At 34.8% G+C, this 121,887-nt stretch overlaps 12 protein-coding genes and 1 non-coding gene across 14 annotated transcripts; 7 read left to right on the top strand and 6 right to left on the bottom strand.

The window, feature by feature from the left end:
* Nucleotides 1–16,179: 16,179 nt before the first annotated feature.
* Nucleotides 16,180–21,697, bottom strand: LOC106711439 (E3 ubiquitin-protein ligase RNF115). Its single transcript, XM_014503751.2, has 7 exons — nucleotides 21,484–21,697; nucleotides 20,901–21,065; nucleotides 19,606–19,661; nucleotides 18,552–18,691; nucleotides 18,245–18,406; nucleotides 17,668–17,841; nucleotides 16,180–17,077 (listed from the first exon to the last, which is right to left on the bottom strand). Exons 1-7 carry the CDS (start codon nucleotides 21,565–21,567, stop codon nucleotides 16,818–16,820), a joined length of 1,041 nt encoding a protein of 346 aa, XP_014359237.1. The 5' UTR covers nucleotides 21,568–21,697; the 3' UTR covers nucleotides 16,180–16,817.
* A 631-nt stretch (nucleotides 21,698–22,328) lies between these two features.
* Nucleotides 22,329–32,448, top strand: LOC106711374 (myotubularin-related protein 10-B). Its single transcript, XM_045682803.1, has 12 exons — nucleotides 22,329–22,755; nucleotides 23,025–23,079; nucleotides 27,300–27,436; nucleotides 27,717–27,875; nucleotides 27,965–28,420; nucleotides 28,503–28,670; nucleotides 28,754–28,883; nucleotides 29,075–29,210; nucleotides 29,689–29,920; nucleotides 30,618–30,741; nucleotides 31,498–31,715; nucleotides 32,111–32,448. The coding sequence occupies exons 1-12, from the start codon at nucleotides 22,699–22,701 to the stop codon at nucleotides 32,333–32,335; spliced, it is 2,097 nt and encodes a 698-aa protein (XP_045538759.1). The 5' UTR covers nucleotides 22,329–22,698; the 3' UTR covers nucleotides 32,336–32,448.
* A 1,639-nt stretch (nucleotides 32,449–34,087) lies between these two features.
* On the bottom strand, nucleotides 34,088–38,738 carry LOC106711524 (metaxin-1). 2 transcript variants are annotated; one of them, XM_014503860.2, is made up of 6 exons: nucleotides 38,594–38,738; nucleotides 38,367–38,513; nucleotides 37,862–38,131; nucleotides 37,458–37,692; nucleotides 36,901–37,055; nucleotides 34,088–34,225 (listed from the first exon to the last, which is right to left on the bottom strand). In XM_014503860.2, exons 1-6 carry the CDS (start codon nucleotides 38,669–38,671, stop codon nucleotides 34,103–34,105), a joined length of 1,008 nt encoding a protein of 335 aa, XP_014359346.2. In that variant the 5' UTR covers nucleotides 38,672–38,738; the 3' UTR covers nucleotides 34,088–34,102. The 2 variants fall into 2 exon arrangements, with proteins under 2 accessions (XP_014359346.2, XP_014359347.2); XM_014503861.2 differs by lacking the exon at nucleotides 34,088–34,225 and adding an exon at nucleotides 35,014–35,131.
* A 771-nt stretch (nucleotides 38,739–39,509) lies between these two features.
* Nucleotides 39,510–40,339, top strand: LOC106711525 (B-cell receptor-associated protein 31-like). Its single transcript, XM_045682900.1, has one exon. It carries the CDS (start codon nucleotides 39,589–39,591, stop codon nucleotides 40,219–40,221), a length of 633 nt encoding a protein of 210 aa, XP_045538856.1. The 5' UTR covers nucleotides 39,510–39,588; the 3' UTR covers nucleotides 40,222–40,339.
* Nucleotides 40,340–41,762: 1,423 nt separating this feature from the next.
* LOC106711376 (ral GTPase-activating protein subunit beta) lies at nucleotides 41,763–59,487 on the top strand. The gene is made up of 31 exons (XM_045682975.1): nucleotides 41,763–41,987; nucleotides 42,498–42,656; nucleotides 42,872–43,109; nucleotides 43,526–43,555; nucleotides 43,700–43,931; nucleotides 44,420–44,580; nucleotides 44,790–44,932; nucleotides 45,072–45,192; nucleotides 46,129–46,302; nucleotides 46,892–46,981; nucleotides 47,152–47,280; nucleotides 47,553–47,630; nucleotides 49,989–50,154; nucleotides 50,533–50,742; nucleotides 50,908–51,113; nucleotides 51,725–51,811; nucleotides 52,434–52,568; nucleotides 52,654–52,665; nucleotides 52,794–53,015; nucleotides 53,171–53,277; nucleotides 53,449–53,608; nucleotides 53,965–54,136; nucleotides 54,763–54,892; nucleotides 55,055–55,156; nucleotides 55,903–56,105; nucleotides 56,897–57,047; nucleotides 57,133–57,269; nucleotides 57,854–58,026; nucleotides 58,106–58,192; nucleotides 58,597–58,816; nucleotides 59,220–59,487. The coding sequence occupies exons 1-31, from the start codon at nucleotides 41,952–41,954 to the stop codon at nucleotides 59,332–59,334; spliced, it is 4,386 nt and encodes a 1,461-aa protein (XP_045538931.1). The 5' UTR covers nucleotides 41,763–41,951; the 3' UTR covers nucleotides 59,335–59,487.
* Nucleotides 59,488–60,793: 1,306 nt separating this feature from the next.
* Nucleotides 60,794–66,835, top strand: LOC106711377. The gene is made up of 7 exons (XM_045683027.1): nucleotides 60,794–61,000; nucleotides 61,093–62,052; nucleotides 62,130–63,093; nucleotides 63,409–64,490; nucleotides 64,625–64,745; nucleotides 64,891–65,045; nucleotides 65,121–66,835. The coding sequence occupies exons 1-7, from the start codon at nucleotides 60,937–60,939 to the stop codon at nucleotides 66,833–66,835; spliced, it is 5,061 nt and encodes a 1,686-aa protein (XP_045538983.1). The 5' UTR covers nucleotides 60,794–60,936.
* A 780-nt stretch (nucleotides 66,836–67,615) lies between these two features.
* On the top strand, nucleotides 67,616–70,809 carry LOC106711509. Its single transcript, XM_014503830.2, has 4 exons — nucleotides 67,616–67,784; nucleotides 67,916–68,291; nucleotides 68,819–69,031; nucleotides 69,409–70,809. Exons 1-4 carry the CDS (start codon nucleotides 67,752–67,754, stop codon nucleotides 70,725–70,727), a joined length of 1,941 nt encoding a protein of 646 aa, XP_014359316.2. The 5' UTR covers nucleotides 67,616–67,751; the 3' UTR covers nucleotides 70,728–70,809.
* A 1,378-nt stretch (nucleotides 70,810–72,187) lies between these two features.
* LOC106711378 (mitochondrial import inner membrane translocase subunit TIM50-C) lies at nucleotides 72,188–76,002 on the bottom strand. The gene is made up of 7 exons (XM_045682832.1): nucleotides 75,764–76,002; nucleotides 75,164–75,338; nucleotides 74,780–74,951; nucleotides 74,354–74,487; nucleotides 73,650–73,875; nucleotides 73,073–73,196; nucleotides 72,188–72,460 (listed from the first exon to the last, which is right to left on the bottom strand). The coding sequence occupies exons 1-7, from the start codon at nucleotides 75,900–75,902 to the stop codon at nucleotides 72,270–72,272; spliced, it is 1,161 nt and encodes a 386-aa protein (XP_045538788.1). The 5' UTR covers nucleotides 75,903–76,002; the 3' UTR covers nucleotides 72,188–72,269.
* A 1,276-nt stretch (nucleotides 76,003–77,278) lies between these two features.
* Nucleotides 77,279–89,560, top strand: LOC106711379 (Bloom syndrome protein homolog). Its single transcript, XM_045682752.1, has 18 exons — nucleotides 77,279–77,312; nucleotides 77,547–77,696; nucleotides 78,942–79,169; nucleotides 79,254–80,400; nucleotides 80,868–81,023; nucleotides 81,258–81,370; nucleotides 81,442–81,620; nucleotides 82,087–82,377; nucleotides 82,924–83,083; nucleotides 83,622–83,814; nucleotides 84,143–84,339; nucleotides 84,643–84,800; nucleotides 85,367–85,501; nucleotides 85,933–86,097; nucleotides 86,870–87,060; nucleotides 87,275–87,455; nucleotides 88,610–88,692; nucleotides 89,450–89,560. Exons 2-18 carry the CDS (start codon nucleotides 77,676–77,678, stop codon nucleotides 89,551–89,553), a joined length of 3,702 nt encoding a protein of 1,233 aa, XP_045538708.1. The 5' UTR covers nucleotides 77,279–77,312; nucleotides 77,547–77,675; the 3' UTR covers nucleotides 89,554–89,560.
* LOC123722166 lies at nucleotides 78,624–78,785 on the top strand. Its single transcript, XR_006756436.1, has one exon. It is a non-coding gene; the product is annotated as a U1 spliceosomal RNA (small nuclear RNA).
* Nucleotides 89,561–90,512: 952 nt separating the features above from the next.
* LOC106711510 (sorbitol dehydrogenase) lies at nucleotides 90,513–94,804 on the bottom strand. Its single transcript, XM_014503831.2, has 8 exons — nucleotides 94,570–94,804; nucleotides 93,858–93,891; nucleotides 93,294–93,427; nucleotides 93,036–93,226; nucleotides 92,432–92,616; nucleotides 92,011–92,189; nucleotides 91,042–91,163; nucleotides 90,513–90,818 (listed from the first exon to the last, which is right to left on the bottom strand). The coding sequence occupies exons 1-8, from the start codon at nucleotides 94,615–94,617 to the stop codon at nucleotides 90,671–90,673; spliced, it is 1,041 nt and encodes a 346-aa protein (XP_014359317.2). The 5' UTR covers nucleotides 94,618–94,804; the 3' UTR covers nucleotides 90,513–90,670.
* Nucleotides 94,805–96,950: 2,146 nt separating this feature from the next.
* On the bottom strand, nucleotides 96,951–105,451 carry LOC106711542 (sorbitol dehydrogenase). Its single transcript, XM_014503883.2, has 8 exons — nucleotides 105,317–105,451; nucleotides 103,503–103,536; nucleotides 103,134–103,267; nucleotides 99,511–99,701; nucleotides 99,066–99,250; nucleotides 98,665–98,843; nucleotides 97,821–97,942; nucleotides 96,951–97,274 (listed from the first exon to the last, which is right to left on the bottom strand). Exons 1-8 carry the CDS (start codon nucleotides 105,368–105,370, stop codon nucleotides 97,100–97,102), a joined length of 1,074 nt encoding a protein of 357 aa, XP_014359369.2. The 5' UTR covers nucleotides 105,371–105,451; the 3' UTR covers nucleotides 96,951–97,099.
* A 5,428-nt stretch (nucleotides 105,452–110,879) lies between these two features.
* Nucleotides 110,880–120,205, bottom strand: LOC106711444 (serine/threonine-protein kinase rio2). Its single transcript, XM_014503756.2, has 8 exons — nucleotides 120,086–120,205; nucleotides 119,859–120,000; nucleotides 119,208–119,376; nucleotides 114,168–114,377; nucleotides 113,446–113,637; nucleotides 112,429–112,600; nucleotides 111,724–111,846; nucleotides 110,880–111,299 (listed from the first exon to the last, which is right to left on the bottom strand). Exons 1-8 carry the CDS (start codon nucleotides 120,149–120,151, stop codon nucleotides 110,880–110,882), a joined length of 1,494 nt encoding a protein of 497 aa, XP_014359242.2. The 5' UTR covers nucleotides 120,152–120,205.
* Nucleotides 120,206–121,887: the final 1,682 nt, after the last annotated feature.

Consider the following 121,887-nt stretch of genomic DNA (forward strand, 5'->3'; position numbering starts at 1 on the left):
TAGAACGTAAGTTATTGCTAAACTTGTTTGTTTAATTTTCTTTAAAGAAGAAATTTTTAATAGGTTTCATTGTGAAATAAACTTGTTACATAAACTTGTCACAATTGCGAAATCAACGCGAGATGAAATCGCTAAGAAATAGCCCTATTTTTATAATAATACTAGCTGTATATACTCCGTCCGTGCGAATTAAAAAAAATCTTGGTAGCCTATGTGTTATTCCAGACTATGCTCTACATCTATGCCAAGTTTATCGATCCGTTGAGCCGTTTTGGAGATACCTTCAAACAAACATCCATCCAAACATTTGCATTTTTAATATTAGTAAGATATGTACATTTAAATTTAGCATCATAAGCATTTACTAAGTTTTTTTCTCAAATTGTTTATGCAATACTCTAACATGTCGCTCACTCGCTTTTAGAACATATTGCTACGAATGTACAGTTAAAAAAAGATTAAAAACAAATAATAATGTAATTCAAGTAAAACGATAGTAAAATGAAATAAAATTAGACTTACAACTCAGATTTGCTTTTTTATTTTATGAAAAGATTGTATTATAAGATATTTAATTTATTTATCCGACTTTCATAAGTTTTTATTTTCATTTCAGTAATTTAATTAATTATTTTTTATTTATTAATTTAACTTCAAAAAATAACTCGAGTATTGTGGGCAGTGAATTGGCATTTAAAACATCGAAATTGTTAAAATAAGCTATTTGACAATATTTAAATTTTTATTAATTTCGATTATCTTTTTATTTTTTTTATCATTATCGAGATAACGGAATCTTTTCATCAATCTCTTATTAATAAAAAAAACTTATTACATCTACAAAACATCGTATCGAAATGAACCAATCATTTTCATAAATTCTTCAAAACATAGAGCACTAAAATAATTAAATTCATTTAAAGATTTGAAGCAATAGCAATTATCATTTGTGTAGATCAATGGCGATACAACTACGCAGTACAGTCATCGACAGACAATTAACGTCCCTTGCGAATTGAGATACGAACTCATGTTTGTGTTTGGCGGGGTTGACGGCATCGGACTCTTAAAAATTAAATTTCGCACACGCGTAAACGATAGGGTTCGCCTGTGGAAGTGAACGAGGGGTCCAGACAGAAAAATGCACTTGGAACCCCACGTCTAGACTGGCGGCCGTCTGCGGGCCGGCTGCGTTGACTGCGGACCTCACACAACACGTCTGCAACATAAACTGATTCATTTAAATACATATATTATGATTTATCACAGATATGAAGTAAAAACCAGCGAATTTTAATTTTGTTTATTAGTTAAATACGACAATGATTACTGAAAAGAAGACTAATGTGACAGTATACATTAAAATTTAAGTGAGTAAATAAGTACTATGGCGACCACATCAAAGAGTAGTAGACAGAGGTTACAGATTTCCACCGCTTTATGACGTTTATGCTAGGCATAAAAAGTTTATCTAAACTATGCTGAGTTTTTACTAATTTTACCTTGTCTTGTTTCACACTCTTTTAACGCGTTAAACAAAATGTCGCGATCAAAACACTTTTAGTACCTAGGTCCACAGTAACTGTGACCTGACTTCCCCCACAATAAACCTAGTGGTGTATAATTTAGTACATACCCAGTCTGGCGGCGTATAGATAGGTCTGGGTAGGGTACGCCGGTAGGGGTAGGTCAGGTATCGATGCACCGCCGTCTGGCCGACGTCACAGCGCAGCCTAACACTACAGATAACTGAGGGGGACATTCAGTGTGCACTGATTGAATTTCTAATGTTTACCTCACACGAGTCCTTTATTGGAAATTCGATTTAAATATTATCCTCTTTGTTTAAATGTTTATCGTAAAACGACGCAACTTTACGGAAACCTAAACTAATATTAGGTATAGAAATTCATTTATAGTATAATGTATTTTAGAATAGACAATGTTATTTTATGATTCAGGTGTTTACCGATCAAACGACCCAATGGGAAAAATCGAATTGGGCCGTTCGATCAGTAGGCCAATCGGCTTAATAGGAAACGCTGTATTATTTTCAAGATATCGTTCTAGCCTGCGTGTTATTTAATTTTATTTTAGTGAATCTACAATTAAGGTACAATTTTCAAACAACGTTTAAATCTATTGGAATTTAAGATTTTATAACATAGCAGAAGTATGCTATCATTTATTCAACTAACTAACATTTAAATTACTTTGAAAGATATTTGCCCTTTTATTGATTGGAAAATTTAACTTGTAAAAATCATCTAGTTTCTCTTATCTCAGGAATAAACTATGTATATACTTACCTTAATATACCAAATGAGCCATCTTTTATATAATGTACTGATATTACATTTTAAGAAGACACACTAAAAATAACTTATAATAAGAAATTCTAATATATTGAAACCTTACGAATGTCCAATTAAGTTACAAAGAAGATATTTTATGGTTTTCTGCTTTCATTTTTACTCTCTTTTATAGTATTAGATATAATCATTAGATGAAAATCTGCTGCAGTGTACATTATGTTTAAGAGCTATAAAATGTTGCCTTTTATTAATTTATTCACAAAAATTATTAAAGCAGTCTCTATTTATGTTATAATAAAGCTATTGTTACGATACTTGAAAAACTTTTTAACGATTTGATTAAAAATATTTATGTAATTTAATATTTATTTTCATTATGATTTTTATTATTTTAATGATTTTATTATTAAAATAATGTAAGGAAATTCACAGAAAATAAATTGCAAATACATTTAAAAATTGAAGGCAGATATTTTGACTTAGATTTTGTAATCAAGTAGAAAGCCAGATATACACTATAGGAAAATCCTAGAACTGTATAATTTAAGTACCATGTTGTCTACATACGTATTTTTTCACTGAACAGCCCGAGTGTTCAGTTAAAACTGAACGTGTGTGCCGACTTAACGTTGAAAAGCTCTTTACTGCGCTGATTGCTAATTCTGAAAGTTTTCTGAAATTAGCTCAGTAGTGCAAGTTGACTGACTCCCGAGGGTTGACCGATAGCTTCCTAGCTCTCAAATATCAACATAAGCAAAGTGGAACTTTGATGTAATTTGAACGTGTAGCCTTAACTCAAGATAGTTGATTTCAATGTTTACATTAATTTACGTAGAGTAGTTACATTAAAGGGATTCAAATACATTATATACTTTTTCTACCATACTATTTACTTAATGTTTTCCAAAAAATCCTTTTTATGCTGTCTATTCCTGCCATCGGAATAATCAAAGTGGTTACGAATTTTCCATGAATTTCACGCGCTGCGCGCTACAGCCGCCACTCGTAGCAAAGCTACGCTTCGTAGCACGTTACCTCTACGAAGTGTGTATACATAGAGATACGATGGTTTATTTTATCATATGTTTAAAAAAGAATATCCTGATAATATTAATATTTTTTAAACCATTTGATGGAACTTATTTGATAAAATCCTAATACATAAAATGAAGTACCTATGTATTTCCCTGTCAGACTAAATTAATATGTACAATTACGAGAATCGAAATGTAATTTGTTAAAAAAAGCATTTCAATGAATCGTCTTAACGAAATCATTATTACTTTATATAACGGCCTCCTTTGATTGCGAGGCCGGGATTATTGAGTGGCTCATTAGCGAAGCTCGACAACAAGTGATTTCCACAAATTTCATCGAGCTTTCGTCTATATTTATTTAATTTTCAACAGAAAATAACAAAATCCTTTCATTATTTCTACTTCCAATATTAACAACTCCTACTCACATTATGTACTTTACTTATTATTTTCGATCTAAAATACTCTACATTCATCTTTTACACGTGTTCATGTTTAAATTTTATTTTGGTGAAAAGTACCGGAAACTCTTTACAACAAAATACACACTATATGTATGTGTGATAAGTAATATGTATGTATGACGTATGTAATGTAATTTCGTCCGTCTGTGTAGTCTACGAGATACGTAGATACCAGACAGCGTAGGTACCAGGGCGGCATAGGCTGCAGGGCGCTGCGGGCGGCGCATTGCAGGCGGGTGAACGGCCGCGCATCGATCCGGGTCTACCACCCACCCGCCCGCGCGCCCCGCCCGCCCCTGGCTTGCGTAAGTCTCATCCCCCGGCCAGTTATGTAAGCGGTGACGTGGTCGCTCGTGATTCTTCCGGTCTGGAAAAATGCATTCTATCGAGATGCTATATAAATTATAAAAACTTACATCTCAATGTATGAATAGTTATTGTAGTATATTGGCTATGACGTTGTGGTTGTCTATGAATGTATGTTACATTAACTGTATAATATATAAAACTAGCTTTTACCCGCGACTCCGTCCGCGCGCAATAAAAAATAGAAAACGGGGTAAAAATTGTCCTATGTCCGTTTCCTGGTTCTAAGCTACTTGCCCACCAATTTTCAGTCAAATCGATTCAGCCGTTCTTGAGTTATAAATGGTGTAACTAACACGACTTTCTTTTATATATATAGATTACTGACAGATCAGTTAGACTAAAACTTTAATGATACGTTTCCACGGTGCGTGATTCTGCATGGACATAGACGGAGACGGATGATACAGAAGCCGAAATAGAAGTGGAAATATGTTTCTTCCGGCAGATAAATCGCTTAACTACCTCTATATAAGTCAACTAGTCCATATAAAAGTACAATCTAATATATAAAATTCTCGTGTCACAGTTTTCGTTCCCGTACTCCTCCGAAACGGCTTGACCGATTCTCATGAAATTTTGTGAGCATATTCAGTAGGTCTGAGAATCGGCCAACATCTATTTTTCATATTTTTTTAACTGCGCGCGGACGGAGTCGCGTGCGACAGCTAGTATTGTTTATATAATTTGTAAATTGTATATTTTTAAAACATTACCTATTTTAGGTATATTATAGTCCAATCAAAGGCTAGATAGTACAGTTTATAAAATATTAACACAACGAACAATGTCAGTGGACCTTCAACGCGACCCGTGAACTGAGATCCGTCAATAATTGATGACCCTATGTGGTGCGAGGTGCGGTTACACTGCGGCCGCGTATGACTACACTATTTTATTCCATTTAAATCGGAAATTGATACATGAGCATGTTAAATAGAATACATATGAATTATAAAAATATATATGAAAGTTTAACAGTTTTTCGAGTACCCAAATTAATAATTATTTTCATGGATAGAGAAATAAATTTTTATTTTATTTACAAAATGTACTACTACATATTCTCTTTTTAATTCAGTTATTCACATTATAAATTCCAGATTGTATTAAGGTGATACGCTATTATCTTAACACCTGCTCATTAATAATATTGCCATCACTCCCGGACTCTTTATAAAAAAGGGGGATAGCAGTATATCCTTATAACGTGATACAAGAGTTGAAATTGCTGAGTGATTTTCCTGCGCTATGTCTTTTCGTCACAATATTCAAGCGCGCTCTTTACCATAGTGTTTATTTGCCGGCAGTATTGTGAGGTGGTGGTACAGACAGCGGCCGCGCCCCAACACTCTGCGCATTGTCGCCGCTGACGGTGCATTTTTAATTTCTTTAAAAGCGAGCGAAAATTGAAGTCATGCGCCAGTTGCTCCCGGCTCTCTCATTATGCCCCCACAGACCCGTTTAAAAAGGGGCTAATATTAAAAATGTTTACGACATAAGAAAAAATTAATATTTTGTAAAGAGTAAAAAAAAAAACAATATTTAGATAACTATATATTACACGTTGGTTATACGTTGGAAGAAGAAAATCTGCTCTTCTTCCATTTTCAAGCATTCCAAATTTAAAACATTAGTTGATTTGAGATTATTAACAAAAGTTTAATGTACTTGTACACAAAGATTAGGAATGTCGTATTAAAAGTAATTTGAATGACGTCATCTTCATTATGTAATACGCCACGTTCGTTACCTTTCCCCTCGCTACGTTCGATCAAAGAGAAAAAATGAAGTGACCCAATAACTACAAGTCACGGCGCACCTACTTGCATAGGATAGAGGTATAAAATTAAAACAAAAGAGGAAGCTACGGTACGTAGCTCCGTAGCGGGGTTACGGCGTAGCGCGGGCGCGGTCGGCGACCCCTGGCCGTGAACGGGGGTGCGGTGAGCCCCGGGCCGCGCGGGGCGCGTCGGCCGAGCCCCGCAGGCTGTGCGGGGTTGCGCCCGCAGTCACACACCCACACGCACACACACACATACACGCACCGCGCCCCTACTCTACAGTATGATTTAATTTTCCAACACTTAATGTTTACTGCATAGACGCACTGTATAGCTTCTAAGTGCTATAAGCACGTATTAATATCAATATTTATAAAACCGAACTTTTGAATTTACTTATAACATTTCGATTTTAATAGAATATGTCAATTCTCGTCATTTACTTTGCAAACAAAATTACACAAAACCTGAATTATATTTCAGACAGTAATTAAATTATTTTAAATAGCATTAATTAAAAGTAACAGTTAAATATCACTATTTAAAAGTAATAATTTAATTCTAAGAAGACTTCAAAATCAAAAATTGTTACTTTCAAATAATATTTATATTATTTTCAAATCTTAATAAACAAAACACATACTGTACTACGGCAGCGCGTCGCAGAGTAACGCATACAGTTACACACAGACGCGCACACTAGTACATTTACCCAGTTTCCTTCAAAGCCTCCGCGAGCGTGCGCACTGCCGCCACACCCCCGCCGGCGTGTCTACGGCGCGGCACCACACAAGCACAAAAACCCAGAAAGTTACATCTGTGTGAGTAACAGACTTGTATAAATACTTTATACGAATACAAAATGTTTCAGTGAGTGTGAGTTTGGTACTTCCGCCTTTTATCCGTGTCACCCACACAAGCGCGCTGAGTATTGGAAAATTGTTTGTGTGTGTGAGCAGGGTGCATCGACTCTTCCGCTTCCGCCGGGTACAACGGCCTCCGGACTGATTTATGTCCGTTAGTTTGAAGGTTTGCGTGTTATTGTCACGTTAAGTAAGGATTTGTATGGATAAAGTTAATGTTTTTAATACTATTAATGTAACGAGACCTTTTTATAGAATAAAGTTATATAAAAATTATATCATCTGAACAATAACGTTCACTTTATTATAAACAGTCAGTATTCCGAATTCTAAGACTTTCAGGATTACAAAACTATATTTTTATTATTACTACTTCAAAAAATAAGCCAAAAATCATAAGTAGACAATTCAATAAGACAAATTAATAATTATCCTGCCTACAGAAAGGCTGACGCGCGGGAAAGCTTCATCTCGTCGCAACGCCGCAAAGCTTGTTAGTGACAAGAAACTGCAGCCTGCGACGAATGCATTACTTTTACAAAGAGAAAGAATTTAATTCGACAGTCCGTCAATGAGTCTTACTCACTCAGAATCGTTAAATAGTCTATCTAAGTGTATAATTATATGTATAAGAACTCATTTAGTGCTACCTAGTTCGCTCTCTTATAAAATTATTGTAACAACTAACACTTATTTTATCTACGGATATCCATTTTATAGGGTTTTAACGTTTGTTTTCAGATGGATTGTAAAATTGATTCCTTTATCAATATCAAAAGAAAATAATTTCTTGATTTTGATGTTTTTTTTTTAATAATAACTTATTACTGAATGTACATATATCACAATTTTTAAAGACAAAAAAAATCGTGTAACAAATTCCACAATCGGATTCAGACAAAGCGCGAAATAAGAAAATAAATCTGCGGATCCCAATAACTCCATTAGAAGGGGTTTGTCCGTTGTACAAAAAAACATAGTCTCGCCGCCGCCGGCCCTCCCTCGCTTGCTGTCAAAGCGCTATTAAATATTTAATTTGTCGCTTTTTCACCGCGTCTGCGAACATGGCGCGCAAATTGATCCACGTCTGTCTGTGAGTCCCTACCTAATGGTGCTCATAGCGTGCTCATCGAATAAACAAAGGTGTGACTTACACTATTAAATTGATTTGTTCTGTTTGTTTATGTGTTCTTTTGAACTCACTCTCTCGACCTGTCGATACCTTCAGCAAGAAAAGGCTATTCTTGTACATGCTTGATGATTTCTTTTACGTTGTTCCGACGTTTTCAAGTTAGTTTAACCAAACTATTTTAACCAAAAATCGAAAGTGAAACATTAGTAAAAGGCTCAGTAAAAAAATTCTATAGGTAAAAAAGAATCAGAAATGAACTGTATAAAATTTTCAGTCCATTTCAAATTAAGAATCCATAGAAATCTATTAAATATATTAAAATACTGAAAAATTCTTAATTATGTTATTTAATAGCTTATATGGAAGACACTAAAACTATTTAAAAATTAACATTTTCACTAGTATCTTAAAGATGACTTTCGCTTTGTCCCGAGGCAAGCTATTCTACGCTGTAGAACTTGCGCACTCCCTTCTGTTCCTGTGCGTTCCTCCCGAGCTGCAGACGGCGTATTAATATTATTTGATTTGGGAACAGGGAACAGGGAAGAACGCACTTGCTATATGCACATTGAATTAGCGCAGCTACCGAGATAGTTACATATTAAATGATGAGTTTAATTTAATGTTTAGTTTATATAGATGAGGAAAAAAGATTAATTTACAACGTAATTTTATGAAAACAATTCCTACATTAAGGAATAACCAAGTATATTTTGAATAAAATTTATATCTTTAGTTGTATGCATCTCAAAGTAGCACTTTTGCGAAATATAAAAAAGCGCAAATTTCGCTATGTCGTGGCACCGGGTAGAGCCAAAAAGCGCGCCCCGGGAGAGATCAATACCATCCACGACGCTGCCGCCCTGATACTTGAGATTCAACGATCATTGGTTTAAATTTGAAGGCGGAAATTGTTTTATTGGGTAATTTCCATTATTTTAATTAAATTAGCAGTCGGTTAATTAATTGAAGAATTTTTAATATGTTTTTAACAATTGATTTTTAGTTTAATGTAAAAGGGAATAATATAATGAGAGAGAAACTAAATGGTTGAAGGATCTGTGTGTCTACCAACATGGAGATGTTTGTGCGATCTACCCGCAATAGTTACTTATAGAAACGCTCTATGTGTCTCTCGCTTTATACTTGCTAATAAACAATTTAGTGGTGCGTTTATTTTTTTACCCAGGACATGCAGATTACAAGTCAAGTGCTTAAACCCTAAGCCACCGACGCTCCCATTTTTTGCTGTAATTTCTTAATATGAGCTATATAAATTACATGCAAACGAGATTAACATGGGAATCGTGCCAACTAGAGAAGTCTTATTGTTTTCAATTTATTGTATTCTATTCATTTTGTCTAGTACTGATTGATGGTCGTTGATGATAAATTTTGGCGGGAATCAAATGTTAAAGGTCATTGACCGGGTTCGTCTGGCAAGCGACTAGGAATAAAGCATATCGTGTCACATCATGTATCCACGCCTTGATTGATCAATAACCATCAGACTAATGAACGCACACACGCAAACCGCACGCTGTACGCACACTGTCAGCACGCAGACATGTTTAGCAGGTGAGTGATTCGGCTAGTGGGGGTACTGAACCGCACATTTTTTGTTTACACCAAGCACGAGGCATCTAGTGCACGCAGTTCGCTGGATAGTGTAGTGCCTGCGGATCCTTTGTTCAAGTCAGCGGATAATCCGAAACATGCTTTAAGCGCGCGCTAATGACCGGAAATGAATTTAATGAATAAATTTTGTAACGCCTCGTCATTAATGAATTCAATGAGCATTTTTTTTTGCCTCCAACACACTCAGCGCATTATATTATTAAAAAATGCACACTTTTGAACATGATGTACACCACCACAACTCCTACTCGTATAGTAAGATAGTCTATTGTTTTTTCATCCTAACCTGGTGTTTCCACTGCCGATACTCCAATACCTACAAAGTATTACTGTCTCTATTAATACACAGAGAATGAAAGGGACGCCAATATATTTCTTACATGTTTTACTTCAGTATAAACCCTTAATTACTACAATAAATAGATTTAACCGGCAATATATTGACCTAACGATATGTATTTTCATTTCTGATTCTGGATAGTCTGTATTTATAATAATAAATGTACAACTTATTTTTACGTCAAAGATCACTATTTTCACTCTTACCTAATTCATAATGAATTCTTGCGACATTTTATAAACAAAAAGAAAAATCTAGAACAGGGAAGTAAAACAAATAGGTATTTATAAATATCAGCATGTTGTAATATTTATACTTAGTAATTGTAAGTTATTTAGTGTTTTGTGTGAGGGTAAGGGTCCGATGGTGACCTCGATTCAACCCCTATGACCTCGCGGTACCAGGGCACCATGAGACGTGTAATACGATTACACACAATACCACTCACGTGCCAGTCAATAGGTAAATTGCTGCGATGTACGCTGGTCGAGGTTTTACAAAAATATGTGTGCTTGTATGTAAAATTAATATCCCTATTTTGTAGTGAGATGTCTTTTTACATAAAGAAAAATCAAGAACTTACAATTTAGTAAGTAGCAATTGACACTGCCGTGAAGATTTTTCGCACATCCGTGTTAAATTAAATCAATTATAACTATGACTACAAGAACACTATAACGTTTTGAATATTACTTATTTTATAATACCGGACAAAATAAATTTATTTAACTCAACATACTTCTGCATGTGCATACAATAAAAAACAATTTTAATATTTAAAAACTATAAATAATAGGTTAAAACTACTAAATAAACTATATACTTATACCAAACTAAAAATAAAACTAGATAATATAAAAAATCGACCTCAAATCTATATATATAAAAGAAAGTCGTGTTAGTTACACTATTTAGCTTTACGATTTAGCTGAAAATTGATGGGGAGGTAGCTTAGAACTAGGAGACGGACATAGGACCTTTTTTATCTTATGTGCATTTTTTTTATTCCGCGCGGACGGAGTCGCGGGTAAAAGCTAGTAATATATAAATAGACAAAATGTAAAAAAAACAAATTTAACATTTAAAAATAGTACCTACGTGACAATTTTACTGAACGTAACAATTCCTAAGCAACAAAGCGGCAATGCAAGGGCTCTCGGTTGATTTAATCAGAGCTCCTCACAGCCATGGGGCCCTGGTACCGAGGGTGCTATGGGGGCGGATGACCCAGTTTCAGTGAGGGTGCCCATCCAGGCCTACCCCCATCGATCCATGGCGTTCACATGCCACGTAATAATAAAACTCATGATTTATACAGAAAAACATATTACAGTAAGAATATATTGTCCTAATGCTTTTACGGAATTAAAATTTTATTTATATTACACAAAATATTTTTATATCTTCGCCTTATACTGGCTTAGGCAAACATGAATTTGTGCATAATATGTGTTCTTTTTTATTTGTTGATAATAATGCAGTTTCAATTTTTATAAAATTGATTGAGTTTTGTGTGTTCGTTCAAATTTTACCTTCAATAGTCAAAAATTTTCAAGCGTTGAGGTGCTTTTCGATTAGTATTGTATCATAGAAATAAACTTATTCAGTTTGTCATTTAATGACTGAAAAAAAGACCTCATCAGTCTTTTTTCATTTAAATAAGTTTTTAAATGAGAAACATAACGTTACATATTAATTTTACAACACGTGTTCGTGACAGATGCACCGTGAGTCTTCCAATCAGGCAGCAGATGGCGTTAAAGACGTCGGCCCCGCAGCCGCAGGTATAATCCTAGACGACGCTCTAAGGAACCGACAGTTAATGTTACGCTAACCAAAAATTACTTTACAAAAACAGGATGCAGAGATTTCCTTTATAAAAACTACTAACAACTACTAAACTCTAATTTAGTAGCAATAGCTTAGGTTACTTGCTGATTTAAGACTATTCTATGGCTAAAAAAGTTTTTAAAATCAATGATCGATTTTTTAGTGTCTATTCGAGATTAAATGTGACATGGATTTAGTACGAAAATAACTTAACAAGCAACATATATTCGGTTCAGCTGTGATTGAAATAAACAATTCACAACATACTGTGCTCTGGGTTTCAGTTTATAACATAATATGCATACTTTTTTCCGTTTAAATAGATGTTGGAAGTCATATGAAACTCGAAATTCAATTTACTTTCATTTTAGTTTGACACAAACAGTCGTATAATGTGTAATACATTGTAGTAAAGAACTGTTGAGTACAACGGAAAATTTAATTAAAATTTCTACAGAGACAAATACGAAAGTGTTATAAGAAAGGTTTAAATAACATGGTATTCTTATTGCATTTAACAAAAGTCCGATGCAAACGTCAGCTGCAACGCCATCTTGCGTCGTAAAAAATAGGCCAATAACATTGCTGGCGAAAAAAAAAGGTCGAAGAAAAGTAAAGATGGCGGCAGGTGTTCTGTCAGCTGCTCGCGCGCACCTTTGTATTTAATTGAACCGCGCGCCATTACTTATTTTGTTCGTTTGAGTTAAAGACATTGACCGTTTGTAAGTTATTCAACTAATGTATAACTGTCCCTAACCGACAAAATATGTCAGTGGTAATATTATTACAACATTAAATCATTATAGCAATTTAATTTACGAGGCTGCTAAAATGTACTGATAAACTGTTAGGAATTATTTAGTCTATCAATTATTTGTTATTACGAAGTGAACATTTTTGTGATTGCTTTAGAGCCTGTGAAATTTATAAGGGTTGTTTCGTGTTTGCCGGTAGAACAATTTCGTTTCGTTGAGCAATACCCTTGACTTCTTTTATAATTTGCACCACATTCACACTGCATCTCTCTTAATACGTCCTTTCAGCAAGATCGAAAAATAAGTATTATTGTTATGAAAGAAACCGATTGTTATCACTATAATCCATAATATTAAAATTTATATCTGATAGTAATTTTCTGTGAATGCACAATGCAGTGCGTATACGCAGGTGTCGCGCGACCTACCGCCACGTCTTCGGCGACGCACGTGTATGCCATCTGCCCAAGTCACAATTTACCTACTTATGTCATGACATCTTACTAATATTATAAATGAAAAATTTTGATAGATTCATGTATAGGTGTTTATTTCCACTGCGGTTGCGTTCCGTATGGAGATCCCGTGTCCCCTTGCTATCGCTGTTGGCGGCCACCGTGGGGTTTTAGTCGGTGCAGACCCGACATAACTTGTCTGTTTTCCCCAAACAGATAAGTATGCGTTAGGCATTTCCCCACGAAAAAAAAAAAAAAAAAAAAAAGGTGTTTATTTCCAGGTAACTCCAGATTTAAATGGATATAGATAATAGCATTAGGCTACTCAGTTTTTTTTTGAATCCTCGTATACGAAGTCGCAGGTGACAGTAACAAAATAACATCTTTAAGTGGAATTTGTGTTATTTATTCTGTTCTGTACTATAGTTAAAACAAAAGCACTGTTCTTATTTATTACTATTTACGGCCTAGCACGAATATTTGCGACACGTGCCTTCGTAACGTCATCGACGAAATGTACCAATATTTGTATGAGATTGTTGGTGTGCTTTGCGGCTTGTAGAGGCGCTACGTTACGAAAACATGCTCACGAATATTCGTGCTAGGCCCTCTTGTCGGACTGCAATTACAAGTTATACAGGTCATTCAATAGTCAAGAAACCGTGCAGATGGTCAAGTATCGATAAAAATGCGGTTTCCACCTTGCAAAGTGAGTGACCATGTGAGGTAGCTGACCCAAACAGAATGTAGGCATCTAGGGTTCATTGTGGAATCTCCTATTTCTAGTTTGGTTACTGTTCTATTATAAGAATCATGTCTGGTCTAGTTTTGGTCAGATATGTATGTTAATTATTTATTTTAAAAAATTAAGAGAACCACATTTCACTCTCGATAAGCATATGGCCCTCTAGCGTCCAAACTAAGCAACTTTGGATGTAAGGAGTGAGTTTTTTTTAAATGTCAATCCAGTAAAAATTTACGGTTAATCAATGGAAAAAAGTTAACGAATTAATTAGTTTAGAGGTAAACTTTAAATAAAAATACAAAAAGTTTCAAGATATTTTTTTATTATTCGGTTAAAATTATGTACATACATACAATAAATTAAAAATATATACATAAATGTTAAAAATAATTATTTTTTTTAAATTTAAAATGACTTAATTTTGAATACGTTACAATGAAGAAAAGATTATTTGGGAATACGTAATAATTATTTTAAATGCATGAAAATGTGGACGAAAGTAATATTTTTTGAATATTGTGTCAAGTTAAATAATATAACCTTTAACAGTAAATTTAAAAATTACCATTCTATATGTTCCAATTTTAGCGAGGTATGACATTTTATTTATCTAAAAAACGTGTTTATTTTTTCGTAGTAATGCAAACTTCATATTATGTAAAATCATTAAACATTATATTAATCTATTTAGTTAACTAACTTTATTACTTTTGTACAAAATCTGCAATACTTATTAACAATTTAAAAATGATCTACAACTTCATGTTTTCTATCTATTATTTATTTCATATAAATACACTCAATGTCTAGCAATGAACAAGGCACTAATGCATTTATTTAAATTTAAAATATGCCTAAATCAGGGGTAGGCAACTTATCATTTCAAAATACTATGAAAAAATGCAAACATTTAAGTCTCCGAGATTAAGTAATAATCCACTTCAAATTTATTAAGAGAGTACTTAAGAAAATATATCTTTTCCTTTTTTCCCTTTAATTCTCTGTAACATTTTCAATCTCTATTCATTCATGACTCAATTTTGCTCATTTTGACCATGCCTAAAAAAAGGTTGCTTACCCCTGGTTCATAAGTGTGTGTAAGCTAATACAGAAACTTATTTCGTCTTCATTGAATTAGGAACAAGATGAATTGATACTTGTTTTTCATCTTTCTCTTCTAAAAGCAATAGCATGGAGTCATTGAATTTCGTAATCTATAAAAAATTAAAGTTTCTAGAAATGTAAAAAATATTTGACAGGACATACTGCACTGACTAACTTAGTTATTTCCAAAGATGAATTTGTATTTCTGCTAGGTTTCTGGTCACATTAAGCTTATAGAAGCTTTTTTTAATAATGATGTTGGGACGTAGTATATAATTTTTTTTTTGTTGAAATTAATCATAAAAAAATTTCCAAGTGGCACTTGAATATCAACAATTTAATCCAAATAATCTTTGGAATAAATGAATTTATTCAATTTATTTCTTCTTTATTTAAATTTTTATCTATTCCCAAGCAAGCTATGGTTCAATTAGATTAAGACATTAATTTGTACAGATCTAGACAATGTAACATTTATTTATCGCTATTGCTTGTAAAATCGACAAAATGTGTCAAAATGTATAGGAAAAATACTTGACATATAAAATGTTAGTTTGTCTAGTCCTCCAGTACTTTTAACAATTGTATGTATGTATCAAGAGATGCTTTTGTCCATACAAAGACACTTCAATGTACACTGAGTGTACCATGTATCAGCTAACTATACGTCCCCACTGATGTGCTCGGAACCTACCCCAAATTAAGGGTCCATTCCAAAATGGCGATTTTAAGGTTAATTTTTTACTAAAGAATCATCAACCAGTACTAAATGCCCAACATTCCATATATACAATTAAAACAGAAATAAAGATGAGTTAAATATAAAAATAAAGCTCCGTCCTTGTGTTAAATTCTCACTAATTTTATTATTTTCTATGCATTAATTGCAATATAACTACAGTGTAAATGTGAAGAAATAAAAATATACAATTCTTTCAAAATTTAATTTTTTTTTTTCAACTTAATCTATACTCAAGTTAATTTATTTCATCTTGAGCTATAACAAGTGCGGCACAATAATTATTTGACTTAGAAAATAACCTGCTGATCACAGATAAAAGTGCTTCAAGTGATATAGACAAAAAAAAAGATTACAGACACTGAATTAAAAAAAAAATATGCAAAAACAATCCATTATAAATAATAATGACAAAAAATTAAAAAATGTATTCATTAAACAAAATAATATTATTTTAATTAATTCACTGTATATTTGCACCCACATCACAGAATATGATATAATACAAATTGTTTATGTCCGCTGTTAGTAATACAAACAATATGATAGCAAAATTAATTAAGAAACAGCTTAACTCACGTTTGATCGTCCGGTGCCGTCACCGGCAAGCCGTTTCTTAATTAATTTATTATGATGTCTCACGAAAGTTTAAACAATTTAATATGATAGCAAATTGTAGTAAGAATATAAGATATTCTTACTTCAAATGTTGGATAAAGTAACATTTTGCTATATTTATTCATACTTTGCTTTGTAGGTGCATATAATTATATTAATTTAGCTACAAAATGCCTGATAACAGTCATATTAACCTCTTATATACCTTAGACAGGAAACTTGATTGCTTTATAAGATTAGCCATACCACAATGTGGCAGATTTTATATTAAACATCGGCAACTGTCCAATAACTTAGTAATATGTATACAAAAATATATCAAAGTAAGTTTTATATGAACTTATTTGATGTATTTACTAACATTTGAAATAACAAGCACGCAAGTACTGTAGTCTTTGCATATATATTCTGAACTCTATTTACATAATCAGAAAAAAAAAAACATTACCTGAATATCTCAGCACTGGATAATAAACCGAGGCACAATATAAACCGTTCATTTATAATTTAAAACGAATCACCAAAAATCACAAACTGAAATATGTTCTATTGATAAATAAAATAAATCACTTTGAGCAACAATTGTTTGTACACAATTCACTTTGTACACTCCATAGATTGCCCGGAATGTTCTAGTCATAGTCAATATCCATATTGTACTGACGCTCGCCCCGGTCATTGCTGGAATTGAGGGATGTGGTGGAATTGCTGCCCGTGGAGTTTGAGGTGGAGCGCTGCGGGGCCCACACACCTCCCGTCGTCACAGACGACGTCGTGGATGTTGAACCCGAGGTGCTGCTCGAGTCTGCCAGAGAGTCCCAAGTCTGTGTCTGAGGCCCAGTCGTTTGCGGTCGCCTCGTTAACCTCCTTAGTATCACTCGTGGTAGTGACGCTGAAATGAGCACCACGCAAATCAATAAAAACACTGAGAACAGTTTCTATCTTGCATTGGAACATTTCAGAACAACTAGCACCGTCTATATTAAACACCATTATGCCGTTAAATATCCATCCATCCATCCATTCAGCCTCGTAACGCCCACTGCTGGGCATAGGCCTCCCCCAAAGATCGCCACAATGATCGGTTCTGTGCAACCCGCATCCAGGATATTCCCGCAACCTTGACCAGATCATCGGTCCATCGTGCGGGAGGCACGACCTGCCCACGCTGCGTCGACCTGTACGTGGCCGCCATTCCAGTACTTCCGACCCGGGTATCGTCGTTAAACTGCGTCCAGACCACCGGAGGACGGTCAGCAGCGTTCCTTATAAAACGGTGGAGAAGCACTGCGATCGCCAACCCGCCTGCTAAGCGTGGCGATTATGGCAAATTCCCCCCTCATGATGGCCGTTAAATATAATACCTTCTAAATCTGCCAGGATAAGAGAACTTGGGTTGTGTCTTAACAACTCAGAATTCAGGGCACAATACCAAATTGCTGTTGATATCAGGATTGTATGAAACACGAGCATATAACTTACGTGGTGTGTATAGACGTCGTGAGGTGACTGTTGGCTGCGGAGCGGGGTTGCCGGGCGGAGGCTGCGGGATCAGCGAGCGCCGGCAGATGGGACAAGTGGCGTGCAGCTGCAGCCATGGCCGGATGCACGTCGAGTGGTACATATGCAAGCACTCCAAGCGCGATACCGACTCACCTGCAAAGTGATAACTTACTATTACATACCAGATAGGCCGTTCTACACCCACAATACAACATTCTCCTTCTAAATAACTGACAGACATGGACTTGACACAATGAGTCCTAAAGTGAAAGCAAATCCGCGTTTCGTCTGAGTAAGTCTCTCCCCATCCTTTTGTTACTACGAAAAGATCGCAAAAGGAAGTAGTTTTTATAGAGGTGGGGATGCATAGTAAGAGGAAATATTCTCTTTCTGTAAGTCCCCAACCCAGTCAATTAAAAGTAGGGAACGTATCTGCAATTGCGGATGGCTATAGGCATTGGTCGTAATATGTTGTCAGAATTATTGCAATATTACATAGTATCGACTCCGGAACTGTGAGTGTGTACTAGGAATAAATAACATCATAAGTAACAACCTTCTAGAAAGTTCTCCCAACAGATAGAGCAGGTGGTGTTCTCCGCGGCCTGCTCCGCTGAGATGGTCTCAGTGGGCAGCGCCGCCAGCTGCTCTCCTGGTAGCGGCGGCGGGCCTGTGTTATCCAGTTGACCCAGCATTTGTGTTATAACTGCATCTAGGCCTGTAAATATTTATATAATATTGTTACATCACTTATTCTAATATTATAAACATGTTTCATTAAACTTGTAAACATTTTGAATTTCAAATTATTCCAGTACTTAATGTTTCTGCATTAAAGAATAAAAATAAATTGTTTATATTACCTTCCCCACCTAACACATAGTCTCCGGGGGCTCCAACAAATACTAGAGGTGCTCCTGCGGTTACCACACCAGTGCGAGGTCGACCGTTTTCTAGCAGCATTATTAACTCTTGCACAAACTCTGGCCCTGGTACTGGAGTCCTGGTATAAAAAAAATAATTATAAACTATGTACATTAATATTAAACATAGTGGATGGTTGTTTCAGTACCTGTACTGAGACAAGGAGTGTAAAATCAGCTCGCTCCCTCTATCATATTAGTCCCCGGCTAATAAATCCAATCAAATTTTAAAAGCCAGTCAAAACAACAAATCTCTCAATGTAAATTCTATAACCAGGGATATACAACTCCAAATGCCTTGGAACCTGCACAATAATAAATTGTGTCTTAATACTCCCAGGAGTTTGATTTTTGGTACACTGATAACTAACAACTGCTCTCAACACAACTAGGTTTAAGTTTAAAGAATTTATTCTCAAAAAGACAAACAAAAAAGTCACGAGAACAATATCGCCGTTTTAGTTGTCTTTTTACTTTTTTTACAATGTTATGTTTACTTTTTAAAATGTATGAGCTAGCTTTGATTTAAATTGATTACATGAACTTAAATTTTTAATGGATGAAGGTAACGAGTTAGTAACTAAAATCTTATTAATTGATAGTTCAGACATTCTATTCAAAATCTCGAAAATTATAATATAATTTGTTATTAATTCCATAATGCAAGTTACAAAAAGCAGAGACCAACAGTGGCAGATCCCTCAAATACAATATTTGCTAGGTGCACAATTCTATGTTTCATCTGATGAGTGTGCATGCCAGAGACCTAATTTTAGTCCACGTCCACGGAAAGAGGATATGATGCAGGTGGGAGCGCATAGCAAGAGGATATGTCCTCTTTCTGTGCATCTCCTCCTTTGTCGATTAAAAGTAGGCAACGCATTTGCAATTGCAGATTTCTATGGGCAGCGATCGCTTCGCTATTTAGGCCAATTCATGCGGCCTTTAGCTCCTTTACAACCTTGTGATAAAAAAAAACTAATTTAAATCTCACCGTAGTCCTGCCGCTGCCATGAATGACGCCATATCGTTAAAAATTGGTGTCACACCCTGTAAAAAAATTGTGAGTGATAAAATATCTACATTTTAGAAAACCTATTTGCTCTAGAGTGAAATTGCCTGGTATCATCATTATTTAAAAAAAATTTTTCACCAAATTCTTTATAACCTTGATTATAAATAAGTCATTATTAATAACAATTAATTTAATTTCTGGTATTGGTAGAAATCAATGGAAAGAATGATGTGACATATATATCTTATACAAGGGAATATAACATTTTCCTTCTTAAAACTATTAAGACAAATCATTTTATTCATAATATGTTTCAACACAACCTTTTGTTGACACATTATATAAAAATAGATAACACTATCTTCTATGTCATAGCCACAGTTTTCGTACACAGATAAAGAAACGAAAATAATATTATACTTGCATGTCATTAATGCATAAAAGAATTTGAAAGATATTTGACTGGTCATTATTTTGAGCTATATTTATAATTCAAACTAACTCATCAGGAAAACTACAAATTTTATTATAAATTACTAATTACTAATATTAACAATTTTAACCATGGTCTGGACCAGTGTTTCCCAAAGTGGGAGATAACGCCCCCTTTGGGGTGATAACGAACCCTTGTAGACTTGAAACCTAGTAGGGGGCGATAAGAGGCCCAAAAAATGGGGGGCATTGAAATTAATTAAAGAAACGAAAATGTGGTTTTTAAATTTTAGGGCTGAATAAAAATTAGGGGCGCTCTGAAATATAATTGATTTTCAAAGGGGGCGGTGAAAGAAATAAGTTTGACAATCACTGGTCTGGACAATAAATTATTAAGAACATGGTTTAGAAGACAATGAGATTGCTGAAATAAAATGACTATAAGTTATAATAATTTTCATATGTTTTATATCATCGCAGCTTAGAACATTGTATGTGTTGCACGCATAACAAAATGTTAGGTGTAGCAAGACGTAAAGAGATGCAGGGGGTTGGCACTATGTAGTGCACGGATGACGTTGAGGCACCAAGATATCAGAAAAGATGTAAAAATAAAATTTTATGAAAAAGATGTTTCAAAGGTAGTAGTAGACTATATAGTAGGAAACATTCTTTCTTCACCCTCCACATTTCAATTGATTTACTGATAAGATTGAGATCTCTGAGATTTCGTAAGAGAGGTAACTTTTTGTGCCCATTTTATCAATTTTTAAATGAAGGTAGGATATGGTCACACCAACCCAGTTTTAACTTTTTTTTATCTCTTAAAATTCCATACTTACTGGTCGACTTTGATTTGACCGCACTTCATTATCCTCCACACCGCTCATGTCTCCAATATTACTCATGTCGGCATCAGTGAAGTCATCTCCAGACTGATCCTGTGCCTCCGTACTACCCTCCAATTGCTCCACAAAGCCCCCATTACAAAACGGACAAGAATAATTCTGAAATATATAGATATGGGAAATAATAAATTTGCAAAATTATTAAAATCAATAAAAATTATTAAATAAAATAAAAAAAGTTAGTTTTGGTTTTATATTTTAAGCTTGCAGAGCGAGTCGGTGGAACTACAGAATTACTAGTAAATCTGTATAATTCAAGACGTAACTAAAAAGATTAATGCGAAACTGATAAAATGATATACCATACCGTAATCATTGTAAGCCTATTTCATACCATAATAATCATACTAATGATTTGTATTTCACCACAACCTGTCATTTTTTCCCAGAATTTACAGATGGCAAATTCGCCTGGATTGTCCTTGAAACTAATATTTAGCATATCCTGCCATTTGAGAGTGATATGACCCTAATCGTTACTTGTTTTTGATAATAATAAATATTTATTGATTTTTACCTGTAAAACTTGATTGAATTCAACGTTACATTGGTGGCAGAAGAATCGAGACAAATTTCTCCGCTCAACTTCTGCGTCAGCCATTGTTGAGATTGACGTAATTACAAAATGTAATATTCCACACGATTTAAATGGTACTAGGAATTGTGCTTTCAAGCAATGAACAGAAATTTATCATTCGCCATTTTTTGAGATATGCACAATCCAGTTCATAGAGTATATAATCAAACTTTTCCATGAGACATATTTTTATCTCATAAAGATTATATAAAAGAACAATTATGATGACTGAAACAGAACATAAAAATGTGTTTTTACGTGAATCAGATTTGAAATATAAAATTGCAAGCAAAGTTCATAGTTACATTTATCTGAAACGTAATTAGAATGTCTCTTTCAATTAATTTTCGTTTGATAATTTGATAAAAGCATCGATTTATAAAGTACTGGCTACCCAAAAAATACAACTCCTCTTCATATAGCGGAAGACGGGAAACCTATGGAATTCATTTCTTCAATCGCAACAACAATTTATAAAAATACCATGGCATTTATTTTGTTCGAGTTGTATTTTATTGTAATTACCGTTCAATTTTTGATTACCTGATGTAAAAATTAATAGGAATTAACGTAGGATATATCGAAAATAGTGGATTTTATTTTTAAATGACTCTAGATTGCAACTAGTTCGTTTCATGTTTAAATGTATTATAAATGGAGACTGTGGCGCCCTCATAAGAAGGTATCATTTTGTTGGTCAGGCTTTAATGAAATATTTTTACTCTTTGATTTTGTTATGATACATCAATGAAAATAGATAATGCTTGCAACATTATTTGTCTGTCGTTGCATCGGATCATGTAAAATAGTAGAATTTTATTTTCTCTAATATTTTATGCAACTTTAAGTAATGTGCTTATTGATGATCATATAATATATTTGTCATCGTTAACAATGTTTCGGCTAAGTTAAAGTCAACAGTATTGTAGTGGAATTATGTGAAAAAGAAAGTGTTACCTATCAGTGCAGTGTTTATGGACTAGTTGTTATCAATTTTATATAAAAATATTTTTAATCATGATAAATACGATTGATATTTTAAAATACATTCAAAGTCTTCAATTTCTCTGAGTGCACTCTTTGCTCTTTGTAAATAGTTGTGGAAGAGGTAAACTGGGTCATTAAAGTGGAAACTATCATTTCATATTGATTACAATGAATGAGAAAAGGTTGTTCCATAATTTTAAGAGCTATATAAACGATTCGCCTTTGGTAAGTTGTGTGTCTTAATTTATATCATTTATTTAATGCTATAAAACTAATGACCCAAAACTAGATGGAAAGATGTAGTGCTAAAAGACATGAGTGAGTGCCAAGTCTCAGATGAAGATGTCGAGGACAGGGCGAAGTGGAGGAAACTGATTGGAAAACCCGACCCCACCACCATGTGGGATACAAGCTAGGCAGAGAGAGAAAGAGATTTAATGAAAGTGCTATTTGTTTATTTTATGTTAAATATAATTTATTTCTATTTCTTGCAGAATAATGGTGATAAAAATGGATCCATACAAGAGTTAAAACCTAAGTTGTTAAATGGTGAGTAGTAGATATTTTATGTAGTTGGACCACATTTAAAAACTCCTAAATTGCATTATAATAATCTTACAATGATAGAATGATATTGTACAGCAGTTCCACAATTATTTACTAATTAAACTTATTAAAATTATAGTTTACCAGATCAATTAATGTTGAAGGCTATTTTTTATTCTTTTATTCCTGTCTTCTGCCAGTATTCAGACTTCACTTTAAATTAACTTCTAACCCATAGTCAATAGTCATGAGTGGTCATTATATTATTTTTATTAATAAGTGAGGTGCAAGAACAACCAAATATAATCTTTATATTCTTATTTGTATGACTGTAATCTATAACTCTTAAGTTTTGTTAAAGGAGTAAGAATTTTTCTACATAAATAAAAATCAATGTTTGTATGATTTGTATATAGTCCAAGACCATAGGACAAATTCTAATGAGACTTTGGTACAATATCCTAATCGTGCCAGAGAAGATAACTTGAAAAAAAAAATAGGGTTTGCAAATACTGTGCTTTGAAACATTTTCAACATCAAATTATGAAAATAAACAGTAAAGGGAACATTATTAAAATGAATAGATAAAATATTTATAAACACATTTGAAATAAAAATACAAAAACAAATTAATTTCCTTATTACTTTATCTCAAACAATTAAATTATTTACTTCATGTATATAAATAAACTTCACAATAGAATAAAACATAACAATTCATGTTGTAGTCATTTCCTATGTGAAAGTTTTCTTTTTTTAATTTCAAATTAAATTAATTTAAATTTTTATTAATTAAAGCATATAATCAAAATTTAACACTCACTTAGAAAAATAACTCTCACAACAGTTGAAGCCAGCAACAACAACATCAGTTGCACGAATTGGCCTCGCTCAGTGAAATACCACAATCACACAGAAGACAGATGTGAATTGAAAGTAATTCCGCGTTTCGTCTGGTGAGTGTGGTGCCGTAGGGCTAATTTTAGTCCTCTTTCCCTTCCAACCCCTTTCCCCTTATCAGGAAAGGATGGGAAGGGGAGGTGGATTTGATGAAGGAGGAGATGCATTGGAATGTTAAATATTCTCTTTTTTGTGCGTCTCCTTTGTCGATTGAGGGTAGGCAACACATCTGCAATTGTGAATGTCTATGGACAGCGGTCGCTTCGCCATTTCGGCGAATTCATGTGACCACTTGCTCGTTTGCCACCTTGTAATATAAAAAAAAGGTTTTTGTTAAGTACCAATACTATAGAAAAAAAACATTACTTTTTGTTATCTTTTACTAGATAGCTCATGAAATGTGAAAAAAAAATACAGTCGAATTGATAACCTCCTTCTTTTTGAAGTCGGCTAAAAACTAAGAAAGCCTTGTATGTGGATAACCATATTTTATGTTCTCCTAGTCACCTGACACATCAAATGATGTAAATCACAATAATAACTTGATTGCGCATGCGCCACGCGCGCCTAACTGTAGCTCTGTTTACGTATGCTGTCCTGGTACATTTTGTAACAAATATTAATTTTTGATACTATCCCAAACATATAAACGGAGCTTCTATGTCTTATGTCGTAAGGTTGAAGTTACTGTAAATTGTATTATATATAATAACAAACAAAAACTGTGAGACTGTATGTTACGGCCTCGCGTGTTTATGGTGATAGGAAATGATGACCCAGTAGGGACTTGCTACATTCGATTGGTTATAGCGGGATGGGATTACTTAGGCTAGATTAGTTTTTTTTTAAATTGCTACACAATCAAATAAAACCTCGTTTAATATAAATCATTTTCTATAAGAAGGTAAAGTTATAAGACGATCATTTTAAATGTTATAATAGTTAGCTGTCTCCCGCGATTCTGTCCGCGCGGAATTAAAAAAAAAACTTAATAGGTAGCCTATGTGTTCTTCCAGACTATGCTCTACATCTGTTTCCAAATTTCATCAAGATCCAATGAGCCATTTTGCAAATACCTTCAAACATCCATCCATCCATCCATCTGAACATTCGCATTACGATGGAATGTCGGTAATATTTCTTAATAGTAAACCTTCACTATCTGAAGTCACAATTTATTAATTAAAAGTACGTAGTTTTTTTGTATATACATATATGTTATTCTAAAATTCCCTTTAAAATGTTTATTGTCGCAAGAAGTTTGACATTTTGTTAAATTGACGGCTTATTAAAGTCAAACACGAAATCATATACATATTTATTTACTGTATTGCTAATATTACGAATCATCTTGTACTACCTTATGTGTAATTATGTAAGTAAAGATAGAAATTCCAAACATCGACTTAGTAGGTGATTCCCCGCAAGTATTTATAGTGCATTGACCCCACCTAGTACACTGTAGGGCTTCCTTATTTATGTTTAAGGATTAAACCTTAAGCCACTATTAACTATCATTACATACGTATTTACTTAAACAAAACCTACCTACTATCCACCTTATTTATTGTAGAATATTGTTACTAAATGGATAAATCCATCCAAATACAGCAAAAGTCAATAGTCTATAATATGCCTGCCTTCAACAGCTACCTTCTTGTCCAAATTCCGTCAAAATTGAACCAGCCGTTCCGGAGATTACTCGAAACAAACGCAGACGGACAGTCATATAACCAGACAGACGACACACAGACAAAAATGTAAAAAAAAAAACTTGAGAGGTGTCAAGGGACACCCGGATGGAACGAAGTTCCTTTCGAATAATTAGTGAAGGAACCAATGTTTATTCTATGAATAAAAAACTTAAGTCTTCACAAGAAGTACATTTTATTTCTATGAATTTTCGTTATATATTGTCACGTCGTTGCCATGGTGAAGTAGCGCTCATTCGTCGTTAACATACTTATTATAGCAAAAAGTGTCGTGACAACTTTTCGTAAGAATTTTTTCCGTCTAGCCCCCTTTCACAACGCGCGATAAGGAACTTCGTTCCAAAATTGTGTATAGATAGAAATAATGATATTTTAGGACAGACAGACGAATTATATTCAAGATAACATTCTGTGGTAGATATGAAACGAATAACACTCGTTAAAATCGATCAATCTGTTTATTCTACAGACCACAATGGAGCGGGTGTAATTTAACATATTATACCTAACTACGCGCGAAAACATCCTGTCAATCGGGCAAAAGTTATGAATAAGCTCTCTCATTTATAATAGGCCATTAATTCGCTCGTTACATAACTATTATATTACGCACGAACACTTTAATCTGTCTCGAATCAATTTTGTTTACACGAAGTATTTTAAAATTTACAACAGCTATTGAAAAACTTTGTATCGTCTAAAACTAAAAGATCAAATAATTTTTGCACTGCTTTTTATTACAAGTAATCTTTGAATCGATCGTAAATATCGATTATTATGTTCAACTGTTTATACGGATAACACTGGGAATAAATAAATATATTAAAAACTCTTCCAAGGCTACGGTGTCAGTGGAGCGAAAATGTTATTTGGTCGAATGCGGTCATCCTCCGAGGTCGCCTGAGAAACCGCACTATTTTCGAGAAGTTATACAACAGACCCTATTTTATTAACAAAGTTTCGCGAATCGATAACTGGATTACTCATCTCTAGTTTAGTAGAACTTAAAATTGTAAGTGACTAACTTTTCCCTGATTGCGCGTGTTTGATTCGAAATAAAAGACACGAGTTAAAGTATTTGACAATTTATGTATTCAACCATATGTGTAACACATTTTTCACCCCCCACGGCGCAGCAATTTCGGCAACAAAGTATTTTTGACAGGTCTCTGAAGTAAAATTACGCACCAGGGGATTCTCGTGTCACAATGTTGGCATACTCCTTCGAAACGGCTTCACCGATATTTATGAAATTTTATATGCATACTCAGTAGGTCTGAGAATCGACTACTATCTTCCCCATTTTTCATACCCCTAAGTGATAACGTTTGTAACTTTGGCACAGATGTAGAACATAGTCTGGAAGAACACATAGGCTACTTTTTAAGTTTTTTTTTAATTGCGCGCGGATGGAGTTGCGAGCAAAAGATAGTATACTATAAGTTTTATATTTTAGATTTTGGTAGAAATTGTTGCAAACGGCAATTTAAATACCGCACTTTTGAATTTTTCAGTCCCTAAGATTTAGAGATTTAGATTTCTACACTAAGCAACTGTTAAGGTAACCCTTAATCATCCCCGAGTTGAGCAGTAAGTATCGTTGTGTTGCAGGCGAGTTGGTGGTGGGTGCGGCGCACAGCGCAGTGTTGCTGACGCCGCTCAGCGAGCGCGACGGCGGCCGCCTCGGCTCACTCTTCGTCACCAACTACAAGCTATCCTTCGTGCCCATAGAGACCTCGCACTACGATGTTAGTATGCAGTAACTACTAATCTTTTAGCCGAAAGACTTTGCGTAATAGAAGGCGACTGTAGAACCAATATTTAAGAAAGTAAAAGAAGATATAGTCTAGGTAGATCTATCGCAAATAAGTCTAAGTATTTGATCAAGAGTTCCGAAATTAACTAGTAGAAAACAGTAAGAGACCGATTCTTTAGCGTACACCGAAAAATGTGTCTTCTAATATTTATAAGTTGTAAAATTTATAAGTCATATAAGTACTATTTTATCGTTCTTTGCTTATGTCCCAGGAGTATGGTCAGAAGAACCACCTGTTAGGAACATTTGACGTGCCGTTGACGGGTGTGGGCGCGTTGTGGTTGACGGATGGCGGGCCTCAGCGCCGGCGCCGTCTGTTGCCCTACGCCGATATGCCCGGCAAGGTCAAGGGCCTACAAGTTATATGCAAGGTACAGCAATACACTTATCACCTTCAAAAATTCTTTCAGAATATTGAACTCCTTTAAATTATATTAAATATTTAAATTCTTGTTTTCAGAACATGAAAGTGATGACGTTCAGTTTCGCCAACTCACCGATCGGCAACGGGCGCAAGGTGGCGATGGCTTTAGTGCACCATGCGTTCCCCAAGCGCCACGACTTGCTGTTCGCGTTCGAGTATCGCGAGCCGTACTACCCCACCCTCCCCCCGGACCTCAACATGTTCCAGCGCCCCGGCGACTGGAAGCGGGAACTGGAGCGCTGTGAATGTCCCCACTGGAGGATCACTTGTATCAATGGAACATCGGATGCTTTTATGCTGACCGCGGGAGAGACCCTCATAGTGCCCAGTTCGGTGCTGGATTATAACTTGATGGAATCCGCGCGGCACTTCAGGTCGGGCAGAGTTCCCATTTGGGTGTGGGGCAGGCCAGAAGGTGCCGCGCTATTACGAAGTGGAGAGTTGCTGCAGACTGAACAATCCGCTACCGCTGAAAGTGTTTTATTAGAACAGGTACGTAATTTTAAATAAGATTAGTAGTGATTAAAAGATTTGTGTTAAAATGTGATCTAATAATGCGGTTTTGTGTTTTCAGGTGCGTCGCTCTCACCCGAAGCTGACGCCGCCACACGTGATCTACCTGTGCGGGAACAGTGCTGCGGGCGGGCCCTCTCCCGCACATCTGCCGCCGCTGCAGACATTACACACCTCGCACAGGAAGCTGGCCGAGCTGTGCACACCCACGACGCTAGGAAATTTCTGGGTAAGATATCCGGCTCGAAGGACCAGAATATTTCAGACTTGATTGAATTGACATTTGAAATGTTTTCCTCTAACTTTCGTTAGCTACAAGACTCTCAGTACTACTCGATCCTGGACTCGAGCCGGTGGCTGCGCTATGTGGCCAACTGCCTCACCTTCGCGGAAGAAGCCGCCGCGCACCTCAACAACAATGTCACCGTCGTGCTACAAGAAGGTAACGATTGTTGATTTACTGTACTAAATACACACTAAAGAACTCCCTCAGCGACTGTTTACCGTCTCTGAGTGCACCAATAAGTATTAGTTTATGAGTATAGTTAATTTGATTGTATGTTTGCAACTAAAGATGTAAAATATTTTGTGGTCCTTCGAGCCGGATTGGGTAAAAAAATATCTATTTTGCAGGCGATGGCGTGGACTACAGCGCAGTGGTGTCCTGCCTGACCCAGCTGCTGGTGGACCCGCACTGTCGCACCATCGCCGGCTTCCAGTCGTTAGTGCAGAAGGAGTGGGTCGCGCTAGGACATCCTTTCTGTGACAGGTGACTTGCGCACACGCAGATAATAGTAACAGCATAGTCTTTGTCACTAAGAAAGCTTCTTAAACAACAATTAACGAAGAATCCGGCACTAAAAAAAACTTGAGGTGTCAAGGGACACTCGGATGGAACGAAGTTCCTTTCTATTAATTAGTGAAGGAACCAATGTTTATTCTATGAATAAAAAACTTAAGTCTTCACAAGAAGTACATTTTATTTCTATGAATTTTCGTTATATATTGTCACGTCGTTGCCATGGTGAAGTAGCGCTCATTCGTCGTTAACATACTTATTATAGCAAAAAGTGTCGTGACAACTTTTCGTAAGAATTTTTTCCGTCTAGCCCCCTTTCATAACGCGCGATAAGGAACTTCGTTCCAATATTTGAAGAGAATACATCGTCATACACTACTAAGGTAGTGGTAGTGTCACGTCGTTTGCTGTCGTTGCATATTTTTCATCAGAAAGATTGTAATTCCAGACTAGGTCTACCTAGGCCGGGCCAGGCCAAGGAGAGCAATGCGCAGTGTGCTCAGTGCGCGCCAGTGTTCCTGCTGTTCCTGGACTGCGCATGGCAGTTGCTGCAGCAGCATCCCGCCGCATTCCAGTACACAGATACGTACCTCGTCACACTGTGGGACTGCGCACACAACCACCTCTTTGACACCTTCCTGTTTAACTGCCCGAGGGATAGAGATTTAGCTGTTTCTAAGGTAAATTTATCCTAGAATATAATGTCATTTTAATTTATAACTATAATAAACATGATTTTTAGCCGACTTCAAAAAGAAGGAGGTTATCAATTCGATTGTATTTTTTTATGTTTGTTACTGAGAATCTCCGCCCCTGGTGGTCCGATTTTGATAAAAAATATTTTAATCGAAAGGAAGTGCTTGCAGATGGGTCCCATTTTTTTTTTTACAGGTTTAATCGTTCTTTAAACAAGAAATGACAATTCTTCATTGGTTTCGACAATGGATGAAACATTTTTTTGTTATATAACAAGGTGGCAAACAAGCAAGCGGCCACATGAATTCGCCGAAATGGCGAAGCGACCGCTGCCCATAGACATTCGTAATTGCAGATGCGTTGTCTATCCTCAATCGACGAAGGAGACGCACAAAAAAGAGAATATTTTATTCTTCCTATGCATCTCCTCCTTCATCAAATCAACCTCCCCTTCCCATCCTTTCCTTATAAGAAAAGGGATGGAAAAGGAAAGAGGATTAAAATTATGTCTCCAGCACCACACTTATCAGACTGTACTTAGAATTACTTCCACTTGACGTCTGTCTTCTGTAAGGTCGAGGTATTTCACTGAGCGAGGACAATTCCTGCAACTGATGTTGTTGCTGACGTCTACCACTGTTTTTTTTTATTTTTTATTAATGGTTACGTTATAATTGTTAGAACTTCGTGGCACGCCCTGTGTGGGACTGGGGCGAGCAGTTCTCTGAACAAGACCAGGCCTTGTTCTACAACCCATTGTTCACGGCCGACAGACCTGTGGCGCCCTCGCACAACACACACATCGGTAAGTCACATACAATTGTATTACTAAAAGTCAAATTTATAAAAAGAAACAGCGAGCTGATGACTTGAATCGTTTATTTGAGAAACCCCATAAGTCCAAAATACTAAATTTTTCAGGAGAAGCAAAAAACATTTTTCCAGGTTAAGTTAGCATTAACATCGTGAACCAATGATAAGTAATAATAATGTTAGCATCTCTAAAAAAGATTCGAGCATAAAAAAAATTAATTGTTAATTACTACAATTAACAATAATGATTTAAAGTTGGTGGACTTATGGGGTTTCTCAAACAAACGAACAAAATAGTACAAAAATCATTAATTTATCAATTTTTCTCTCTCAATAATTTATTAAATTTATAAAATAACATATTTGAGAACAATTTATCGATGCACAGACTTCCTTATTGATTTCATTGTCGATAATCAAGACTACTTTTTTACTGACAGCCAGTGGTCACAATTGATTTTATTTTTAAAAAGGCGTCAATTTTAATTTAAAAACATTTTTTTTACTCAGAAGAAGTTTTTTTTTGGTAAAAAAAAGAAACTTATTTTTGTAATTTTGAAATTGAATGTTTAGTTGAGAAACCCCAACACGGATTTGATAATTTTTGGTACTGGTAAACGCGAAAGAATATTCAAAGAACCGATAAATGCAATAAATCCAATTTGGAAAAAAATGTGACTTATGGGGTTTCTCAAATAAACGATTCACTTGTTGTCCTGGTGAGAATTATGGTGATGTATGTCATCAGGTCAGGGTACAACAGGATGGCGTAACTCGCGTACAGAGGCGTGGCAGAGTGTGGGGGCGGGGCAGAGTGGGCGTGGGGCTGGGCGACTGCGCGTGTGCGGCTCTGTGGGCGCGGTGGAGCTGTGGGCGCTGTGCTACGAGCGCTGGTTGCCCCCACTAGACGCGCCCCACGCCGGCCGCGCCCACTTCCACGCCTACCACTGGAGACTGCGCGCGCAGGTACATTTACAGTGCCTTTCAATTTATAGCATAGGTGGCGCTGTGATCGCTTACTATGAAAACCATAGACAAAAATTACAACTTGTTTAATACAATCTTTTGGAACGAAGTTCCTTATCGCGCGTTGTGAAAGGGGGCTAGACGGAAAAAATTCTTACGAAAAGTTGTCACGACACTTTTTGCTACTTCACCATGGCAACGACGCGACAATATATAACGAAAACTCATAGAAATAAAATGTACTTCTTGTGAAGACTTAAGTTTTTTATTCATAGAATAAACATTGGTTCCTTCACTAATTAATCGAAAGGAACTTCGTTCCATCCGGGTGTCCCTTGACACCTCAAGGTTTTTTTTAATTTATTCTTATTTTATTAAACATGGTCGTACCACAGATTCAACAGTTAAGCGAGAAGTTATCATCCTTATCGATAATGAACAACCGGCTGTGGAGCGGCGAGGAGGTGCCGGAGGTGCCGGTGCCAGTGGGCTCGCGCTTCTTCCCCTTCAGTCTGGGCCGGCACGAGGACCTCGCCCGGAACTTGGACTCCATGCAGGTCAGCCTCATCGACGCCAGCCAATTATTGGACTCGCAGTCCTTGTTGAATGCACCTGATTAAGTAATTTGAATCTTGTATTGTCACTGTTAGGGTTTATTTTAGTCTGAACATTACAAATAAATATAATCTGGAAAATTCACTTTATATATCAATTTAACGCACCAAAACTAATTCAAAGCTGATATTATGCATCTATTTGATGTTAACGAGTTTAAATATTTATATTTATCACGTGTTTTCAATTGATAATATTAGAAAAAGTGTATAATTTTAACTTCTATATAATACAAATGAAGAGCAATATCGTTTGGGCTTCGTAGAACAAATTTGTTACAGCCTTACGATTGAATGAGTATTAAAAAAAATAATATATTGAATTTAGTTTGTATTTATATTGTGTAAATATGGCTATACCTGTTAAGGAATTGATTGGCCCGTGTGTGATGCGAACAAATTAGTGATACAATATTTATTGTCCAGTGAATAATGTTAAGTGATCTACTATTTTGTATTAATAACTTTAAAAGCGATAAAATGTCAAAACCGAAGACATTTCTGTCAACTGTCAAAATTTGTATTGTCTATGGTTTAAAGACGTTAAATGATAATTACAATAATTAGTCTTTGCCACGATCTATATTTAAAAAGTTAATTATTGGCAGATTATAAAAGAAATATTTTTGAACGATGAATATTTTTAAAAGGATTTAAAGAGTTAATTTTGATTGAACGCTATATAAATGTCGTAATATCTTGTGGTATTTATTGAATAGATATATAACAAATTGTTACCATTTTATTGTAAACAGTTAAGCCATTTTGTATTTTTATGTACAGCTAATTTGTTGTTTATAATTTAAAAAAAAAACCATTCTTTTCCCCACTTATTTTTTAACAGTTTTTTTTTCGAATCACAAAAATAGTTCAAGGATACTAGGACAAATTAGTGTTGCCATTAAAAGTAGATAATAATTAAAAACTCATTCCAAAAACGAAATGTAAACCGTGTCCAATAACATGACACGCCTTGTGACGTCACAACTCATGTTATTGCGCTCGGATATTTGTATGAAAAATGGTCTACTTAAAGTAGGAATGTAGTACAATGCAGTGTTGCTACTTAGGACCAAAATTAATTTATTTCTTATGTGAAATATGTTGTATATAAGGCAGCTAATTACAATAATTTATGTTATATTTTAAAGTTCGGACGTAGTGTGAATGTCTTCCAATTGTTACTTATGTAACATTGGACTGAAAAAGAGCTGTTTAGTTCATAGATTTAAGTTATTTTGTTATTGTAACAATTGAATTCTATTAAATCTACGCAAGTTTTATATTGTTATTATTTATTTTAATTTATTTCTTTTACCACTAACATATAAGAAAATTCAACTCGAACATGCTATTTATGTAAATCTATTTACTATGATATAAATTAATTCTAATTTGTACTATATTTACATTTAAACTAAAAAAACACATTAAAATTTATGAGATTCATCATAAGATAGCAAAGGGACTAAAGGCATAAACCGTACTACAAACAGTTGTTGCCTCTTCAAGCAGCATGTAGGTGCCGACAACAAACTGTGGTCCGTGAATTGGTAACTTCATCGGCTATTTGTCCATCAAACGCTATAACCGTGGGTTTCTGAGACCAAATTATCCGTTTAAACATACTGTTATCTTTATTTGTCAAAGATAATGACGGATGAATAGAGATTTTGGTATTAGAAATTCACGGTATATTGACAACAATGATAGCACGTGTATGTCAGCCCTTAGAACCAGCAATATACTCTAACAATGCATAGAAATTGAGATTTAAGTAGTTTTCTTCTCTTGCTCTCTTTCAACTCGAAGTCTTTTCATTTTTTCCAGATGTTTCTTGACGATGCGGTATTTGTTCAGTAGCAAAGTTCTCTCCCAACTCCATGTTGATAAACGCTAAAAAAACAACAGAAAAAGATTTCAAAACTCAACCAAGTCTTAGCATAATCAAATTGTATCCTCAAATTCGTGTTTTCAATTTGTTTATTATGCAGTTTTTTTTTTTTGAAGAAATAAATCTTGAAAATATAAAAGTCAATCAACAAAATATCTTTATTCAATCACCATTTAAGAATTTCAAACAAACTAACCAGTTTTATGTGTACTATGTACCACAAATGCTAATAAACCACTAAAATAATTTCCTAACCTTTCTTATTACATTCAGTACCTAAACTCCATAATATATTTCTAACTAAAAGCTATATTATCAAGGAACACATTGAGCTGCATTTTGCGGCTAAATATAAATAAAAAAATAAATGCATACATCATTTCTACTCTGTGACATCAGCAAACCATAGAGAATAAAAGTTTTATTATCTATATGCTTGTACTCAACAATGGACAGCCATAAAAAAACAAAGACCATCCACTGTACAATAAAACAATATGTACTTTAAGAACTGAGAAACTTTTACAACAAAATATTTTTACACTAAGAAAAATATTATTTTTACAAAAATAAAATTGAACAAAATCAAATATTTGAATCAGTAATGAGTTAATGAAAAAAAATCAACAAATATTTCACTTGTAAAATAAAAAACACATCTTTTAATTCACTTTTTACGAGAAATAACAATTTACGGCGGGTAAAAAGACACTGCCGCCATGACAGTTGCACAGCCGTCAAAAGTTCAAATTGTCTATGTCACTGGATGACGTCACACTGAATGTGTTCTCACAAGCGAGCCACAAGACAACCTGCGACAGGCAAGCCGGACTCGAGGCTCAGTTGTCGTCTTCTTCATTCTCAAACATCTCGCTGTAATCTCGGGAATGTTCAAAATCTTTCAACTCCTGAATAAAAAGAGATATATTGTGAGAATGAATAAGAATACAACTCAGTGCTTTTTTATATACATCAGTGGGGTAAAGGACTAGCTGCTACTAAATAAATACATAAACATATATACAGAGCTGGGCATTAACTCGTTAATCCGTTAATCGTTAATTAACGAAGTTAACATTTTGCTTAACGGATTAACTTTTAAGTTAACTCCAAAAAGTGTTAACGCTTTTGTTAACTTCCGTTAAATTCAACTTCCGTTAATAAAAGTCCGTTAATCGTTAAATTAGAAACTTGGAGACGTGCTGTCATTTTGTTTAAATTACGCGCCACGCCACGCTCGTAAGTTCAACTATGTTGGGCGACTGTCGGCGACTCGAATGGTGAACGAACGAGTTGATAATTGATATATGTGAAGTTCGCGTGCAAGTGTGATGCATCAGAGCGTCCGGGAAAGACGTGAACAACAGGACAAAATCAAAAGAAGGTTCGAAATAGTATATTTCATTACGAGTATATAAAACAAGAGTATGTAATGCTGCAATACCCTCCAATCCCTTTTTGAGCAACTGATTTAAAACAATTTTTTACTCGTGCTTTTTCTTTAGCTTTTCCAAACTCGTGCGTTCTCTTTCCCAACTATCAAAATAATGTCTATTAAAAATAAAAAACCAACCACGAAGTTTTTACAAAAAAAAAAATCATTGAAGTTTTTATGATTCATGTAAATATTTCTAAAAAGAAGCTCCTTATTTGTTACAATATCAGATTTAATGATTTGATTCAATGAATTTGATTCAATGAAATTAGGTTAGGTTTCATTTTATTTCATCTCATTAAATTTCATTTTCATTTCATATCAATAAAAATAATCTACTGAAGACTTAGCCGTTTGGGCATAGTTCCCTTTGCCTACCCAGAATGGGTGAAGAAAACAAAAAAAATCTCTGTTTGTATTCTTTTATAGTTGGCGCCATTTTTCAAACATTTTAGTTAAATGTGTTTATTGTGTTTTTATTATTCTATTAAATTGCTTCATTTTTTCGCAACTATATTAAAAATAGTTGTTTAGTACACGTGCCTGTTATTACAACTTGTCCCAATTGTCAACCCTCACCTTCGGCTGCGACTCGGCTCGGGTAGACATTTGTCGGAACTCTTTGCAATGACAGGTTTTCCGCACTCGTAATGAAATATACTATAATGCATTCATACTTGTCTCCAATACTAATTTGTTATAGAATGTATAGTCAAATTACTATTTTAAACAATTGTCGCCACAATAAGTGTGAAATTAGTATGTATAATTTTGGTATGGTTAACTGTTAACGATTAACTTTAACTTGCGTTAAATTTTCGAGAATTTAACGCTTTAACGATTAACGAAGTTAATTTTTTAATTAACGAATTAACGATTAACGAAGTTAACTTTTCGATTAACTGTGCCCACCTGTGCATATATACTACAAGCTGTCGCCAGCTCCATCCGCGTGGAATTAAAAAAAAACTTTTAAGTAGCCTATGTGTTTTTCCAGACTATGTTCTATACTTATACCAAATTTAATTGAGATCTGTTCAGCCGTTCTGAAGATACATCCATCCATCCATCTAAACATTCACATTTATTATATTAGTAAGATTGATTAGTAATATGGCTACTGTCAAAGAATGTCGATTACTTTTATAAACCTAAAAAATCAACTAAACAGCAATTTATATCAATTAAAAACTACAATCTACTGCTGATATATATGTAACATTAAGTAGTGTATATTTGTACCTGGAACATCCCGCTAGCAAAGGCATATCCGGTCATAGCAAAAGCGGCAAAGATAGCTGCTAGGATCTTGTTTCGAGTCTGGTTTGGGAAATTAGCGGCAGCACGGTCCGCCTGTGTGCCTGTTGACTGCTTCTTGCTGTTCTGTAGGTTGTATTCTGTAAAAATCATGAAATTGTATCAATATTGTATACAAATAATGATATAACTAGGTAAGCTACATTAAAATAAAGATCATTAGTACAAGAACTTTTTCAAAATCTTGTTTGACAAAATAATGAAATTCCAGCGCTGTAATACATTTATCAAAACAGTCTTGTGTCTGTTTTTATAGAATGAGGGGGATGACTTAATATTTGCAGTAGAACTTGAGAGAAAGAAACAAGACTCCAAGGAACTGCAACATTTTTTTGCTTATAAAGGTGTCACTCTAACCTAAGTTTCTTGTGATAAGATTCCTTGTGATAAAGGAAACCCTATATAAGTTATTTTACAAACAATTTTATTAATAAATAAACTACAAACTATAAAACTAAAGTAAACCAATCTTAAAGACATACCATCAGTAACCTGCCTGAAGTTCTTCTGATTAATTCTCGCAACAAATCTGGTTAGATTCGGAATGCTCTTTACATGATTGCTGAGAGTACTGTTAGGGAAAGGAGCTTTGACTAATGGTGCTAGATATGCAAAGACTATAGCATCAAATGAAGACGGCCGGTTGCCAAAAAAGTATTCACTCTCTCCCAAACGATCTGACAGAGTTGCCAGACACTTTTCCGCTTCTTGGTATATCTGGCAACAAATTTAAACAGGTAATTAAGAAAATTGACAATAATATAGGGTAGACAACCCTTAGTTGGGGATGTATGCTGTCAACTAATTAAGATATGCTATTTTTTTTTTAGATTTGTTGTTTACATAGTTACTTAATCATAATTTTAATCCAAAACTTATTACTTACAGTCTTTTCAATCTCTTTTAAATCAGAATGCTCTCCGTACAAAGCATCAATCATTTCCTTGGCTACATTTTGATACTTTCCAGGATAATAAAAGTTAAAGGGTATTCGTAATACTTTTGCATATGCAGGTCTAGTGAGCTCCGTGTAGTTCTTTTCATCCACCCACCATGCATACTCATATGCTGGATACAGCTTCTCTCGTAGGTACTGTGTGAATGCGCTTGCTTCAGCTGCTTGATTTGTATTCAGATGAACATCGGTACTGTAATGCTGAAGTAAATAAAACATTAATTAAATAGCGTCTATATTATTAAGAAATAAACACTTGCAAGGAATGGGCGAAAATAATTAATAAAAATGTTCTTGATATATAAAACTAACATTTTATTTGGCACAATGCTTATAAAGTATCAAATTCAGTGAAAAAAAAACAAATGTTTATATTCATGTCTGTACAATTAACAGAGTATGATTAACAATGTATATTTTAAATAAAATTGCTTACTAATGACTTCAAATGATCTACAACTTCTTCAAAAGTTGTAAGAACATGACGACCATCTCTCATGACAGGCAGACGACCTTTCGGTGCGAAATATGGATTATTCGCTTCGTGTACTTTCACAGGAACACCGATAAATTTCATATAGGTCTGTAATAAATATTCAATATTTGAAAAAGCTGTTCGCCGGGTAAAAGTATCACAAAAGGTTATTTTAAAAGCATACTTACCAAAACCTTTAGACATTCCAAATCAATAGAGGCTAAGCCCCACTCACCACGCCATATATCTAATTGTATATTACTCATTATCACTCTAAATAAACAATTAAATTTTTATTTTATTGTAATTGCACAACTTGACATTTTTTTAGATTTTTCGCGAACCATAGACAAAAATTGTATTTTTTTCATAGAGTAGACATAACATTTATTAAAATTACACTACACTACAATTATTTTACACACAAATCATGAATACTTTTATTGATCATATTGATCATACTCATATTATCAATGCGAATGTTTAGATAGATGGATGTTTGTTACAAGGATTTCCTTAGCCGCTCATCGGATCTCGATTAAATTTGAAGAAACAGATAGGCTACTAATTAGGATTTTTAATTCTTGTCGCGGGCGAAAACGCTTGAAACATACTTTTATTCGTATTACCGTACTATATTTTTTTTAGTTGAACATGAAAAAAAAATCACTTGCGTTATTAAACTTTAAAGATTTTAACTAGCATTGAATGAAGGGTTTTAAAAAAGTTGTAACTATTTTTTCCGTTGAAATCGCGTCCATGAAAACGTGCGTAGATTCGTAGTGATTAAGCTTTATTTTAAGTTAACGTGGACCAATTGGCTAAAAACAAATATCGTTTATAATCTGTCCAGATGAATGCCGGCTTGTCAAGGTCACATCTGTAAGTCAGATGATATTCGTCGTATGTTGTCATATAACTTTAAGCTTTATTTCAAGTAGTTAATGTTCTGATTAAATTATATCCAAAGTTTGTTTTTAAGCGTTTCTTGGTGAATTCATATTCAGTGTAATTTGATATTGCTGAGGTTTTATGAAGAGAAAGGGAAACTAAAGAAAAAGCAAAAATTGTTCTCGGAGTTTAGAGAAGTGAACAAAAGATTATTCTATTAGAATAATCTAGAAAGTGTCTAGTAGATTCTAGAGATTTATATTGAAATCTTGCCCCTTGAATTTTTGTTAAAATGTCTTTACAGTGGACATTTATTGCCGGTTATCTATACTTTGAAATTGCTGTTGTCATCATTATGATATTACCGATATTTAGCCCGCGGCGATGGCATCAGTTTTTCAGGTCACGTCTCTTCGCAATGTTTCAACAGCATGCCGCATTGTACTTCTATGCATTTCTAGGCGTTTTGACTTTATTCTTAATGGACGCTATCAGAGAAATGAGAAAATATTCAAACAGTTCAGAACCATTACCATCCCACTTATCAACAGAAATGAAGGGTCATGTCAAGCTGTTCCGTGCTCAAAGAAACTTTTACATCACAAGTTTTGCTATATTTCTAGCATTTGTGATCAAACGTCTTGTAACAATGTTGATCATACAATATGAGCTTGAAGTTAAGGCAGAAAAAATAATAAAACAAGCCGAAGATACTGTGAACCAAGCTAAAAAAGCTATGCTTGATAATGATACGCAAATAACAGAATCTCAAAATTATAAAGAATTGAAAAATGTACTGGAAGTTACCGAGAATTTGTTGGAAGAAGAGAAATTGAAAACAAAAGAATTGGAAGAAGAGGCAACAAAATGGAGAATAAAATATGAGAAGCTAGAAAGTGTGACAAGTGGGAAAGGTGATGAGTAAAGTCTATTATAAGATTTCATTACATTATGGTATGATATATTCCAAAAGATTCTGCATAATATGTAATGGAATAAGTATATTGCTTTAATGAAACATGCTTGCTTAAAGGAACAATGTTATCGAGATTAATTCTAGAACATGTTATATTTTCTAATATATGTATGTTAAAAGTAATATTTGTATGTAATAAAAAAATTGGATTGTATTTAGCTGCCATGATTTTGATTTTAGTCAAATGATCTTTGAATAAATTAAGACTGGCATTTATTAAAACTAATTAATAACTAAAACAATTGATATTTTTGTTGATTTCTGTTTGAAAATGTTGAGACTGATTTTATGTTTTTTTATGTGAAGATATTTTGGCTTAGTTGAACCTTAGTTGTTAGCAAAGAAGTCAATTAAAACTTAAGGTTGATTGAAATTAATGTTAAAATTATCTTATCTATATATAGAATCTAGTCTGTTTTTATTATCTAAATTTGTATATAATTGTTTAGCGCAGCTTATCTTCCTGATGATTTCAGTTTACCTTCATATGTTTTTTTAGTGGTCTATTAAGTTTTTTTACAAGTACTTATGGTTGTTGACTTATAATTTCATATTAAGGCAATAATGGTTATTTATAATATTATATAATTTAACAGGCAATTTTTAAATGGGCTTCTTTTTCCATATGTAACTAGTACCTAAAAATCTTCCTAACTATGAGTCTTTACTTGAATATATGAATTTGTATATAACATTGCTATGTATAAGGTATAAATTCATTTTCTAAGTTGTTTGGTCTGTTTTATGGTAATAGGTGTAACCTGTGATGTATTCAAACTGTAACAACATTATCAAAGATAAGGAAATTTTCTGTTTCTGTATAAATCAGATTCAAATATTATCGAGAACTTACTACTTGTTTTGCTTTGCTTTATAAAAACATTAAATGTTGAAAATTTGTAATACCTATTGTATTTGTGCTAATAAAAACAATCTATACAGTTACTTTTTATTTAGAAATTTATCCGAAAAAGGCATTACATTGCTCCCCTCGGCTTGATGTTAAGTGAGAACTCATTAATTAAAAGCCAAATAAGACAAAGGCAACTAAACAAGTAACTGCACAGTTATTGCCAGTCAGAGCATGGTTGTTCAAGATTGGAAACATATTTCGCTTCATGTGTCTATTTGCCTACTATCAAGAAGTTCTAATGGGCCTAAGAATCCAAGCTAAGCTGATGCGTAAATATTTGTTACTTCGGAGAAAATTAACGGGAAAGATTAATCGTTGATTTCTTCGACCAAAAATCTCTGTTTAAAACATATTATTTTCACTGTTGTGTAAAAGATAATGAGAGGGATGGCGATAGTTTTAAACAGGGATTTTGGTCTCAGAAACCAACGATAAATCAAGTTCATTCCAGTGGCCGTAAATAGACATTTCATCCTCAGATGAAGAATTATATTTCATCATATTTTCGAACTGTTAGTCATAAATCAAAGTGACAGTGACAACTGATACCATATGTCAGTCAAAATTGTCAAAACCGTGGCTGATATTTATTTGTTTTGGATTTTCTTGAATTAATAGTAATTCTTGATGAATAGTTGATCAAAAACCTATGTATTAATCCAAAGATCTTAAATGTGCTGGCAGTTCAAAGCGTTCCAATACAAGTGTAATTGTGCGTAATCTTGGTATCCGTGAATTATTTGGTACCGTTAGGTATTCTTTATTTATGAATGTGGGAATTTTCAACAGAGTTAATTTTAAGGTACGATTCTAAATAAAGTTTCAATGAGTTCCTTTAGTTTTCTTCTAATTATTATAAATGTAAAAAGAATTCAGCATTGGTTTATTAAATTCCCCTTTTATAGTATCTCTTCGACTTTTTATTATTCATAGTATTTTCTCATTATTGAAAATTTAAATTAGCGTCATCTGCATATTATATCATTACTTGCAGCAGATGATTAATCGGTCATAAATAAACGAAATATGAAACCAATGTTTTTCACTGATAACGGATAACGGTCCTCTCCCCCCTTCCTTCAAAACATAGTTTGTCAATTGTGCATAGTATTTCACATTAAGGAATTTATGCAGGTTTACTAGTCCAGCAGTGTATGAATATCGACAGAAACAACAAAACATGGTGCAATATCATTTTAATTAATTTAAATAACTTTTATATTTTGTAATCTGTTTCAAATTGCACTAGAGCTAGACTAGTTACACATCTGTTTTCTCTATCACCTATCGTTTACTAAAATTATGTTATTAGAGCAAGGACAGTGAGGGCATGTATTCAGAATGGAGCTCACTGCCACTGGAGGGAGGCGGGCAAGGCGTGCTGGGTGCGGTGGGCGGTCGCGACGTTGTCCTTGCCGTCGTGAAGCAGCTAGCTAGTCACCAACCCAGCCCACTCACCACAGATACTGAGGTAATATTGCTAAATATTTTCCAGTCTACCCGTTTTAAAGATAAATGTGAACTTTGTCTTATTAATAAAATAATTATTTTATTTATATTATTAACTAACAAAATATAGAAGGATACTATTAGATTAGTTATTTATTTGACAATCTTATGATTAGCATTACATTGTGACAGAATTAAACCAATCACTTTGAATCCAACATTTCTTAAACATTTCAGGTTGAATGGGTGTTAGAAGTTCTGCGTTATGGTCTATCACTACCGTTAACAGAGCATGAAGCGTTACGCGCGTGCGTTTACGTATGTCACGCATGGCTCGGTGCATTGCTACCGCCCGCGCCGGCGTCGCAGCCTCCGCAGCCCGCCATCCCGCCACCTTTAGCCGCAGACCCCAAGCGATATGCTGCCAAAATACTCAGCCATTTACATAACCTTTTTGTGCCTAGAGCCGATGACAGTAAGTTGAAAAAAAAATATTTTTTGAGATAAGTCAAAAAATATGAATATTTAACGAAACTCAGGTTAAATCTAACTGTTTAAGCCCACATCTAACACCCGGACTGTTCAGTTAAATTATATGTTTGAAGACTAAATTTGAACTGTAGGCTGTTCCTTCAACTGTTCAGTAACAGTATTGCTGCATTAACATTGTAAATACAGGCTTAAACTGTACAGTTCTCAGTTTTGTCTACACACCTTCAGATCAGTTTCAACTGACCAGTCTATCTGTTCAGTTGAAACTGTGCAGTTGAATCTTATATGTAGGGGTCTTTAGGTACACATACAAATTAAATTCAACTACTTCGATATTATTAATAATTAATGTAGATTCCTAATAATGGAGTTCTGAACTGTATATAATTCTTTTACAAGCTCTCACATTCATCTATCAAATGGAAATAGGTAAGTTGTGTACTGATTGTGGGTTTTTGACCATATTCTCTTATACATTTTGTACAGAGATTTTGGTCTCAGAAATCCACAATGAATGGGTCAAATAGGTGATAAACTTATTTAATATTTATTGAGTGTAATCCATATATGTAGGTGCGGATTTGATCAGCAAACAGGCTGTGTTGTGCCACCGCGTGCTGCGACTGGCACGGTCACTGGCAGACAGTGGAGCGCTGGGGCCGCGCGAGTGGCGTGCACTGCTGCTGCTGTTGCTGGCTGCCGCAGCCGCGCTGCTGGCGCCCCCCGCACCACATCACGGCGCAGAGCAACTCTGCGAGCGAGTGTTATGTGTGCTCTTTGAAGTATGGATACTTGCTTGTCACAGGTATTTTGACATTTAGATGTTTGTTTTAGTAGTATTTTTTTCTAAGGTATATTATTTGATAGCAAAATATTAAACTAAGTACTGGTTAATTACAGTTTACTTGAATAATAATTTTGAATGAATGATTGTCTTATTGCCAAATACGATTAAATGTGCTCTGAAACAGCTGGACCGATTTTATCGGGACTTTTTATTAGATGTAGCTTTTGTATAAATTAACATAGGCTATATTTTTAACTATCTGTTGCCCGAGATTCCGTCCGTGCAGAACAAAAAAAAACCTAATAAGTAGCCTATGTTTTCTTCCAGACTATGTTCTACATCAGTGTCAAATTACATTAACATCCACTCAGCCATACCGGAGATACCTTCAAACAAACATCTAAACATTCGCATTTATAATATTAGTAAGATTGTACACAGATTAGCTTGTGGGCAACAACTAGTTGGTCTACAAGTATTACTTGTCGTGTTGTTTGTGTGTTGAGATGTTTCCCATCTCCGGCGCTGTGGCGAACACTACGCGAGCAGTGCGTGCGATGGCGACACCGCGCGCCGCTCGCCGAGCAATGGGCGCGCGCCTCGCTCTGTCTCACCGCGCGCTTGCTCGCGCACATGTACGGACCGATGTTCCCCGCCATGCCCATTGGTCAGTCACATTTACCTTACAATGCAATGTAAAAGTGCAATGTATAATATTTACAGTGATCATTTCATATTATGAAAATTACTTGCTTTAATTATACTTTGATAGTAGTATTTAATTCAGAAATTACTTAACCAAGCCAAGATTCTCTGCGGGTTGTGGATCTAAGGAAGAAACTTTTGGTGGTTCTAATCTTTGTCGAATACTACCAGGGGAGGAGGACGTGAACCTGGTACCGGCGGATATGAGCGCGGAGGCGGTGATGCAGACCTGGTACCGCATCCTGCACACAATCGGCAACCCCGTAGACCTCTGCCGGCCTCATGTTATAAGTCAGACTCCGGAGTTTTTGCAGGTTACAACATTTATTTCATGGAATAATGTTTTAAATGGGCAAAAATACTTATTTTTAAAATTAAATAAGATTTTAAATTCTTCATAGTTATTGCACAGTTTGTAAAGTAAAAAAATGTCTTAATATTTATCTTGATTAGTATTCAATGACGGCGGAAGATGGTGCTCGTGATCCCAGCACACATCCCTGCCTCCAGGCGTTGCCTGCGATCTTCCTGAAGGCGATGAAGGGTGTGGCTGCGCATGTAGACGCCTTCCTTGGTATGTACGCTATTATTAAATTGTGCTTTTCGGAATGGTTTTTTTTCACTCCGGTGAATGTTTTTGATTTTTGTTTGTTGATGTGTTTGCATTTTAATAACTATTTTGTGTTCTTTGAAAGGAAATACCTATCGAAAAGAGTTACATAACTTAAGGAATCTCATGAGTAACTCTTTTCATCGCATGGGTTATATCTGTTTACAAATTTTACTTAACCGTGATTGTATGATGGATGAATTTTGTTTTTTATTTTGTTGTTCTACTTTGAACTGTATTGGGATGTGTTATAAGGTTTTTTTTATGGCAACATATTTTATTGTATATCATATTTTGAGTGATTGTATGTGAGTACATTTGTGCATGTATGGATGCACGAAGAAGTGCGTATATGTACGTACATGTTAGTAAATCATTCACATACTTTATTTTACTCATATAACCTTATTGTTTTATTATTTAAATTTATTTTTTATTGTTTTACTACTAAATCCTTTGTAGAAACATTACCACATAGATATACAAAACTCTTATTTCTCAATCTCTTTGCATATAATATATAGCGCTGTAATATTCTCTTCTAATATGTCAATTAGCTTCTTAGATTTGTAAAAATTTTTCTTAAAATAAAAGTGCTTTGCGTCGATTTAAAATACAAAATTGTTAGAGAAAAGAAAGTCTTTAACATCTTTTTTTGTAAATAGTATAAAAACTACTTTTTTTTTTGTAAATAAATAAAAAATTGCCTCCACCTTCTTATTATTGCACTTTAGAAAAAGTGGTATTCTTTGTGGCACTTATTTTTTTTATTATTTCAATGTTTTACTACGGCTCTTGGCTTTTTTGAATTCCATTATCTTGTAAGATTACTTTATAAATGAACATTATTTATATATAAAATGGATGCAAAGCACTAGTAGAGGTAAAAGGGTGGCACAGGACGGGGCGCAGATTGGCGCGAGAGCTGCGGGGCGGGGGCTGGGGCCGGGGCCGGGACTGGGGCAGGACTTGGGGCGGGGGAGGGCGAGGATGAACTGACGCCCCCCGCGCACCGCCGCCTCGCCAAGTCCTTCAGCGTGGCATCGCGGCCGCGCGACAAGCTTGCCGAACGAAGTATGCATTACGTTTTCAACCTTGTCACTAATGTGTTAAGGTTTGTTTTAGCTTGCCGCAATAACGTTGGTGATGTTTGGTCGCCTGCATGCAGTTTTCGACCTTATTTTCAATGTGTTGTAATTTATTTTAGCTCGGTTGACGTTTGCGATTGTCTTTACGTTGTTAGCATGCAGTTTTCAACCCTGTCTTTAAAGTTTTAAGGTTCATTTTAGGTTGCTGTGTTAATATTGTGTTTAATATTTGTCTGCATGTTGTTTTCTACCTCATTTGATTGTGTGTTTCTAATGGGTCAGAAATCTCATTGAGCTTTTTCACAAATTTGGTGGCTTTATTATTTTCAATCTTGATGGAATTTGAACCTTATGCTTTTAGTAATAAAGTTTAAGTAAAGCAATTTTGAATTTAATATGCTTTTTATACACTCCGGGTGTAGTTTCCCAAAAATCTATATTATTTCTTGGCTTGAATTAACCTTTTCAAACACTTTCCTTTTCTACTTTACATAATTATTTTGTGCTTATATGTGTTATATAAATATTTCTTGAAAGTTTAGAATATTCTAGTACAAAAATCTCAAATATTGCAGGTACTCCGCGTTCTTCGCTGATCGGTTTGACCGGCAGTCGACCGCCTAGCGTTGTACCAACAACGCCGCCCAATTCTATCTCCTCACAAGGTATATATTGTAATTTAAACTCTATTACAAAGGCAATAGGGTTGTTTATTAAATACTTCTGATAATCCAAAATGTTTTAAGTTATAAATAGCTTTTTAGTTGCTGCAGTGATAAGTCAAATTAGCTCTTATTCTAAGCGCTATAAAGTACAATTTGTTAATATTTCATAGTGGGCGAGACAGAGAAACCACCGTTGACTCCGTTACGACCAAAGGTTAACTCCATCTTCCATTTATTTGGCGAATGGTTGTTTGAAGCTGCACTTATTGGTACTACACCTAATTATAATACAAATCAACGTAAGTATGTTTTTAGTAGTTTTTGGTACGATTTAGTAGTGGTTATAATTACAGAGTCCTGGGCAATTTCTTATCTAACTTTTAAAAGGTGGTTTAACTATGTGTAATTGGCAGATATATGTTTTTACCCCTACCCCTTTCTATACAGCGCCCTGGGCGGTCGCCTAACGCCGGCACTGGTTCAATTGTGACTATAGTAGCCTAAAAGGTGATCAATAATTAGAAGAAATTAGTTGTTTATTTCCATTTACGTCGCATTATTTAATCTGCAGCTCGATCCGAAGGCACTCCTCCGCCGCCATCGCTGTCTGACGCCACTTACAGGCTGAATATGATGAGTTATCAACCTGGTAAGTATTGCACAGGAACAAAGGTCATCAGAATTTCTCGTCCACTATTTCTTTTTCTTTAGATTGTTACCATTTTCTTTTCTTCCTGGATGATGAGGGAGTCACGAATTTATTTGAAGAATCATCAGCTCACTATACGTTCTCACTGAGGGTATCGGAGCTTATCCTAAGTTAGGGGTGACTAGACCATAGTCAACCACGCTGGCTTAGACCGGGTTGACTTCACACATATCTTTGAAAAGATGTCTTCCTTTGCTGTAAAAAAGTCGGATAAATGTACATATGTAAATCTTAAATCGAAGAACACATTGATACACTACGAGATTCGAACCCAGGACCTGTAGATTACAAATCAAGTACTTAATCCCTGAGTCACATTCAGTTGAATTGCGACACTTTACAAAATTAAAACTAACGGAGATTATTATGAACTATACTAAGGGATTGTTTAACAAGTAAACTACATAAAAGGTATATAACTACAAACTTTCGTGGTTTTTACTAATATACTGTTCTTAAGAAACGGGATTCTTACTAGTGATGCAACGGATGTCTGTTTCCGTTTCCGCAAGTGCGGAAGTTCCGCACCCTTTTCAACATCCGTTTCTGTTTCTGTTTCCGCAACTTTTATAACGGAGATAAAACGGAACTTTACGACACCTGAGAGATCCAAATGCGAGGCGCGAGACGCGCAGTCCGCGCGCGGCCTTTCGGCACTTGTCGCATCTGTTTGTTTACGTACTTTTTCGTGAATTTAAGCACGTAATATTTTCTGCTGCTGTTTGAAACAATCAGCTTCTCTTGCTGGAGTTGATTGTCTAGTTGTTGTCCATATAAAATTTGACAACTGGCAAAATGTGACTATTTCATACTTACGAGTTATTAAATGTGCTTTTGAATAAGTGATAACCATGCAATATATCATCATCATTATTATCATCAGCTCAGTATACATCCCCACTGAGGGGCTCGGAGCCTACCCCAAATTTGAGGTGATTAGGCCATAGTCAACCACACAGGCCCAGAGCGGGTTGACTTCACACATATGATTGAATTTTTTCTCAGATATGTGCAGGCAGCATCACTATGTTTTCCTTCATCGTAAAAACCTGGACCTGCAGATTGCAAGTCAAGTGCCACGAGCCACCGACGCCTAATAATTATATCTTTTTCTAATCTAGATTTGGTGTATTTGATACTTAGCACATTCACTGTTTACAAAATAAAAAAAGGTAACAGCTGGGAACCAAAACTTTTTATGGTGAATTTTTATTTAGTATCTGGGAATGTTTGAACATATAGATAGATTAATAATGTTATTATAATTATTTAAAAAAAAACACATTTCTTGCATTTGAGCACTAGGGATCATCATTTTGAGCACTAGAGATGGCAATGGTTTAGTTCACTAATATGTAGATATTTCTTCCACTATTGCATTTCTATGTACTAATATGTTACAAGATTTTGACAAAGTCAAGTTTTTCATCATATTCCAGAATATTGAGTAAAACATGTAAGGATACTAATCAAAACCAGCTTTTATCCTCTCGGTTCAAGATCTTGTAACATTTCATACACATCCACACATACACACATGTGTCATAGCATTGTCACTACATTATTCCCACAACAAGAAGACCTGGACTACGAAATACCCGCAAACGCCGCCGAAGTCCCTGCGATCACGAACGAGGAATTCGTAGGTGCATACAACGCAATAAAGAATAAGAAGGCGCCGGGTATGGATCGCATCCCTAACGTAGCTCTGAAGGAGGCAATGAAGGGAGAGCAAAATGGGTTTCAGGAGGTATTTAACAGTGGTCAGCAGTGAATGTATTAATAAAAAATATATTTGTTGTTTTTCAACACGAGTGGTTTGGCGAACGTTAATTTTTAAATAGTGTAATTTTGTTTCCTGAAAATAAATAAAAAAAAAAACACGTATTTTAACTTATTGAAGCACAGTAAAAATACATACATTGAAGGCTAAAGGACACCGATATCCAATGCCTTAATAAATTAAAAACGAATACAAACTGATTTTCGAAAAAACATTTTTTTTGTAAATATGTTTTTTTTTATTATTTATACTTCTGTTTCCGCATCCGTTTCCGTTTCCGTTTCTGCTAAAATTTATTTTTGACATCTGTTTCCGTTTCTGGTTCCGGTAAGACACTTCCGTTGCATCACTAATTCTTACCATGATTAGGCTGCAGGTTGCAACCCGTGAACATGGCGCATACAACTGTGCCAAAATATCGGGAGCTCAAACAGCCTAATCGTGGTAAGAATCCTGTTTCTTACGAACAGTATACATAAGAGGTAGTTGTTAATGTGTAATATGTTGTGAATGAGGTCGTGCGGTGGCTCTGGGCACGCTGTGTCGTGTGATCTGCTCCAAGCAGTGCCGGGAGGAGGTGGTGGCGCCGTACTTAGCGCGTACGTACGCGGCGCTGCAGCGCGGACTGCGCGACCCCGCCACCGCCGCCGCCATTGTACTTGATGCGGCGGATATATTCAGGTATGCTGCTCTAATTAGGACGTTATCTTCATGTTTCTTACGTTTTCATTGGAAAAATAGTTTAATAACTAATGTTGGGCAAAAAGATGATGGGTTACTAGGTGATAAAATACGCGTTTCAAATGATGATCTATGCAAACAAAATTATTTTATTACTTTTATATTATAAACACAAAAAGAAAACGAATTATTTTTACATTATGAGGGCTTTATAAAAAATATTTTGTACAGTTGATATTTAGTTATCTGTATATTTTAATCTTTGACATTCTTGTCATAGATTAACTTTTCTAAATTAGTAAGAATTGTACGAAGCAACAAAAATAAATTACAATATAAATGTATTTTTTATTTATAAATATTTATAACTTATAACAGATTGGACCTGGACGGTGTACTAGTATTGGTGCCAGACTTCATCACAGCTTTGGACCTTATTCTGTCGGAGAGAGAGCCCAAAATTGACTGCGGATCTATAGACAAGCGCGAGTTGAGGAAAGCTGCTATCAGTCTCTTGCTGTCTCTCGTTGCTTTCCCGTACCATTACAGAGGTCTGCCTGTTCCGGAGTTTCCTGGATGTAATGAATAGTAAGTCTAGGTTTAAGATAATAATGTGTGACAATAATCTGTGACTAAAAAGACAAGTACATACAATTTACGTTAGTCAACTAGTAGAGACGACTTATTGTCATTTAGAAAAGAAAAAAAAATATGTTTTTTTTTAAATATTTTTATTTAAACTTTCCAAAACAGTGCCGGTATGACTATTGGTGACTACGCAAGAGGTAAACTGTCACTTATTTGTGTGTCGGCGGTGCAAGTGGAAACATCCGAGTCTTTGGCAGTGCCTTTGCTCAGCGCCCTCTATCTGTGCGTGCGACACAACGCTTACGTCACCAACACCAAGTCTCACAGCGCGCCGCCCGGCTCCACAATGTCGCACACCACAGAGTATAAAGGTAACTGTCAAACTGACAGCTGTCACACTGACAGTTATCACACTGGCAAAGATTAAAGAATCAATGATCATAAACTTTTAACCAATGTTTATGGTTATTGTTTTTATTTTTTTAATTAAAGAAATGTAAAATAAATTTTAACTTTTTAAAATCTTCCAATGTTAAACTATCACTGCTTTCACAGACATTTTGAAAAACACAACATCTGCTTTATTTTGTTTTGCGTATGTTTTTTTTATTACACAATATTTGTACCGTGTCTACAATATTAAAGGAAATTCCCCAAACAAACAACAAATATTTTACAAGGTTAGATTTTATGTTGTTGGAACTGTAACAACCTCAGTTATTCTAGCAACAACATTTAGTGATCAAAGGTACAATTATTCACTCATAAATTTGTTGAGAAAATATTGCATTCTGGGGAAAACGTTTTGATATATACAAAAAAATTAATATTTTGCTATTAAAAATCTTCTCTATCACTTTCCTTAACAGAAATATAGTTAATTCAGGACCTTCTAGTAAACTAAATAAAATAAATAAAGTAGTTACTATCCAAAAAATAAAGTGGGTAGTACATTGGGGTTGTGTAGTGCGTACGTTTCTAGCGCACTCTGAGGGCGGGCGCGGCGACCACGCGCAGGACGACTACGCCGCTGACGTTAGGGACCTTGACCCATCGTCGTCTGGCTTCGGTAATTTATACCTTATTTTGCTACACATAGAGGTGATATTTAGATAAAATCATTAAATTCCAATGACGTAATATATTGTTGTCTTTTTTTCCAGAGTTAGAGGGATGACCACATGTTTTTAAGTCTTTGGATTATTTTTTATTTAAATATCACTCTTAAACAATATTTTTTCTGGGAATTAAATGTTTACTTTTAAAAATGTATTTTCTCAGGAAAAATGTTGTCGCTTTATTCTGTTAATTTTGTATGATTATAGCTTGCCTGTTATTTTATTCATTTTAGTTGTACAGTTTACTTTTTTCACATCAGACATAGTTTAAATTTTTTATTGATAGTACTGCTGCAGTAGAACCTGGATACCTTCAACTCTCGTTTATCCAGGTTCTAGTGCATTTGGTACTTTTTAAGTAATACTAGTGTTATAGATGTCTATGGTCGTCGTTGTCTATGTCGTCTATGTGTCTATGTCGTCGCTTGTTTGCTCTCTTATCTTATAAAAAAATACTTAGTGTTGGTACAGAACGTCTTTTACCAGTCTATCTTATTCAAACAAAGTAAATGTGTTAGTTTTTGTAAAACTATGATTTTAGTACTAATTGTCACAAGTGCTTGGGAATGTTAGGTGCCGCTTTAGTGGTGCGGGCGACATACTTAGTGTGCCACCGGCTGATATCCTCGTGGAAGGGTGACCTGCAAGTGTCTCTCGCTGCCTTGGAACTGCTCTCAGGTCTCGCCAAACTGCATTCCGTCAAGCCTGGTAAGAATTACATGTGTTTCTTTATTTGATTGTGTATTTTTTGTACTATTTTATTGATGTTTTTCATCTCTTTCATGCTGTCCAGAATTTGTTATTGGTATGTTGTTTTTATACGTTTTCTATAGTATTTACGTACACTAAAGGTCTCACTGCGTGTATTTTTAGTGATTTTGTTTCTTGCCGGTTTAGTTTGTGTGTGTGAAGTGAGGTAACGTGTGTGTACAGAGGCGATAGAGCGCAAGCGCGCAGTGCGCTGGATCTGCGACTACATATCGGTGCAATGCGGACGACCGCCGCAAGCGCACTCGCGGGACTTGCACTCGTGTGTGGTGGCCGCCTACCACTGCCTGGCTGCCTGGCTGTGTCCAGCACTGCTCGCTGACACAGACTGTCTCACTGCACTCATGGAGGTCGTGGAACTGGGAATATCCGGCTCCAAGAGTCACGGTTGGTTATCTACTCTTGTCTACTTGATTATCAATTGAAATGTATTAAGGGGTGGGGCAAATTGAAATAGGAAAGTGGATACCATAATTTGTTAAACCCTTTTGTATGATGTTCATTTAAATTTTATATCAGTGAAATGATCTCTATATCTAAAGGTAAACCTGGCGAGCCACCTAAGATGAAAGACGAGAAAGAACTGAAACCGGTGTCGATGAGAGTGAGAGACGCCGCCGAGTCGCTTCTGATGTTGATTTTAGAACAGGTGAATAATTTTCAAGAACAAACATACATAATATTGTATTTATTAAAAGTGTTTCTTCCATTGTAATGATTTTAAGACTATTTTTAAAAGATTTGATTGAAATTCTAACAATAAAAGTAGAAAAGAATATTTAGATCCTTCGAGTCGGATGTTGATGTGAATGTATGTTAGGGTGGTGGTGGTGGAGGCAGCTGGTGCAGGCTGGACGAGCGCTGGCTGGCGGCGCTGGGTCACGGCGCGCTGCGGCACTTCGCAGTGGATGGCGGCGCACTGCTCTCGCTGTTGGAGGAACCCCTCGCCAACAGTCAGGAGCCACAGCCCACACTCGTCGGTATGATATACAACTTCTTATGTGGTCAATTTAGTACCTATACACAGATAGTATGTATCCTGACAAAGGATTTAAAACTACTTTTACACGTGAAAAAAGAGTTGGAGATGAAATTATGGGTGGAAATTTGTAGAGAATTATCGTCATTTTTAAAGTTAGAAGCTTGTAACTTATTTTAAGACAGTAGTTTTACCTTCAAAGTTGCAAAATAACAATAGTTTTTATGGGAATGACTTATTAATGTACTATTTTATAATTTTAAGTAAAATAACTGAGCCTAAATCATTAAAAATGTTACCCGAAGACAGTATTTCACGTGGAGGAAATGATGGATACAGCTGTATATTTGTATGTAGTGATAATCCGCTGTGGGTGGGGACGCTACGCGTGGTCGGTGTCAGTGCGGGGTGCTCCGCGCTGTGCACAGCGTGGTGCTGCGAGCTGTGCCCGCCCCGTGCCCATGCTGGAGCCCCCGCCCCGGGCCCCGCCCCACTGCCGCCCCCTGCCCGCAGCCCCGCCCTGCGCTGTGTCAGTACACACCCACTCATACATATAAACATTGCAATTGATAAACTAAACTTTATTTAATCTTACTAATATAAAGAGCGTCGGCGGTTCAGGGGTTAAGCATTTGACTTGCAATCTGCAGGTCCTGGGTTCGAATTTCGCCATATACCAATGTGTTTTTCGATTTACATATGTACATTTATCCGACGATCTTACGGTGAAGGAAAACATCATGATGCTGCACATATTTGAGAAGAAATTCAATGATATGTGTGAATTCAATCTGCACTTGGCCAGCGTGGTTGACTATGGCTTAGACATCCCTTACTTAGGGTAGGCTCCTAGCTCCTGGCTCCTCCTCAGTAGGGACGAATGTTTGGATGGATACATAGATGTTTGTTTGAAAGTATCTCCGAAACGACTTAATGGATCTTGATGAAATTTGGCACAGATGTAGAACATAGTCTGAAATAACACATAGGCTACTAATTAAGTTTTTTTTTGTTCCGGCGCGGATGTCGCGGGCTACAACTAGTTCACTAATAAACATTTAATTAATAAACTTAATATATTACAGGTAATTTAAATCATCAGCCTTTTATGTCTCCAAGTACAGTTTACTTATCATTAATTGGCGTATATTACAGCGACTCCGCATTTCCGAGTCTAGAGGCGGTACTGCGTCAGCTGAACGATCCTGATGCTCCCGTACTGTTCAAACTCCTCGAGCAGCAGGCTGCCATAGAGAAGCGAGTCAAAGACAACGAGGATAATGTCGTAAGTTACAACTTCAGTATTCAAGCTACCTGTCTCTTTGTATTCCTTTCTTATTAAAACCAAAGACACAATCTATTTAGTTAAATTTGGCATAGTTTTTGGCCGATGTAAGTTTTGTAACAAGATGGCGCCACCTTGTGGTAATGTTTATGTCGTGAGCAGTCGGCAGCGGAGTGCACACCACCAGAGCCTGTGACAGAGTTCCAGACGGCGCGTCTCTTCCTCTCGCACTTCGGCTACCTCAACATCGGCGGTGACAAGAAGGTATTTAATACTAGCTGTCGCAAACAATTCCATCCGCGAGGAATTAAAAACTTAATAAGTAGTCTATGTGTTTTTCCAGATTATGTTCTACGTCTGTGATAAATTACATTAAGATCCGTTCAGCCATTCCAGAGATAACCAGGGATCTCCAAACTATTTTGGACAAGTGACCCCCTTTTCCAAAATGAATTGTTACCTCAGACCCCCCCATGGCCAAATTACCTACTTTTAAGATTAATTATTATTATTTTTCATTCTGACTTAGATCAATAGAAGACAGAGTGAGAATTAGGAATGATTTAAGTTCGATATCGACCATTTTGGGGATCCCTGATCTAAACTTTCGCATTTATAATATTATAAACTAGCTTTTACCCGCGACTCCGTCCGCGCGGAAAAAAAAAGCACACAAGATAAAAAAGGTCCTATGTCCGTCTCCTAGTTCTAAGCTACCTCCCCAACAATTTTCAGCTAAATCAGTTCGACCGATCTTGAGTTATAAATAGTGTAACTAACACGACTTTCTTTTATATATATGTATAGATATAGATAAATGAGATATATTTCAATCTAGGATTTAAGTGAATTAAAGGAAAGAAGACTATAATGAGTTGGGATGAAAAATCTGATTGAAAAATAAAAAAAAGATAAAGCTTTTCACCACTCCCATTTACATAGTTTTCCGTGGAAACCGCGCGATTACTTTTACACTCATATTAATTGTAACATATTACTCAATATGTTAGGGCTGCGCCCCTCGTCTGACTGCATTAGACAGTTCAGCGCCGGGCTTCCTCTCCGCACTGCGCCGTCTGGACGCGACAGGAAGTCGTTCAGCTCTCACTGTACACGTGCTGTACGCATGCGCAGGACAACGACACGCCCACGACATGATCGCCAACGCGCATCGCACAGACCTCGCACCCGCATACATCAACATGTTGCGCGGGTAACTGAATCTATTTTTTTTTTATTTCAACAGGTGGCAAACAAGCAAAAAGCCACCTAAATTCGCCAAAATAGCGAAGCAACTGTTGCCCATAGACATCCACAAATGTAGATTGTCTACCTATAATGCGAATAATATCGCTTTTTATTCTGATACACAGTTTCTAGAATATTTTATATGAGCTGTTTAAATAAATATTAGTTTAATGTGTCGCATACGGAGTTTTAAAGTCATCAGTTATCGCTGGTTTCTGAACATATTGTAATCCCTTCCTTTATCTTTGACTTATCAGAGATAACGTATCTACCTCGGGGAGTGCTCAGAAGTATTTTTTGGAACAATTCACAGACCGCCAAGTTCCATCCACACTATCTTGATGGCTGGCAATCCACAACCATGCGGTTTTCGCGTAACTTTCTACCGCGTACCGCCACGTTGTGGAATGGTCTGTCCTCGGCGGTATTTCCAAACCAGTACGACTTATGGTCTTTCAAGAAGCGAGCGTATCACCATCTCAAAGGTCGGCAACGCATCTGCGATTCCTCTGGTATTGCGGATGTCCATAGGCGTCAATGAACACCTTGGTGTTCCCGCTGCTCGTTTGCCATCTTCTCTTATAAAAAAACATTATGTTTTAAACAGGAATTTTGGTGTCAGAAACCAATGATTAGACACTTCAGAATACATTCAAAACTTTAAATGACTTATCAGTAACTAGTACATAGGCCTTTTTAGATTAAAATATATCGAAAATAATGGATATTAAAATTGTGTGTAATTGTGTTTGTTAGTTTGGGGCGTAGTGTGTGTGTGCGCGGGCACGCGGGGTGGGCGGGACATATACGCGGCAGCTACGATGCGCGTGCGCCGCCTCGCCCCGCCCCACCATCTGCATCTCATACTGACAACCCACCACCCGCTATATACGATGGCACACAACAGGTCAAAATTACATTAAATATTAAATTTAAATCTAAAATACACTGTACATCTTAATAATTTATCTCTAGCTTTGTGTGTATTATAGATATTATACTGGTCGGACTCCACTGATGAAATAGCCTTCGTGGTACCATCTGGTAACGAGATCTTGGAGACGGAGGAGAAGCCCAGCCAGAGCGATAGTCTCAAGTCCTATGTAGATGGACCCTGTGCATCTACTTGGTGAGTTGCATAAATATTTTTTGTAATGAAAATTACGGATTTTCTTTCCCCTATACATGTGTCAGAGAATAATTCGACGCCCCCATCAAATAATCCTGTAATGTACTCTCACCGGATTCTTGCTTTTCCGTCGAATTCGGCATCTAAAGGTCCTATTACACGTTGTGATTTTTTTATACTTTTCTTAATGTTAATTACGAAGATAAAAAGTCATTATTGACACAGATTTTTTTTATCTCCGGTATTATAATTTTTCCTTCATAGCACAGAATACACCCGGAATATATGAATGAAAATTAAATGCAATGAAGCTATAAAAAATAGCTTTGTTTTGGTATCTAAAAGATTCTTGTACAATAATTATTCATGAAGTTATTAAAGAAATACGGTTTTTTGCTTCTCCTGAAAAATTTTATTTTTCCTATTACGGGGTTAATCGGTGAGGGCGTCGATATATGCTTTCTTTGATATTGACATTTATTTCAAATTATATATTATAAATTATCAATTATTTAAATTAAAAAATAATATTTCGCAACATTGTTCGTTGTTTTTACCGTGGTATTATATATTTTACGTTACAATAGCAAGGGCATGTCCGCGTGTATGTCGGGGTGGGAGTCATGTGGTGCGCCGGCGTATGCGCGTAGTGTGAGCGAGTGCGAGCGCGGGGAGAGACGTGCACCACTCACTGACAATACACGAGCCCTCTCCCTGGAACTGGACAAGCAGCAAGCTGCCGCTACCGGGATCACTGGTACAATTCAAAAGTGCATTTTTTAAAGAGGGTAGTCGAAAAAAAAATTGTTGCAACACTTTGTTTTATTATTTTGTAGGAAGTGGCAGAAGAAATAGAGATTTCACCGCTAAGATACTTATCGTATGGCTAGAGGACTTCGAGGATCATCTCAATCTACCAGTCGGTGAGTTATATATGTTAGTCGTGTATTCGTAGTACTATACCGTATATAGTGCCGGTTAAATACCACGACCTCACAAAAGACAGGCGTAAAGTGGAAGTAATTGCACGTACAGTCTGATGAGTGTGGTGCTGGAGGACTAATTTTATTCCTCTTTCCCTTTTCTTATAAGGAAAGGATGGGAAGGGGATGTAGATTTAATGAGAGAGGAGATGCATAGGAAGGTTAAATATTCTCTTTTCATGCGTCTCCTCCTTCTTTGATTGAGGGTAGACAACGCATCTGCAATTACGAATGTCTATGGGCAGCGGTCGCTTCGCCATTTCGGAGAATTCATGTGGCCGCTTGCTTGTTTGTCACCTTGTAATATAAAAAAAAACTATGTATGTATGTTGTTTGTGTTGCAGATGATTTGCTGCGGTACTGTGAGACTGGTGTGTCATGGCGGCGGCAGGAGGTGAGCGTGGTGTGTGTGAGCGCAGTGCGGGGCGGGTTGGTGCGTGTGCGCGTGCCGGCGCCCGCTGGCGTACTGGCAGACGGTGCGCTAGTGGCGCCACGTGCGCTGCCAGCATGTCTGCGCCGCGCCGCAACACATCTCGCACGACGTACACGACTACAGGCAGAGCTGTAAGTATTGTCAACCAACTTCATAATGACACCGTTAGATGGCGTTAGTGCTGAATTAAAACACGATTGTGAATTTCGCGTTAGAAAAAATTCAATAATTTTAAGTAAATTTAAAGTCTTGTTTTAAGTGTGTAATAAAATTGATGAAAGTACTGACGGGAAAGAATTATCCTTTTCATTTTTTATAACTTTTGAATTTTATATTTATACTAGCTTTCGCCCGCGACTCTGTCTGCGTGGAATTAAAAAAACATCTCTAGTAGCCTATGTCTTCTTCCAGAATATGATCTAGATCTATACCGAATTTTGTCTAGATCCGTTGAGCTATAATAGAGATAATGTATAATATTTCTAACAAAAATCCATCCATCCAAAGATTCGTATTTATAATATATATGTGTAGGTACCAGCCGCCACATGTGCGCAGACGACACATGATCCAGGAGATAGCGCAGCAATACCGGCGCGATCTCTCAGAGCCCGAGCTACTCGAGTCTCTGTTCCGACCACCTGTATAACATGTTCTCTAACATCTGCATTCTAAACAAATATGTATTTCCACTGGTGATACCACGACCGACTACAGATATAGCAATTTAGTGGAAACGAGATCTAAGACCAGATTTTAACTCAAAATATACAGAACTACAATTAAATCAAATTGTTGTTGAAAATAATTTGGTCACTCAACTTTCGAATATTACTGTTTTTTTTATTTATTCAAATTAATTATACATTTATTTTAAATAATCTGCTTAGCAGTATTTGTTATTTAATTCTTGTCAAAGTTAATGACAGGGATGACATTTTTTTTTAAACGGAGATTTTGGTCTCAGAAACCCACAGTTAATGAAAAAATTATATTAATTTCAAAAATATGTTCTAACAACTAAAGATAAAGATTAACTATAGATCAATAGTTTCAAGACTCGTCGTAGTTTTTTATTATTAGTGTACTTTTTTAGGATCTCTGTCTGATTTTTTTTAAACTATTTTATAAAATGTTAACATTCCTTTTAATTAAAGATTAACTTTTTTTTTTAATTAACTGAATTTTTTAATGGCTTTCTCATATTTATCTCCACTATTTATATCATTCCAATTAAGATGAAATGTATTTAGTTTTAAGTTGCACAGTACTTAATATATTTACGTAATAAAATTATTTATAAATTTTATTTGTTTTATTTCAAACGTGCACGATCGTATCTAGCGTTGCCAGGCGTCCGGATGAAGCCGGACATAGGTAGGCTTTTTGATTGCGTGTCCGGCCAAAATAAACGGTTTTCCAGCTTTTTACATTTCCCAAACGAGAGTGTACCTATTAATACTGAGAAAAAATACTAAATAATATAGGGTGTCCGACCTTTCTACCCAAATGTCCGGCCAAACTGGCTGATCTGTCCGGCTAGTAGGTTTGGCGACCTGGCAACCCTAATCGTATCATATAGGACAAAAAAAAATTCTAGAAATCTTTGGAGAAATAGAACCTAAGATCTTTATTCTTTAGAACGCCGTACTAAGTCTGGAAGAATTTTTTCTCTGTTAAGGGGGATATAGAGTTTAATATTTCACATCAACCTTAATGATGTTTACTGGTTACTTTAAAAAGTTTATTAAGATTTTAAATTACTAGATGTCGCTCTCTTCTGTAATTTGTCAGATTGACGTATTTTTTTAAGCTTAGCTTCCAATAAAGTCATATTTATAACCCTAGGCAGTTTTTTTTCGGTAGCTTCCTTACAGCATAGTACCACGACCATCTTAAGGCGCATATTCATAAGTCGTTATACCGCATGCGGGGAGTCCCCGTTCGAGAGGTTCCTGCAAGATTTGCTACAATTTTTAAACGGTTTTATTTTTTACCTGTATAGATAGGGTTTAACAGATGATAAAATTATATAGAAAAATTCGCACTGGTTTATAAATTGACAGATACGATCCGTTCCAAATATGAAACACATGACACATGTTAGAAATAACATTTTAAAACATGTTGACTTAAAAATTTTAGACACTATTTAGCAGTGTCTTTTGTACGCATTTATTTTATCTTTGTAATATTTAATTTCGTTTTATTTAATTTAGAATCGTGTGATGTGAAATCTGTGTGGGTGATAATGCAGATTAGTCATTTATCTGAAGACGGGAGCGGGGCCGGCGAAAAATACTGTAACATTGAACGTAAATAATCAAAAATTTATATAACAATAATATTTTAATTCTTTAAAAAATACCTAATATGTTGATTACTGAAATAAATTGGTCAATTACAGATACAAATACCGTGGTGCAAAGAGATTTGGTGACACTTTACGAAAATGTTGACACAAAACAGACTACCAATAACAAAAATTCAGTTCGTCCTCCGAACCAGTACGTGGAGACCGTGGTGTATGAAGACCAGGAGTCGGAAGGCAGCGAAAGTGATTTCTACACCAATGAAGACTTTTACGACGTTGTGTTAATTAACAAAGAGAGAATAGACCTAATTAATAGCTTCCCATCTTTAGATAAAACGTTGTGTCAAAAATTTGGTAATATAGCCATCCAGGCGGATCACGGATCAGATTGTACTGATGGTATTTTGTTTAAAAACCCTTTTAGAAAGGAACAATTCAATTCTCTAAACAGAATGTTAAGTTTTGGTACATTCGACGGCGCATTTTTTTCGACGTCCCTTTTAGATTTTGTCTGCTGCAATAATCTAGATGACAATTCTAATTTGTACATGGATAATATCATTCAGTACGCCAGACGTACGATTGAACAACTGAGACGTATCAGCAATGGAGACTATTTGACAGAAAAGGCTAAAGAGAAATGGAAAACTTTGGGGAACAAATATGACGAACGAAAAAACAATGAAGTTGTAAAGGTAGCTAGTGTGAGTAGTAACCCTTTGCGTATCGAATGCAACGTTGACGCTTTCAAGACGAGATGGCGCGACTTCATACATTCGGAGTTAGACATCAGATCGTTATCGAAGATACTTGAGAAGAGAATCATTAAAATTCCAAGACTCATTTACGGTTCGTTCACATTTCTCGACAAACGATGCGAAAATAATTTGGTAATAACGTGTCAGAAGGAAAGTGAGCAGGCAGCGAGAGACGACGGCAGTAAGTCACAAATTGACATAGTTGTGCAACTCAAATCGTCTAACACTGACAATGTTGGGAGCGAAATTGAATCTGTTCTGGTCATACGAAAAAGTTTACTGAGCATAAAAGATGGTAAGATGTTATTGCATATCTTGTCTAATTTAGTAAAAAGAGTTTGATATGCAATTTTAATGTGTTAAAATTTCCAGAATCGTGGCTGCCATTGGAATTTAATTCAATAAAATCTGAAACAAACATCAACAATAGTGTACAAAACCAATTAACTCTCACAGAGTTTAATGAATGCAAAGAAGATAGTAATGTGCGTACTTTTGCCAAAAGAGATGACAATTCGACAGATTTTGCTTTTCAATGTGGTTCAACCAAAAGTTCGGAACTCTCACTTTGCGATATAACCTCGCTATTCACGATGGCTACAAATGACGGGACTTCAAATTACTCCAGCGAAAAACATTGCAACAACGATCAGGTAAACATTGAAACACAAATATCTTGTTTCCGACCTGCGGCGGACGATCTGTTCGCGACAATACAGAAGCTGGGCACGCAGACGGTCGTGCTTGAGGAAACCGAGGAGACGTCCTTAACGAAAAAGAAGTCACCGACAATAGTCAGAGTAAAGTCGCCATACGAAAATAAATCACATATTCTTGAGGAAAAGAAACGGCGAAAACTTTTGGAAATAAGAGAGAGGAGGGAGAAAAAGAAAAAATCCCTCACTGAAAACTGTAAAGTGACAAAGCATAAGCACGGGAAGGCCGTCATGGCGCAGTCCTCTAACTCTGTAACGAAGCTATCGATAACTAATAAATCCTTTTATACTTCTATTTACGGTGATAAAACGAGCGTCACTGGCACCCATTCCCTCAAAAATTCTCACATCGAACCATTGGACAATGATGATGACAACGATGATTATTCAGTGAAAGATGTAACTATTTTGAAAAAAGAAAATCATGTTGGTTACGGTTACTGTATGGACGACCCTGAAACAGCAGTTATGAATTTGAAATGTAAAAACAGACATAATACGAAACAGGGTAAACCACCGAATTCTTCAAACTCAACTACAAATTTTGAAACATTTGTTGCTTCCTACAATTCGTCAAGATCGGAGCTAAAGCCACAAAGTGAACCTTGTAATAGTGAGAAGTAAGTTACACTTTTTTTTAGTTACCCTTTAAATTGACCTAAGATACATAGTATTCCTGAACATTGAAGTTATTGGAGAATATACACTGATTGCAATATGAATTGTAAACTTTAAATTAAAAAAATATATATTACTAGCTGTCGCCCGCGACTCCGTCCGCGCGCAGTTAAAAAAAAATAGATGTTGGCCGATTCTCAGACCTACTGAATATGCTCACAAAATTTCATGAGAATCGGTCAAGCCGTTTCGGAGGAGTACGGTGACGAAAACTGTGACACGAGAATTTTATATATTAGATAATGAATAATTTTCAGACGAGCGTGGAGCTGCTGTTCTGAAATGTTGAACAACTCGCCGCGCGAGAACATCGACACAAACATAAATAATAATTCCAATAAGAAATCCCTAACTTCAATGGAATGTAAGAAAAGTATTGATAAAATTTATGAGTTAATGAGAAAATTGAGTAAAGTAGACTCCTCGGAATCTATGTACTCTTCACATAAAGTTACACCAGCTGATACGAGCTTCAACGATTCTGCCAAGGACAAAAAAGTAAAAATCATCAATACTGACAGCTGCGCCAGTATGAAATGTCAGCTAATCGAATCCAATCCTAGCATTTTCAGCTTCGAAGAAAAAAATAATGATGCCCTTTACTCGGACAAAAGTAGCAAAAAATCTGGGCTCGAAGCTAATAGCATTACTAAAGTTATAATCAGTTCTAAGCCCCATATTAGAGCTGAGAAGAACGAAACTAAACCGCACAAAAGGGTCAGAATACATAGTCCTGAAAATATTTCAAAGAATCCTCTAAAAGCTATTTCACACTTGATCAATGAATTCGACAATATTCAAAAAGGTAGACAAAGACCAGCACCGGAACCGAGGGAGTCTAAGAAAACAAATAATTTTGTCGAGACAAAAGCTTTACATCGATTTAATTTGCCTAAGAAAATAACACGTGGTGAAAATGAAAATAAAGAAGGCAAATTAATCCCGAATAAAAATATATTTAACAATGACACAAAAAATCAATATAGAAATCCTATGGTTCGAGGAAAGTCATTAACTGAACCTATTGGTAATATGAGTAAGATAGTTGAAAGGGAGAAAAAAGTAGTCGACATAGTCGATGAAGCCTTGAGGGAGGCGCGGGGGGAGGCAGTCAAAGGTCCTCCCAGACAATTTACGAGACTGGACAGCTTGGCCCAGCCGAAGAAATCCTACGTAAACGCTCAAATGGAGGCTATGAAACCTAGATATGGGAGAAATTATGTCCCTGGACCTCCAGCACAAGTTCCACAAGCGCCAAGACCCGTAAGACAAAGGAGAAACGAACAAGAAATTATATATGTAACAAGATCCAAAACAGCGAATAATATAGCACCTAAAGGTAAATAACAACACATATACAAAATTAAAACTTAAAACTCGAATTAACTTAATATTTTCGTTAAACTGACTAACGGTCCAAGGAAAGGAGATAGTAAGTAAGAGAGTAGTATTTAAAAACGATGCTAATTTTAGTTACAGACAAGTATAAAAGAGTACGACGTATGCCAAACAACGGGACAATAGAGATCGTTGTGCCTCAGGTGCCTGCGCCGACTCACAAGCAAAGGCTTGTCCCCGAGGCTCCTCGTACGTCGTAAGTTGTAGAATTTCTGTAAGGTTGACACTACAACTGGTTCTAAACTTACATTGAAATCTTGTAATTTGAAATTTTTAGAATAATGTGTATGAAAATAGATTACTTACTAATTTATTCACAATTTTAATTGTTGTTTTTTTAGAAAGAAGATGATACCATTTGAGTATTATCAAAAAAAGCGGCCATTCACATTGTCTGAATCAGTAACATCAAACAATTTACTGCAAAATTCCTCAGTAGCGATCGATTTCCCTGTATACAAAATTCTTCAACAAACCAAAGATGCTCCGAGTAGTGGTTCGTTACATTTTCGTATGTATTTTTCTACGTTCTCATCTTGTGTTCTTGTAATTATTTTCAATTTGTTTTCAGTGGCAACGACGTCTAGTTTTGAGGACGATTCAACAGAAGATAATAAACTTCAATACGATCCGTTACAAAATGAAGTTGCGGTATCCCTTTCGGTTATAAACGAGTCCAAAACAACAATGTCTTCTAATGAAAAGAGAAATAATTTTCCCGAAACTTTGGCCTCTAACGATGAGCTCGTATCCATATGTTCAGATTTTATTATTGATGTGTTTGAAGATAAAAATATCCTAACAGCAGTTTCCAATATTACTAAAAACCCAGAAGGTAATGATGTTTATAAGAAAGAAAGTAATAATGAAATTCAAGCGATTTATTCCGATACAAATATACCGCACAACGGAATTGTTCGGCGAATCGATAGCTTGGAAAAGGCGTTGTACAACCAAATATCGCAAGGGACATTTCCGAAGCGTTTGAAAATTAAAAAATTAACTTTAACACCTAAACAATCTACGAATCAAGTGTTACTATTGCAATGTGGTGATGCTCATTCTATGATTGAGAATTCTCATATATCAAAGAAAATACACTTTGGAAGAAATAAAAGTATTACAAGCTTGATTAATATGCCTTTGTTTGATTCAATTCAAGATCGATATTTCGCAAAGCGTCCTGTTAACATAACAACGGTGGGATACGTCTTCACTAAGCCAAAATCCATTGAAATTAAATCAATCGAAAATAGTGTTACTGCAAGCAGTAGATGTATGGGTGTACAAACATATGTATGTCCTAATAATGTAAAAATTGAAGAATATTCCAATGATGAGAAAGGCGTACAAACTTTACAAATAAATGGTGATGTTTCTAATAATTTAAACAAAACTTTTAAAATAGAAAAAGTTGATAAGAGTACGGACCTTACAAAATCCCACCTTAATTTAAAAAAAATTAGAGAAAACGAAAAAGGAATGGCAAAAACCGAAAACATTGATAACACGACTTCGTTAGATATTTTAGTTGAATTGTTGGATGAAATTGAAAAGATCACAAAAGATCAAAATCTCAACGCTTCTAAAGAACATGATATGGAATTACATAAACCTTACAAGTTACTATCAAAATCGCATGAACATAAACCTGATAAAAATATCTGTGATACGAATAACGTCGATTTAAATAGTAATATAACAAAAAAAATTAACAAAACTGCATTAAATAGTGTTGACAAAGAAGTTGCGGTAAATATAACCAAAGAATGTGTTAATAAATGTACAGAAAGCCCTCAATCACTTCTTGCAAACTTTAATGAAATGGGGACAAATTCACATTCAGCAAATGTTACGAATCTAAATAGAGAATGCATTGACTTGGTTACGAATGCAGACTCTCAAATTTCTACAAATAAAAACCCCCCGAATTCTGTAACTGGAATTGTAAGTCAACCGTCTAGTAATTCTCTTATATCTCTATATGATTATCGATCCTATTGTTTAAGAAAATTTAAAGTAACTCCGATTCACAATTATGATGAATGTAATAATTTCATCGAAAAACACAAAACTTTAGAGAAAAATGAATTAAAAGGTACCGGAAAATATGAAATAATACATGTGAAGAATAGTGCTCAAAGAAAGAATGAAGGAGTTCGCAAGGATCAGAAAGAATGTGATATTCTTAAAATGAAAAGAGATATTTTAGTAACTGTTTATTCCATTTTGGTGTTTACTGTTTTCGCTGCCTTGTCTTTTCCGGAGTTTATATACCGTTCTTAATATATATATTATATAAAAAGCTAATTGTTAAAATTATGGAAATCCAGTTTAGTATCTTTTTATTATTTCCTATTTATTCAATTTTGAACTTATGTCTATCTAATAGTCTTTTCTATTTAAAATTTTATGAGTACGTTTATATACATATTTATATGAAATGTACGCGGAATTATATATTATGAAATGTTCTAGTTTATTTCATTAATACAGGTTTACCTTTATATAATGTTTTAAGAATTTCAATTATACATTTTTAGTTTATCTTATTTGCTGGATAAAAAAGTGACGCAACCAGAAAAGTGAGCCTTTGTATGGACATTAAAAATATCCTTTTTCGATCCATTCCTAAAATTGTAGCTCATTTAGGTCTTTTTGTTGTATATCTCATTTATTTGCTGTATGGACCTAAAGTTTCTTAAGTAAGAGCCAAAAACTTTCGTGAGAATTATTATATGGAGAACTGTATTAATAGTGTTCCCGTTGGTTTCTGAGACCAGAATCCCTGTCATTACCTATTTCCCAAGCCAACACATTCGTCTATTTAAATTACACACAGGGTTTCGAAGGTGTTACCACTTGTGTATTCGCTCCGTTTGCTGCACGATTAAAGAGTGGTTACACCTGGATGTCTAATGTCAAACATGTTTTTATATGTTCTGTGCTTAAGCTAGGATCTGTTCACCTTTTTCCATCAGCTGTCAACCTGTTATCATTTTGCTTATTTCACTGTCAATGTCAATGGCACATGCAATAACAATTGCGAAAATATTATATAAAATATTTACTCAATTTGTCTTTACGAAAATTGGTAAAACATTAATATAATCATATGAATTTGATTATGGAATGTAACTTATATATATTTCTATTTTACAATACTTAGTAATAAATATTTCTTGCAAAGTTATATAAACCTATGTTAACCATGGCTACACCCGGAAAAATGAAGGTATTTTTTTTTTGTTTGATATAATTTTTAAACTTTATCATAAAAGTTTTCTTAATTTAAATTAAATTGTATAATTCAAATTAAATTGTTTTTACTGTAAAGAAATTTTTAATTATATTCAATTTTTTTAGAAAAAGAAAAAACAGGTTGAATTTACGGCGGATAATATTGACAATACAGCTCCTGTGAAGAAAATTCTTGAAGATTTGCGCAATAAAAATGTTCAGGCATATAACTTTTTTAATTACAATATAAGGCAAAGGCTTTCAACAAAGAAAACATTGCCAAACTTTCATTTCATTGTTCCTGGCCATCCATTAAATGCATTCAGTGATGATTGGGATGGGCAGCTGTTCACAAATTATTTTGAACAATTTCCATACAAGAGTTCAAATCCTAAAATTATCACCATGTTGAAACATTCAAATAAAACTGATCCCGTCACAGAGTTGATAAAAGCTAAAAATGATTGGCAACGGCAATGGAGATATTTAAAATATTCAGCAAGTAAGTATGAGGCAAATTACACATGTTCACAGATCTAGTATATATGACATAAAATGAGTTCACAATTTAGGCCAGGATCACCAGGATTAAAAATTAAATAATGAAAAAAGAAATTTATTTAGTTTTCCATTTCATCTATATATATAAAAGAAAGTTGTGTTAGTTACACCACTTATACTCAAGAACGGCTGAATCGATTTGACTGAAAATTGGTGGGCAGGTAGCTTAGAGCCAGGAAATGGACATAGGATAATTTTTACCCCGTTTTCTATCTTTTATTCCGCGCGGACGGAGTCGCGGAAAAAAGCTAGTATATATATATATAAAAGAAAGTCGTGTTAGTTACACTATTTATTACTCAAGATCGGTTGAACTGATTTACCTGAAAATTGATGGGGAGGTAGCTTAGAACTAGGAGACGGACATAGGAACTTTTTTTTATCTTGTGTGCATTTTTTAATTCCGCGCGGACGGAGTCGCGGGTTAAAGCTAGTTTAATATAAAACCTATTAACATCTTGTTTTCAGCATTAAACAACATGTTATCAAAGTATGAGACATTAAATGATGATGTTGTACATTGTCCAAAACACTTGATTGACATGGCAAAGCATTGGGACAGTGATCCGGACCCACATTTTGATAGTTCATACAACTGGTACTATGCAGGACATGGCAACTTACAACTCATAAGTATACAATGGAATGATTACTTGCTTCATAGTGAGTTTAGTAAATTATGTAAGTATTTCAATAATATCCATTTCCTGAAGACATATTTCCACAACCAAGCGGGTTTTGGCGTAACTTTCTACCGCGTACCGCCGCGTTGTGAAATGGTCTGTCCTCGGTGGTATTTCCAAACCGCTACGAGTTAGGGTCCTTCAAGAAGCAAGCGTATTATCATCTCAAAGGACGGCAACGCATCTGCGATTCCTCTGGTATTGTGGATGTCCATGGACGTCGATGAACACCTTGGTGTTCCCGCTGCTCGTTTGCCATCTTCTCTTATAAAAAAAAACATGTTTTAAACAGAAATGCCTGTTTGCCTCCTTCTCTTATAAAAAAAAAATATTCTGACTTCAAACAATTTTCATTCAATATTATTCTCATTTCAGCGTTATCAGAGTATAATAAAAATGATAGATCAATCAGCAAAAGCCCCGTAGCTACTTTTGATTGTGGTGACGGTATTAATATTCTAGAAACAATATGCTCTTCACAGAATTTGGTTGCTTTGCGGACTAAATATAAAGTATTCATATTAAGAATTGTCACCGATACTGATGAAATTAAATTTGAAGAAATCAAAAGAGCGCAATCAGAAATACAATACACGGGCATATCTTTTGATGGTTACCATAAAAACATTCTATATGTAACCACTTTGGACAACAAACTTACAATTGTGAATTTAGACAGAATGAAAGGAAGAAGTGTGAAATTAAAATCTAATGTATCTCCGAAAAATAATTGGAATACTGTGCTCAGTTCCGAGAGAGGATTCTACACTCATGTATCAACAAAATATGTTACTGTTTATGATAAACGAGCTAATGGCATTGTCCATCAATGGGGAGACCTTAGAGATGTGACGGATGAACTATTATGCAACGATGTAACATCTGCCTTACCCACCGAGACACCTTATTTTTACATTGGTACAAACCATCACCTATTTGTAATGGACATGAGGTATTCCCATACACAAAATAAAAAAGCCAGACCCATAAATAGATGGACCCATGGCATGCAATGTCCTCCAACATATTTATCTAAATGCATATTTGGATACAATAAAGATTTGCTTTGTCTAAGCAGTCAATGGTGTGAAGATATGTGTGTTGTACCGAATGATTACGATGGTATCGCCAAAGAATCTGACATAATAAATGTTACTATACCATTCCGACCTCCCAGTATAATAAATACCTTAAAAAAGGCCCGCCAGAAGTTATTATGTCATGATTTATATAATCCTATAGACGCGAGACTTCACACAGCTATTACTGGAGGTTTGATTACAGAATTTGATGAAAAATTTGATGTGTTAATGCAAAATTCTTTAGGTGATATTTCTTGCCATACAATCTTCCCGAATCATTTTGATATATTTATGGAAGATGATAATTGTGAAAGTCTTAATGAATGGAGTAAATCTTATAAATTGGATAAGAAAGATTTTGTAGTGACATCTATAGTAGATATTTCAGATGTCTGGAAGAGTTTAAAGAAAGTTCCTGATGGATATAAGATTTTAGATAACAGACGAGAAAAGTCTAAATGTAACGAAGAAGAGATTTTTGAAACCTTCGAAAACGAAGATCTTGATGAAGGTCTTTTGGAATTGTGGACAAATAAACTGGAAGAAACAGTTGATCAATCTTCGTTCGCTCTTAATTTACATTTTTCTGACAGTGATGAGGATGGTAAATGATGGGTTTGAAGAGTTTAAATGGTGCGAAATATTACAGAATTATAACAAAATCTACTAGTCTTCTAGTTATTTAAAAAAAAAAAACAAAAAAAATGGGACCCATCTGCAAGCACTTCCTTTCAATTAAAATATTTTTTATCAAAATCGGACCACCAGGGGCGGAGTTTCGCGGTAACACACATAAAAAAAAATACAGTCGAATTGATAACCTCCTTCTTTTTGAAGTCGGCTAAAAAGATGGGTCCTTTACAAATTGTTATGATGTGTCAAACAAATCTTGAGCAAGTTGAACTTTAGCTTTGTGATGATGCCTTTGCAATCATATTTGCAACGATAGTCTAAAATATGTAATTTTAGTTCTTATCACATTCAAGAATGATGTATATGTATAGATTGTGTATAAGGATTTAATTGAATTAATAAAACATCAAAACATTTTTTAAAACAACTATATTACCTATCTAAAATGACTAAACATCGCAAACATACGAGCAGACAGACAAAATATAACTGCAATACAATCCAGCTTAATACACAAACAGACAACCTTGTGATCATAACAAGCTAATTTAAAAATATACACAGTTAAGATCATGTAAAACTGAAATAAAAAAAATGTTTTTTTGCAAATTAATATACATAATAACAGATCAACAAAATGCATTTTAAAGAAGTTACTATTTAATTATAAAAAATGCAACAAATTAATATTTTGTTCTTTCAAATAAGAAAAAATGCAGTTGTAAATGTGTATCATTAGAGATGATTAAAATTTTACGACAAATCAGTTTGAAAATTGAAAAAGAAACATGGAGAGTTATTAATAAATAATGCATTTTGACTACACAAGCGAGTTTTCATCCATTCCTTTTATTACTAGATGATTTTAGTATATAGTACATGTGGCAATATATATTATTACAAAATATTTAATTAAATAATAATAAACATTTATATTGTAAGTGAAGTTTTTTATAGTTAATATGTGCTTAAACCCAGAACCTCTTTGAACATTTACATTTTGTAATGGTAAGTACTAAGAGTGCACAGGATTTTTTATATATAGTTTTAAATAGACAATCACTTTAATTGATGTACAGTCAAAATCTGTTATAACGACATCGAAGGGACTACTCATATTGAGTCGTAAAAACCGATAGTTGTAACAACCGGTGACAGGTATTAATAGGAAAAATATGTATATAACATTCAGCCAGGACCTTTGATTTTGGTCAATTTAACCGGTATGTTGTTCTAAACGATGTCGCTATAAACGGTTTTGACTGTATTTTGTTTTGGGCTAAATTATAAAATAACGATATAGATGTTTTCCGATAAAAAAAAACAATTTTTAAAAAATGCATCATAAATTATCGAAAGAAAAAAATTGAATCTATTACAGTCAAAATTTTTTGATCAACAAAAGTATTTATAATCTACATATACTAAAAATATATATATTATAATGTGCCTGGCTGAGATATAATGAAGTTTATAGGAATTAAAAAATTAAATAAGTTGCTTAGCAGTTAAGATAAGTACTTAACGCCTAGTGAAACTCCGGAGCCAGTTCCTCGTTAGGGGCTGTTCTGCATTCTTCGCCTCTCTCTCTTTCTCCTCCATTTGTTCCATTAATTTTCTCTGGTTCTCTCTGAATGCTGCGATGGGATCATCAAACTGACTGTAGTATGTTAACACCTCTCTAACATCAGTCACATTTGACATTGCTATAGCTGAAAATTACAAAAATTTACAAACATATTACAAAAAGGAAAGCATTTATGTAGTTAATCAAAATATAAGCGAGCATGGTTGTGATTTTTGACTACATAAGTGAAGAATAGTCAATTAGTTAAATGATATAGATTTCTTTTCTTTCTTTCATACATCAAAGAAGGGTTACTAAAGTCCAGTCGCGGAGCACGAAGAATGACCTCTTTACCTACTGACAGTGGTCACAAACATTTTTGTATTTAGTGCGGTTTACATGAATTATTTGAAGGAAGAAAGAAAATTCACCAACTTATGAAATATAGTTATTATTATTATTATATAAATAATTTATTCAGATTTTATATTACAAGTAAAGTCAAGGTCAAGCAAACCAAGGACTTTTTGTTGTGACTCAAGGGCAACCAAAACCACATTATGCAAACAAGAACAAACCTTATAGTCTCCAGTAAAAGGTTTACAACCCCTGAGGACGGCGGCCATTGTATCTGTGCGAGCGAGACTCATTGTTTTTACGTGGGAGTGACAGAGACAGGTAATGACAGTTCAATGTACGAAATTCTTCGTGCTCCGCGACTGGACTATAGTAACAACTTGTATAATATTGTACTTACTCTGTAACAAGTTTGCGAGATCCAATAGGGCGGTGTCATCATCATCACCCTTCCACTTCTTTAGTATGAGAGAATTCTGCGGGTGGAATTTAATTGCTTGTTTGTTCCAATCCACTACAATCACCTAGAAAACAGAAAAAAATCAAATTTATAATGCATCTAGAAACAATTTTTTTTTTGCCTCCATTATACTGTTTGCAAAACACCAGATGTCTACTATACAAGGTAATAGAATAAGTAATACTAAAACCTAAAGTTAAATAGTTATTCAGAAATAAACAGGTTAAAAGAAAGTATTATCTAAGTCTGGAGATAGTAACTGAAATCTTTATGCCAAACTAGCTTTTACCTGCGACTCCGTCCGCGCGGAATAAAAAAAAGAAAACGGGGCAAAAATTATCCTATGTCCTTTTCCTGGTTCTAAGCTACCTGCCCACCAATTTTCAGTCAAATCAATTCAGCCGTTCTTGAGTTATAAATAGTGTAACTAACACGACTTTCTTTTATATATATAAATATATAGATTTCTAGGCCTTGCATTTGAAGCTCTGCATTAATATATCAACTTCTTTTATACCTTTGATAAGTCCCGGTTAAGTCCATCTAAGTTCTTAACATGCACACCATCTATAAAGTGTGTGGAATCTCTGAACAGTCTGTATGAAATGTACTTGTTCTCCGGATCTAACTTGTCCAACACCGGCCAGATCATGAAGACATTCTCCGAAGTGAATATAACAACTTCATAGTTTGAACTGGACACTGTCTGGAGGAATTGCTCAACGCCAGGACGTTTCTTAAACCTGTTAACATATTATTAAAAAGTGTGTAAGTTTAAATTATGTATTTCTTTGTCAAACTGCTGAAAGAATTCAGTTTTTCAAATGATTTTCCTTAATTCATAAATATTTTTTGCACTACTTTTATAAATAAAAAAATAGAATTAGTCAAAGTTTAAAAAAAATCATAGTATGTTATGACTAATCAACACTATCATATATAAGAGACATTTAAATACACAAATACAAAAGTTACAAAGTTTTCAACCATTGTCGGACCTAGCAGACGTAATCCGTAGCATGGTGTTGAAGGCGTTATAAAATTGTAAATACTTTCTCTTGTTATCATTATTTGTTTTTTTTGTTGTTACTTTCTTGTACATGTATTTGTTATTATATTGTAAGTTGTTGTCTATGGGACTGACATATTCATAAGAACCAAAGTCCCTACAAAAATAAAGAGAAAAACAAAAAAAGTTACGAAAAAAATTAAATAAGTTACCTCCAACCAGTTTGATATGACCAATCTGGATGCATGAGAACATCGGTGAACTCTAAAACTAATGTGTAAGTTGGCTGGTACGGTGGTGGAACAGGATCCGGTAATAATTTCTCACGGGACGGCTCTTTTATCATCTGAAAAATTATACAATAGAATAATGAATATCTAATCAATATAAACTAGCTGCTAAAGAGAATTATTTAATCTTTTATGTTATTTCAGGAGATTTTCTAGATATTATTTGTAGATCTTTCATCTTTGTTAGCACTTAATAACATGGCTTAAAAAATATTTGATTTTTCATTAATCAAGTCAATAATGTAAATATACAAAAAATTATTTTTTCTGAGACAATGGATCTATGAATAATTTTTTATTTATTTAACAAAGTGGCTTGTTTAAAAAAGTAAGTATCTGTAATCATACTCTCTCATAAAATGTGAGCTCCTTCCATGTTCGTTTCAAATATTGTAATACTATGGGCAGATTTGAGAACTCATCCTCGATGATCTTCCCTTCATCATCATGTCTTGGCGCTCCCATTTCTACCACCAGGCAAGTTCCCATTACTGTCATAGCTCCACCAAACACTGCAAATCTAATATTGAAAATTTATGTTAAGTAATATACCTTTTATTTTCTAACAATTATTGTGAACATTTCACAAAAGCTCAGCTTTTGCTGGGATATGGTTCATAACAATATTAAAATTGTGATAACTGTATCCTTAGCCTATAACTGCTGATGTTTAAAACATTAATATTTTTCAAATTGGTCCATGAAATAAGTCTGAATAAATTAGATATTTACCCAATCTTCATTCGCTTCCAGCTTTTCTCATTTTCCTCCGTTTTCTCTTTATTCTCTTTTTCAAACTTTTCCTGCTCTTTTTTGATTTCTTGAGCATCTTGAGGGTTTAACACTGCCTTTGGAAATAATTTACCAATTATGTCAACTTTTTCTGGCTCATTTTTATTTTGTTGACCTGAAGAAAAGATACATGTAGATTAATTTTTATCCTAAAGAAACATAGAACAGATTTTGTGTACTAAAAATAAAATCAAATCTGTATAAATAAAAATATATTTTGTATATTATACAAATATAACCTACAATAGGTGTAAAACTACTACACAAGGCTGCAATAAGACATTTAAAGTAGAGAAATTTGTCATAATTTTTCATTTGTCATAATTCTTCACCATGTGCAGTCTATATTCAATACAAATTCAATAAAAAGCTATTAGAATAAATAACTAAAATATTTTAGCATGGTTCAACTGTTTTGGAAACAAGAAAAACGCAATTTTTTAATATAAAACGTACGATATTGATAAACATTTGTACATATATTATTAAGTTGTGTTTAATTAATAAAATTCTCGTTTTTCTTGTCGGAAAAATACTAACCTATATTTTTTTCAGAATAGTATCTCGTTGAATTTGCAGTGAGGAAGCAAACATTTTGTCTTGAATAAAATGAAGAGTGTAGCGATGTGGCTCTAGAGCACGTTACTCGTGTTAGGGAAAGAACTTTCCTTAGTGACATTTTGATAAAATTATAAATCACATATCCCAATACGAAACAAAACAAATCTACGGTTCACTTTTCACTTCGTTCACACAGCCGCTGTCAAAGAGTCAAGGACTGTCATAGGGTTGCCATTATTTTTTGTGAATTGGAAAATTCAACGGAATAGAAAATATTACTTATTTAATAACATTTTCTATTCCTTGAATACCGAGAGAATTACTCTCAAGCTCGAGATTGACTCTGTTTTAGTAAGTAATAAAAAGGCAGTCAAAGTGTATAACAAAGTTTTGTAAACTGGAACTTAAAAGAGAAGAAGGTTACCCACTGTGTTGCGTCGTTGCCTTGTTTCCCTTCTGGGAGGATTTAAAAACCCAAGTTTTACTGTCAGCTGTCAGGTTTAGTTTTAGTTTCAGGTTTCAGACGACAAATTGTCATATGTCATGTCAGCTGGGTCAGAAAACGTTTATAAATAAAGCGGGAAATAATTTAAAAGGTTTAATGTTTTGTATTTATAAGATAAGATGACAACAAGAAAAGCTTCTTCTTTTGCTAAACAAAGTTCTTTGATGAATTTTGTAAAAAAGAATCAAGTCAACGATGGAGGGAATAAGAGGTACTTAGATAAGATTTTGATTTTTTTTATATTTTCAAATAATTGACCCCCTTAGGATACAGATTACTTCCAAGGATAATGATGTCTTCACTGAGTATCGATTTATACTTTTTTCTTAGTAAAATTAAGAGGGTAAATTCCTCAAAGATTTTATTCTATTTTATTGTTAAATCAAAATGGTCTATATTTTACTGTAGGTCAGATACTTTTGTTTTTCAAGTCAACGTTAATTCAAACTCAAAACAACATTGGTTACGGTGATCAAAGTCGTAGAATCCCAGCTGAACACACACATTATATATAAACACTATACACTATTTATGACTATTTATGATTCATTGTATTTACTTTGGAATATTCTAGAGAAACAAATGAGCTGGCCTCAGAGAAGAAATCTAAGTTTGTTTGGAAATCAAAAACATTGTCATCCGCTGCAACAGCAACTTGTGAGTATGTTTTATTAAAAAGTTAAATAAAACTAAATCACAATTATTAAAAAAAAACAAAAGAAAGGGAGTCATAATTTTTTTGTGTACACTGACTTGTGCATTGTTTTCATTTCGTTTCAATATTTGTTAGAATAGATAGATTTTCTAAGCAGACACAATGTTAATATACCAACTATGTTTAATTATTTTGTTACTAAAAATTTTGTCTTTATTTGTTAACACATTCATTACCACTGATTCCAATATGAAGGTAACTGCAGTATATAAAATTTAAGTAGCATTTAATGGGTTAAACAAATGATTTAATACTCATTTTCAGGGACTCCACCATTCAAAACTAACGCTGAAAACAAAAACCATGATGTAAGTAACCATTTAACTATATATATCAATAATCAATAAATAAAATATATTGAAAATAAGTAACTAAAATATTATCCTCCCATAATATAAGAATTATTTATTTACTATGTACTGCATTATATACTTTAGTTCTGATATAATTTATATCTATAAAATACATTTCTCACTGTAACATTAATGTAGATTCTTTAGTTATATATTTTATATTAAAAGTGTTTATATGTAACATTTCAGGATCCATTGACCAATGGCAGGACATCACCGAGTTTGTTAACAAATCACAATATAAATAATTTCGAAACTACACCACAAAATAATAAGCTGAATGAAATAGTAAAAGTTAATGAAAACCAAAGCAATGATATGTTTGATGCTATGGATGTGGTAAGTTTTTATAAGTTAAAATATATTTCTTAAAAAAAATACTATAGAGATAATGTAACTGTGGCAAACCCTTGAAATCGCGAATATGTTTTTCACACATTAATAATTTCAATCATTATCAAACAATAATGATTTTATTATAGGTTAGCACAAACTACACAACATTGCTAAATACCGCATGCTTGTAGGCGTATCAGCTCACGAGTTATCATTTTTTGGCTCTCCTGTAAAGTTCATACTTTCGGGGTTACAGTGTTTACGCTTTCCAGCGTCGATATTGTCATACTTTTTGTCACTACCAAGAGCTAAAATGTAAACACATTCCAATCTGGATAAGCGAGAGTCATTTTCCAGTCAATCTCCATATGTGTGAAACTCGGTTCAGAGAAACCTGCATAAGCGAGAATAATATGGTCCCTTGAACTCTTGCTTATCGAAGTTTGACTGTATTTTTATTTATGTGTGTTATGACTGTGGATATTCATTGCAATACCCATACAGTCTCTTTTCTATAGTTTTCTATAGAAATACATATGTTTCTAAATTATTTGTATTCAAATTAAAATGGGCCTTGATAGATTTAATAACTTGAGGAAAGCTTACTTTCATTTTTTGTACATTCTGCTCAATAGATGGTGCTGTATTCTAAATTTAAAATTATCTTTGAAATAACCTTCAAAGTAAAATAACACTATTAACTTTAATTTAATTTATTATTAATAGTTTAATTAAAACTTAATTACGAAATTTGTTATTTTTATATTTGTTTCTTAAAAATACAGCATTTGTTCAATATCACAAAATCGTGTACATTTGTAGTGACTTGTGTTTACGATAGATGGCGGTGCACACACATGAGTTTTAACAAATCGCGATGTAGAGTATACCGAGATGCGAATGAGGTGAGCGGCGCGCCGCAGTCAAAGCATACTTACCTGGCGTAGGGGCTACCGTGATCACGAAGGCGGTTCCCCCAGGGCGAGGCCCCTCCATTGCACTGCGGTTGGGTTGACCCCTGCGATTATCCCTAATGCGGATAACTCGGACGCGTAATTTTTGGTAGTGGGGACTGCGTACGCGCCGTCCCCCCATTAAACAACTTATAATAGGGACTGAAATAAACGCTTCAGTCATATAATAATTATTAAAAATACAAACTACTGTTTTGATATATAGCTATTTATCAATCATGATTTTTAATTGTCTATGATGCTTTAAATAAAAAATAAACTATTTATTTTTAAGGACATTTCATTCAACGAAAAAACACCTTCACCCGAAAACATTAAATTAACAAAAAGCATTTCATCAAATAAGAAGAAAATTACAACAAATGAAAAAAGGTTACATACACCGAAAAAGATAAGTCCAGTAAAAGATAAAGATCCGCTAAAAAACTTGAAACTAGATGACTCCGTATCAGGTTTGCTTAAGAAAATATCATCACATCCTGCTTTAAGAAAATCCGGAAAGGTATTAACTTATGTTATATTTTTATTTGTATAAACTTTAATATTTAAACAGAAGTAATAATAAGGTATTAATTTATATTTCTAGGATGAGAACTGTGATATTAGCAATGACTTAGACGATTGTAAATCAATGTACATAGAATTACTAGAAAAAATTAGTAGTGCATTCGATAGAATACCAAATTGTATAAAGGAAAAATTCCCAGGATATGATTCCAAAGTTTATACAGAAATGAAACATATTGGAGCTAAATTAAAATATATTATTAATAAAAAATCACGTATAAAAACATCACAGGAATTTTCTGAATCGCCACCTATGAGTATAAATAATTCACAGATTACAAATTACAATAATTCCCAACCAGCAATAGATGACAAAGACAGTGATCTAGAAGATTTTGATTTGGAATCAAGTAATTTAATTAATAAAAGAAAAAATACTCACAATAAATCAAAACCTGAAACTTCAACTCCTGATATATTTAATAATACTAAAAATAAGCCACATAAAACTATCTATTCAGAAATAATAGCTAAAAAAGCATTATCTTTCGATGCAACATCACCAATAATTTCTAACCTAGATTCAAGTGTACAATCATTAGACAGTAACGATAGTATATCAGATAGCGTTAATAAAAGCAAAGGCAGATTCGTTTTTAAAAGACCGTCTCGAACCAACGACGATCAACCTAAATCTATAAAAGATGTACCATCTAATACATTAGAAAGATTAAAAACTGCTGCAGAAAATCTGAAACCATTACCAGATGTGAAACCGACGAAGTTTGTACCGATAGAAAATAGTTCAGTTAAATTTCAAGCTTCACATATAAGTAAGAGTTCTTTAATGGAATTTGACGATTCCCGAACTATAATATCAACGGGGGTAAAAAATAATGACGTAAACGATGACGTAGACGAAGTAAACGATTACGAAGTACCTATAGATATGGACGATGAGACAGACTTACTACCAGAAAGTTCTACAGCTGTTATAAATATAAGTGATTCATTACCAAATAGTGGCAGTGTTAATATTAATAATAAAGAAATACCAGTAGACGAAGATGGATGGCCAGAATACAGGATAGAAGACTTCGAAGACGATATAGTACCAGTTGAAAAAGACGTAATAGACTTGATGGATCAGTCAGTTGTTAAAGAGACAACTAAATACGAAGGAATGGGCGATTTTCATGCAGGCACACAAAATGATGGAATCACAGGTAAATCCTTTATATTTATAGTTATTGTATATTGTGATTTCGTTTATATCTTTGCAATCCAAACCCTTAACTATGTACAAATTGCATTACCTTGTAATTTTTAAATATTTCTGATAACTCTTTTTTCTCCTATATTTATGAAATTAGCTACCATTATTTAAAAATTTCATCTTATCTTGTGTCACAATGTTTGTTACCATGATCCCCTGAAACGATTTGATCAAGTTTTATGAAATTTTATATGCATATGTAGTAGGTCTGAGAATCGGCTACTATTTTTCATATCTCTAAGTTATGAGGGTTGTCCACACTTAACTTTTATATATGGATAAACTATGTTTGCTGGGTCTACGTCACTTATTTTCGGCTATTTTTAAGTTTGATATGAGAAAAATATATGAAAGTGGTTTTATAGATGTTTTCTAGCTAGTTATATGGGAAGTAGATAAACTATAGTTGTGTTGTAGGCGAGTTTGATGGCTTAAACTACCCTCACTCTATCCCTATGATGGAAATGTTCCGAGAGAGGTTCGGTCTCAAGTCCTTCAGGCCCAACCAGCTGCAGGTCATCAATGCCACGCTGCTCGGACACGATTGCTTCGTGCTTATGCCCACGGGAGGAGGTAAGTTATGTAACATAATTACTTAGAAAATCATGTAAATGGAAAGAAAAAGGAACATTTTTAAAGTTGAAAATGATTTTTTTATGAAAAATAAACTAATTAAAGCTATTTTGGTACCAAAATGTACAATTTTAGTGACTTGCGAAGGACGAATGAATTATTTAGACATGGTTTAGATGCACTGTTCTGTATGAGTGTGTATGTTCGACATGCAGTTTTGTGTGTATGTGTCAGGCAAGTCGCTGTGCTACCAGTTGCCGGCGATACTGAGCCCGGGAGTGACAATCGTCGTGTCCCCGCTCAAGTCACTCATACTCGACCAGGTCAACAAGCTGCTCTCACTCGACGTGAGTACAACATTGTATGACTGAATGTATGAGTCAAATGACCGAATGACTGAATGGTGAATGTGGTTTAGATCCCGGCGGCTCACATGTCTGGTGACGTGTCGCTGGCGGTGTGCGACGACATCTACCACAAGCTGTCATTACGCGAGCCGCCGCTCAAGTTGTTGTACGTAACGCCGGAGAAGATCAGCAACTCGCCCAAGTTTCAGGCCATGCTCGACACATTGTACTCCCGGGGAAAGATAGCCAGGTATAATTACAACTATATCTTTGATTCACAATAGTAATACTGATTGAAACTGCTGGAGTACATTCAAAACGACAAACCTTAAACTTTATATGTTTTTCAAATTAATTATTAACCCTCGGTCGCATACAAATTCGTCAGCGCAGAATTAAAAAAAAATCCCTTTGATATCCCCGTGTGCATTAACTAACTTCCTGTCAAAATCGGTCCTGCTGTTCCGGGTAATCCCAAAAGCGCGGATATACCGACAGACAAATATTTTACATATTGGTTTTTCGTTGTTAGCAATGCAAATATGACTTTTTTAATACTACAGCCAGATTACTTTATGTCATATAATAATACATTACGGAAGAAATATACGGCATAAGAAGAATGTTGCCCGAAGGTGCCAGTTTCTTTCTTCTTTTTAGAACAATAACGGGGTCAAGGGAAAATATGTAAGAAGGTTAGTTATCACGTTATCCAGGTTCGTTATCGACGAGGCTCACTGCGTGTCCCAATGGGGGCACGACTTCCGACCTGACTACAAGCGGCTCTTCATCCTGCGAGAGCGGTACCCCACCACCAACATGATGGCTCTCACCGCCACCGCCACCCCGCGCGTCAGGATGGACATCCTGCACCAGCTGAAGGTCACCGCCTGCAAGTGGTTCCTCTGCAGCTTCAACAGACCGAACCTCGCCTATAGGATCCTAGAGAAACGACCAAAACTCGTCAATCAAGATATTGCCAAGATTATCAAGGAGAAATTCTTTAGGTATAACTTAATGTAAAACCTTAATCATTAATTGCAAATTATCCTAAAACTAGCAACGTAGTGAGTAGTCTATGTGATCTTCCAGACTATGTTCTACATCTATGCGAAATTTAATCGAGATCCGTTGAGCCGTTTTGGAGATACCTTCAATCCATCTATCCAAACATTCGCATTTATAATAATAGTAAAATGTTGTAAATTTAAAAAAATATTTGAAGCAAAACACTTCTCCAACATTTCATTTTTTTTTATATTATAAGTAGGCAAACGAACAAACGGCCACCTTGATTCGCCGCAATAGCGAGGCGACCGTTGCCCATAGACATCCACAAATGCAGTAGCGTTGCCTACCTTTAATCAACGGAGAAGGGGACGCACAGAAATAGGATACTTCTTCCTGTGCGTCCCCTCTTCCGCCAAAGCCACTTCTCCTTCCCATCCCTTCCTAATAAGAAAAAGGTGGGAAGGGAAAGAGGACTAAAAGTGGGCTATCTCGCTACGCATGGAATATCTCAAGATATTTGTTTTGTTGGCATCATTGTGTAGGGACTCGGGCATAGTGTACTGCTTGTCGCGCAAGGAGTGCGAGCTGGTGACGTCAGAGTTGCGCAAGGCAGGTATTCAGGCTGCTGCATATCACGCAGGACTCGCGGACAAGAAGCGCGAGACTGTGCAGGCCAGCTGGGTCGCTGACAAACATAAAGTTGTATGTATACATTACTATGTATTACTATTCAATCTCTATAGTCAAAATAGAGAAAGGAATTTGTCCTTCGATGTCATATTTTTATTATCGGGGTTTTTAAAGTTGGCTGTTTATATTATACTAGCTGTTGCCCGTTTCGTTAACGCGGAATTTAAAAAAAACGTAATAAGTAGCCTATGTGTTCTTCCTATGTTCTACATCTGTGCTGAATTTCAAGATCCGTTAAGTCGTTTTCGAGATATCTTCAAATATCCATCCATCCATCTATACTGTCGTATTTATAATGTTAGTAAGATTTACTATAAATAATATAATTATAGCAAATATATCTCTAAAAATTAAACTAATAACAAATTAGTAAAATAATTATTTTAGTGAAAAAAAAAAATCAAAAGTAACCTTGAAAATACTTATATAAAAGTCCCTCCTAAAAGTTATAGCAATGCCTGGTCTACTAGGAAAAAGTGTTTACATATTTCCAGTTGTAATCCAGCAATGTCGATCGCAGGACTGGAATAATGTAAACCGGGTTTAACAGATCTGCGCGACGATCGCGTTCGGTATGGGCGTGGACAAGGCGGACGTGCGCTTTGTGATCCACCACAGCCTGCCCAAGTCAGTGGAGGGCTACTACCAGGAGGCGGGCCGCGCCGGACGGGACGGAGACCTCGCCACCTGCCTCATGTACTACTCCTACAGCGACGTCATCAGGTACAGGCGGCTGCTCGACTGTGAGTATACCTACAACTTGTCTTTATCTTGTTACAGTTGCTGACTTCGTCCGCACGGAAATAAAAAAAAAACTTAATAGCCTATTTATGTGTTTCTCTAGGTTATGTTCTAAATCTATGCCAAATTTCAACGAGATCCACGATGTCCTTTTGGAGATACCATCCAACAAACATCCATCCATCTTAACATTCGCATTTGTAATATTAGTAAGATTGTGTTCTCAATTTTGTGCAATGTGATACTCAATTTGGTGCATTTTGTACTCATAAGTTACAAATGTTAATCTACACTAAAGGTACACTTAACGACTATGAGTGATTTTGTCAGTGGAACGCAACGCGAGTCCGGAGTCGAAGCGCGTGCACATAGAGAACTTGCTACGTATGGTAGAGGTGTGTGAGAGTGTGACAGAGTGCAGACGCGCGCAAGTCCTCTCCTACCTCGGGGAGAGGTTCAGCAAGGAGGAGTGCGCGAAGGATCCTCTCACCGCTTGCGACAACTGTCTCAGCGCACGCTCCTACACGGTGAGTTTGTGTACTTTGGTGTTATTTTATGTATTGTGTATTAGGTTTTGTGTAAATCTACTAAGTTTTGTGTAATGTGTTCTTGTACAATTTCGTGCAATATAGGTGTATTTGTGCACTATAATTTGTTTATTTATTTGCTAAATTATTTGTCATTTACAATATTACTAGTATTACTCAACTAATTAAAGGTATACACAAAATTTTTGTGCGCTGTTTAATATGTTGTGTAATTAGGATTGTGTTTTGTGCAATGTATACTATATTTTGTGCAATGTGCACTATATTTTAATGTATTGTCAGCCGGTGGACGTGACGGAGGATTGCAAGTTGATAGTGCGTTGCGTGCGTCAGCTGAATGCTAACAGGACGACATTCACACTGCTGCAGCTGGCTGATGTACTGCGCGGCTCCAACCAGCAGCGGCTGGCGGACCTGAGAGACAGTCCGCTGCATGGCAGGTCAGATATACACTACATTTGTGAAACATTTTTACTATTTAGGCATAGGGTTACTAAACTAAAATTAATCTACAGTTCAGAGAACGGTACACATGTTTAAATCAGATCAGTGAATCGGTTCAGCTCAATTTGGACCTAGTTGGCTTTGGCTAGTTGGTGCTGAGCTGTCAATTTAATTTATGAGTCGTAGCTCAACAGTTTAAGTCTATATATTTTGAACTTTAGAACCGGTTCAGAGTTGATTTACACTTTATATTGTAATTTAAAAATTGATTATCTATATATATAAAAGAAAGTCGTGTTAGTTACACTATTTATAACTCAAGAACGGCTGAATCGATTTGACTGAAAATTGGTGGGCAGGTAGCTTAGAACCAGGAAAAGACATAGGATAATTTTTACCCCGTTTTCTATTTTTTATTCCGCGCGGACGGAGTCGCGGGTAAAAGCTAGTCCTTAAAAAATGTAATTATAGTATGTTTTGTGTTCTTTAAATATAAATTTGTGAATGTTCCTGTCAGTTTATAAACTGTCGATATTAACAATGTGACGTATGTTGTAACAAGATGTAAGTCGTGGGAGCGCGGAGCAGCACAGAGACTGTTACGTCAGCTGGTGGTGCGCGGAGCACTCGCTGAGCGGCTCGTGGTCAACAATGACATCGCCACAGCTTACCTGCAGCTTGGACCTAACGTTGACAAGTCTGTACACATTACACAATTACACAGCTACACAATTACACAATTTTTTTATATTTTAAAATGTCAGCACATTTGATATCTTATTTTTTACAAATATGAAAAATGCGAAAGTATAGTTATATGTATGGATGGATGGATGGATGTTATTACATATTTCCGCAATGGCTTAACGGATCTCGTTAATGTTTAGTATAAAACATAGTATCGAAGTAAACATAAACTATTATGAAGGTTTTTTTTTATTTCGCACGGACGAAGTCGCAGGCGACAGTTAGTATACTATTATGTATTTGACCATTCCAATTAAACTGTAGTCTTCTGCTAGGATATAACAAACACTAGCCAGATGAGTTGATGATGTAATTAAACACAGGTCTAGGTCTAGAAGTAGATTTTTTTGTTTAGTGAACAGTTACTATTTGTCATTTCAGACTGATGTCAGGTGGTTTACGTGTGGTGTTCCCCATGAAGATGGAACGTAAGACGAGCTTGGTGACGCCAGTAGTCAGTGCTGAGGATGGACAGACCACACACATCAGCGCACTCATCAAACGTATTGAGGAGCGTTGCTATGCTGACCTCGTGGAGGCTTGCAGGTCACTAACATTATATATCTATATATATATATGTGTGTATATATATATACATATATATATATATATATATATATATATATATATATATATATATATATATATATACATATATATATATATATATATACATATATATATATATATGTTAAGTAATCAACTGTGTGTCAAAATTGATCCGGCTCGAAGGACCATATTTTAGATCCGGCTTCGAAAGACTTTTGATTCATTTGCTTATAGAAAATATTAAATATTTCTTTTTTTTTTATTACCAAAATACAATTTTACAATAAAAATATTACAATTAATTAACGCTATATAAACCGCAGTGGTTTGTCACTAGCGCTAAAGTGACCATCTTGCGTACATAAATAATATTTTAGCTTACGCTTAATGTTTTTTGGTGTTATGCATTTTACCAAACCTGGGGGTAGTTCATTAATTAATCTTAATAGATGCGTTTCAGTAATGGATATATCGCCTTAGTATAAACGAGTATTAATTTTTTAATTTATGAAATAGATGTTTTTTTTTTTATTTATATATTTTAAAAGAAATAAATTAACAGCAAAATAGTGAATTTAACTCTACTTCTAAATAATCCTCGCAATAGGATAATCTCAAACCGAACGTAAATAAACAAAAATGTCAGACGTTCCGCAATGACGGATGGAAAGAGACTGCCTCGAGCAGCAGCGCACGCTTCCTTATAAAACCTTTTGTGTGGCTACCCTCAACAGTCCTAACAATATATATATATATATATATGTTTTAGGGAGATGGGTGCAGCACGAGGCGTGTCCCTGGCGGCGGTGTTCCCGCAGGCAGCACTGCGAGCTATGTCAGTACGTCTGCCGGAGTCTGCAGCTCACATGCAGGCTTTGCCGCACGTCACACGCGCCAACTATGACAAATATGGTGCACGTCTCCTCACCATCACCACAGCGTACTCCCACGAGAAGATGGGTAACTAACTAACTAAATTCATTTTCAATACTAAACTACGTCTGTTTTCTTCTCACAGACCTCTTTCAAAATTGCTTCCATTTTCGGTGATAATACGAGATACATTTTGGAGTAGTTTTATGTTTCACAGGAGTTTCTAATAGATGGCGTTGTAAGTTTAAATTTATTAATCCAAGTTTCTAGAAGTTTCTGTAACGTGTTTACCCTTTTCTAGGTCTTTTAATGCAATACCAAGACGAGCTGGAGGCTGAGGATAAGAAGGAGGAGGATGAGTTCAAGAGTACAGCATCAGGTTCGGATCCGGATTGGGGGAGTGAGGCGCGAGCAGCACTGAGGGAGTCCTGCACTCCTGCACGACGAAGACAACACCGAGCTCGGGGTGGCGTCAGGAAGAGGTCACTATACATCATACTTTCATTTTTTATTGATGAAATAGAAACTACAATATGTATACAAGTGACTACGATATGTATACAAGTTACTATAATATGTATACGAGTGACTACGATATGTATACAAGCGACTACGATATGTATACAAGGGACTACAATATGTATACAAGTGACAACAATATGTATACAAGTTACTATAATATGTATACAAGTGACTACGATATGTATACAAGTTACTACTATATGTATACAAGTTACTATAATATGTATACAAGTGACTACGATATGTATACAAGGGACTACGATATGTATACAAGTTACTACTATATGTATACAAGCGACTACGATATGTATACAAGTGACTACGATATGTATACAAGTTACTACTATATGTATACAAGTTACTATAATATGTATACAAGTGACTACGATATGTATACAAGTGACTACGATATGTATACAAGGGACTACGATATGTATACAAGGGACTACAATATGTATACAAGTGACAACAATATGTATACATATACAAGTTTCACTGTAGTTGAATTAGTAATTAGAGAAAATATTACAAAGTAGTTAAGTAGTAAAATAGTTTGATGCTATTAAATTATTTAATAAGGAGTATAATTTTAGATCTTTTAAGCCCCGCCACTTCGTTCTTGAAGAATTAAAAAAAACTTAATAAGTAGTCTATGTGTTCTTCCAGACTATATTCTACATCTGTGACAAATTACATCAACATTTGTAGAGCTGTTCCGGAGATACCATCAAACAAACATCCATCTTATTTTTTCAAGTAAAATCACATAATAAGCGTAGAGCGTAGAGCGTCGGTGGTTCAGGGGTTAAGCACTTGACTTGCAATCTGCAGGTCCTGAGTTTGAATCCCGTCATGTACCAATGTGTTTTTCAATTTACATATATACATTTATCCGACGTTCTTACGGTGAAGGAAAACATCGTGATGCTGCACATATCTGAGAAGAAATTCAATTATATGTGTAAAGTCAATCCGCACTTGGCTGTGGTTGACTATGGCCTAGTCACCCCTAACTTAGGGTCGGCTCCTCCTCAGTGGGGACGTATAGTGAGCTGATGATGATGATGATGACATAATAAGATGTAACAATTAAATATTTTCCTCATCTCTCTAGATACAAAAGCAAGAAGCGTTCATCTCCCGGCAAGAGGAAGGCGGCGCGCGGCGCGTACACAGCGCGCGGAGCTACATCTGCTGGTTAGTTATATACATACATACAAATATTATTATTACAGGTGGGCACAGTTAATCAAAAACTTCGTTAATCATTGATTCGTTAATTAAAAAATTAACTTAATCGTTAAAGTGTTAAATTCTCGAAAACTTAACGCAAGTTAAAGTTAATCGTTAATAGTTAACCATACCAAAATTATACTCCTTTTGGGGCTGAGAGAAATATCAAGTGAAAAGATATTTTGATGACTTGATAATTTGCACGAATTGTACACACTTTTGTAAATTGAATTTACAATTTCACACTTATTGTGACGACACTTGTTTCACACATTAATTTCACTTTACATTCTATAACATATTAATTTGATCTTTTCACTGCAATATATATATTTTAATTGCAATTGAACCTAGAGTCAGTTAGTGGTATTAGTCAATATTAGATAAAGTGTAAAATTATGAATGCAGTAAACTTCCAAGTTTCTAATGTAACGATTAACAGACTAAATTAACGGAAGTTGAGTTTAACGGAAGTTTTGCAGTTAACTTAAAAGTTCCCTATATTTGTACACAATTACATACGACATGATTACTGGTTGAGTATTTCTTACGAACATTATATTAGTAAAAACTACCAAAATTTGATGTTAATAATGTTTTTTATTTAATATAAATCAATCATAAACTTATTCTCAATCTTATCTTATTGTATAAATTTAGAGATTTTTTTTAATTCTGAGAGAACATTTAATAAAATATTTTTATTGTTTATTGTTACCAGCTGGCAGTAGACTTGGTAATATGCCGGTACCTCGCAGTAACACCGCTGTGTCTCTCAACACACGCCCTGGGGTCTTTAAGACCTCTAAACTAAATCTCATATGACCCACAAACATACGTACATTTTATTTAATTTTGTTAAAGTTTTTTTTTTATGACTAAGAAATATATAAACTCGAATGACTGATGAATGTATTTTTAAAGTAAATAATAAAATATTAATATTGAAAATAAGATTTAAATAATACTTAACCAGTTTAAAATTAAAATGCGATTGTTTTTATTTCTCTCTTATATTTTCATACTTTTTTTTTGTCTTAAATTGTTATAAATATTAGCTATTTTATTTATAATTAATGAAATATGCAAGAATTCGTGTACTGAATTGTTTTAGATAGTTGTCTCTTTCACACTTGTATACTAATGCATTCGTCTCTCTCACTCCGCATACTCAATACGTAATTAATAAAGTTCAAAATATGTCATAAAAATTTAATATTTTAAATGAATTAAATCGAATAATTTTAGTATAAAAATGTAATTTAATAAATTTTTGCCTTTTTCATATTTGTTTTTATTATTCCTAAATTTTATAAGCGAATTATAATTTTTCATAAAGGTACTTTCACACAGACCTGAGCAGAGCTACATTTTTATTGGAAACTAGCTTTTACCCGCGACTCCGTCCGCGCGGAATAAAAAATAGAAAACAGGGTAAAAACTATCCTATGTCCGTTTCCTGGTTCTAAGCTACCTGCCCACCAATTTTCAGTCAAATCGATTCAGCCGTTCTTGAGTTATAAATAGTGTAACTAACACGACTTTCTTTTATATATATAGATTATATTAAGCTTTGTGATTGAAACAAGATTTAATTTTACTTTTCACGTTTTTTACGTTTACTTGTACAAAGTACACGTATAAAGGTTCGTATTTAAATTATTATTTATAATAAAAAATCTGCTCTGCTCTAAACCCCGATCTGTGTAAACGGACCCTAAGATGTAATGTTTTGCTATGATAATTAAGTCAGGCGCTTAATTCAAAAGAGATACAAGTAATTTGTATTTGAATACATTCCTTAGTCATAATAAATGAGTGAATGAATGAATGAAAGATCATTCAATAAGAACAGAAATCATTCAATATTACAATTCTATTTTCCAACTTGTCTTTTCTTAGTAACAGATCGATATAGGGGTAAGAAAAATACCCTATTCATTTATTTGAGATGTATAATAATCTTCATGGCGGCGCCTGTTTTGGCGAGTAAGATGGCTTCCTCTGTCTTCTCCAGAGGGTAGTGGTGAGTGATGAAGGGTTTCAGATCTATAGCGCCACTGGACACTGCCGCTATCGCTGGACCATAACTGTGGAAATGTTTATTATATACCAGCTTTTACCCGCGACTCCGTCCGCGCGGAATAAAAAAAATGCACACAAGATAAAAAAAGCTTTTTTTTTATTATTTAAAAACCAAATTACTACTGCACTTGAGAGTGAATTTACCATTAACACCTTAATGTAGATTTCTCTTACTAAATCAACACTAAAGTTCCACTTAAGTACTCTATGTGTCAAAATGATACATACGTGTTAAGTATCCTGTTGGAACCTTTGACGTCTATCTCTCGCAGCACGGCACCCGACAGCGGCACCTCTACTGTGGTGTCGCCCACACCCACTATCAATATGGTACCGCCCTTCTTTGTCACCTGATGTTATAAGGAAATTATATTTCAACTGCAGTGTTTAAAATGTCTAAATCTATATATATAAAAGAAAGTCGTGTTAGTTACACTATTTATAACTCAAGAACGGCTGAATCGATTTGACTGAAAATTGGTGGCCAGGTAGCTTAGAACCAGGAAACGGACATAGGATAATTTTTACCCCGTTTTTTATTTTTTATTCCGCGCGGACGGAGTCGCGGGTAAAAGCTAGTTTGACATAGTTTTCAAAACATAATTGCCTAATTTGAACACTAGGGACAATCGAAATTAGGAATCTTTTCATGTATTTAATTTGAAGAAACGCTATTTACTAAATAGCACGGTACATAATATACTTGTATTTTTTAATTTAATTTCCGTAGTTAAATAATGTTATAAACATACTATAAATGTATTGAGATAACACAATCTTTGTAGCGGGATGAGAGGGGAGGGAACTACGCAACACGCCGATGACCTTGGGCTATCAAGATATTTGAAGTAATAAGTTACCTAAATGTAATTATATGAAAATAATCTTTACAAGCGTATACGTTGGCTCAGGGGTTAAGAACTTGACTCGCAATCTGCAGGTCCTGGGTTCGAATCCCGACATGTACCAATGTGTTTTTCGATTTACATATGTACATATATTCGATGTTATTACAATGAAGGGAAACATCGAGATGCTGCACATATCTGAGAAGAAATTCAAAGATATGTGTGAAGTCAACCCGTACTGGGCCAGCGAGGTTGACTATGGCCTAGTCACCCCTAACTTGGGGTAGGCTCCGAGCACCTCGGTGGGGACGTATAGTGAGCTGATGATGATGAATCTTTATAAACACACCAGCATAGAAACGCGTTGTGCGGAAGGAAATGCGCATGCGTCTATAGTAACTCGAGGTCTACCGCCGAGAGTTGATCTGATCTTCTCCACAACCTCCTCGTCGGAGTATTCTTTCTTTATAAGAAGAGTGTAGTCTGCAGCCAGTTGTTTTGCTATATCCAATCGAGATTGTACGACATCTGGAAATATAATTAATAATCATGTTTACTGATTTAAGACATCGATACTTTTAAATAGAGTTACTACCTAAAAACGTTATCTTTGTCTTACACTATACATTGCTTGTGGTGTGACAGAGATAGCGCTCTACGAAAGTGTCATCACGTTTCTTTCCAACAGTAGACGTGGATAATTTGTACAAAAGGAGCATATTGTTGCTTTCAAATAGTCAACATTTTATTTATGATCACTTGATCGTTACCTGTCATCAGTATCTTGGCTGCGCCCATGGCTTTAGCGGTGATAGCGCAGAGTACTCCTATAGGCCCCGCACCCAAGATAACCATGTTAGTGCCAAGTTTAATGCCGGCACGGTTGCAGGCGTGGATCGCGATGGCTAGGGGCTGGACAGCAGCGCCTTCCTCCATTGATAGGTTATCTGGTAACCTATTAGATGTCAAGGATATATGACCAGCAGCTTTTGCAGAATTAAGTTTATAGAGATGATATATTTTTAGAGATTACTAGCTGTCGCCCGCGACTCCGTCCGCGGGGAATAAAAAAAACGTAATAAGTAGCCTATGTGTTCTTCCAGATTATGTTCAATATCTTTGCCACATTTCATCAAGATCTATTGAGCCGTTCCGTACCTAGATACCTTCAAACAAATATCTAACGTTCCATTTAAACATTCGGATTTATAATATTAGTAAGATAATGTCCTGGTATCAACCTATAGAAACCCAAACTGTACGGTGTCCTCTGCTGAAGAAACAATTTTCAAACATTCGAAACTGAGATTGAATATATTATTTATGCTATGAAACAAAGATACTAGAATATGGTGTATATCCTTTCAGTATTACTTGTGGCAGAAGTCGGCGACGTGTTTGTAGTACTGTGACAGGTTGCCTGGCGCGGCGGGCGTGGAGCAATACGAGGGCTCGTCGCACAGGTTGTAGCGGCCCGACACACAGAACTCGCAACTTTTACACGGCGCTGTCGGCTCGATTGCAACGCGGTCACCCACCTTCAGATGTCTCACGTTAGCGCCAACCTAAAAAAATAATCTTTTAATTAAAAACGGCGGTTAGTGTGATACGATTTGTGTAACAATAACAAACCTTAGTAACAATGCCTGCGCCCTCATGGCCTATCACCATAGGTTCAGTGGGCACCTCCAGCCCGCACTTGCCGGTGCTGTACATCTTCACGTCAGTGCCGCAGATGCCCACACATGATATCTTGACCAGCACCTCTGCAACAACATCTCCTAGTACTATTCCCTACGTCATGTCGGACAGTGTACACTACCCTTTAATAATTATTTATCAGGTGTCATATATCTAATTCACTCCCTTTTTATACTCGCTCGAGATCGCTGCTTAGCGATAAGACCGCCTTTTGTGAAAATCCTATTGTACTTTCTTTTTTTGTAACTCCATGATAGTGCACAATAAAGTATATTTGTATTTGTATACTTTTCCGTTCCATTTATGGTGTTACTAGCTATCGCCCGCGACTCCGTCAGCGCGGAATTAAAAAAAAACTTAATAAGTTGACTATGTTCTACATCTGTGCCAAATTTCATTAATATCCGTTGAGGCGTTCTGGAGATACCTTCAAACAAACAAACATCCGTCCATCTAAACTTTCACATTTATAATATTAGTAAGATTAAATTTTACCATTATCATTGATTTCAGGGACCGGCAAATTTTCCTGAAATAAATATATAAAACTATGAAATAAATATTTAGAGTAAATATACCATATATGTTAATATTAATAAGCTTAGATTAAATACTGTTATGTAATTTAAAATCAGCAATGACCCCGCGAGATCATTGAGGCACGTTTAATAAATTAATAATCTTATTGTAAGTACTACTCAATTCCTAACTTCAAAGTAAACATTTTTGTCCAATAAAAACATTTTTTTATATTTACAATTCGAAGTAATTAAGTTAAATAGGGTAAAAGTACTTTTGTTGTCTATACGCGATTTCATTGTGATTTATAAAACTTCCAATGCAAATGACGGAAGATAGAGCGATATGGAGGAAGAAAATTTGTGCATCGACCTCCATTGTGTGGGATGAGGACTGGGATATGAAGAAAATTTCCAACGTGAACGATTGAATATTGTTTGAATATGAATAGTATTTTGTGCGTGATAAAAATATATTTATTTTAAAATAAGAATCCGTCAAATCTCTGCTTAATTATGAAATTGACACAAACGTTTTAAAAACTTACATCAATCTAATAAGTATTTTCATTAACAATAGACTAAAATAGACTAAAATCAGAGAACATTTTCCTTTGAAAGGATATTTCGTCAGCGGGTACTTATGGTTATATTGCTCAAAATATTTAAGGAAAATTATAACTACTTACAATTCTTAAATCTTTAGGTCCGTATAATACTGCGGCGTAATTGTGCATCTTTGTATAATTTAAATGCTCGTCTGTACTTATCTTGAATCTGTAGTTAAATGTGACGTTTGGCGAATTGATATGATTTAAGTAATATAATGAAACGAGATAATGCTAAGAATAAATTCAAATCATTGTTTATTGTACGTCAATCAACTGCGGAATTCTAACTAAGCGTGCCCGGCGTCACTCGCTGAATTTACACACATACACTCACAACAACACTTATCATGATCGCGAATAAGTAACTAATTTAAAGATGTTAGTTTGTATTTATGATAATTCTATTGTGACAGACTAGAGCCTAAACGACTGAAGCGATGTTGACGAGTGAGGTATGAGATAAAGTCAGTTAGTTCTAAAAGCCGATATCATCATCATCTGAGACGCTACAGCTGCGGGTGGGCCTGAACCTGGTCAAGTAAATTTCTAAACATTGGTCTACTTTGTGCTTTTTGCGTCCAGATCTTAATGCTGATATTTTTATGATCGCGCTCGACGTCATCTAGCCATTTCAACTTCGGCCTACCACGTGCTCTACGTCCATCCGGTTTACTCTCCCACAGGCGTTTTTTTTTTTTTTTATAGGAGAAAGGGGCAAACGAGCAACGGACCGAGAATTATTTGATCCGACGCCCATGGACATCTGCCGGCATTTAAGGAAGGTATACGCTGTTTTCTTGAAGGTCCCTAAGTCGTAACTGTTTGGAAATACCGCCGAGGACAGAGTATTCCACAACGCGGCTGTGCGAGGTAGAAAGTTTCGTGAAAACCTCGTCGTTGTGGAATGCCACCCATCGAGATGGTAACGATGAAATTTTTGTTTAGGAACTCTGCAATCATCCACGCGTGCGACGTGTCCCGCCCACCGTAGTAGTCCAATTTTGATGGCCTTGACGATGTTTAGAAGCTGATATACCCAGATATAACTCGGTACCTACATTTTTCAAGACATTTAACGGTGTGCATTGTACTTGATACGTTTTATTTGCTCTTCTTGTATCCATTATCTTAATTAGGTAGAAATGTAATCCAGGGCTCTTAATTGCAAGCTGAATTCCAAGGATATTTATATAATTAAATGATTAATTAAGATAAGACAAATGCAGTAATTCGTCGTCAGCTCATATATGTATGTGCTCACCGAGGGTCTCGAAGTCTATCCCATGTTAGGGTGATAGTTAACAACGCTGGTCCAGTGCGGGTTGACTTCACACATATCTTTGAATTTCATCGCGTATATGTACAGGTTCCATTTCGATGTTTTCCTTCACATTTAAAAATTTGCTAAACATATATATGAAAGTAGAAAACAACATTAAATAGCGGGGATCGAAACCAGAGCTAGATTATAGTCCGGTACCTAATAACCGTGCCACTGCAATGCAGTAATTACTGAACTACTGCATTGCAATATTATTTATTTTTAAAGATAACTGAATTAAACAATTGCAACGGCTTTACCATGTTTTACGAGATAAAGTCGAGATGATAGTAATAATTATGCGATTTTTTTTATTATACATATAATGTAATGGGCAATGGAGAGAAATAAAACAAATTATTGTCTAAAGGAACGTTTAATTGTGCAAAAATAAAATATTCCATATGATATAAATATTTTCAACAATTCATCTTTAAAAAAAAAGTCTGTGAAATTTGTTTATATCATGACTAGAAGTCGCTCCAGTAATTCCATAAAATAAGAAATATAGTTCAGATTTTTTTTCTATTCCCTGTATCTAACTATATATAAAAGAAAGTCGTGTTAGTTACACTATTTATAACTCAAGAACGGCTGAATCGATTTGACTGAAAGTTGGTGGGCAGGTAGCTTAGAACCAGGAAACGGACATAGGATAATTTTTACCCCGTTTTCTATTTTTTATTCCGCGCGGACGGAGTCGCGGGTAAAAGCTAGTTTATAATAAATACTTATTAGTATTTCGTCAACATTACATGCATTTCAATAGAAAATGCAATTTTTTTTAATTTTTTGTATTGTACATATTTATTTATTATACAAGTAAATAAAATCTTTGTTTTTTGTTTATTTTTTTTAGTCTCAGGAATATGGGCAATAAATTCACAGACATTAAAAAAAAAGAAAATAAATTCGATACAATTTTCAATAACTTAAACAAATATAATTTTAATATCCTGCCAATAAACAATTTGATAAAAAAATTAGTACATTTGATATTCCATTCATTATTTTTTACCCGTCAAAAGTAAATAACTAATTACTAACACAAAAACTCAAAATAAATTTAAGAAAATTTGGTATATTTTTTCAAACTTCCTAGTCAATATTTATTTTGTATTTTTTATAAAATGTCCTGTTATATGCTGAAAATAAATTATTTTTTTCAATCAATCGTGTCATATGTCAAAAATTTTACAAGATTCCAAAATGGCCGCTATGTCACGTGTTATACAACTAAAAGCAATAGCGTTATTTCAAAAACTGCTATGTAGAGATAGTTATTTGTTATGACTGTGGGTTGTTGGTGTCGCGGGGCTGGACGTGGATCATGACCTTGATGCCCAGACCCTTGCGGGCCACCTCGTAAGCCTCCAAGGTCTCTTCCAAGCTATAATGATGTGTGACTAGTGGTTTCACGTTGATTTGTCCGCTAGCCACCATAGAAAGTGCTATGGGATACCTGTAACATGAGATTTTTTTATTATAAAAATGTTTTGATCAGTAATTACTGTGAAATATACGGGATCTTTACAAAAAGGTTACTTTTGACTGTATTTTTGATGGTTTATTAAATAAGTTATATCATAATCTAATATATAAAATTCTTGTGTCACAGTTTTCGTTGCCATACTCCTCCGAAACGGCTTGACCGATTCTCATGAAATTTTGTGAGCATATTCAGTAGGTCTGAGAATCGGCCAACATCTTTTTTTTTCATAATCCCCCCCCCCCCCCCATTTAGTTTTTTTCTAACTGCGCGCGGATGGAGTCTCGGGCGACAGCTAGTAGTATTATAAATGTGAATGTTTAGATGGATGGATGTTGTAACGGATCTTGATGAAATTTGGCAAAGATGTAGAACATATTCTGGAAGAACACATAGGCTACTTATAAAGACTTTTTTTAATTCCGCGCGGACAGAGTCGCGGGCGAGAGCTAGTCAATAATAATTGTCATTATGTGAATTTATGAAGTGTGACAATAGAAAGAGGTATTTTGTACGCACTCGTTGACATATCTGAAGATGCCGCGTATGTCGACCTCTCGCGCCACAGAGCCGGCCAGCGGCACCGTCAGCTCGGGGCTGCCCATACCTACCAGCACCGCCACGCCGCCAGACTTGGTCGCCTGACACAACACAACTCTCTTACCCTGGCTTTCTTACACCAAAACTACTGTGCCAAAGATATCGTCATCCCTGTCATTATCTTTGTCAAAACAGAGATAACCATATTTTGTATAAGATTTTGGTTTCAGAAATCCACAGTTATTCATGTAATATGCAGCACATCTATACTGATATAATAAAGCGTAAAAACACACTTTATAAAGCAGGATCGTAGCGATCACAGCATATTTTTGAATAATTATTTTTGTAATAAAAAGCCCGGTACTTACAACACGCTTTAGATTATATATTTTCACGCTATTAAACTTAAGAGATGAGTAAATTAAACAAAATATATGCGAGAAAGAGACAAAAATTGCAAGCCAATAGTAGTAAAGATGAATGGTAAAGTTATTTTTAGCTAATGGTGAAGGCCTTCGTTGTAATTTGTGCAATTGAAAGTTTTACGCAACGTAAACAATAAAACAAAGTTTTTCTGTGTGATTAAAAGGAATGGAATTTTGTGTCGATGAAGCCGCACGAGAACAGCTAGTACAGTTTTCATTTCGCTACATACATAAATGTAAGGAAATCTAGTACAGTTGCTAACCTGTCCTAAACTTATTTGGGACATAAAAGGACTCACAGTTCATCTGTGTAACTAGTTAAAAGTATACTGTCTCTGGGTTGACCTTTATGTGAAAGATAAAAGTGATGGCAGATTGTACAGTAAGTGACTGACCAGTAGTGCGAGGCGCACGGTGGCCTGCGCGCCGCTCGCGTCAATGGAGACGTCGGGGCTGTCACCCAGCAGGCGGCGCACCTCCTGCACCAGCTGCTCCTCGCTGGCATCTCTCGTCACCAGGATCGTGTGGTCCGCACCCAACTGCTTCGCGAAGTCCAGTCGGGACTGTAGGATATCTGGATAGACGAGTTGCGAGTCCTGTCTTAGTTGAATTTAATCTAAGGTTTATGTAGATCACAAAAATCCGGATACTTCGGTAACTTTGAAAGAACCGATGAAGCCTTGACATGAATAAATAGAAAATGTATGTCAAAAAGTTTAATTTCGTAATTTGATGAACACTTGTGAATCTTGAATCTCGTCCGTAAACCAATTCCATAGTGACGAGTGCCACTAACCAGTGATAAGAATCTTGCTGGCGCCCATGGCGCGCGCGGCCAACATGGTGACCAGTCCAATGGGTCCGGCGCCCAGCACCAACACGCTTTGTCCGGCCGCCACACCACCGCGCCGGCATGCGTGGATACCCACAGATAGAGGTTCCAGTAGTGCACCCTCTTCCATCGACACGTGGGGGGGTAGTCTGTTCACAAATAAGATTTCATAAACGAATTATTAAAATATTGTTCATTTTAAGGACTACGAATGTGTCCTTTTGAACGGCGTTTATTACCCGAGTTATGTCGAATCCATTGTGACTCTCTGAGGCGTAAACGACTGAACCAATTTTGATATGAGTGTAGTAAGTAATAAATACAGGAAAGAGCTTATTTCCTCTTGCAAAGACAATTTGTCGATTGTTATTAGGTTATGGAAATTTAAAAGGATTGTAAAACATCTAACTTGTAGCAGAAGTCAGCGGCGTGCTTGTAATATCTGGCGAGGTTGCCGTGTATTGGCGGGGTGGCGCAGAAGCGCATGTCGGGGCAGAGGTGGTAGCGGCCCGACTTGCAGAACTCGCAGTAGCGGCACGGTACGCCTGGCTCGATCGCCACGCGGTCACCCACCGCAAGGTTCTTTACTTTAGACCCAATCTGAAAGAATTCTTGTATAAAACATATTCCTATCCGTCAGTAATCTTTTGTGATATTTGCATATCTAAGAGCGATCAGTCACCTACTTCAGTTATGTACTTTTGACGATCGGATCAATGACTTATGCGGGTGTGATATTATATGGGCTGAGGTAACCATGTAAAAAAAAATAACAGGATATTTTAGACAGATCATACATTTTGATTATCTTTTACTTTCAATTTCTAGTTTTAAATTTAGTACCACTTAATTTATTGTTCACACTTCATTTAAACTCATATTGTAATGATTGTTGAACAATAAATGAGTTAGCCCTCATTCGTTTGAGCGCTTTTCTAATGCAAGATAAAAAAGCGTTCAAATAGAAAAAATGAATTTCCAAGTATCAACAGCAGTGCTTTAAAAGCGACGCTTTTTATTGCGCAGTGTTACATTTTGGGAGCTGGGCGAACGGACAAGTGCGGTTTTAAAGCATTTGTCGCTCGAGAGCCGCCATCGTTGAGTTACGCGGTATTAACAAAGTGCATGTACAAACAAGCGCTAAGAATACATTAATATATGAAAATGTTCGATTTTAAAGGCAAAAATTGAGTATTTACAGTCGGATTTGTCCGATATAACATTAAAATTATGGCGACAGTAGTTTTTAATAAGACTATAGGGCACTTGATAGATCCACCACGAACGTATAAAAATAGAGTCTCTATGTGTTTATATTTGTGTGGTATAAAACTTATACAGCGAAAAACATGATATAAGAACTCGATTACATTGTGGGACAGACAGTTTTATTCAAATTTTATGACAGCTCTTGGTTAGCTTGGAGCGCATTTTGATGCTGTTAAGCCCTGTTTCAGATGAGCCCACTGCGTTTGATTGAAGGGAATCTTTACGTCCCGCCGGTGAAGTCTTAAGGTTTGGATAACATTATAGACTAGCATCTGGGTAGGTACCGCTACATAAGTAGCGGTAGCTGTTACTGCTAAAAATAGGCACAAACTATGTAGAATGTTATTAGAATCGCAAGTGTGGCTGGATACCTCGAAATATTGAAAGCGGCAAAATAGTAACCTAACATGTATGATTCTAGTATTTTACTCTAAAAACCTGTTTATCACTAGATCTATTCATACGAGACACACCTCCAAAGTTTTTTCTATTTAAACCGGATTTATAATAACTATTATCATCTTAAGTTCAAGGCGTTTGACGACTTATAAAAATATAAATAATAGTTTTGCTACAACAATTTTTAGTTACCAAATCTAAGCAAGTTTTCGTACTAAATCTAATTATGTAACATAGTTGCAATATTATTTAACATGTCTAGTAAATTCAAGATCTTCTAGGACATTCCAACCTAATTTGACAATATAATTTATCTTCTCAGACATTCTTTAATTAACCTTTTAACAGTCAATACAAACCTCACTGACAACCGACTTCGCAAACTTTTTCCTCGCAAGTACAAAGTTTTTAACTTATTTTTTTTTCGTCTGCGAATTTTAAGCAGCCATATATTTAAATTCAAATGTATTCATAGCGTCACTAGTGTCCAGGGCAGTACTTATTGTCGTACAATATTATAATAGCAGCGAACGGCATTGAATACACCAAGCTCTATTAGTTTTCTGATGAAGATTGACATTTATAAAGCAAAGTAACTTATTTACTGTTGAGTTGTAAACGGAACTATAAACGGAAAACACTAAACGAAGGCGGACTTGTTAATCTCTACTGTGTATTTTTATTAGTGTTTCCGATGCAAACGAACTTTTTTGTATATAAGTTTTTATTCATAATTTTATATTTTTAAATTGAGAACATTTTATATTTTTTTCTTTTTTATGTTTCTAAAATATTAGGTCCTTACATATGAAATTGGCGTTTTTCGTACTGGCCACTTTAATCACGAATTTCTCCTCTTTGGTAAGGAATTCCAAATTCAAATTTGTACAGCTATAGACTCATGTATTTGTGGTTCGATGACTGTCATTCATTTGTTTTTTTTCTTCTGTTTTTTTCTGTTTGCGTCACTCATTTTACAAAATGGAAAACTTAAAATATCGCATTATCTACGAGTACGAGTTCCGCCGTGGCACTAGTGCTGCGGAAACGACTCGAAGGGTGAATGATGTGTATGGCGGTCGTGTTGCAAAAGAAAACACAGTTCGTTTTTGGTTCCAACGTTTTCGTTATGGAAATTTCGATCTGCAGAACAAGCCCCGTGGACGGCCTGAGACTCAAGTTGATAATGAAGAGTTGAAGGCTATTGTGGAAGCGGATCCATCGCAAACCACGTCCGAGTTAGCTGCAGGCTGCGATGTTAGTGATAAAACTGTTTTAAATCACTTGAAGCAAATTGGGAAGATTAAAAAGCTTGAAAGGTGGGTACCTCACGAATTGACTGAAGCAAACCGGCAAACGCGCGTCAACTGTTGCGTTACATTACTAAACCGGCACAATAATGAAGGTATTTTAAACCGAATCATTACCTGTGATGAAAAATGGGTTCTTTACGATAATCGGAAGCGCTCAGCGCAATGGTTGGATCCTGGCCAGCCAGCCAAATCCTGCCCCAAGCGAAAATTAACCCCAAAAAAGTTACTTGTAAGCGTTTGGTGGACTAGTGCCGGTATTGTTCATTACAGTTTTCTCAAACCTGGCCGACTATTACGGCTGATGTCTATTGTCAGCAATTGCAAACCATGATGGAAAAGCTAGCGGCTAAACAACCTAGGCTGGTCAATCGCTCCACGCCACTGCTGCTTCACGACAACGCTAGACCACACACTGCGCAACAGACGGCTACTAAATTAGAAGAGCTTCAATTGGAAAGTCTAAGACATCCTCCGTACTCCCCGGACCTTGCTCCACCAGATTACCATTTTTTTCGAAATTTGGATAACTTCTTGCAAGGGAAAAAATTCAACTCCGATGGGGCAGTCCAAATCGCCTTCAAAGATTTTATTGATTCCCGTCCGACTGGTTTTTTTAGTAAAGGGATCAATGAACTACTTATGAGATGGCAAAAGTGCATAGAAAATAATGGTTCATACTTTGATTTATTAAATACATTATATTAAAAAATATTCGACTTTTTGTTCCTCCCATACAAAACGCCAATTTCATATGTAAGGACCTAATATAATATATTCCTTCCAGTGTGTGCTAATCGTTTCTTTTCGCCCTTTTTATTTAATTATTTTCATTTTCATTTTTAATTATTTTCCAAATTGTCCTAAATTACCGCTCGTGCTTTTCCTTCCTCTACAATTAATACGAAAAACTGTTATTTACTAATGCACTTAACAATAAAATTAAATGATTTTTACGTTCTTAACCACATAACGTTTTTAAAATTTTGTCAAAGTCCTAAAGGCCTGCTGTATAAAGTGTCCTAAAGGCGTAAAGTTTTATGGTGTAACTAACCTTTGCCACAACTCCTGAAGCTTCATGTCCCATGATCATGGGTTCGTGCATTACAAATGCCCCGCATGCCCCAGTCTGCCAGTAGTGCACGTCCGAGCCGCAGATGCCAACACAGTCCATGCGAAGTAGTACCTCTGAAAATTATACATGAATACATTAGTTAAGTTAGTAATTTATTTCATTATCTTTTAATTAATTGCGGACCCCATTTTTTTTCTGTAGTTAAATTTATAAGAATGATTCTAGATCGATATGAGTATTTTTTTGGTCACATTTTTTTTTAAATCAATCGATCCTTTTATTGAATTGTATAGTCGAATGTATACTTAATTGTTTGTTTCTGTGGTACAAAATGTTTAAACTCCTTACCATCGTCGTCGATTTCAGGTATCGGTGTTTGTTCCTGAAATCAAACATTACGGGAAATAAGATTTTAACTGACGAACTGAAAAAATATCATATCGTTTCTGTCATTTACTTTGAAAATAACAGTGATAATGATCATATGTTTCAAAACAGGATATTTAATATGACTATCCAAAAGCTTATATACCCACAACGCTCTTATAAATGCGAATGTTTGGACGGATGGATGGATGTTTGTTAGTAGGTATCTCCAAAACAGATCTTCCTGAAATTTGGCAAAGATGTAAAGGCTGGAAGAAAACATCGGCTACTACAATTTCTTTTTTATTCCGTGCGGACTAAGGCGCGGGCGACAACTAGTTAATAATACATCTAAGTAATTATCTAATTTACTTCTTAAACTAATGTCAGCCAATTAAAATGCCATTCTGGAGTCTAAAAGTTTTAATATTAATTTTTTTTTCGCATTTCGTTCAATGTACTTTAATATGTTGTATAATAATGTAAGTATACATAAATATTTCTATATTTTATCAAATTATACGTGAGCCAAGAGGTCGTTTTATTACCATTACGATAAGATTTAACTTATCTTATGTTTTATTTGCTGAAATATATAGCTGCTATAGCAGTATTTATATATAAATACCTCTAGTATTTATGTGATACATGTCAAAATAAAGTTTTTTTATCTTATATATAAAATTTTCATGTTACAATGTTAGTTACCATACTCCTCCAAAACGGATTGACCGTTTTTTATGAAATTTTATATACATATTTAGTAGATCTGAGAATCGGCTACTATCTATGTTTGATACCCATATTATAATTTTTTTAACTCAGCGCGGATGGAATCGCGGGCGACAGCTATATATATAGGTATATTAAATTAGCTTAGCTACCGAAATATCTGTAAAAATAATTTTGTTACCTATTTAATTTTTCAAACATAATAATGACAACATTTGTAAATGTGTTTTGGTGGTGGAAAGTTTGTGATAATCATGTTACTTCGTATTAACTACAATTCTATTACAATTTAAATAATACATTCTTAATAACAATTAAATTATTTAACATTTAACCTTCATTTCAGCGGTGTCAATATTGAACTTGAAGTAATATGGACGTTCAACTGCCGTGACACTTGTTTAAATGTGTATCTACTTTTAAAAGAGAACGTCACGAAAGACAAGATGTTTACAATTTCGTCGACAGTGTAAACCCGCCCTTGGATTTATTATTTGTTGGGCAGGATTTTTTGCCATCGAAATTGTAACTAGAGCAACGTTTCAGAGGGAATCCTCAAATTAGTTGCATTTCTAAATTGACGCTAAGCTTTTGCGGTAATAAGCGATTACAAAAAAAATAACAAAAATAAAACTACCTTCTGCTACAAAAAAATGGAATAATTCCAAAGTAAATTAAAAAAAAAATGGTATTATTAACTTCAATAAACTATGTAATAAAATATAATAATGAAATAAAATACCCGATAAACAGCAAAATGGATTAAAAACACAAACTTTTTAATTTAATTTTTTCATTAATTGATATAAAAATAATTTTTGTCACTAACAATACTTACAACTTAATAATTACATAGTTATCTTACAATCAATAGTCTATTATTTATTAGCTCATTATAAATATTAATGGATTAACCTGGATTTACGTTAAAAATAATAGTTACTAAATATATTACTACGTTTTATATAACCGTTATGGCTAATAACAGTTGATGTAATTAAATAAAATAAAAATAAATAAAATGAATAGTAATTATTTAATATTTCAGAAATACAAAAACATACCAATCTTAAATCTTTGGGCTTGTATAAGACGGCGGTGAGGTTATCTTGTGTCATTTTGACGCGTGCGCGGACTCGGACTGTTAATTCACTACTGACTGGCAAATGGCGTTGAATATATTATTATGCTTGAATACCGACACCAATTTATATTGATAAAGTAATAGGTTGGTTGATTATCAACGAGAGGAGGCACGGCAACGCACGTAAGCGAATAATTTTACAAATATTTAGCCGGGCCTCCCGATAGAGCAACATTAGAACAGGTATGAAGTATGGAATGGTTTAAGCGTAACAAAAACAACGGTACCAAAAGTCTATTTTTGGTCTATGCTAACTATACGCCATTTTCACTACGCGACGTTCGAATTATTAATATTTTCCCGCGTTATTTATGCAATAAAACAACGAAATAGATCATTACACAAGAGACCAAGGGTAGGCTGAGATTATGATTTTAAATTTGGCGCGTTTTTGCATTTCTCTCTCTCTCACTTTTTATAGGTAAACAAGCTATCGCCCGCGATTCCGTCCGCGCGGAATTAAAAAAAAATAGTAGCCAATGTATTGTTCCATACATCAAAAAATCGCATTTATAATATAAGATACACCTTTAAACTTCTGAAGCCTGTTCTTGTTATAAATCAAAATCAAGATCTAGATTTTCTGATGATCAGACTTCATATTATAACTCCGGATAAATAAAATAATAAATTGTTAGAAAATACTATCAAACAGATATGTTCTGTTAGTGATAGGTGATAGATCAACTTGTGTATTGCATCTTGGTATTGTGAGATGTGGTTTTCTGCCGTAATACCCGTACAAAAATATATTCGTCTCGGTGTTTAGGCGGCGATAGGCAAGTTTGAATACCAATGCACCATTCGATTTATGTCGTAAACCTGTTTAAATTCATTATATCATAGCAATTTGATCCCGACTAAGCTTACATTTTTAATTCATTCCTGCCCCAATTTTTACTATTGGCAAAACATTTATTACGTAATCTACATTTTTGCCAAATAAGTTTTTTTTCATTTATTCGTGTAATTTTAATAAAATTACTAAATTATATAAATATTTTTAATAAAATAAGATGTATAAATTATTACATGGGACATTAAAGCCATTCTGCCTCTTTAAACGCTAATTATATTTGTACTCAATTATTTTTGATAAAATTAATTTAAATACTTTTTAATATTTATATCTGTCCCATTTTTTTATTGAATATTTTAATGCGAAGTTGATAATTCTAATAATTTTTTTGTAGCATCATATCACCGTGTTCTAATTTAATTTGCGGATATCCATGCGACTTAATATGGCGTCAGGCTGCGTTTCCCTCCTAAAAAAATATACTTTAGCGTGTATCCTTAGTATTAAGTTTCTGTATGATCTCAGGAAGGTTAAGCTCCATCTCTTTCCAGTTAATTAAAATCCTAGAGCCTCCAATGTGTTGCTATAACAAAATAATAAGGCAAGAGGAACGTTCGCGCTTGACCGCGGTCGCGTTGACATGGCCTTTGCGCTTGTCGCGCGAAGATTAATTAACATTACATAAGTCACGCTTATCAACGTTTTATTTAGATAAACACATGGCATCGTCTCGTCTGAACGATAATAATGTATGGAATGTTTATGCTATTTGATTACCAATGTTCAATAACAAGCAGAAGGCAGACGAAATCTTACATTTTTGTAGCATTTTTGTAACAGTTAACCGAAATAATCGAATCAATCGTCAAATCATCCCTCTCATGCTAGAAAACAGACCGAAATTTAAACAATTCATATAATTGTATTATACTTTTACATTAATTTTGTTCATATTTATTCCAAAGTTTGGTCTAAAAATTGATTGCAGTATCAATTTTTTATACATACTAGCTGTCGCCAGCGACTCCGTTTGTGCAGAATAAAAAAACTTAATTACTACTAATTAAGGCTACCCTGTGTGTTCTTCCAGACTAGCTCAACACCCATGCCAAATTTTATTGAGATCCGTTGAGCCGTTCTAGAGATACCTTCCAACAAAAATCAATGCACTTTCACATCTTATTAATATAACAAATGCGAATGTTTGGATGGATGTTTGTTTGAAGGTATCTTCAGAACGGCTCAATAATTAAATTAGACATAACTAAGGAACATAGTCTGGAAGAGCACGTAAGCTAATTAATCTAAATATTTTTAATCTAAATATAAATTAGATGTACTGAAAATATAACTCTAGAGTTCTTTAGAGCAAATTCATCACTTAATGCAAAACTTTTATTTTTTTATATCATAAGGTGGTAAAAGAGCATGCGTCTTCCTGAATTTGTCGAAATAGCAAATCCACCGCTGTTCATATACATCCGCAATGACAGATGTGTTGCCAACAATTAATCCACGGACGAAAGAGGATATTTCCCCTACCTATGCGTCCAAAATTAAATCTACTTCCCCTTACCATCCTTTCCCCTTCTCATCCTTGTAAGAAAATGCACATTAATCAGACGAAATGCGGGATCACTTCCATTTTCCCTGGTGTTGGTGTGGTACTCTTTCTATTCAATGCACAAATATTAAATTTCAAGTTATTTGTGTTTCCAAAGTGCCAGAATTAATTGCACATTCAGATAACCAAAAGGCGATTCGTAGTGATTTTAATTTTAAATAAGTATTCATGTACATTTTTTTTTTCGCTGCGAAAAGACATTATATTATCTATGCATAGGCTTACCATACGTCCCGGTTTGACCGGGATAGTCCCGGTTTGAGATCCCAGTCCCGGCGTCCCGGTCAAACTTGAACAGCACCGACACCCCAACCAATCGTTCCCCCGCGCCGTTTTTTTCAATATAATACCGCGTTTTCAATTCATAATAATTTTGATTGCATTTCATTTGAAAAACACAAATTAAGCGAAAAACAAAATGAAAATGAGCCTCTTTCTCTTCTGCGTCCCGGTTTGGCTCTTCGTAATTATGGATAGCCTATCTATGCAGTAATAGGCGTTAAGTATAACTTTAATACATATCAAATGTTAGTACGATAGCCAAGATAAGTTTTTTAATGTTTTTCTTTACTAATGATAGCTGTATCAAGGAGGCCATATAGGTGGTCACTAGCCAGTCTAACAGTTACTTTTTGCGCGTATTTATTTTTATTTCATCTGATGATAAGATCATGATCATCGACGAAAAATGATAAAGAAGAATAGAAAACTCTGTGACGATCAGAGTCAAAATCTGATCTTCACAAAGTTTGCTTTTTGTTTCTTAAGAAAGACATCTTAATTGAATTTTATTTCAAATTTCAAAATTCTTTTTTTCGGACAACAGAGATCCATATTTGGTTAGTAAATTACAAAAACTAGAAACTTAGATGACTAGGGTTAGTAGAAATAGTACTAGTGGAAAATATGTATAATTTATACATATGAAACTCTAATGCGTCATGTATTTAGGAGACACCCTTGCGGGATCATAGTCCGCACGAGATGTCTCAGCACAGGCGCCTTAGGGTCGCTAGCTATTGCTTTCAGGATGCTGTTGTCACTCTCCCGGAGCCTCCTCACCAGTGACGCTACCTTTTTTCTGATAATTGCATGGAATTCGTCGGTTTGAGCCTGGGCAAACATGACGGAGGCACTACAGAATCGGGGGACTTTCATCATTATCCTGAAAAATTTTTTGCTGTCTATTTCATTTCACCATAAGAAATTTCCAAATATACAATTACACATTTTTGTTATCTACAATAGATACATATGATAATGTTTATCTTAATACAGAGATATGTAATTTAATTTTTCCATTGATAAAGATTGTGGCGAGTGCTGCAATGTGAGGCTTTGCTTATAGCACGTCTCAGTCATGTCAGGTTCTCCAAGTGCTGTCTTCGCGGTCTCATACCGATCCCAGCAAAAATACTCGAGCCAATCTTAAATAAGGAGTGACTACTTATGCCATAGTCAATCAGGTTCGCCAAGTTCCGATTTGTTGATTTTACCCGCATCTTTGAATTTATTCGTAAACATGTGCAGGCGGACGTCAGATCTATGCCATGCCATTCGAAAAACACATTAGTTCGTAGCGGGGATCGAAACTGAACGTGTAGAAAATAAGTCTAGATTAAACTACTGCGCCACAGATGAAATTAAAGTATAAAACCTTTTGGTCCAATTTGGAATATAAAGTAAAAAGCCAGTGCCATCAATAAAAGGTAAAGGAGTCATCTGCCTTCTTTATTACAAGTTTTTATTTAATATCACCTGTCCCGATATTTTTCATCATCGTCATCTTGCAAATTAAATTTGATCCACTTCTCGGTTAGATGATTGAGTTGAAATTTTTTATAAGTGTGTAAATTGCATGATAATGCAATATTATGATAACATGATGCTGATCTGATGATGGAGCTGGAAGGTGGCTATAGGAACATCACAATGAAACGACACAACATCGTCGAGTTTGGTCTCATTTGAACCGTCGTAGACATAATAATTTACAAGAACATAAGTAATTATTGTTTTTAGAAAGTTTGTTTTTCTTTAAAATTTATTTTTATCGTACTGTGATTGTGAACTCATATCCTTGGTCACAGATAACTAAAGTAATGAATAAATATTTATAATTATTTACAGTAGTAAACATAATTAGTGACCTATCTCATAAATGCAAAGACATTTCGTTGGTAAACACGTCAACGGAGAAGGATGCTTGACAAGTTAACAAACAACAGTTTTTTAAAGGTTAATGTTTCAATATTAGGCAAAGGCTTTGGATAGTTTTTTTTTTTTTTTAATTGTATTATAAGGTGGCAAACGAGCAAGCAGCCACCTGAATCATCAAAATAGCAAAGCTATCGCTGTCTAGAGACATCCGCGATCGAATATGCGTTACCTAGTTTTAATCGACGGAGAAGGGGACGCAGAGAATTAGAATATTTCCATTTTCTATGCGTCCCGTTCTCCGTCGAATCCACTGCCCTAAATTCTAATCCTTTCCTTAAAAGAAAAGGGTGGAAAGAGGACTAAAATTAGGCCTCCGGCATCACACTCATCAGACGCAACGTGGAATTACTTCACGTCTGTCTTCTGTGTGGTCGTGGTATTTCACCGGGCGAGTCGACCAATTCGTGCAACAGATGTTGTTGTTGCTGGCGTCTACCACGTTAAAGTTCACTTTTTAAACCTCGGTATTATTTTTTTTTACACATTACATTTTCAAAGTTCTCTGTATTTAAATGACCATTAAATATATAAATCAATTTATTGAAGGTCTTTGGACGAAGTTTTTTTATCTTGCTTGTTTTTCAAAGTAACTCTTTGTTTATAAAGTTTTAATCGTTCAATAAACAGGGCAGATATGTTAATATTTATTGATGGGAAAAACATTTTAAGACTGAACGAAGTAAATATTTAAGAATAACAGATAACGCTTATTAAAATACAAATGGCGGGAAAATAAACAGACTATAATAACGTACAGATAGTAAAATAGTTTTTTTTTTAAATAAAGGGAAAAATAAAAGATTAATGATATAAAATGTATTTTATTTCTTTAAAATTAAATTATTCTGCCCATCCCCATAATCCGTGACTCTCTCTAATAGTGTCTCTGTTGTCTCTTCTTTGTCTCGTGACCGCGCTCGCTTCTCCCTTCGCTATAGCTTTCTTCCTCTCCATCTTCTTCTGTCTATCTTCTAGATTCTTCTTTACCTGCTGTTTAACTACTTCTGGAGCTATAGTACTGGCTGAAGTATAACTTCTCATAGATCTGACATCAGATAGAGCTTTCTCTATCATAGCTAATCTGTATTTTTGTGAATTTGTATCAATTTTGGATGTAGTATCATCATTTTTAAGTTCACTTGGAACTAATTTTGGTATTTCTTCGTCATTTTGTTCATTTTCTAAACGTAAGGACATTGTTTTTGATGTTTTTTCTTCTACGTTTGTTTTTCTCTCATCGTTCATAATTGACTTTTCAACCTAAATAAAATATGAATTCAAATAATATAACTAAATACAGTATATTACTAAAATTGAAGTCTTTGTATCGCTTTGTTATATCAAGAAAAGAAATTCATATTTTGATATACGTGTATTTACGTTGAAAATAATAAAAAATCAATTTTAAAAAAATTTCCCTGTCTGTTCACAAGGCGGTATTTATTCCTGTTAATGGAGATTAATGTATAGAGTTTTACAGGACTACGGGAAGGTGGCTAATTTTACTTTTAATTTTGCACTGATAATGCATAAACGTTCATGATTAGTTGTATTGTTTCCTCACAACTTTTAAACCGAATAAAAATAAATACAGCAAAGAGAGCTTAAAACGGCCATTTTTAATTACTGATTGTTGAATTTTGTACTTTACATCATTTTTATTTGAAATCAAAATATTAATTACCTCATTCCTAAGCGCCGTTACCTCGTCTTCTTCGTAATTCGTTTTTGTATTAACTTCATCAGTTACCTCATCACCACACTGACTGTCTTCATCATCACTGACTTGGAGGCCGATACCCATTTCCTGAAATATTAATATCAATTTAAGAGACTCGTAAGAATTCTTTTATTTATTTGAAATCAGAAATTTAAGTTGATTTTTTTAAGTTTAATTTTTAAGATGACACTAACTGTGAGGTCAAAATTCGTAATTTACGTTTCAAATGAGAGAGAGAGACCGAGATAAAGAGTTTGTGCGAGAAAGAAAGGAACAGCATCATATTCAACATAATTATCGTTGTTTACATATTACTAATATTATAAATGCGAAAGTTTAAATGGATGAATGTTTATTTGAAGATATCTCCGGAACAGCTTAAGGGATCTTGATGAAATTTGGCACAGATACATAATCTGGAAGAACACATAAGCTACTTATTAAGTTTTTTTTGTCCTTCGAGAACGAAATCGCGGACGACCAACTAGTATTTTCATAAATGCACTAGAAATTTTAAAGCATCAGTTAAAATATATAATTTAATTTGGTCAATATTGGTTTTTTACATACTTTAAGAAATATAAAACATAGTCTGAAAGAACAATTAAGTATTTTCAATTCCGCGCGGACGGAGTCGCGTGCTACAGTTAGTTTAGCATTAGAGCATACCTGTAACAACTCATCATCCACCCCCCTGGTCCGCTTGTACCCGGAGCAGGCAATCTCCGTGTCCATCTCATCATCTCGCTCCAAGTCTTCAAACCTGGGATATGTGTCCGTCTCGTACCCAAAGCGCTTCTTGAAGAACTCACGGACACATTTCACGTCACGATCAAAATATCTATATGATAAAATATTTTTATCAAAGTAAAAATTGTGTTCCAGAGGTCTAATGTTAGTCCTCTTCCTCTTCCCACCTATTCTTCAAGAAAGGGATGGGTTATGGAAGGTTGGGGGACACATAAAAAGGGAAAATATTTCTCTTTCTATGTGTACCCACCTATTTCGATTAAAGGTAGGCGAGATTTTTTTAAAACAGATGTATATAGTCAATGACGATTTTGACGCTATTTTGACGAATTCAATTGGCCGCTTGCTCGTGCTAAGATTATAAATGCGAATGTTTGGATGGATGTTTTTTCAAAGATATCTCCAGAACGTCCGTATGAAATTTGATATTGATGTAGAACACTGTCTGGAAGAACACAAAGGCAACCTACAAATTTTTGGAACGAAGTTCCTTATCGCGCGTTGTGAAAGGGGGCTAGACGGAAAAAATTCTTACGAAAAGTTGTCACGACACTTTTTGTTATAGTAAGTATGTTAACGACGAATGAGCGCTACTTCACCATGGCAACGACGTGACAATATATAACGAAAATTCATAGAAATAAAATGTACTTCTTGTGAAGACTTAAGTTTTTTATTCATAGAATAAACATTGGTTCCTTCACTAATTAATTGAAAGGAACTTCGTTCCATCCGGGTGTCCCAACACACCTCTCAAGTTTTTTTTTTAGTACCGCGATGACGGAGTCGCGGGCAACAGCTAGTACTTTAATAATAATGTTTGGAATTTATTTTTTTCACTATTAATCACATCACAAGAGTATTTGGCTCCTACACCTGTGAAATATCCCAACAGTTGAACTGTAAAACTGATGTTAAAAGCTCTAAGTTACTTACAATTCGGCATTAGGATGATTGGTGGACACCATTTGCGGGAAATCAATGATAATGGGCCGTCCTTCTTCATCCAGCATGATATTAAACTCATTAAAGTCTCCATGTATAACACCACAGTTGCCCAACCGGACAATCAGGTCCATCAGCTCATCGTACAATCTTCCAGGGTCGGGCACTGATGTTACATGTGTCCTGAAATTTTATTCAATTTAAAAAAAAATATTGCTTTCGCTCTTGAGATGTAGCACGAGGAACGAGAAATGAATATTTGGCTTTTTGTATGCCTAATTAAAGTTTAACAAAGTAATCATCAAATTATTAAAATATTTAAGGAAGTTTTTCTTTTCATTAATTTTTAAATTTACGGCATTGAATAAAATTTTACTTATTTTTCAGTAATTTTCATACAAATTAAAAAACATTCACAGCACTTTTTCTTTTGAAAATATAAAAAAACTTATGTTCAAATTCTATTCACATTTGATATCTATATATATATCTATATATATAAAAGAAAGTCGTGTTAGTTACACTATTTATAACTCAAGAACGGTTGAATCGATTTGACTGAAAATTGGTGGGCAGGTAGCTTAGAACCAGGAAACGGACATAGGATAATTTTTACCCCGTTTTCTATTTTTTTATTCCGCGCGTACGGAGTCGCGGGTAAAAGCTAGTAATTTCATAAGTCTTAGCCTTAATTTGGAATAGATTTTACTTACAAAGGTCCACCTTGCACCAGATCCATTACAACACAGTGCCTGTTAAAATCAATAGGGCGGGGTACAGGGAACCCCCTTTCATGTAAAGCCTTCATATATGCAAATTCCTTGGTGGCAGATATCCTGGAGAGGTATAGCCATGATGCTCGGTTTCTGTGAGCATGGTAATCTCTCTTGTCCTTGACGTTCCGAAAGCAAGTGCGGCCTAACCTGGAGATAAAGAGTTAAACAACTTCTTTGGAAAATGTAAACATTTATTATTGTAAGTGATGTGAAAAATAAATGAATAAACAATACTGAATTGTACATACAGCGAAATGTGCTTTTACTAATTAATCACAAGAACCAACTTAAGATACAACAGGAAAACAAAAAGTATAGTGTTGCCACCTAAAAATCTAATATTTTTATTTACAGGTGAAATTACATTGGTATATATTTCTAACACCCCCCCTCAATGTAATTTCACCTCACAAAAAAAACAAAAAAAAATTACATCATTAAAACACCACATTTATCTAAGAAGCGAGTCAGCATTTCCCTGTTTAAAGACTTTGTGAGCATGTCTGCAGGTTGATCACTCGTTTTAACATATTTTAAAAGCATCCTTTTATTTTTAATTAATTCTTTTATAAAATGATAACGTATATCAATATGTTTAAGTCGATTAACAGTGTCAGTGCAGGCAACAGATATAGCCGACTGATTATCACAATAAATATGAACTGGACATACATTATTTATGTTGAAATCTTTTAACAAATTAACAAGCCAGCACGCTTCACTGGCTGCCATACTAATGGCAACATATTCAGATTCTGTGGAGGATAAACTTACAGACAATTGCTTCTTTGATCTCCAGCAAACTAAACAATCAGAAAATTTAAACAAATAGCCTGTAGTTGATTTTCTATCATTAAGATCACCTCCCCAGTCTGCATCACAGTACCCCTCTAAATTGTTATCTTTACATTTATAAACCAATTTATTATTTAATGTATACTTCACATAGCGCATCACTCTTTTTAAATTACTTAGCAACATGTCATTTGCAGTATTTTGATATCTACTTAATAAAGAAATGGTAAAACACAAATCAGGTCTAGTGCCAGATACTGCATACATAAGACACCCTATTATTTCTCGACATAACTTTTCAGTATTCTTGTCTACTGTACTATTTTTATTATTATCAAAAATCTTTAAATTAATATTCTGATCTATAGGTGTGGACATAGGTTTACAATTTTCCATATTAAATCTTTTAAGTACATTCTCCAAATACTTTCTTTGACTCAGTTCAGTAACTCCTGTATTTAAATTTTGTGTAATAGTTATACCTAAGTACTCAGTAACAAAACCTAAATCTTTCATCTTAAATTCCTGATTTAACATGTCTTTAACCTGCTTCACTAAAATATCACTAGTTCCAAAGATTAGGATATCATCAACATACAATAGTATATAAATTTGATCTAAGTTAGTGCACTTTGTATACAGACATGAATCACAATTTGATCTCAAAAAACCATCTTTAAGCATAACATCATTAAATTTCATATTCCAATATTTTGGTGAATTTTTGAGACCATAAAGTGATTTATTTAATTTTACAATTTTATTATCACCTGAGTAAGCTCCTTCTGGCAAACGAACATACACATTTTCATTAATATTTCCATACAGAAATGCACCTGTTACATCCATTTGAAAAATTGGTAAGTTAAGTTTAGTTGCTATTATTACAAAGAGCCTAACAGTTGACAATTTTACAACAGGAGCATAACAGTCATTTAAGTCTAAAATGTCATCTTGTTCAAAACCTCTTGCCACCAGTCTAGCCTTATACTGTGGAAAATCTTGTTCACCCCTTTTAATTTTAAAAACCCATTTGCTACTCACAACTTTTTCATTTTCTGGTATTACATCACATATTTCCCAAGTATTATTTTCAATTAGTGTTTGCATCTCTCTGTCGATGGCCTCCTTCCATTTGCTGCTATCACTTCTCTTCATGGCCTCTCTATAAGTAACTGGTTCACTTTTTTCTGTATACACATTTTGACATTGATAGTACACAGGTGGTTTCCTTACTCGCTTACTGGGTTCTCTTTGGCATACCTCAACAATTGATTCTAACGAACTGTCACTATTGTCGCTTGGGTTGTATTCAGTTCCAGATTCTTCTGTCACCATAGTTTCATTAAGATCCACTGATGTAGTTTTAGATTCATTATGCAACTCATTACCCCTGTCATTACCTTCTTCTGTATATTTCAATTTTACTTCAACTTCACTATTGTTTTGCTCCTTCTCTAAGAAAACTATATCACGCTTTAATTCCACAACATTTTTCTGTGTAAAATATATTCTATATCCTTTTACAGTTTCTCCATATCCGACCATCACTCCTTTTTCTCCTTTGCTGTCCCACTTTCTTCTCTTTTCTTTTGGTATGTGCACATACACTGGGGTCCCAAAGGGTTTCAATTGATGAATATCATATTCTTTTCCAAACCATACCTCATATGGTGATTTTTCACCGTCTTTACTTTTTCCAGTTCTATTTAAGACAAATGCTGCAGTGTTTATCGCCTCCGCCCACAATGATTTTGGAAGATCCTTGCATGCATTCAACATTGTCCTAGCAGCTTCAACTAATGTCCGATTCTCCCGTTCTGCCTTTCCATTTTGTTCTGGTGTGTACGGAACACTTGTTTGATGTAGGATGCCACGTGTGGCAATGATCTTCTTAACTTCGTTATTTATAAACTCAAGACCATTATCACTTCTAAAAACTTTTACTTTGTTTCCGGTCACATTTTCTGCCTTGTTAATAAAATCTTCAATGCAATTCTTTATCTCAAATTTATTTTTAACAAAATACACCGTCCTATAGTTGGAGAAATCATCTTTCAATATTACAAAATATCTAGAACCACCAACTGACGTAACCTCCATAGGGCCGCAGGTATCCGCATGGATTAATTCACATGTTTTCGTAGTAACAGTTTCACTGTTCCCAAACGGTAACCGATGCATTTTTCCTTCTAAACAATTCTCGCATTTAGGAACCGAAGTTTGTTTCACGTCGATGTTATATTTCAGCAGTACTTTTCTTATGTAGTCAAAGTTTTGATGGGCTAATCTTTCATGCCACTCTTGCAATGTAGTCTTAACCTTCTTAGCCACATTAGCTACTTTGTTTTTATAGCGCAATTCTAAGTAGTATGAGCTCCCAACTCGTTTAGCAATTGCACAAACTATATTGTTTTTATAAAATTTACACGAGTTGTTATCTGTCAACATGACATATCCTTTGTCTGACGCACAGTTCACAGAGAATAAGTTTGTTTTTAATTCCGGAACGTAAAGCACCTTGTCTATGGTTGTTTGCACCCATTCGCTCCCGTCATACACTTCGACTGCCATCTGTCCATAACCTTGAACACTAATTGCTGCACCATTGCCAACGATAACAGACTCTTGTTCGGCATTGGTAAACGATGTAAACAATGCACGATCACGACACATATGTTCGCTGGCGCCTGTGTCCACTAACCACTGAGATTGGCAATATTCTTTTAATGAGTGTGACACCACGAATGCATTACTTTTCTTATTTTCTTTATTCTTCTTGAACCAACACTGTGACTTATTATGTCCACTCTTGCCGCAATAAAAACATTTGTTACTCTGCCCTTCACTTTTATTTTTATTATTACTTTTACACTCACTGAGGAAATGTCCCATTTTATTGCATTTAAAACACTTTACATTCTTTTTGTCCTTAACAACGAATGCAGATGACCCTGAAGGTTGACCACTTTTCTCTTTCACCCTTTCTTCTTCAACTAATAATCTTGCAACTAAATTGTCCATTGTTTGTTTATCGTCTGACGTCGATTCCCAAGCAGATACAAAATGTTTGTATTCATCTGGTAAAGACATTAATACTTTAGTAATCACAAATTTTTCAGACACTTCTTCCCCCAACTGTTTGAGTTGATTTTGTAATTCCTGAACTTTTGATAAAAATGTAGACATATCAGTGCCCGTTTCGAATTTATACTGAAAAAATCGTTGCTGAATTATATGAATGTTTGTTTCTGACTTTTGCTCATAAACGCTTTGCAGCTTTCTCCACATTTCAGCTGAAGTAGAACACGCAATTAAGTGTAACATAACTTTTTCAGTCATTCTTGTAACCAATAGTGTTTGTGCCTTCGCGTCTTTATTTTCCCAATCAGTTAGTTCGATGGGATCTTTCGGTTTTAGTGCTCTTCCTTCCACAACATCTAACCAGCCTTGACCTCTTAACAAAACTGTAGTTTGAAACTTCCAGATGTTCCAATTATTTGCTCCTTCCAGTTTCATCATGCTGTTATTTATATTTACCTCCATCTCGCTGTCCTTCCTTGCGACGCAGGTCGAGCAAGTCTTTATTAGCTTTCTTCACGTTGCCGCTTAACCTCACTTTTTACTAAACGCCAACGCGAATATTATTTTTTACAAGATACCTTCTGTATTATTTTGTTTTATCTTATTTTCACTATATGGGAGTGTCTGGGCCCATAACCTGATGTGAAAAATAAATGAATAAACAATACTGAATTGTACATACAGCGAAATGTGCTTTTACTAATTAATCACAAGAACCAACTTAAGATACAACAGGAAAACAAAAAGTATAGTGTTGCCACCTAAAAATCTAATATTTTTATTTACAGGTGAAATTACATTGGTATATATTTCTAACAGTAAGAAACTGCATGTGTATACAACATTATGAGGTCAATAAAATGTGGAATCTTTACTAATATAAATGCGAAAGTTTAGATGGATGGATGGATGAATGTTTGTTTGAAAGAGCCCAACGGATCTTGATGAAATTTGGCAAAGATGTAGAACATAGTCTGGAAGAACACACTTTACGTTGTTTAATTCAGCATGAACAGAGTCACAGGCAAAAGCTAGCTAAACAATATTCTTGTTTCCCATTCAGAGATCTCCAATTATAAAGCCAATTAATAAATATACCTGTGCAACTTTAAGCAAAGTGGATTCCTGTCTTCATCAGCAACTGTATAAATATTAGACTCCTTGCCTACACCGATCTGGTTACCAAATGATGCAATAACTTTCCTGTTTGTCAACGCTTTAAGTGCTAAATAATCATAACCTGCATTTGTCAAACGGTAACCATCATCTGAAATTATATGTTCATTTTCAAAACCATATTTGTATATAATTTTATATCTTTTAATTATATTTAATAATAATTAATATAAAAATAATATTACTAACATTATGAATACAAATTTTTGGATGTTTTTTACAAGGTATCAGAATGGCTTAATGGATTCCACTGAAATTTGGTATGTAGAACATTCTCTAGAACATTTTTTTTAATTCTACAGGGAAGGAGTCATGGGCGATAGCTAGTTGATAATATTAATGCTTTGGCAGACAGTTTCTTATGATATACATTATGTTAAAGGCAGTATTAGATTGAAACTAATAGCCTAAGATAAAGGCTTATTTAGACAATACAACTTTCTGGTACCTATGAATATTTGTATGCAATAAATTGTGTGCAACAATTATTTAATGATTGTAAGCAACTGGAGGTTTATTGTAAGATATTCTACTCTAAGTGGAAATCGAATTTAATTCTATGGGAGTACTTACAATGTTTTCCACGTTCATACGTCAACAGTCTATGTTTACACAATTCTTTCATCAACTTATGAACACCACCGTGACGTAAATTAGCTATAGATGCTACCAGCGACCCGGGTACCAGTTCGTGGTTTTTCATTCCCATTTCCACCTTCGAAAAAATATATATCAAAAGTATAAAATAATTCATGTAAGGTTATATTTCAATTTGTAAAATAATCCATTAGAAATCTTACCGCAGTCAAAACTCGGAAATCTTCACTGGTTAGATAGCGTAATATAGCAACATCTAGTTTACCCATTTTGTGCCAGTTTTTATTAATTTATCCAAAGAAACAATAAAATATTTGAGAACAAATCAACACGCGTTTTATCAGTCAATGTCAATTTGACACATTCAGTAACGTGCGAAAATAATAACTTTGCAAGATTATTTAAAAGACGTTTTTTTGGTATTTTATAATTTATTTATTATTTAAAAAAGTATTTTGAATCAATTTATAATTAGTTTAATTGATACTGTAAAGTATCAAGTCCTAAAAATCCTGTTTGGAAAAACTTAAAAAAAAATCGTAGGAGAGAGCACAATTAAGAAATCTATTTCTTTATTTTTTATTTATTTATTTAACTCCACTTATGATATGTACAATATAATCTTATTTTACTTTGGGTTCTTAAACTGGTAGGTTTGTAAGAACCCTGCACATTCTCTATAGTTGGGTAGTTTACAATATTTTTTGTTTACATAGTACGAATACGTCTTACACATTGTGGTTCTAGTAACTGTGGACTTGAGCCAAGACAATGAAATATAAATATATTTATATATTTTTTCTAACTTTGTATTCAAATATTCATATATTTATTACGTACGGAGTATATACATACATACATACTTTAATATATTGTTATAAATTTAAGTTAGTTAATTTATCAATAAAATAAGTCTTTAATTTCGATTTTATACTTTTGTCATTTAAAGAGTCTATAATTTTGAAAAAGTCCTTTTGGCTAGCTTACCAGCTTTGTTTATAATGATGTTTCTTGATTATATCTGTCTATAAATCTTGGTTTTAATTACAATTTTTGTTTAGCCGACATGTGTGCTTAAGATTGTATTATGATTTAATGAAGTATTGGGAATCTTTTATATAGGCACAAAAGTAATGGTCAAAATCTGCAGGTCCTAGGTTCGAATCCCGCCATGTACCAATGTGTCACCCCTAACTTGGGGTAGGCTCCGAGCCCCTCAGTGGGGTCGTAAAGTGAGCTGATGATGATGATGACAAAAGTATAATTTGAAATAAATTTTCAAGTAATTCTTCATAAAATTCCGCACTAGAGATTAGAAATTAAAATAATAAAGAAAATATTAATAATCATTATTTATTTATTATTCTGAAAATGTATAAAATGTATAAACAATATCTAAAACTAAGTAATAAAGCATTTAATATTTAGAATTATGCAAACATTCTTCTTAAAACTATAAGTTTTACAAACTTTAAAAATTAACAATTATATTTAGTATATATTACTGTGGTATATAAATGCTATTTCTTAACATAAATGTAGAAAAAATAGTCTTTAAGGCACAGCAAGCACATAAAAAATATGAGTATTTACTATTTGCAGTACCTATGTTAAAAAAATTGAAACTGTCCCGCAGAATATTCCTATAAATAAAAAAATCATTTAATACAACATAATAAACTTCATGATGTTTATAAAAAAAAATAACAAGTAAAAAATAAAAGCAAATAAAATAAAGTAAAAATACATCCTTAATTCATATTCTTATACAAAGAGTGAATTTATTTTACTGTCACAGATAAACATAACGAGAGAAAGGCAGAGGGAGAAATGAATTGAGAGATGGCAGCATATTTCCGACAGTGTTACCATATAAAAAAATCTTTTACATATTGACCTTTGACTCCATACATGGTAAATGTTATGGCACAAAATTATAGATAGTATAATAAACAAATGTAACCTAATTTCAAAAGCATATTAAATGATACTAATTTAGGTAACA

This window comes from Papilio machaon, chromosome 20 (assembly GCF_912999745.1).
Source record: "Papilio machaon chromosome 20, ilPapMach1.1, whole genome shotgun sequence".
Taxonomy (NCBI): Eukaryota; Metazoa; Arthropoda; class Insecta; order Lepidoptera; family Papilionidae; genus Papilio; species Papilio machaon.

Excerpts from the sequence above, each read along its gene's own strand:
- LOC106711510 (XM_014503831.2), bottom strand. The coding sequence starts at position 94,617 with ATGCACAATTACGCCGCAGTATTATACGGACCTAAAGATTTAAGAATT. Across the intron at positions 93,892-94,569 it reads GACCTAAAGATTTAAGAATT|GAAAATTTGCCGGTCCCTGA; the intron begins GTAAGTAGTTAT and ends TATTTATTTCAG. Across the intron at positions 91,164-92,010 it reads CACAACGCGTTTCTATGCTG|GTGACAAAGAAGGGCGGTAC; the intron begins GTGTGTTTATAA and ends TTATAACATCAG.
- LOC106711439 (XM_014503751.2), bottom strand. The coding sequence starts at position 21,567 with ATGGCTGACGCAGAAGTTGAGCGGAGAAATTTGTCTCGATTCTTCTGC. Across the intron at positions 21,066-21,483 it reads AATTCAATCAAGTTTTACAG|AATTATTCTTGTCCGTTTTG; the intron begins GTAAAAATCAAT and ends TATATATTTCAG. Across the intron at positions 17,842-18,244 it reads TTGGGAGAACTTTCTAGAAG|GTGAGTCGGTATCGCGCTTG; the intron begins GTTGTTACTTAT and ends ATCACTTTGCAG.
- LOC106711444 (XM_014503756.2), bottom strand. The coding sequence starts at position 120,151 with ATGGGTAAACTAGATGTTGCTATATTACGCTATCTAACCAGTGAAGAT. Across the intron at positions 120,001-120,085 it reads ATTTCCGAGTTTTGACTGCG|GTGGAAATGGGAATGAAAAA; the intron begins GTAAGATTTCTA and ends ATTTTTTCGAAG. Across the intron at positions 111,847-112,428 it reads TGGATGATGAGTTGTTACAG|GAAATGGGTATCGGCCTCCA; the intron begins GTATGCTCTAAT and ends TTAATATTTCAG.
- LOC106711378 (XM_045682832.1), bottom strand. The coding sequence starts at position 75,902 with ATGTCACTAAGGAAAGTTCTTTCCCTAACACGAGTAACGTGCTCTAGA. Across the intron at positions 73,876-74,353 it reads TCATATCAAACTGGTTGGAG|GTTTAAGAAACGTCCTGGCG; the intron begins GTAACTTATTTA and ends ATATGTTAACAG. Across the intron at positions 73,197-73,649 it reads TTAACCGGGACTTATCAAAG|GTGATTGTAGTGGATTGGAA; the intron begins GTATAAAAGAAG and ends TCTGTTTTCTAG.
- LOC106711509 (XM_014503830.2), top strand. The coding sequence starts at position 67,752 with ATGTTAACCATGGCTACACCCGGAAAAATGAAG. Across the intron at positions 67,785-67,915 it reads CTACACCCGGAAAAATGAAG|AAAAAGAAAAAACAGGTTGA; the intron begins GTATTTTTTTTT and ends CAATTTTTTTAG. Across the intron at positions 69,032-69,408 it reads TAGTGAGTTTAGTAAATTAT|CGTTATCAGAGTATAATAAA; the intron begins GTAAGTATTTCA and ends TTCTCATTTCAG.
- LOC106711379 (XM_045682752.1), top strand. The coding sequence starts at position 77,676 with ATGTTTGATGCTATGGATGTG. Across the intron at positions 77,697-78,941 it reads TGTTTGATGCTATGGATGTG|GACATTTCATTCAACGAAAA; the intron begins GTAAGTTTTTAT and ends TTTATTTTTAAG. Across the intron at positions 87,456-88,609 it reads CGGGGTGGCGTCAGGAAGAG|ATACAAAAGCAAGAAGCGTT; the intron begins GTCACTATACAT and ends TCATCTCTCTAG.
- LOC106711376 (XM_045682975.1), top strand. The coding sequence starts at position 41,952 with ATGAATGTGGGAATTTTCAACAGAGTTAATTTTAAG. Across the intron at positions 43,110-43,525 it reads TGTGCCTAGAGCCGATGACA|CTCTCACATTCATCTATCAA; the intron begins GTAAGTTGAAAA and ends TTCTTTTACAAG. Across the intron at positions 57,270-57,853 it reads GGACCCTGTGCATCTACTTG|TAGCAAGGGCATGTCCGCGT; the intron begins GTGAGTTGCATA and ends TTTACGTTACAA.
- LOC106711524 (XM_014503860.2), bottom strand. The coding sequence starts at position 38,671 with ATGAGTAATATACAATTAGATATATGGCGTGGTGAGTGGGGCTTAGCC. Across the intron at positions 37,693-37,861 it reads TAAAAGAGATTGAAAAGACT|ATATACCAAGAAGCGGAAAA; the intron begins GTAAGTAATAAG and ends ATTTGTTGCCAG. Across the intron at positions 37,056-37,457 it reads CTTCAGGCAGGTTACTGATG|AATACAACCTACAGAACAGC; the intron begins GTATGTCTTTAA and ends TGATTTTTACAG.
- LOC106711377 (XM_045683027.1), top strand. The coding sequence starts at position 60,937 with ATGCAGATTAGTCATTTATCTGAAGACGGGAGCGGGGCCGGCGAAAAA. Across the intron at positions 63,094-63,408 it reads GAACCTTGTAATAGTGAGAA|ACGAGCGTGGAGCTGCTGTT; the intron begins GTAAGTTACACT and ends AATAATTTTCAG. Across the intron at positions 64,491-64,624 it reads GAATAATATAGCACCTAAAG|TTACAGACAAGTATAAAAGA; the intron begins GTAAATAACAAC and ends TGCTAATTTTAG.
- LOC106711542 (XM_014503883.2), bottom strand. The coding sequence starts at position 105,370 with ATGACACAAGATAACCTCACCGCCGTCTTATACAAGCCCAAAGATTTA. Across the intron at positions 103,537-105,316 it reads AGCCCAAAGATTTAAGATTG|GAACAAACACCGATACCTGA; the intron begins GTATGTTTTTGT and ends GTTTGATTTCAG. Across the intron at positions 103,268-103,502 it reads ACCTGAAATCGACGACGATG|AGGTACTACTTCGCATGGAC; the intron begins GTAAGGAGTTTA and ends TATAATTTTCAG.
- LOC106711525 (XM_045682900.1), top strand. The coding sequence starts at position 39,589 with ATGTCTTTACAGTGGACATTTATTGCCGGTTATCTATACTTTGAAATT.
- LOC106711374 (XM_045682803.1), top strand. The coding sequence starts at position 22,699 with ATGAATGAGAAAAGGTTGTTCCATAATTTTAAGAGCTATATAAACGAT. Across the intron at positions 22,756-23,024 it reads ATATAAACGATTCGCCTTTG|AATAATGGTGATAAAAATGG; the intron begins GTAAGTTGTGTG and ends TATTTCTTGCAG. Across the intron at positions 30,742-31,497 it reads CTCGCACAACACACACATCG|GTCAGGGTACAACAGGATGG; the intron begins GTAAGTCACATA and ends GTATGTCATCAG.